The sequence below is a fragment of the Canis aureus genome, chromosome 2 (genome assembly GCF_053574225.1).
Source record: "Canis aureus isolate CA01 chromosome 2, VMU_Caureus_v.1.0, whole genome shotgun sequence".
Lineage (NCBI taxonomy): Eukaryota > Metazoa > Chordata > Mammalia > Carnivora > Canidae > Canis > Canis aureus.
Window position 1 is genome coordinate 78,616,741 of NC_135612.1, and position 144,179 is coordinate 78,760,919.

A 144,179-nucleotide genomic window follows, 5' to 3' on the forward strand; every position below is an offset into this window, starting at 1 on the left:
CTACTCCCCCACTCCCTCTTTTCTTTTTATCTCCTTTTTTGCTATGAGAAAGAACTGTTTGATATTTTTTTCCTCCAAAGACCCTTTCTTTGTACTTCTTCCAAAATCTCGGTCTTAAAATTCCATCCACGTTACTTACGTTCTTTTAGACTACCTCCAAGAAACCAAATGCCTCACAATTAGCTCTGATATACTATGTCACTTCTCTCCTTCCCTTGTCTATATGAATATCCTAAAAATAGGCTTTTTCCCTGTGTTCTCCTTCCCCTTTGTATTTGCTAGTCAACTAACTTCAATCTCCTTACTTACACTATCAGGTGCACCAGTGAACCCTTGGCTACTTTCTTACACCATCAGATATACTAGTGAACATCTGTACTATAAGGCTTCCAAAGATATCTAGCTACCAGACCTTTGGAATATCAAATCCTTTTCAAATATTACATCATTTAACATTGTTGTTTACAACCTATTTTTGGAATTTCCTTTCCTATGTAAGGTTTTATGTATGACCAAATTGTGTATTTCTATTTTCCTCTTACCCTTCCATTCTAAATGTTTTACTTTGTTGCTTACTCTTCTCTTTTACAGACAGAATCTCTAAAGAAATGAACTTTGGTAATGGCAATGGGTCTGCAAAAACAGCTTATTTTTTTTTCATTTGTTTAGTCAAACCCTGACAGTGACATAGGCTGGCTGGGTCCAAGGACCCAGAGGGTGTCCTGCAGGACCAGGAAGAGTGTGGTTGGCTTCATGGGGCATAGAATCAAAGGTGAGCAGAGAGAAGGTGAAGCAGAGTTTACTGGAGATAGATAGTGCAGATATAGACAGAACATCTGGGAGACTCGGAAAGGAAAGAAGAGTGAATCTCATCTTTGCTTGGTGCCTGGGGTTTTTAGCTGAGGATATTCTGGTGTACATATCTGATCAGGTATTCAGAAACTAGTCAAAACAAGAAAGAGTGCTCAGGTCTCCTCCTTAAGTTACTTATGCCCTGTAGCCGGGGGTCTTGGAATCAAGGTGGCTAGAGCCAGTGATCTGGAAAACATTCATGAAGACCTTGTCTTGTCACTCCTTAGATGTTATCCACTGTTTTGGAAGACTCTAAAGAAATCATTAACTCTCTAACCTTTGCAAGGAGGACATACATTGTCTGTACTATAAGGTACATGTAATGTGGGGGTAAAGATTCTAACAAGAATAGAATCAAGAAAAGGAGCCAAAAAAGCAGTTCTTCATGGAGTCCTTTCAGTCTCAAAGGAGGCAGAATTATGAGTGTTAATGACATGTATTATGCAGTCAGCTTATTACCCATCTTTCTACCATTTACCAGCTGTGTGACCTTGAGTCAATTGAACTTTCTCTACTTCATCTGTAAAATGACCATAAAAATAATCACATCTGTCACATAGGCTGTTGCAAGAATTACAAAATAAACCATGTAATGTATTCAGAACAATGCAACATAGCGAGGACTCAATGCATTCTAGCCATTATTACTGGTAATATGATGGGGAAAGTGGAATGGATGTTAAATGAGTGTGTGTATAAAATAAGACAATAGGGATCCCTGGGTGGCGCAGCGGTTTAGCGCCTGCCTTTGGCCCAGGGCGTGATCCTGGAGACTCGGATCGAATCCCACATCGGGCTCCCGGTGCATGGAGCCTGCTTCTCCCTCTGCCTATGTCTCTGCCTCTCTCTCTCTTTCTCTCTCTCTCTGTGACTATCATCAATAAATAAAAATAAAAATAAATGTTTTAAACTAAGACAATAAGTTCAAATATTTACAGCAGAATATTACATCAATTCTCTCTATATTGGAAAATTTGCTTAACTTATTTTATACCCTAATTTAAGCAGGTACTTTAGAGAATTATCTAGATGAAGTGAAGCCTCTCATGCTTTTTTAAGAAAGATAAAATCAAGATAAAAATTGTGAAATGTCATGTTTACATCCTGTAAGTAGTTCTGGGATATTTCTATGTGTAATATTCCATAAGATGGAAAATGTATACCAATCTGCTCAGATTTCAATCATGTTTTAAAAGAAGTGAATAAACAGACTTAGAGTATTATTATTTTAGATCAATGCATACTTCCATCTTTTGGCTTCAGAGAACTCAACTAACCTCTATTTAAATTCCACCACTTAGGGATTGACAGAGGGAAACTGAAGACACTGTAACTTGCCCAAAACTATGGGGAAAAAAATTGAGGACTACTAAAAGAACTCATGCTACAGTCTTTATGTCTAGTTGTCATCAATGTTCACTTTCATTACACATCCACGGAAGTTAGAGAAATTAAGAAAAAAAATCAAATGATTCACCAGACAGCAACTTTGTAAGTAGCATTTATTTCTAGAAAATTTTGAAGATCCATATATTAGCATATGCTAGCAACCATGAGACCAAGGCCAAGTTCACTTCCTGTTGTAGTGATCTTTGCAGACACCATTGCCAGCATACCCAGTGCCAGCTAATCATGATGAAAACCTTGAAAAAACTGATCACAAGACTGGAGCAAAGAAAGTGAGTTTTGCAGTGTTTCATTTTTGTTTGTACTTTCTAATGACAAGGTTTGCCTTAGGCTTTTTTTCTGAGAGGGCGCTATCCTTAGGGCCAAGACCAGCTGCCTACTTTTAACCACAGCTGACAATTAGCATTTTCTCTGTAAGGGTGAGATATCATTGAACCTAGCACCTCATTTTCCTCTTATTTTCCATGCATAAGCCTTAAGGATAGTGCAGCACCATTAGTAAAATTATCTTAAAGGAACTTAGTAAAATGCAGAAAAGAGAAAAGAAAATGAATTTATCTTCAGAGACTTGACTTTCATGACATAATCCAAATGCATTCCCAACCAAATTGTGTTATGCTGTATTATTAGTTTGAATTTGCTCTGTTTTGTTTTCCATCCAGGGGGTTGGACAGTTATTGCGGTACTCTGCTTTACCAGTAAGGGTTAATACTAACCATCAGAAGACAGAAGGCAAAATACAGTTGTTTGGGATTATGAATTATAGAAAGATTCATAAATGTTGTTAAGAATATTATGTGAAAATTACATTTTACCATTTGAAAATAAATAAGAAATTATAGCCAAACCCTGTTGGAAGATAAAATTACATATTGCAACTGAGCTTATATTGTGAGAGGGAGTCCACTAGCAGCAATCTGGAAACAACTACTGGCAGTATTCATCTATCCAAGTTTGGCCAAAAAATTATAAAATATTCTTAGCTAGTTAGGAAAAATACCACCGCAAGACAAATTAACTTATGAAGCCTGGTTTAGCATTAAAAACAAAACAAAACAAAACAAAACAAAAAAACCAAAAACTGGCCTCATGTTAAATTAAAGAATAATAAAATAAAAGTCTTAAAAATTTATATGCTATTATTATAATATAAATCTATAACTAATTGAGTAAACTTTTACTGACTAACGTGAAAGTTATGACACTAGCTGCCAAATACTAAAATCCATTCAGAATTAGCATTGACACATATATTTAACTCATAGGAATAAGAATGAGAGAATCATTGTTTATACAGACAATGTCAGTTTTGATAACCAATCTCTTGGATATTTGATGTACCTAACAGTTTTTGTCACAACAGTGCTTGGAATTTGAAATAATAAATTGTGCTTTATTTTTGTTGAAAGTACACTGATAGTCTTTGAGCATTCAAATATTTTATCTTTGTGTCTGAATAATTTGCTTCTTTGACCTACATTCACAATACAGAGAATAAAAGCATGATATGAATGATTATTTATTAATAATAGAAGTTACATTAAGCAGTGACTTTTTCCCTAAAGATGTCTTTCTTAATCTTTGACGCCTTTGCCTTCCATCATAATTGCAAAACAGATTTTCCCATTATATTCATCTGCCTCTCTTCAACCCATAATTTTCTAGTCTTGAACAAATGCATTCATTATCAACACTAAAATTGAGTATTAAGGAAGAGATTAAAAATGTGGCATTGATATCACAAAATTAATTTGATTTTCATGAAATCATGATAGCTTCAATGGAGGTATTAAAAGTATTTATATCCTAGTAGATCTGTTTCTGCAATAAGACTACAGAGCTAATTTTCTATCTCATCTCTTAGTCTTAACTTTTCCTTAGTTCTTCAAGGTCCTCATAATGTAATGTTTTTCCAATCTGTTAGTGAATATCAACATAACTAAAGTAGTGATATCTTTGTATAGGTACAGTACTATCAACTTTAAATATATTTTAAAACAATAGGTTATAAGTGCTAAGTTACACTATTAAATCATCAAGCAGAGCCTATAACTGACACCATGGTGTTCTACAGCAGGTTGATCAGGACATTCAAGATATCGCCATGTGTGAGTCTGATTATACTTGGACTCACAGTGAAAAACAAAGAGAGAGAGAAGGAAACAAAGAGTGAGGGAGGGAAGGATAGGAAGGCAGGGAAGGGGAGGAGGAAAGGGAAGGGAGGAGGAACACACTTTAGCTAGCCAGGCTGAAGTCCAGACACATGAAAGAAGACTTGTAATTTTAAGGAGACTTTGAAATATCTGTTTCCATGAATTTTAAAAGAGGACAAAACAACTTACTGAAACAACACATATTCAGTAAGAACATCCAAAGGGAAGTATGAAAACCCTTTGTAATTTATTTGAATGAAGCACATCATTTTACATCCATATAGACCTTTGCGTAGACATCAGATGTGAGAACCATTTGAAAATTTCACTGGTAATAAAGAGCTCTGACTTACCACAAGAGAAGTTAACAGGGGTCAGGAGCCAACTTGACCATGAAGAGAAAAGGAGGGAAGATAGCAAGGGAGGGTAGCAACAAACGCCTGTAGCTGAGACTGAGGCAAGCCTCCAGCACAGTCACAGAATTACAGCATTACCAGGATTACTGAAGCCGAGACACAGGTAGGTGTACATAAACTTTACAAACCTGTCGGGTACTAGGGATAAGAAGCACAGTTGCCACAAGGTGAATACATTTTTCTTGGAACATTCTAGATACTTAAATTATAATAAACAACTAAATCTTGTTTGTTGGCACAGTGCTAATGTAATTTCTCCTCTAACCAACTCACACTATTTCTTCTGTGGGTTTTTATTCACTAGGGGGCTGAACCAAATGGAATCTCTCTGACTACAATGAAACATAAAGGTCTGATTGGGCATAATACCCTCCAAAATGCTGGAAACCTTCCATTCTTTTTAAGTCCTCCAATGTTTTAACTAATGTAGGTTTGTAGTCCAACCATATTCTTCCTTTGTCACAGAAGATGACTTCTTTCAAAAACAAATATTACATTTTTTTTCTAACCTCACATTTTGGGGTATCCTTTGGTTTTACAGTAATCATGTTCAGATAAGTGATGAGAAGTTTCTCATTTAAAAAATAAACCACAGGGCAGCCCGGGTGGCTCAGTGGTTTAGCACTGCCTTCAGCCCAGGGTGTGATCCTGGAGACCCAGGATCGAGTCCCACATCAGGCTCCCTGCATGGAGTCTGTTTCTCCCTCTGCCTGTGTCTCTGCCTCTCTCTCTTTCTGTATCTCTCATGAATAAATAAATAAAATCTTAAAAAAAGAATCAAATTTTAAAAAAATAATAAAAAAATAAAAAAAATAAGCCACAGATCCTGGCAAACCACATACACTGCTAAATAAGCATAGCATTCTTCTTTCTTTCTTCCAAAAATTCTTTAGTTTATACTATATGCAATGCTCTGGGCTTAGTCTGGTGTCAGGTAGTACATCATTGTGATAGTCTAGGGTGTACTCTGTCATCAAACAACCAAACAATCTAAGTGGTTTAAAATAACATTAGTTTGTAGGTTAGTCCCACTACACATCCATCAAAAATGGTCAGAGGGGGACAACTCATCATGGTATTGCTGGAAATCAGGCTGACAGAGCAGCCTTCATTTCAAATGGTTTCCACTGTGGAGCCAGAGGAAAACATGCTCTATGGAGTCCCACATTGGTAATTAAGTGCTTGATCACAGAAGTGATCACTTCTGCTCATAGGGCATTAGTTATAATTAATCACATGGCTACAATGACCATAAAGAGACCAGGAAATGCAGCATTGCTGTGGTCCTGGAAAGGAGAGAACTCAGAACATTCGGTAACAGTGCTCATGATTATCACAATGGAAGTGAGCAACATGAGTTTAGTTTATCTTCCTGAAATTCACAATCTATGCAGGAATTCATAAAATAAATAGGAAATCAAATAAGTATACAATTCTAAATTATTATTATGCTAAAGAAGAGGGTTTTTTTGTTAGGAAATAGTGGAGAAGGGGCCACTTTTGCTAATGCCTTTTGAGGAAGTGGCATTTAATTTGAAATCTAAAACATACAAAAGAGTAGCAAGAGTGTACTGAATGTAAGTAAGATAGAAGAGGCATGTGTCATAGGCAGTAATATCAGATGTTAAATGCAGTGGTAAATAGTTGTGATTTAAGATAAAATGGCATGAGAGAATCTTAAGCAGATGTATTAGGTATGCAGATTGCTGATAAAAATGCTCAAGAAAATTTAGCATAAAAAAGATTTGTGGGTTGAAAAATTCAGAAGCTCAATGATGTCAAGGTTCTGGATAGGGCAATTTTACTTCTGTATTCTCCCTTTATAGTCGAGGCTCACTGTACCTTCCAGGATCTTCTATAGGACTGAATGACATTCTTCCAGCAGGTCAGCTATCTGCCCTCTCTGGGAATGGGAATTACCATCAGCTGAAAAGAACCATCTTGCTTGGGCAGCCCCGGTGGCGCAGCGGTTTTGCGCCGCCTGCAGCCCAGGGCGTGATCCTGGAGACCCAGGATCAAGTCCCACGTCAGGCTCTCTGTGTGGAGCCTGCTTCTCCCTCTGCCTGTGTCTCTGCCTCTCTTTCTCTCCCTGCATCTCTATGAATAAATAAATAAAATCTTAAAAAAAAAAAAATTAAGAACCATCTTGCTTAAGGTCCGTCCCTCCACCCTTGGACAACCTGTATCCTGTGAATAGTTGATACCTGAGTATGAAGTCCTCCCACCTACTCTCCAAATGGGAAAATAATGCATGACTATCTTAGCTGCAAAGATTATAGTGAGGTTGGCCGAAGTCTTATTGATGTGGTTTTGGGTGGTGAAGTTCGGAGCCCAGGGCCAAGAAAGAATTCTTGGGATATCTTTGGTGCAAAAGATAGTTTTATTAAAGCACAGGGACAGGACCCATGGTCAAGAAGACCTGCACTGAGGTTGTGAGAAGTGACTGATTATATAAGATTTTATCTCTTATGAAGGGGAGAGGGTGATATCTCTTATGAGGGAGAGGGCTCCAGAAAATTGTGTCCATAGGTTTTTGGAAAATTATTTTTTCTTGTAAATCATTAAGATAGTTGCAAACTAGTAGAGACTCATGTCCTGAATGACTGTGATCTCTATCCTTAACCAGTTAACCATTTGTTTTTCCATATTCTTCATTCTTGGGCAGCCAGAAGTACCTGAGAAATGTCCCAGCTGGGAGGGGGTGGAGTGGCAGGGTGTTAGCTTGAACTTCACCCTCCACTTGCCTTCTGCTCTCTCATCATTATTGTGACTGCAGCATATTCAGTTTCTCCCTCTGACCAATCCTACTTACCCCCCTTCTGATACAAGTGCTGGTCCTGAGAGGATTTTCCTGAATTTTATTTCCCCGTAAAATTATTTCATGTTTATCTCTACTGCATAGTCTATTCTCCTAGGTAACCGAACTTTAACCATTGGTTCCGGTGTTAAGAACTTGGGAAGGTTCTGCTATTTTTACCCCACTTGCAAACCAACTATTTAGCTTACAAAAGTTTCACAGATGTTGACAGAAGACACAAAAGTACTAGGACAGGCACAAAGGGCAGTTTATTGCTCAGAGCCGCAACCAGCAACCATAGCTAGATTAGCATTTGTGCTCATTCCTCAAGCTCAGCTCCCAAAAGGCTACACAATGAACACCAGATGACCCATTGCCCTCACAGTGTAGTACATTACAGGAAAGGAAACTCAAGTACCCAAAACTTACAATGGACAGTTAGCCTGCCTAAGACTTGCCAGAGGAAAACATTATCTTTATTATCTGGACAGTAAATGAACCGTCCCTCTGCTCCAGAGAGACGATAAATCTTCAGAGGCCATTTTCTGTATGGCATTCTAGAAAATACAGTCTGAAATAAAGGCAAATCATTGGAGAATTCTATCTACACAACCAAGAAGAATCCCCAAAAGATGGCACAATGGATAATTTTCAGAATTGGATACTCCTCCAGGTGGCTAGCAATAATGCCCAGGGCATGAGATAACAGAGCAACTATTAAAATATTCATTAGTCATGAATTGGGATGTTATCCTGGTGAAAGGAATTATATTAGCAAGGACAATATATGGGATGTTATGGAAATATCGATGATATAAGTCATTATAAGGTCATTGGAATTGGATGGTTTTTGCTTGGATCACTTGATGCTCTGGGTAAATATAATGAAAGGCTGACTACATTAAATCATCAATTAAAAATTAAGTGTGTAAAACCAATAAGAAAGCAATTTGATTTAAAACTGAGCCAGGGGATCCCTGGGTGGCTCAGCGGTTTAGCGCCTGCCTTTGGCCCAGGGTGCGATCCTGGAGTCCTGGGATTGAGTCCCATGTTGGGCTCCCTGCATGGAGTCTGCTTCTCCCTCCTCCTGTGTCTCTGCCTATCTCTCTCTCTGTATCTATCATAAATAAATAAAGAAATCTTAAAAAAAAAAAAAAACTGAGCCAAAGGCATTAACAGACATATACATATACACATATACACATGGTAAATAAGCCTATGAAAAGATACTCCACATCATATCTCATTAGGGAATGCAAATTAAAATGAGATACCACTATACACCTGAATGGCCAAAATCTGGAACACAGACAACACCAAATGCTAACAAGGATGTATGTAGAGCAATAAGAATTCATACAGCTAGTGGGAGCATAAAAGGGTAAAGTCGCTTTGGAAGACAGCTTGGCAGTTTCTTACAAAACTAAATACACACTTACCATATGATCTACCAATTATACTTAGTTTTGACCCAAAGGAGTTGAAACTTATGCTAAAATCTGTACATGGATGTTTACAGAACAAAACCCATAAACAGATGCTTACTCCTGTATGCTGTATTCATAGTTGCCAGATCTTGGAAGCAGCCAAGTTTTCCTTCAGTAGGTAAATGGATAAATACACTGTGGTATATCCAGACAATGGAATACTATTCAGTAAACAATAAATGAGCTGGCAATAAATGAAAAGGCATAGAGAAATATTAAATGCATATTAGTAAGTGAAAGAATTCAATCTGAAAAGGCTACATACTGTGTGATTCTAACTGTGATCTAACTGATATTCTGAAGAAGGCAAAGCTATGGTGATAATAAAGAGATAAATGGTTGCCAAGGATGGAAGGGGGAGGTGAGTACGCAGAGTATGGAGGATTTTTAGGGCAGTGAAAATATTCTGCATGATATTATAATGATGTGCAAATGTCATTATGCATTTGTCAAAACCCATAAAATGTAAAACACTAAGAGTGGACTCTGAGGTAAATTATGGATTTTGTGTGATAATGATGTATCAGTATAGGTTCATCTCTAGCAGCAAATGTACTGTTCTGATGAATAATGTCAAAATGAGGGACTCCATGCCTGTGTGGGGGAAAGGGATGACCTCAATTTCTACCTGTCAATTTTCTTGTGAATCTGCAAGCCCTTAAAAAAAATAAAGCCTTGAAAAATTAATTGCGGCTATCAGAGGACACACTTAGCAGATCTAAAGAGACTCATCTCCTGCAAACAGCAGGCAGAGAAAACTGAGCCCTAATACTTAATTACTAGTGGTGGAGCTCCAAGGCAGATCTGCCGTGCCAAGATTAGGCTCTTGATTAGGAAAGATGCAGGGTGCCTAGGTGGTTCAGTGTTGAGTGTCTGCCTTCGGCTCAGGGTGTGATCCTGGGGTCCTGGGATCAAGTCCTGCATTGGGCTCCCCAAAGGGAGCCTGCTTCTCCCTCTGCCTATGTCTCTGCCTATCTGTGTCTCTCATTAATAAATAAATGAAATCTTTAAAAAAATAAAGGAAAGAATAAGATGCTATGATATGTCATTGGGACATCTGAGTTGATGCACCTGAAAATCTTGAAACCTCAAAAATAGCCCATCCACATCTACTAAGATATAGTCTTCCTCAGTAGAAGATAATGCAATATAACGCATGCATCCACACCCACAAACTGTCCCTACTTCCCTTTCTGGTGTTTAAGTCCACAAGTAAGGTTAAGTCACAGCCAGGGAAGTGCTGAGACATTAAGGGAAGACAGAAGGAAAGGCACCGTACCCTGAAAAAAGAGAAATGTATAGTGTGCATATACTAACAGAAGCCAGGAGAACACAGCATACGGGCTATATTTTGAGTCTGCTGGAACAAGTCAGCAGTGGCGAGGGCCGAAGATAAGGTTGGGTAAGGGAGAGTTTATCGATAGGAGAGCACTTGTCTGGAATGCATGATTTATCACTTTGGTAGGAACCCCAGTAAGTGAGACAGACATGGTACTCAGATGTCTCCAAGAAGATTAGAAAACGCTGAGAGAAATGAGCATGCCAGATTGCACATGCTATGTAAGTTTGGAAAAATCTGCCAGAAAAATACTTTCTTTAGAGGACTTGTAGGACAATCCTATTACCAAAGCAATAAGGAAGGGACTGTTGACAGGAGCATCAGCATGACTGAGAATCGTAATTGTGGCTCACTTCTCTAGTCCACACCTGAAGGTATAAAATGCTCTTACTCAACTGGGCATCCTGATTACAATGCACACGAGAGGATCCCCCAAAAAACAAAAGTCAAGAGGTGGTACTTAACAGTCAGAAGTGAGGTGAGCACAATTATCATAATAAGATGCAAGACTGTTGTGCCAGCTTGCTCTCAAAGGGGAAAATCTTCCATCAAGGGACACAGCGAGAGTCATGTTGAACTTTAAACGATAGCAACCATCTGGGCACTTTAGATTCCTCACACCAAAGGTCTGGAAAGCAGGGAAAACGTCTTCATCCTGGCAAGGATAATTAACCCTGATTAGCAGGAGGAAGTAGGCTGCTGTTAAACAATGTGGAAAGGGAAAAATATATTTGGCAAATAGATGATCCACTTGAGTGTATCCTGGGAATCCGTGTTTGATCTAATTTTATAAGTTTAGTTGCTATGGCTTGGGTAATGAGACAGTAACCAGGAATTCAAACACTTTGGGGATGAGATTCCTTGTCATCCCACTAGGTAAGCCACCCAGATGAGTCGTCAAGATGAAGGAGGACCCAGAATGGCTAGTAGATGAAGGGAAAATTGCTTGTCAGTTGCAGCCCCAAGAACAGAGGGTGCTGTGTACTGGGGTGGGTCACCTGTCCCAAGGCCATGCCCCTTTCCAGAGAGAAGCCTGCATCCAATGACTGGTTGAGGTGGGAATGTGAAGGGCCAGGCCTCCTGCCCCACTATGGATGGCTCTGAAGTGCCATTTCTGCTTCAGAATGAAGGCCTTTTTTAACAGCAGTGTAACATAGCTTCTCCATCTGAGCAATAGAGAATTGGTCTTTCCTTCCTTCGGTATGTGCTTCTGAGACAACTTCCCAATAATTTTTCTCTGTATATCACCCTTGGTCTCAGAGTCTGCTTTCCAGTGATTTCAACCTGAAACAGCCCTCATGGACCAAAGATGGCTGTTGAAAGCTCCAAAGATCATGTCCTCCTACAATCACTTTCAAAGGCAGGAATAATGGAGGAGTGATAGAGACAGCGGGCAGATCGGTCAGAAGGCTATTGCAGTAGTGCACAGGAGAAAAAAAAAAGTGTGGCTTGGAACAAAGACTGTGTAGATGGAAACTGTGAAGATGGAGATTGAAGGCCTAATCTGGGAGGCAGTTCAATAGGTATCACTGACAGATCAGAAATTATGTATGAAAGAGCGATAACGTGGTAAGGATGATGTGCATATATTCAATCATAGTCAAATGTTTTCTTGAAACAGTTCAGTTCATATTTTGGCCTTTTCTCTTGGTTAAAAATATTTTCTTGTCACCAAGAACAACAGGACAAGTAATAATGCATAGATGCACACATGAGGATGTATCTGTATTTAGGAATTTACATGTTATTAGAATTAGTTTTATGGACTATTGCCTTGTTGGCATATCACTCTTTTTCACTGCTTCTGATATTACATGGCAGGTGTGCCTATCAATTATTTTATAATGAATCTTCTCACTTATGTTTCTGTTGAGAAATTCAGTTAACCGGAAATAAAAAAAATAAGTAGAGAGCTGTGACATTCACATAAAGACTAAATTATCCGTGTTGACCAAACTGCAAACTCTTTATGCCCTTCACCTCACTCCTTATAGTTGAAAAGATCAGAGACCTAGGTTAGAACCATAGCTGGTAGTTCTTTATATCCATTCCATCATGTGAAAGTTCGTGCCAGTAGTAACAAGAAACTGGCTATTCAGGTTGGTGTCCATTTGTAACTATTAAAATTTATCTGTAGATGTCACCTTTTTTGGATGGTGAATGACCTACAAAATTATATTGTGAAACACCCTAAATGGTGCATACCATGATGGTGATACTTCGTCATAACAATTAAGGTTCATGACTAGCTGAATCCTAATTCTCCTAGACCATAAATTGAAACCTTGAAATCCAAGTTACTTGATGACCAGAGCTGGCAAATAAAACAGTAAATTAAAGAGTAAATATGTCTTGTATTGATTTTAACAAAGTTGTATTTACTCAAATAAGTAATCAATTATCACAAGAAAACTGCATTTTTTTGGTTTTGATAATGAATATAAAGTGAATGTGCTATCACACGATGATGCTTTAGGAAATGTATCATACAGTTTTATTGGCTGTGGTACACTGGCACAATGACATCTGGGCCCAGATACTGTGATTTTTGTCAATTGAGAAAAAGAGAGAAAAGCAGCTGCCAGAGTTGTTAGCAGAACTATGAAAAATAAACCATAATCTTGAACTAGCATTTAAAAATGTTTGAATATTTATTTTTTAAAGATGTAGAGAAGTTACTGGAGAAAACATATCATGCTCTGACTCATAAGATAAGTTTATGGAAAAATTACAAAATCAGAATCAGAATTCCAAAGAACAAACTTTAATTTCCCAAAATATTGTTATGTTGGCATCCTAAATTAAAGAAGAAAATAAAGAAATTTCTAGAAAATGCCCTCACTTTTTGATTTGGAACTTTCATCAACATATAGCTATGTATTTATATCCCTATATATGTACGTGTGCATGTTTATGTGCCATGTCATCATAGATTTGGGGGAAGGCAAATATCCTTTTACCTCATGTGCAAGGAAATGGATATTATGAATATTTCAACAGTCTCAGTGTTTCTCTGTCCCCTCCCTCATTCTAACTCTGGGATGGAGGAATGAATTGGCATCTGAAAATCTCCAGAACAAATTCTGTACTTTTCCTTTGCAGAAGAGTTTGTCATTCAGCCAACTGTGCCTGAAACTTCTATACTTCTGTGGTTTTGTATTAAGATTCCCATGTTTGCCAAAATACCTAAAGGTCTCCAACAGTTTTTTCAATAGCAAAATTGACACAGTAATTGAGCTGCTTATCTCCTGAGTCCTTTACTCAAAGTTCACATTTAGGAAGAAGATGTGCAACAGATAAAGTCCTACAATGGTGACTAGGAATACGAGTGCTAACCTCCGACAGCCAGGCCCAGGTCCTAGCTCCAGCTCTTACTAGACCTGTGAGTTCGGTCAACTCTTAGTTACTCTTAGTTCCTGAATATGCAAAATGAGATATGAACAGTATCTTGCATTCCCAGGCCCATAACAAGCAGTCAATAAGTGTCATTCATACGTATAACAATAAAGTGTTTTGTGATTGCAGGTATGCTGCATCTTTATATGCACAAATTGAATTAGATTTTGTTATGCTTAGTATAGAAGGAAAAAGGACTAAGCTCTTCAAAATATGATAAATATATATTAGGATAAAAAATAACTTAGATGTTTTCCAGTTTATTGGAAAGTGTGAGTTGAAACTGATTCTCAGTAATCTTCAATTAAGTTTGTATGACATTTAAAAGGTAGGTAAATATACCTCTCTGGGATTAGGTAAAGACACATAAGTGAATATGTATGCTTTCTAATTAAAAGTATTGTAATATGAGTAAGAAAGCACAAATTTATTTTTTCTTGAAAACAACAAAAAAGCTTTAATAAATGCAATGTGTGAAAAGTTTAGGGATTTAAATAGAATATTTTCACAATAAAATCCAACATCATCACCCCTTTCACACAACAGAAGGTAGTTAAAATCTATGCTAATCATGCTTAAAATGGCAAACTTAGGAATTAATATCAGTGTCTTCCCAAATATTTTTTTCAAATTTTGGAAGTCATGGAAGGCTGATTGTATTTGCTACATTTTAAAATATGAGTTCAGGCAAAAGAATAGGTGTGAAACAATTTACCAATGAATCTATTCCAAAAGAGCTTGCCTATTTTTCTAAGTGTAGTTTTTAATTTATACTTCATGCTTTGTAGAAATTTTCCATATTTCATTATAATTGAATTGAATTATTTTTCCTTCACCAGAAGAGGGAATATTTCTTTTTTAATTAAATGTTTATCTATTGGAAATATATGTGGCATTTTCTACTCTTTTACACTTGTACTCAGTTTATTTGGAGGAATATATGAGGCACGGTTTTCCCCCTCTAGCCCCACTTTAAGCAAGTATTCAACCACTTCTTCTCAGTTTCAAAGTAACAGCAAATGCTTATGCAACTAGACTGTAAAAGTTAATAAATTAATATAACTGTCTATCTTAAAATTAATAAGTCAAGTTCAGTATAGTTGTCTGAGGGCAAAAGAGTCTTTAATGATTCTACCCTAACTTCTTTCTAATTAGATGATGTAATTGTATCATTTATAATATTTTATCATTAGTGTATAAATATATAAAGGAAATTATCTATATTTATATCTATATCTATATCTACACACAAACACACAGACCGTGTGTTCCTAATATATAAGTCAATATTTCCAATATGAATTTTGTCACATGGTTGCTCTGGAGATGTTTCCTAATTCAATAAATACAAAGTTCTGCTGCTGAGTGAGATGTGAAAGCTATTAGCAAGTCAGTACTTCTGTTTAAAAAGCCATACAAATCAGTTAAGTGATATTTTTAAGAGCAGGAGTGGGCTAAAACCTTCAGAGAAGTGTAAACTATGGAGAGGTAATCTGAATTCAGCAACTGATAGTGTCTTTGGAGGTATTTCAGATACTAGGCAAGGCAAGAGTCAAAAAAAAAAAAAAAAAGCATTACTAAACTATAATTCCATACCAACGAAAATGCCCTCAAAAATAGTGACACAGTAAATACGCTTTCATGCAAACTGAGAGAATTCATTGTCAAAAAAAGGTGAAGAATGACAGACCTCCAGTAACTACATTGGTGAATAAAATGTCTATTTCCTGAACAAAGCTGTAACAGTAATGTGTTAAAGATATAAATCTCTTGATGAGAAAAATCTTTATTTTTTTATTTTTAAAAGATTTTATTTACTTATCTGAGAGAGAACATTAGGGAGCAAAAGTGAAGGGAGGAGCAGATTCCCCACTGATGGTGGAACCTGACACAGGGCTTGATCCCCAGGCCCTGGGATCATGACCTAAGCCGAAGACAGACAATTAACTGACTGAGCCACCTGGGCACCCCTCTTGATGAGAAAATTCTGGGAAAATGGCAAAATAGGAAATACCAGAAATCTGTCTCCCCACCCAGACAACAACTAAACTGACACAATCTGTCTGATGCAACTATCTTGCAATTCTGGAATATATTGAAGACTGATAACTTTCAGCAAGGCTTAGATTGTAAATTGTGGTTAATTTCCATTTAACAGATTTCAACACAGTAGCACCACACCTTACCCCTCAGACCATAGCAGGTCCCTGTACACATGTTCCTGGAGCAGTTTGCACATAGCTTATGGAAGCCAGAGTGGGCCAAAAAGACCCAAACATTGAGGGTATGTTCTCTAACCACTGACTGCTGTTTCTGATCACAGAGGTACAGATACACAAGTGGCCAATTCTTTTTGCAGCTCCATTGATATTTCAAATCCCTCCTTCTGTGGCTGAAATGACTTTCAGGAGATTTAAAGGACTGGAACATTTTGTTCTTCTCTTCATTATTCTAATTTCCCCCTTTTGGGAGCCATATATTGAAAAAGTAATTGCAAAATTGATGGAAATTAGATACAAAATGCGCATGCCAAGGAAGGCACAGGCTCAGAAAAGATTTGAGAAGACCTTTAAGATCACACTTTAGACTGAATCTCAGTAATGACACAACGTATAATAATCAAAAGGTCAAAACACCACCAACAACCCAGGAAACCCTGGGGAAGGGAAAGGGAAAGATTTTGATTTCTTTCACATTATGATTCGAATGTCCAATTTTCAACCAAGACATCAGAAGGTATGCAAAGAAACAGAAAAGCACAGCCCATTCAAGAGAAAACAATAAATCAATAGAAACTGTCTCTGAAAAAGACCTGATGATAGATTTACTAGACAAGGACTTTAAAATAACTATCTTAAAGATGCTCAAATACTAAAGGAAGACATGGAGAGTCCAGAAGACAATGCATAAATAACATGGAAACATCAATAAAGAGAGAGAAAACCTAAAAGAAACCAGAAGAAATTCTGGAACTTAAAAGTATAATAATAGAAATGAAGAATTCACCTGAGATGTTCAAAGGTAGATTTCAATAGACAGAAGAATCAGTTAACTTTTCTGAAAGAACAATGGAAATTATCGTGTCCAAGAAACAAAAATTAAAAAAAAAAAAAAAGATGAAAGAAATGGGAACAGAGCCTAAGGGACCTGTAGGACACAATCAAGGGGACCAACATGCACATGATCAAATTTCCTAAGGTAGAAAAGAGAGAGATAGGTGCAGAGAGAATATTTGAAGAAATAATCACTGAAAATTTCTCAAATTTGATGAAAGACATGGATGTCAACATCTGAATGTTTCTGTGCAAGTGTTTTTGGATGAATTACATTTAAATTGGTAGATTGTATAGAACAGAATGGCCTCCACGATATGCATGAGTCTCATCCAATCATTTAAAGGCCAGATTAGAATGAAAGGTTGACCTCCTCCAAGGAACAACACATTATCTTGCCTGACAACTTTCAAACTGGGTCATTGACTCTTCATGGTTCTACAGCAACCTAGATGATTTTTGGACAGGAACTAGGGCATTCTCTCTATAGATTTTGATCTTACCAGCCTCCATAGTGGTGTGAGTTAATTTCTTATTATATATTGTATTGCACTGAAAAACCCTGATCCTAATACATTGGCAGTGGAAGTGTCATTATGAAAGCTGTGGAAAATGTGAGAACCAGACTTCAATCAGGTATTCATAATCCAAATAAGAAGTGCATGATGATTAATTTTCTTCACTTTCAGAATAAGCAGATAATGGTTAACCCACATTTTCATTATTACACATCATTGTCTGCTTCTACAGTCAGTTAAACCATACATGATTTGCTTTAAACTCTCAAATATTCCCCTCACTCTTTCTGTGTGCCATGTCATATTAGGGGCTCATAGTATCTTGCTTTAAAATTGCACTTAAGGGCAGCCTGGGTGGCTCAGTGGTTTAGCGCTGCCTTCAGTCCAGGGCCTGATCCCTGAGACTCGGAATGGAGGCCCACGTGGGACTCCGTGGAGCCTGCTTCTCCGTCTGCCTGTGTCTCTTCCTCTGTGTGTGTGTGTGTGTGTGTGTGTGTGTCTCTATGAATAAATAAATAAAATGTTTAAAAGTGCACTTAAATGTGTAAGCCTAGCATAGAAAAAAATATTTCTAGAACAAAATAATGATTATGTTATTTATTATTATGTTATTTGAAATGTGAAAATACTTTATGAATACAACAGAATCAAAAGAGTCATAGAAATATATATCCTTTAATCTCAATTTTGGTTTATGCAAACATAGAGTATGTTTCAGCTACATTTTCAACATAATATTCTTTGTCTAGAAACTGCTATGCTGAGAGAAGTAGTGATTATTTTTGCCTGAAACTAGAATGAAAAATATTACTTTTTATAGTGTTTTTAGATGAAAATGACACTTAAAATTTCATTCAAAAATGGTACAACTATTCAAAATCTGTTAGTGTGAAAAGTATTTCACTGAACAATTATTGTATCAGATACATAAATATCTAGGCAAGAGATGAATAAAAATTAAAAGCAAAAGGAGAGAGAGGGTAAAAGGAATTTAAGTGTTCCAATATTCTAGCATTAAAAATAATTTAAATGTTGCAATATTCTAGCATTATCAGAAGAGTGGTAAAAGTAGTTTTTATACTACAATTTGTAAAGGGAACATATGGTAACATCTATGAAAATCACTAATATTAAAATAATTCATAATTAACAATAGAAAATGGAGCAGTAAAAATGTTTTATTAACCCAAAAGAGGCTGAGAAAGGAAGGAAAATCCATGTAAAATAATAGAAAGCAAATAGTATGGTAGAAATAAAATAAAACATACTAATTACTTAACATGAATAGACAAAAATCTTCCAATTAAAAAAATAATAATTTTATGTTATCTCAACTTCTTGTTCAATATCCTCATTGGTGTTTTTTGGGGACTCAGTAGTCAGGTATCTATGGACTCGAGAACAACTCTGTAGGTATCAAAGACAACTCTAAGTATAAGAAAGGCTCCTCTACTTGTAGAATTCCATTTTAGTCATCCTTTTCTAACATCTTTCTCACGAGCCCAAATTCTAAAGTTCCTTGAAGCCGAGAAGAACATGAATACAAGGAAAAGCCTTAAATAAATAGCAACTTATTCATAATGATATGAAAGAAAAAAAAAACATGGAATTACTAGAATTAATACACTTTAATTTTAAAACTGAATTCATCAAGAACAACTAAAGATGACTTTGTATAACTCCATGCAATATGCTGTGTATGATAGTCAGAATTCTGTTTAAATGTTAGCTCTGAGATCCATTTTTCATATGTTAGAACAGGAGAAAAAAGGGAAGATACCTGTTGATTTAGAGACAATCCCACATAGAGATGAGTTTGAAGATCTAGGAATCAAAAAGAAATCACTTATAACTTGATTCTACCTATAGACATTTATCCCCAATTGTGTTATTGTGTATTACATTCTGGGAAGTAATACCACTTATTCAACATTTGGATTTACCTCACAAAACATTTTAAGAATTGCCTTTTCCTGAAAAAATTCTGAATATCCAGCAATGCCATGCCAGCATTCTTTATTACAACTGCCTAAGATATGATCATCTGTTATTTAAAATTTCTACAAAGCAACCACAAGTTGGACAAGAAGTGAATCACAAGAAAGTTCAGGTCCTCATAGTCTTGGTTAAAGGTTTTTATATAGCAGACACATGCCTCAGTAAATGCTAGAGGTGGTTACTGACTATTCCAGAAGAATATAAATGCTTAGTATTTATTCAGAAAAGGAAGAAATATAAGATGTCTTACATCCTAAATATTATTAGAAAAATATATTTGTCTTAAAAAAGAAAAAAAAAATATAGCTTTGTCTTAAATTCTGGAATTGTTTTCAACCAAACATGTACTCTCCAAATAATATTTATCAAACTTTTAAAAGTAGATCTTCATGTCATATCATATAAATAAGATTTCATCTGATTATAAAAAACTCTGAACTGTGAGCATATTTATTTGTAATAGTCAGTCATTTTTGTTGAATTAAAAATTGATACAGAGAAACATGCACTTGGCCCAATTATATAGGTAATTATGATTCTATAATACTACAGCCTTAAATAATAATTCTCTTTTAGTTCTATATAGTCCAGAAGATTGGGGTCTTAGATATTCACTTTTTAAATGATCTAGTCAAAAGAAGCAATCTTGGGAAGGGAATATATTATTTAATCAATACATATCCATATAAGAGCATCTCTATATTAAAGCTATAGCTTAAACTAAAATGGTTAATGGAATGGACAAAACTATTTCACTTGAAGCAATTAAAGTATTTGTCACATGAAAAATTTATTACCATATTAATTTGCTTAAAATATGATGTGAAAGAGACCCAAATTCAGGCTGTCATTTAATTAAGGTCTTTATATACAGAAATAGTAAAGCTGACAACCTGAAAAGTAAAGCAAAAACATATTTTAAAGGCCTATTTTTAATTGTAAAACAGAATTCCAATTTCTCATGAGTTAGGATGAATAAAGCTTTCTCTCAATGGAATTAGCATTTTCAAATTTGGCATATAAGAGAAAGTATTTCTAGTATTTCCCTGTGGCTATCATGACTCCATATTCTTTCTTTACTTTTTTTCCACACTGGATAATAATAATGGCCCCAGGTCAATAGAAAAGTCAATCTAGATGTACTGTATCCGCTATCAGAATTATGACTAATTAATTAAAACAGTTGTGTAGTCATTCTTAAACTTCACATGTGTGCATTTGTATAGGTAAATCATCAAGGGATCTTAATATATATTTAGCCTTTCACTGTACACAGGGATTAAGAATTTATAGAAATATGGGTTTTTCCCCCCTTAATCTACCTGTATACTTCTCATGATTCCATTAAGTAGTGATTGTTTTGCTTAGTCTTGGTCAAGGAAATAAACTTCACATTTATTCTCTTTGAAATTCATATTTCTTTTAATAAGGGGGTACCTCACCAAAATATTACCTAATTTATAATACCAATTATTTTGTGTTAAAAATTTTATCCTTTAAGAAGTCTTTACCATCACCATATCCAGCCTCCTAAACTCTCCCTTTTGGGATCCATGTGTGGGCATACAGATCTTAAAACCAATGTATCTTCTTTTCACCATGGCTTAAATGAGATATTTGTGTGAGTAAAGAAAAGCTGCATTCTGCAAAAGTGTTCTTTGTGAGCTTAAGATATGGTTTTAGAGGAAGTTGCAGGATTTCCTTCCCTGGACATTTAAAAAATGAGATAAATTCTCTCGTTTCTGAGTGACTAGAATTTTTCTGCCCGAGGGCAAGAAAATGAACTCTATGGTTTTTAAACTTCCTACAATCTGAGCAATTCTAACTTTTGAAAAAATACAATCAACTGCATTCATTAAATCAATACTTATGCAATAGCCTGCAGCACTCCATGCTAATTAGTCATTTTAAAGGGCTTGCTCTCTGAAAAAAAGAGCAGATGTATTTTCACATTAGTTCAACTAATTGCTTTCATGATTTTGTTCCTTCTACTCCTTCCTTCCCTCCATCAATTTCTCCCTTCCTCCCTCCAGGCATTTATCCTACTTACATTCCTTTTCAGTTATTTCTTTCTTAACTAATGGTTCTACCTCATTTTATATTAATGAGATTTAAAGTTTTATTAATTTGTAACATAATGTGAATTATTTCAGAGTGTTTTGAAAATATATAAATGGAGTTTGAAAAATCTACTTATATTTGTAATTCTTCATTCACATTTAAATCTAGTTAAGGGGAAAGATTTTATTTATTTATTTATTTATTTGTTTGTTTGTTTGTTTGTTTATTTATTTATTTTAAGGGGAAGGATTTTAAAATTTCATCTTGTATAAATCTTGGATTGATAAGATATTAAAAATGAGTTTAAAAATTACATACATGAAATAAAGGTATTCATATTCAAGATGGTAGTAGGAAAAGTATACATGTATATGTACCTTTCTTGTTTATGGATTACCATCCAACATAAACTGAGGCCATTGTCACATAAACACATTAACCACATTAAATATTCTGATCAATGATTATAGATTGTATTTCCACTTATTTAGATCTTAATTTTTCTCAAAAATGTTTTCAGTTTTCAGAGTATAAGTTTTGCATTCTTTTTGCTTGATTCATAAGCAATTAATCCTTTATGATGCTATTATACAATGAAATGTTTCCTTAATTTCATTTTCAGGTTGTTCATTGAAACTATATAGAAATGCAATTGATTTTTATATATTGATCTTGTATCTTGCAACCTTGCTGAACTGATTTTTAAAAATCTAATAATAGTCTTTTAGTGAATTCCTTAAAATTGTCTCTCTATGAGATCTTGTCATTTATACATAGATATATTTACTATTTCCTTATAATTCAGATATATATTTTATTTCATTTTCTTGCCTAGTAGTCCTGACTAGAGCTACTAATACAATGTTAAATATGAGTGGCAAGAGTAGCTATACTTGTTCCTAATCATAAGGTGTCTTATTTTGGATTTCTGTAACAAAAATTCCATAAACTGGGTGGCTTTAAAAAACCACAAATTTATTTCTTACATCATGGCTGCAAAGTTCAAGATCAAGTTCTTATCAGATTCAGTGTCTGATAAGAGCCTGCATTCTTATGCAAGGATTGTTGTCTTTTCACTGGATCCTCAAATGGCAGGAGTAAGGGATCTCTCTGATGTCTCTCATATAAAGGAACAAATCCCATTCACGAGGGCTTCTCTTTTATGATTTAATTATTCTACAAAGGCCCCACCTCCAAATACCATCACTGTTAAAAACTAGGTTTCATCATATGAATTTGGGGGAAACATAAATATTCATTCTATTGCGTTCCATCCCACTCCACCAAAAGTCATGTTCATTAGTCTATTAGAGCTGCTGTAACAAAATACCATAGGATGAGTAGTGTATAAACAACAGAAACTTATTTCTTACAGTTCTGGAGTTGGAAGTCCAAGATCAGTGTGGCAACATGGTCAGGTAAGGGCTCTCTTCTGGGTCACAGATTTACCACTATCTTCACATGGTGGAAAGGGCTAGGGAGCTCTGGGGGATTTTTTACCAGAGCACTAAATTCCATTCAGGAGGGCTCACTGTCAAGTCCTTATCACTCCACCTACTAATAGCATTACCTTAGAGGTAAGAATTTCAACATAAATTTTAGGTGGGGTGAAACAAATAGACCACAGCAATGTCCTTCTCATGTGCAAAATATATACATTCCATCTGAATAAATCCAAAAATTAACTCATTCAGCATCAGTGCAAAAGTCTAAAGTTCAGAGTAGATATACTAAAAATATAAAAATCATCTAAGTCCAATATGGATAAGACTCAATACATGACTTATTCTGAAGCAAAATTCCTCTCCAGCTGTAAAACTATTAAACCAAATAAAGGTCCTTCCAAAATACAATGGTGGGTTAGGAATAGGATAGATGTTCCTTCTTCTACTCCAAAGGGAGAAAGAGGAAAGAGGAAAGGTGTGACAGGTTGTGGGTGAGTCCAAAACCTAATAGGGTACACAATATTAAACCCTAAAACCTCATGGACTGGCTCCCTCACTCTGAGGACCCACTGCATTCTACCTCCAAACCTCTCGAGGCTTAGAGTTACATACCTGTCACTCTCCAGTGGTTCTGCTGCCTTGAGACTACACAGCTCCACTGGGCATTGCCCTAACAGATTTTTTTTGTGTTCACTGTATATAATATTTTTATATATTGATGGATTCTACTTGTTAGTATTTTCTTGAGGACTTTTTTTCCAAACTATATCTATAAGAGATATTGGTCAGTAGTTTTCTTGTAAAGATTTTGTCTGGTTTTGTGTCAGAGTAACACTGACGTCATAGAATGTGTTGGAAAGTGCACTTTCTTCAGTTTTGTGAGAGTTTGTAATGGGTTTTATTAATTCATCTCTAAGTGTTTGGTAGGACTCAACAATTAGCCATTCAGGTCTGGAGTTTTGGGGGGAGGGTAGTTTTTTTGATACTAATTAGTTTTGCTTTATACATTTACTCAGATTTTTATTTTTCTTCGACGTCGTTTTGGAAGTGGTATCCTTTAAGAATTGGCTATTTCATCTAAATAATCTATTAGGATACAGTTGTCTATAGTATCCCTTCATAATCTTTTTTATTTCTGTAAATTCTTCAAATTATTGCTAGTCATTGTGTCCATTCTCAAAAGAGAGGTATTGAAGTCTCTCCAATAAATATTGTTGAATCATCTGTGTCTTCTTTTCTGGAATTTTTGTTTCACAAATTTTATTGTCCAATGATCAGGTATGATATGTTTATAACTGCTATATCTTCATGATGGGTTGACTGTTTTGTTATAAAATATTCCTGTTTACTTCTAACTTTTTTTCATTTTAAAATTTATTTTGTCTGATATTAGTATACCAGTCAAGTTTTCCTATGATTTCTGTTTTATTCATATATTTTTCCATCATTTTTCTTTCAATCTAGCTTTGTCTTTGGATAAAGTATGTCTTCTGTGGACAGCATGTGTAAGGATATTTCTTTCTCATCCAGTGTGATAACCCCTACCTACCCTACCTTTTAGTATATGCACTTTAAGCTATCAGAATCTATTAGAAATGTTTAGCAATTCTAGTGAGATATATAAATATTATTTTTGTAATGCTCTAATCTCTTTTTCCTTTTCTGTGTTATTATCATTATACATATTATATATATGTTACAAACCCACATTCATTGTTGACTATTGCTTGATATAATTTTATGTTTCTTAAAGAAGATGAGAAATGAGAGAACGTGTATATATTTACAGTTTTTATTATACTCATCTTCTTTTTCATATTCTTGGTCTCTTTATTTGTTGCTATATGTTTGAGTTACATGATACTGTCTTTCTTCAGCCCATAGAACTTTGTTCCCACTCACTTCCTTCATAATATTAATGGCAAATATACTACATTTCTAAATATTATAATGGCTTATACATGTTATATATTTGACATTATTACATGCCCATTGCTTTTGAGAAATTCTGATGCCTTGCTCATTCCCAGAAAGATAATGTATTTCTCAACTCGGACCTATCAGAAATCCTCTGTTGTTGACTGCTCTCACCTTCAAGTGGAGTATTTGTTAAGACACGCTGAAAGAGAGGTTAAGAGTGAGTCATGGTTCAAATGCAAAACACTCTCTCACTTACTGAATTTTAGTAGATTTTCTTGAATAAATGTTTCTTCATTATCTATATGCTATTATGACCATTTTAGGAGACTTAGATGATTGATGGTTTTATAATTTTCAAATGTTTCATGGGGGAGCAGATACATGGAGTACTTCACATTATCAATCCAGAAGTGGAACTTGTATGTTTATTTCTTATGCAGACCAATTCAGGCTTTTTGTTTGTTTGCTTGCTTGCTGCTTCCAAATCATGCCTTCAGAGACTCACCCTCAAAGGAAAATTGGCTACTCAAGGGGTTTCCTTACCCAAGAGAACTCTATAGTTTTTCAAATAAATTTATCTCTTTTCTATATTGCTAAGTTTGAAACATTGTTCTCATTATTGAAAAATAACACAAAAATCATTATGAAAACCTTATAATTCATTTTATGAAAATTATCTTATACTTCAGAAAAATTCATAATAGAGTACATAAAGTTTTAAAAGCAAGTGTATTACATAATCAATCTCCATAGATAGTTAAAATATATAACTTTTTTATTTTCCCCAACTTTTATCATTTGACTTATGTATAAACAAATGGCTGGTAAATGTTTTGTCACCTTATTTGACCAGTCATTCATTTTTTAGATTATTAATTCTATTACTTATATATGTATTGAAGAGACTTTGTGTTAATATATAGGGTATAGAATCACAAATTATAATTTTTAACAAAGTGTAAAATTATTTTGGAACCTGTATTTTTCTTTTTAAACAAGATTCTGTGCTACTCATTAGTCTCTCCTAAAACCTTAGCATAAGTAAAACACTCTTTCACTTGTTATTAAATATGAAATGACCCAGAACACACCAAAAATTAATTGGCTATAAAACCAACTTTAAAAACAAAACAAGTTTATGAGAAATATAAGCATTCTTATTCATATGTAAAACTCCATATTGGCAACTTGACTTTCTTTTTTTCAGATTTATATTCAGACTTAAAACTCTAATTTCTACTGTGTAAGCAAAAAATACAACTCTATGACTAAAAGTATCAGGTAATTAAACTGCTCCTGACATCCCACTCTCATGATAGTAGTAGGAGACATTCCTTTGAGAAAATAACTTGAAAATGTTCTGGTAAATATTATTTTTTCATATGGATGTAGGGTTTAATTTTCAAAACAACTTCTCACATATCAAAAGTAAGTATTTTAATGATCCCATAAGATTGTGGCCTAGGATGCTATATTGTGCCAATATTTATACATATTGAATATACTTAAACTTCACTTAACTCACATAGCCACTATGTTTATATTTAACCATAGATCCTACACTAATTCTGATGGATTTTGGTAGTAAGTATGGCTGAAAAGAAAACAATAATATCAGAATAAGTTCGAGCAGAGGATAAAAGGAAAGAATGGCTATCAGGCCCCATTGAAAGCAATACCATATAGTATTTCAGGTGTTGGTTTATCAAACTCTCATGAACTAGGAACCAGCAAATTGAATTGACAAGACAGGGAACAGAGGCAAAAAAAGTGAGGAATAAGTAGGGTTTTGTTATGTTTTTTGTTGTCGTTGTTTCCAGAAAGGAATATTGTACTCTGGGGAAGTGTACCAGGAGTATAAATATGTCCTAGGGATGAGGACAGAAAGAGGTAGGTGGAATATCTGGACCTGGATATGGAATGGGTATTTAGTATATTGAGTAACCTGGAGGTAACTGCTATTGGAAAAGAGGTAAGACTTATGTGAATGGAAGTCCTTAACAGTGCCAAGGCCCAATAGACAAACATCCACTAGATAGCAAGTAAGACCAAAAGACTTTTAGATTTGCAGATATATATATAAAAAAAAAAAAAAAAAGATTTGCAGATATATGACTAAAAGAAGTATATCATGTGTATTTAATTGACTCTTTTTTCTTCTGGGTGATTGGCATGTGAAGCTATAAGCTGTATTTTTTTTTTTCAAAAATGACCAGAATCTCTTTAAATGTAATAATATTCTAATAGAATTTCCTGCTATACTTTGAACACAGTTTGAGAGTATAGGCTCATTTTTTAGAATTTTTTTAATCATGAAACAATATGGTTATACATTTAAATAGTATGACCAGTTGAATTGTGGATGATAAAATGGTTTTATATTTTTCAATTTCTTAATTTGCCATGAGAGTACAAATCATGAAACCAATATCCTATGTCTATTATATAACTGTAAAAGGATTTTGCCCAAACATTTTGAACAAAGGAGCATGAAGAGCATCAGAAGGGTAAAAAAAAAAAAAAAAAAAAAATGTATGATAATCTCTAAGATTTCTACTCTGGAGAGTAATAAGGGTCATGATTGTAAAGATTATAAAACAAAATTTTCAAGTCATTTGCTTGCTCACCACCTTTCCTATGATCTTTCCCTGTCCCTAAGTGAAATTCCCAAATCCTTAAAATTATATTTAATGTTCTTTATCATAGAGTCCCTGCCTCCCTCCCTAGTGACAAGGCCTTTTTGGTCTATATGACCTAGATACACTAGTTCCCTTTAGATTTCTCGAGAAATCTGTATTCCATCTCCTCAGGGCTTTTAGTTATGCTGTTTCTTTTCCTTAGAATACTTTTATAATATTTATTAACTATCATCTATTCATCTTTCAAATTATCTTAATTATTAATTTTTCAAGGAGGCCTTCTGTGATCTCAGACAAGGGTAAATTTTGTTGTTATATATTCCCATAGCCATGTGGACTTCTCTTTACTTTATACTCATTATGCTAAAAGTTTTAGTTTCCATCAACCTGCTAGACTGCAAATTCTATGAGGACTGGAAAAGCAGCTCTTCTATTCACTGTTGTATCTCAAAGTATATATCCTTCCTATCATACAGCCATATTATATGTTAAACTGAACTGAAATTTTTATTATGTCTATTACTGCATTACAAATACCTCCTGCTCAATGATATTTCCCTTAATTCCCATAAACAGAAATAATTTCTTTCTAATTTATATAGTTTGACCTTCTCTCAAGGCAACATGCTACTCCTTTAATAAAGCAGAGTGAAATGTTTTTAATAAAGGAAAGTAAAATATAACTTCAGGGTTTTTTTTAATGCATGTTTGTGTCAACTATATTGTTTCATTTAAACTACCATAAAAGACAACAATATGAAAATATCACCCATAATTTATATATTGCTTGCCAAAGAGCACAGCTATTAAATGGCACTCGGGTTTGCTTAGTGCTACATTTTCTCTTCTTTTCCCTTCATGACAAGGGAATTCTGCCAAATTGTGGAGGGAAAAAAAAAATTCACCTGCTATTATTTCTGTCATCTTAATGCTGCAAAATAATCTTCACATTTAGTGACATGAAACAACCACCGTGTTCTTATCCTCACCAAGTCTGCAGATCAGAGATTTGGACATGACACTGACTTTACCAGTTTGCAAATTCTGGGGCCTCTGAAAAGCCTTGGGTGACTAGCAATGAGTTCAGTGTTGGGTAATAGAATTACCCGGAGGCGTCTTCATTTATTATTTGGTGTGTCAACTGGGATAATTCAAAGTATGAGTTCAAAATTGTTGACAAACAAGATCTGAATACAGTTTCTCCATGTAGCTTAGACTTCTTCACAGCATGGAAGCATAAAAGTAGTTGAGCTAGTAGGTGGGTGAAGGATCCAAGAATGAGTGTTCTAAGAAGTATGCATATGGCCTTTTATGACCTAGCTTCAGAATTCATACAGAACTACTTCAGCCAAAGGCTATGGGTTGAAGCAATCACAAGCTGGTCTGACTTTAGGGGAAAAAACACAGTATTTACAGCCATTAACCATGTATCTTCTTCTTCCAGGGAAGACCAGTTGTCAGCAGTAGACTCAGGATTTGAACACAGTTTGTTAATGTTACATATGCATTTTTTCTCATCTTCCTTGTCATTATACTCTTTTTGTGAGAAAGGATCAAAGTGTAAGCGTTGTAAGTCACTCCTCAATTATCTTACTGTATATAACAATAAATAGGATATGGTACAAAAGGAACTCAAAAAGTAGTTCAAAGAAAATATAAGTTTTCATGTTCAGGGTATAAAAAAAACATGCAAATATGAATAAGATTTGGAGCAATAGTTTAAAAAACTAAGTCTTCTTATTTTATAAAAGGAGCCAAGATAATCGTCTACCAATCACTCTTTAAACCTCCTCCTTAGGTCTGCTCTCAAAGTTGATGTAGCCATCTATGAGATTACTTTGGACTTCAGAAGAAAAAATGGAAGAAGAAAAAGTTCAGGGAAATGGACAATAGAGCAATCTTAAAGGTAACTACTATAAAAATAGATGGTTCGTTACTTGAAAAACGAGGATATGGTTCAAATTTTCAGTTTCACTAGTCCATTGATGCCAAGAATAAGATTTAAGTAATTATAAATGTGCTGTATTTAAAATGATCTTGTAGGGATGTTGCATGAAGAAATGCTATGTTACTGGTTTCTTGGTTCAGAAAAATATTTAACTGGAGCAGCTTAAGTTGGGTAATTGTAGTATTTCTAATCTTTTTAATAACCCGTGAAAACAGTTTCTGTTGAAAATCAGGGTTTTGACATTGAGTTAGATTTTATTTATATTTTGAAAATTTAAGGACTCTTGAATCTCCTTAAGTAAATTGTAATTTAATGCAATTTCAGTAACACTCAGCAGTGTAGTTATGTCTTGATTGAAGTCATTATAAAGGAAATGTAATCACATCCTGATGATCTTCCTCACATTTCATTTGAATTAAGGATTAATTGATTTTATTGTGATTACCTTTCAGAAGAAAGAGTATCATCTACATGCCACCTATATTATTGTCTAAGCAACAGCTAGGTGTTCAATTTGCATGTTTATTATCTTTGAGCATATACAAATGTAATATGAAATAATAATATGTTTGCAAAATTATGTACTTAAAATATATGCAAATTATGTATTTAAAATATATTAAATAATAACATTTAAAATAGTGATTTGTTTTTTGTTATATGGTAATGTCATTCCTTGAAACTGATCTCACCGAACTATATGAAAGATACTACCAGTTAGTTATTGGAAAGTGTAAGCTAGAATTATTGTTTTTCTCAAATTTTGTGAACAGCAATGATCTCTAACAGACATGCTGGGAGTCTTGATACTACAACCTTAAACTGGAATTGGTATAAGAAAATTATCTGGAGAATGTTAATTGTGTATTCACCAAGAGTTTCATATTACAATTGCTATTAACCCTACCTGATGTTTTCATGCAAATAAATACTTAAAAAGTCAGTTTATGGTAAGAGAGACTTTCCCGGAACTAGTTATCTTCTTATTCCATTTCTCCCCGATCTTCTCTTGTTTAGGTCATATCTCCTGGGTTTCTACCACAGCTCTTTATATTTTCTTCTCCTTCTCCTGTCTTTGGACATGCATCCTGTCTTACTGATCTCTGTTCCCACCAAGCACTTCTTATCCTTGAATAAGCCATCCTTGGTTATAGGACCACCCAGATAATTCTAAGCAAGATACTAGCATACACGTGTTTCCCCTATTTTGCACTCACAACCTTCAAATAACACAACTGCTTCCTCTGTCTCTGTCTTGGAGTAAGAATATAGACTCACAACTTTTAAAAACTAAGAGCAACAAACACTTCACTGTAAGGATGAAAAAACTATAGTGGGCAATGATTATGAGAAAAATAATAGTCAGAATGGACCACCTCCATAGTATGTGTCATGTGAGCACCCAATAGTTACCCTCCTAATAGTTCCTCTACTTGATGAAGAAAAGTGATAGAAGAAAATCGAACAGCTTCATTCTCTTGATTTCTTGTATTCCATCATAAATATACAGTCCTTCATTTCTGTTAAATAGGAAACCAATGATGATACTGCTTACTGAAAACCATCTGTCCATGTTCATCTATATCAACAAACTCTGGCCAATTTGCATTAGTACAAGCTGTTATTTCTGTCTTTGCCAATGTTTAACAATGTCAGGTGCTTTTACCTCTTCTCAAGGCAGCATATTATACGAAATTCTCAATGACATATCTGATTTTCTGGAAACATAATATTTTTATTCTTCATAGGGTTCAAAATGAATTACAAATTCTGTGAGCAGTAAAATCTGTGGACTGAAATTGTTTCAATTTAATATATAAATAATCTTATAATGGTTATCACATAACTAAAATATTTATATTTCAATTAACTTTATACTAACACTTTGCATTCCTTTATTTTAATCAATCAAAAAGGAGGTATTACCTGTCCAAAGAAAGCTTAGCCATGCATTATGCATTCAGTCTCCAGCAAAGAATTCACAAAGCAGTAAGTTTTGGATGTTAAAATGGGATATTAAAAAAATAAAAACAACTGTTTATTCATAATTGAAACTTTTTAAATCCTTAGTTTCAAGTGTTTCAGGATTGATACTGCCAAATGCGAAGATATTTGAATGAAAATTGTCTACTAGGATACCAGGCTAGAACTTCAATTTAAAGAATAAAATACTATGGTGAGTGAAAATTAAGATTTGTTTTCCCTAAAAAGAACTAATCTTTCAAATCAGTGATTAAAATTTGGAATTGCATAACTATTTTTTAATTAAAAAGTCTGTGGAAACATATTATTTCAGCTTATGAAAGTTCAATTCTAAAAGGACTGAACTGCAAAGCAAGGAAACAAAACATCAGATTTTTTTTTCCTTTGGTTTATTTAAGCAGAATTTACCTCTGTGACTCATATAGTTAGTGTTATAATTATGTACAGATATATATTCATTCCTCGAACCATCTAAAAAATTCCCTAAATGGAAGTCATTTTAGATTAAACATAATCTTAATGATCAAGTTAGCTTTTCATATTTAATGCACATTAGACTTATATTTTACCAAATATCCTTTTGAAAGCCTGTTTTCTGTATTTTTATTCTATGAATCAGGCAGAAATAAATGCTGAACAATAAAAAGACATGCACTTTCTCTCCCTCCTTTTCTTTATAACCAATTTCTTCTGTGATTAATTATTTGCTATAAGGGTTGGAAACATAGATAATTAAAACAAGAATTACTGATATCTCTTTCCCTAACCCCCAGGTTGCCACTATATTCACTGCTCCAATCTCTTCTGATTCCTCCACATTTGTTTATATTCTTACTGAGCTGTGAGTCAATGTGAAATTTCACATACCACCTACCTACCATGTTCTGGTTCACAATGTTGTGAACATGTTGCTGGTTCTCCATATATTTAAAAATTTTGATTTTCAAAAATATTTAAAGTAGAGTATTTACAATACAACCTGAGACATAACTGTTCTTTTTTTTTTTTTTTTTTACAAATACATGCAGCATAGTAAAAGTAATATTGTATTTAATTGCAAGTATTTATTGTGGTGGGATTACTCACTGCCTACCATGCTTCCAGACCACCTTCCTCACCAGTCTGTTCCAGAATCAAGACATACACAGGTGGCTGATTGTGAATGTTGTTCCAACTCTGGGGTGCTCCATTTGATGCAATCAGATTACCTCAGGCATGCACTTCTATTGATCACTGGCACATTCCCTTTTAAAATGAGACATGAAATCCTACAGACATCTATCTAAATTCTGTACAATATATTTTTTTTCCTTGGAGTGCAAATCCTTAACGCAGCATTTTACAGGCACAGAGGAGATTGCAATGCAGTAGACAAATTAAAAATCAAAACAAAAGACTTTTATTTCTTAGCTGTACCTTTTGTCACATAATAAATACCATGAATCCACTTATTCCTTTGCATTTTATTTTTGTACTCTAAAAAAATATATTATTACCACCGTTACCCTGTCTTTTTTTCTTAATGATGTCCTTCTTCTCTAGTACAAGTGCTGAAAAGCATTATTGATTCCTTAATACCTTTCCAGGAAAACTCTGCTGGAATATTAAATGACAGCTATTAAAGATGAATAATTAATAATGATTATTGTTAATCTGAAAGAGATGAAGCACACATTTGGTGTAGGGAGTTGCATGTTGATGGTACATCATTACCTAAATAGTTGAGGGTTTCTTTTTTTTTTTTAAATTTTGGTTTGGTTTTTATAAAGTAATTGGCAACAAGAATGGAAGCTGTTGCATTCATTTGAAGTATACTATTTTAAATAAAATATATTTATATTGTTTTCAGGGAAGCAGACATTTGTGATGACACTGGCTCTGGCTGGAGACATTCTGTTCACAGTATTCTCATCCCGAGAATTATATATAGGAAAATCTATCAATATACTCTATCTTCTCCTCCCTCCCTTTAAACACAATTTTATGATGCTGGATTTTTAACATTTGTGGTAAATTAGTCTCGCAAAATTATTTTTCATTTATTTCTTGAGAAAACATACCCCAAAATATCAATATCGATTTTTTTCTTTAATGCACTAGGTTTTTACATTTTCTTTTTTTTTTCTTTTAGGTTTATGTAGACCATGCATTTGTATTTTCAATCAATTTTTAATTTTTTTTTAGGAAATAAAAAAGAAATCGTTGTGTTAAATTCATTATTCTTTTCAATTGTTAGTGGATTCTGTTTGACTTTGGCATTAATAGGTTGATTGTTTCATTTTCAGTGCCATTTATATATGAGTTTTAGCTGAGATCTCTGAGGAGCTCTTCCCTTTGAGGAGATGAAATTAATGACACAGGACATTGTAGGAATGTATCATTGCTATTTTCCTCGACAAAGCTCCTCAGTATTGAAAAATAAAGTGTTGTTTTTTTTTTACTCTGAATTGAATACCATCACACAGATATATTTATATATTTAAAAAAAGGGAGCACCAAAAACTTAAGTATACAAAGAGTTACATGCACACTTCTGTTAATAATGTTAATGTAGTTTGTGTCTTATAACAATCTACACAGCCCCCAGCTTCAGAGCTCCTTTAATATACTATATTAATAGTAAAGCTTTCTTCTGAAAGAGGGAGTCTTGGTGCTTCTATTTATGCATTCTTATAGCAAAAAGAAATTGTAAATATGTAAAGAGGAAAGGAACAAATATTTTTTAGCATCTACTGCAAGCCAGACATTGTCCCAAGTACTTCGGAGAGACCATTGTCTATATTTTTGGAGAATTCATCCATATGGAAGCTAATATTTTTAAATTGTGAAAGACACTTCGATTTGCCTTTTCAAATCCATCTCCCACATTTCACCATCCCGTCTGATTTATACAGATGTTGACCTTTATGGATAAGAAGGCTCCTGGGTCCTCTGACTTCTAATTGGTCCTCATCCAGGGAGCTCTAGCAGGAGATCTTAAGGATAAAGCATGAGGTCAGGATATTAATTCCCCTTCCTTCTTCCCTGGAAGTAGCTGAGTCCTTCACTCACTGATAGGACAAAACACAGAGTCTACAGGATGTTTTAATTCTGATTTTGAGACCTAGTGGTAGTAAGGAAGTGACTGCTAGGAAGTGACTGGTTATTTCACTATCTTTTGTGATATCTCTCCCTCTCTTCAGCATACCCACACTTTTGTAAATAAACTCTCCTTGAATTATCCTAATCTTAGCATACTGTTGGTTTCTGTTGGGACCTGAATTATGTATCCACTATCCAGTCAAAAAAGCTTAACTGATATGTTATTTTCCACATTTGTGGAATTGAAAAATTTCTCCCAAATTTCTGTAAGTGTTAAGGGTCTTGATTTTCTTTTATCTCTGTCTCTGGATTGTTGCTTTTGCTAAATTAATTAATTTTATTAATTACATTTTATTAGCTTTTCCTGGATGTTGTGTCTCACTGCATTAACTGAGTATAGTCTCTCACTTGACTTACATGTAATAATTTACACACATACCCAGATATACATACATAAACATGTAAAGACATTTGTGCTTGTAAAACTTACTGAAGATCAGAGAGATGAATGCATAAAAAAGATGTCATAGTTACGGAAACAACTGTGATTTGAATATTAAAGATTCTTCTTCATGTAAACTTCTTTATCCCATTACTGGAAATTTTGACTCTTGTTATTGGTATTCCAAACTCATGCTACCAATCTCCTGCCAGTCTTCTTTAATCCTTCATATTTTCTGTGTTCTTCTAATATAATCTCAAATATCTTCCTCCTTCTATTTCAGAACTTCAAGGTATCCTCTCTGTCTTACACAGAGAAATTAATGTTCCCATTCTGCATATCTGTATTTGCCATTTTTTAAACAAATTGAATATATCTTCTGTGCAACAGAATCTACTTTCCTAAAAAAAGACTGCCTTGCAAATTGTATACATGTAGTATTCTGTGATATATATGATATGCGTATGCATGATACATAGTTGTATTCATGAGTGTGTACATATATGTATGTGTGTGTTATTATCTTCCATCAACTGATTACTTAATTCTATAATAAAAGAGGGCATCTTACTTTGAGACAATAAATAAAATCTGTTTTGAAAATGTGTTTGCCTTACCCTTCTTTAGTTGAATTCTATCTGAATTTCCAACAGGAGATATTAAAACACCAGAAAGTAGAAGAAGGACTAAATAGTCTTTCAAGAAATAGAAGCAATTCCCAGAAAGGGTGTAGGCTCCATCTGGCAACAGGATTCTCAAAGAATAAGGAGAGAATATTGGGCCATGGGCATTCAGCCTCCTACCAAGTCCTCTGGATTGGTTCTGTTCTCAGGTAGTCTTTCTTCAAAATGTTGGAAAGTATGGTGTCTTAGTCTGTTTGGACTGCCATAAAGAATTACCACAGAATGAATGGATTCAACAGCAGAAGTTTATTTGCTTACAGTTCTGAAGCCTAGAAGTCCAAGATCAGGGTATTAGCAGATTTGGTTTCTTCTGATACATGTCCCCTTGTCTTGCAGGTGGTCACCTTCTTGCCATATCCTTACATGGTTTTCTGTAGCTCCATAAGCTAATTTTCTCTTCTTATAAGAACACCATTCATATTGGGTTAGGGTTCACCCATATTATCTCATTTTACTTTGATAACTGTTTTAAAGGCCTGATCTCCAAATGTGGTGTATTTGGACTACAAAATATGAATTCTTGGTGGACACAATTTAGACCATAATAAATTATGGCAATTCATTCCTACAGATATTGATGTTTTCTGGTCATTTTGAATCAAGTCTTGATGATAAATTCCAATAGCTTAGCTTGGTTGCTCATCTTTGAACCAATTACTATATTTGGGAGGTCATGTGCTAACCTGGATAATCAGGGAATGGATATTTTCCTATTGAGCAATATAGACTAAAAGGAGGGGAGAAGATTTAAAAGGAAAATAATCAGATTATCATAAAATGCATAGATTACAGTAGGCTAGGCAAATATAAACAGCAAATGTCTACTAGAAACCATCCCAATCATTGCTCAGAATCCATATATATTCTAATTCCCATAGCACACTTTAAAAAATTATCTTGTATAATTAATATAAGTATTTCACATACATTTTTATAATATATTCTACTTTCATCCCCAGAGCAGAACTTCCACAATTTCATCCATTCTTCTAGATACAGCTACTCATGTTCAAAAACCTAAAACTAGATGATAAATTTAACCAATCTCAGCATGTTCAACATTCAAAGGCAGACTTAAAAATAAACTATCTGAAGGTCACTTGGGTGGCCCAGTTGGCTGGCAGTCTGCCTTCAGCTCAGGTCATGATCCCAAAGTCTTAGGATCCAGCCCTAAGTTGGGCTTCCTGCTCAGTGCTCAGTGAAAAGTTTGCTTCTCCCTACCTCTCTGCCCTTACCCCTAGTCTCTCAAATAAATAAATAAATAAATAAATAAATAAATAAATAAATTTTTTAACAAAATTTAAAAAATTAAAAATAAGCTATGTGAAGTGAAGTCTTCCATTTGTCAAATAGAAGGGAAAGTCACACTGAAAGATCACTTTTTCCTAGTGCAGACTATATCCTCCTTGAATTCCTTGCCTGTTGGAGAAATTTATTTCTTGGTCAGCTAGTGTAACAGCCCTTGAGTCTGCTCTGAGATTTGCCCCCTGTCTTTGGTTTTCATTGTTATATTTTCAAAAGGTAAAGGTAAGTTTTCCTTCCTGACAACTGCCATACTGTAGTAACCAAAAAGTTTCTGATTCTAGTCCTGTAATTGGTCTTAGAGGTTGAGTAATAATAGCCTTTTGTTGACCAGACTTGTGGTTTCTCTTAAAATTCAACACCTTAGAAATGAGAAGATCTGACTGTTTGATTTCTTTTTTCCCCATTGTTTACATGAACTTTATTTTCGTCTGTCCTAGGGAGATGTGAAATATAAGGCCAGAAGCCGGGTACACCTAATCTTTTCTTACCTCTTACTGCTTCCCAGAAGCTGGCTCTATAAAGTTTGGATAATTGTCATCTTGTCAGGCATGGGTGTAAGGTTACCAGAATGAACTAGTAAGGAGGAAGAGGACCACATTTCCCCGGATCCCAATTTTGTTTTTAGTTGTATCTGTGTCCTCTCTGACTTTCCTTATATGCAATCTTTAGTTTACAATGGAGAATTCAGCTTTCCCACCCCTTAAGCTACATGGTTATCAGATTTCCATATGCTCTCTTGGCAGGCATATATTTTTTTCCTTTTACAAACAGTCTGATATTTTCTAATAGACATATTAGAACATCTTTATAAGGAAGAACAAGATCTGATATCTAAACATTAGTAGGTAACTGTTTAATAAGCTTTTTTATTTCATAGGTAATGTCAACTTCTTAATTGAAAATAAGAGACGATGTTCTGTCTTAGATCCCACTTCAATTAATTAATCTAATTCCACATGCTAGAATCTATCACTTGCAATACCTATTACCAGGTACAACTAACTGACTCTTTCAGAAACATGTTAGAAATCCTACTAAAATAACTTAATGATTAGTGTATAACTCTGTGTGCTGGGAAATATTTAACAACTAGCTCTCAAAAAAAGAAAACAGTGGCAATATGTGCTATATAAATTTATTATGGTTTACTAATGTAAAGATACATAGCATACAACTGACAAATGACAAAATATGTTGTTATTGTAAATTCTATATAGTCAATTTATTTCCAGAGAGAATTTTTGTTAATTTTTGCTAAACCCATAAATCCATAGCTAGTTGGTTGCAGTTAATCAATTAGTATAGTCCCAATATAAATCTTTGGTTGCTATTTTAATTTATGTGAATGTGGGGATGCCTGGGTGGCTCAGCGGTTGCGTGTCTGCTGTCAGCTCAGGGTGTGATCCTAGGGTCCTGGGACGGAGTCCCGCATCGGGCTCCCTGCATAGAGCCTGCTCCTCTCTCTGCCTGTGTCTCTGTCTCTCTCTGTGTGTCTCTCATGAATAAATAAATAAAATCTTTAAAAAAATTATGTGAATGTGTAAGGTGAAAGTAAAATTTTAAAAGAACTATTTTGGACTTTTAATCATTCATCAATGACAAGAACAGCCCTCCACTGAATCTTATGATGATAATTTTTGAATATTGAATGTTATAGAAAAACATTTCTATAATATGTTGGGGCTTTTCACAATGTAATGGTTAAAAACACAATTTTGAGTATAATTTGCATTAGTAACATATCCATCATTATTTTATTAACTCTAGATGTTATAAAATAATAAATCAAACCCTGATTTACAGTATTTTCCTATCTCTATGATGTGAATACCTTCTTCATGACAGAATTACAAGCTACAACCTGAGGTTCTAAACATGAAGTTGGAAAGAAATACACATTTGTTTACATTATGCACATTATAAAGTATCACTATACCAATGCAAATGACATAAATAATTTTAGTAGCATAGATAACAGGAAAAGGTAGTATAATAATTAGGAAGTGTTGCTCTGAGAAATTAACTTTATAAAATATAATTTACTTAATTATAAATAACATACTCTTAATAGTTGATTTTTCAATAATCACATTACAAAACTCCTAAAAGTTTAATAGTTGAATATTATAAGCTGATATGAAGCAGCTCCAGAATACACAGTGAATCATTACTAGTTTTAGGAACATAAAGTAAACTAATCTTGTGAGCAATTTATTTCTCTCATCTAGGACACAGAACTAAAATCATGTTTGGGTTGGGCTACATGTCTGTATTTGGGCCAGTTAGTCACAACCAGATGTGTGGAATACATTGGTCAGATATAGGTTGTGAACCAACTTCTGAAATTTGAGGATTGACCAAGTCATCCAAACCTTATTGGCTGAGACTTACAAATATGTTATCCCCCACAAGAAAGTTAGGAAAAGAGATATTGAACATTTACTGCATGATACTTTCCAAAAATATAGTATACCGATAAAGTAAAATATTACTTAGTGTTGAGAATAATATTCATTGAATATTTATTATATATTAAACACTGTGCTAAATACTTTTTATACATTATCTTAGTGGACAAAATAACTACTTTGTCATTCATATTATTATTTCTCTACAATTTAAGATATGATTAAGTCTCCAGGAATATCTTTATATTTAAGATCACATAGCACATATTTGTTAGAATCTGGATTCCTATCTCGAATTTACATTTCATGTATAGAATTTTATACATTTAGTGAACCCCATTTTCTCAATATCAAAAGTTTATCTATTTTTCCCCTGGCTCTTTTGCTTATGATCTAATAAGACATTTTAGCTTCAGGGGAAGGTTGCCTATTGTCTTGCATGTGGGAATAAGTGGAAAGTACACTCAGCTAAGATAAAAAGAAGTAGATCATGGCACTAATTTAGGAAGCCTTTTCAAAATATTTATTTATTTATTATTTATGATAGACATAGAGAGAGAGAGAGGCAGAGACACAGGAGGAGGGAGAAGCAGGCTCCATGCCAGGAGCCTGATGCAGGACTCGATTCCAGGACTCCAGGATCGTGCCCTGGGCCAAAGGCAGGCGCTAAACCGCTGAGCCACCCAGGGATCCCCAGGAAGCCTTTTTTATAAGGCAATGACCTTGGATAATAAATAGCAAGTTAATAAAAACACGTGAATAAGTATGTTTGGATAGTGTAACTAGGAAGAGATGACTAGAGCTGCACACTGCAAGTAATGGACTAAAGCTAGGGATGCATGCAAAAGATGACTAGAAAAATCGAGGAAAAAGAAATTCTAAAATCACCATTTTGTCTTTATTATAGGTCTATTTGGCTCAATTAAGCTTTTCTTCCCAAGTCCACATACTTTTGGAAAGACAGAGAACTTTATTAAATTTATTTCTAATATTTTAGATCCTTCTTTAGCTAGGAACTACCCTGTTACTCTTAAATATCATATGGATTCCCAGTCATCTGTTGCAATCTATTTAGATTTTTTAAAAAATAAATTACCAATATTTTATATGTAATACAAGTTCAGAGTAGTAAAAAAAAAAAAACAGCTCAATAAATATAAGCAAATTAATGAATTAATGAAGTCAGTTATTCTCAAAATAAGATAATCACTGAGGAATCTTGCCATATAGGACAACTACTCTTAAACATGAGGGCCAAATGCTTCCATGGGGCCAATTAGTTTCTATAAGCAGAAGTTTCTTTCCAACACTCTCCAACTGTGATACTGTTATATGTAGCCCTGAGTGTGACCTACAAGTCAGTTCTTTATTCTGTTACTCTCTCCAATTTTTAATAAAATGCTCAATATTGTCTGAGGGAAGAACTTGGAGACTAGGAATCAAGATACTGATACTACTGCCCTAGCCTACTAGTTACAATTATATAATCTTAGGTAACTAAATGTTTTGAGATATATATTACCACAGATGAAATATAATTAATAACATATTTGAGAACATGAGATATTATGGAAAGAGTATCAGATAAAGATGAAAAGCATCTAAAAGAAAGTATGGAAAAAATCAAAAGTCACCAGAAGAGAGCATGGGGGGAGCAAAGTTTACTGATTCTTTTTAATAATTACTCTTTAAATATCATAAGCCTATTTATTAAAATTAATGATCTGAATAACAAATTTATTCTGATCTATCTACCTCGTGGAGATTCCCATATCTATCTTTTCAATTTTTAATTTAGGAAATGTTCTTTACTTGCCCCTGCTTCAGTGTGGGTTCATTCCAATACAAAATAAATTAATAAGATGACAGAGTGGACCCAAGGCTTTTAAAAATCTCTTCTAGTTCTAACATTGTAGTTCTTCTAGATATCACTTTTAACACCTGATAGTTAATATTTCAACTAATGGCATCAGTAGGACAAATTTATTTTTAAAACTACCCTTCAGGAGAAAGGTGTAGTATTTTATTTTTTAACACGTGAAATCAGTCTGGACATAGAAACAGCCTTGCCACTAGAAAATATTCTAACAAATGATCTAAACATTAATTTTCTGCTCTGATACATACTAATCTTTATTTGGATCTATGGTATAGAAGACACTTTTTTTACACTGAATATGTCACCAAAAAGTAGAATAGTTTATGTTAAATGTAGTTGGGAAATACATAGTGACTCACAATGTATTTGAAACAAAGATTTTATGAAGCTTAGCCTCTGGCTAATAAAAACATTTCTTCCCTTCTGATAATGTCAGACTAGATAGTCAATCTTTGCACACATACTGAGTCTGACTATAAAAATGAATTATCCGAAGTGAAAATCCTCTAAATGCTTACTTACCTATATATGGTGAAAATTCTCAAGCAAGCAAAATTGCAAAGAAAGCCTTAGGGGGAAGGATGGAGCATCAACATTGCAATGAAATCTATAGTTTACCACTTCCAAGTCAGATCATGTAACAGGACTTACATAAGCCTGTTATGTTTAAAATTATTTCTTGAACTTGCTTGTATGTTTTAAACATTGAAATAATCAATACTGTTCTACCTATAAATTTCGGACATAATTAAACTACCCCAATAGCACAATGTTTGGATGGGAGCTTTCCCTTTTCCAATGTACTCTTAGGATGTTTTTCACTTGTATTTGAAAACAGGAATCACTTGACTTAGAATTCCCTGCTTGATATTGTAAAGAATTTACTTTGATTTAAGTTTTTTAAGACTTAAAATGTTCCACACTGTCACCTCTAATTATGGTAACATGTGGGCAATGAAGCATAACAGGGCATCCAACTTAACTAGGTATGACATACTGGTCCCAAAATACCTCAAATTTGATATAATACCTCCTTTTCCTTTTTATCATAAATATCTTATTTCACTTTTTCATAATTTTTATATTCTTTTCTTTCTAGATTTAGTAATACAGAAGAAATACTATGTTCTAACGTTTAGTTGCACAAGTTCTCAGGCCTTGAAATAATTAATAAATAGGATAATATATCCTTAAATATGTAGATGCATTTAAATATATTTATTAACACAGGCATTTAGTAGGACCACATTTACACACTGCCTTCCAAGGGTGGAATGCTGTACTTTGCAGCAGCCTAGTTTTGACCTTAATTAACTATGCTCTGGGAAGCCAGTCGCTACATTTTACTGGAATGGTGAGATTAAAATTATTCCAGCGTGAGGTAGTGTTCATCTGCACATACCTCTTATCCTCAAGTCTTCGGTAAAGAAATGTTTGTTTGTTTGTTTGTTTGTTTGTTTTTTAATCAAAACTCCTTATATAGATCTATTATTATGTATTTCCCAATGTTTATATATTGTACTGACCAATTGCTTATCCAACATTCCTTCACAGAGATGTTTCTGAAGGGAAGCAAAAAATGCCACCCCAAAATATGCCACTTTGGCTTATTGGTTATTTTGAATTAAAACTATTTAAGAAACAGCAGATACAAGGATACTCTGACACTCCTTTGTCCCCTTGAAAGCAGGGATGAGAAGGTGACATAAACAAGCCTTATGAGTTCCTCACTAATTTATGACCCCAAATCTGCACATTTTTGTCTTGTCAATTCCTCATAAAATTATTCAGTCTCTAAAATGTAAACAAGCTGCCTATATTGGTTCCTTCTTTGAGCCTGATGTTTTTTGGGCCCCTGTACATACAATTTTTTTTCCTCTTTGTTAATCTATCTTAGGGCACCTGGGTGGTTCAGTGGTTGAGCGTCTGCCGTTGGCTCAGGTTATGTTCCCAGTATCCCAGAATCGAGTCCCACATCAGGTTCCCATGGGGAGCCTGTTTCTTCCTCTACCAATGTCTCTGTCTTTCTCTCTGTGTCTCTCATGAATAAAGACATAAAATCTTTAAAAAAATTAAAGAACCTAGAAGGTAAGAAAGAAAAAGTTTGGGGCACCTGAGTAGCTCAGTCGGTTAGACATCAGACTCTTGATTTCAGCTCAGGTCATGATCTCAGTGTCGTGAGATAGAGCCCTGCATCATGCTCTGTGTTGAGCAAGGAGTCTGCTTGAGATTTTCTCTCTCCTTCTCCCTTTACCCCTTCTCCCCACTGGCCTTCACTCTCTGTTTCTAATAAATAAATAAATAAATAAATAAATAAATAAATAAATAAATAGAATCTTGAAGAAGGAGAAGAGGAGGAAGGAAAGAAGAAGAAGAAGAAAATAAAAGTCTCTACTCCACTGCTCTAAACTTCCTGTCTTCATGATGTATTCTTTCATTCAGGTGTTTCTGTTTTTCCCTTTTGATTTTGAGATTCAGATCTGTCATTCACAACCCTGAGAGACAACCATGAAGTTATTTTCTTTTTGATAAAGTAGTTAAGATCTATTCCAAATAGACACTTGGGGAAAAAGCAGACATTATATTTTTACTAGGGCTAATTTAAGAATTTGTTAATTTTGTTAAATTGTTAAAAAAAAAAAAAGTTAAGAAGATGCTAAGACATTATAGAAGGAACTTTAATTGTCCTGGAATATTACTTTATATACACACCCACAAGAAATGATAACCCATATAAATTTCGCAATGTCAAGCTTATGTGAACTTGTAGATTTCTCTCAGTAGAAAAGAAAACCCCAAAGATTAGTTTATTATTATGTAAGATATTAATAGGTTTTGTATTTTACCCCTTTAATCTTTTATATTTTTCCCCTAAAATATCTTTCAATGCAGTTCTACAAAATGTTTTTCAAACCAGTTTTACCTTCTGATTCTTTCATTAATTAATGAGTTGAAAGCAATCTTTAAATGCTTATATCATGTTCCTAGGAAAGTCATATTTTTAACTTTCTGGAAAAAATACTTTGACAATTCCATTAATTATGGTAACTACAATCAATTGAATCTTTTGTTCTATTTCTCACTTTACATATAAATGTGAGATCAGATCTACTACTCTGAAAGAAAATGAAAATACAAAGTCATGTTGAGTGCATAAAATCGTGAATACATGGAACACATGGACTTGGACTAGCACTTTAGTATTTTTTATTTAATTTTTATTTTTCAGGAAACTGAGACACAGAAGAAGTTAAATGATCAAGTATAACACCACATGAATAATAACTGACTAGAGCCTAAGAACAAACCAAGTGATAAGGAAGATAACTGACCTAAGATATAGGTGGAAAACAAAAATAACTGGAGTGCCCTCAAGATGACGCAGTCTCCCAGAAATGAGACAAACCTGAATGCACATTTGGAATAGATTCATACCCATTATTTTGACATAAGTAAAAGTTTAGGAAAAGGTGTTCTTTTTTAAAAAATATTTTATTCATTTATTCATGAAAGACACAGAGAGAGAGGGAGGCAGAGACATAGGGAGAGGGAGAAGCAGGCTCCATGCAGGGATCCCAATGTGGGACTCAATTCCGGGGCTCCAGGATCATGCCCTGAGCCAAAGGCAGATGCTTAACCGCTGAGCCACCCAGGCATCCCTAAGAAAGGTTTCTTAAATTTGTCTTGTATTCACTGTCTACTACCTGTACAAATGTAAGAAAAGAGAAAGAAAATAAAATATAGGCTACAGGATTAAAACATTTCATAATGCATCCAATTCCATAGTTATTTTTCTGAGATAAATACATAGTACTTTCTTTAAGAATTTTCTGTTAGATTCAAATTATCGACTAATGTCCTGCTGAAATAGTGGAAAATTTCTAACTCTTAGTTCTGTATCAGGTAACAGATAAAGAAACGTGATTGTACATGAAGCATTTTAAAACTTGAATTGGGGCACCTGGGTGGTGCAGTCCGTTAAGTGTCTGACTTCTGGCTTCTGTTCAGGTAGTGATCTCAGGGTCACAATTGTGGGGTCCTGTGCTCTGTGCTCAGTGGGGAGTCTGCTTGAGATTCTCTCTCCCTGTCCCTCTGCCCCTCCTGCTCGTGTTCTCTCTTTCTCTAAAATATATAACTAAATCTTTTAAAAAAAATTTTTATTAAACACTATAACATATCTACTTAGTTCAATCAATGTTTGTGAAGTGACTGCTTAGGCAGGTAAACTGATTAGGAGGAAGTCGAAAAAAGTGCCAAAAATCTGGTGACTTCATTCAAGTCGCCACATAAAAATCAAAGTAAAATATAAGGGATAAAATATGGTGAGTTATAAAGAAACATTTATAAATAAAATATTTTATGTAAATGGAATGCTATGGAATCTGAGTAAATAAAAAATGGCTTTATCTTCAAAATAACTGTAAGAGAATATATGATTTCTACTAAACATTAAGTGTTTATTAAATTTATACTACAAATGATGCTGTATAACATTGCTCAGTAAACATAATTCCTTTAGTTCTACCTTTCTATTTCTAAAACTACCAACCCTTTCATTTGATCGGTGTTCTTGTCCAATGGCTCTCATTTAAGACAATATGCCTCCAATGAACAACTATTGGGATATGCTACTATATGGGGGATACAGGTGCAGCCACCACCTTTAGAGATCTCAAGACTAACTGAATAGAAGCCACAGACAAAAAGCTTTCTGAGTAAATAATCAGTTCTCAACACTACATCACTCTCAGTAAAAACCAGGTATAACTTCATTAAGTATAACCTCCTTTATTTTGGTGGAAATACGGAAATCAGGTGACTAGTACATTTCTTCTGAATCTTTTACTCATAAAAATAATTTTATTAGAAATGCTCACAACATAAACTGTTTAATTTTTCTACTGGGAATAATTTCTGACCCAAAATGTTTCTTTTTTTTTTGAAAAAGGGAATTTATTTATTAAACCCAAAATGTTTCTTAAGTGAGGTTTTATATTTATCTCCCAATATACCTCAAGCACTTTCAAGCATAAATACCCCACAAATACAATAGTAATTGTATGGATAGCAGGTTTATAATTTTTATTTTCAACAGAAAATACTTTACTTAATTCACCTGATAGAGAATAACAATACTAAAGAAAAAAAAAAAAACATTTCACTTTATATTCAAGTAGTTAAAACTAATTAACTTACTCTCAAAATGATGAAATAAAACAATAATCTTGCAGTGTATAAGACCCAATGATATACATGTATTAAAGATAAGTCTTAAAATTTTGTCTAAATACTCTTAGTTTTAATATTTATTTATTTCAGACAGAGAAAGGGAGAGTGAGAGGCAGGGCAGAGAGAGAGAGAAACTCAAGCAGACTCCACACTGAGGACCCCTACGTGGAACTCACTGCAGGGCTTGATCTCACAACCCAGAGATCATGATCTGAGCTGAGACCAAGTCAGAGACTCAACCAACTGTGCCACCCAGGCATCCCTTGTCAAAATATTCTTATTAGCCAGTTTAAAGTTAAAATCTGTCAAAGCCCAAATTATGCCACTGTAGAGGATCCAATACAATGTGTCTGATCAGGTAGTCATGAAGGTTTAGGACAAATAGTATAAAATGAAGCAGATCAAGTGTGAAGTATAAGGAAATGATCTAATGCCCTTAAGTGTTGACAAATTTCAAAGACTTAGAGATTACAAAATTAGAAAGGGGCTAATGAGTGGTGTGAGAGGCAGTAAGACCCTCAAGAGTCACTACACAAAAAATAGAATTACTTCACAAAAGCAAAATGGATATTTCCTAGAAGTTATGATGCCATCTGCAACTGCTCTAACTAGTGCATGAATGACTTCCTAAGGAAAAAGAGATCAATCTTTTCTCTACCTTTCCCTGAACATGACAGTCAATGGTGTTCACGTGTCCAAGTGATGTAGTAGGGTAGATAAATTAAACTTTTAATGATAGGATATTCCTGAAACACCTACCCTACTGCAAGAAAAAAACATAGCAAATATGAGCCAGGTTGCTGGTGTCGAGATTGAACATGCCTGTGCAAAGACCTACCGTGGCCACACACACCTCTTGCTCATTCATTTCCATAGGTATGAAGCTACTACTATGTTCATGAAGGATAGTAGGCGTTGGAGATAAAATGGTAGAAAAGATAGATGTTGTCCCTATGGTCACACACACTTTACTTAAATAAAATATATAGAAGTAAACAAGCAACACAACAAATAGCAGCAGTGCTTCAGTGAAAAAAACACTGTAGTAGCACATTTAGGAAAAAATAATTTTCTATGGAGGATTTTGGGAGGCATATTTATTACACAAATAATTACTCATCACATGAAACACATTTAATTATGCACTTATAACAAGCTATACATTCATATTCTGTAATTTACATATTATATAAACTTATTTCCATTATTCTCATAATATGAGTTTATCTCACTGTAAAGTCCTATTGCTCTCATTATAAAGAAGAAAAGAAAAATCCATACATACATATGCATATGCATATTTGTGTTTGTATAATAACTTAGTTTTTACCAATTGTTTAAAAACAATGTTACAGTCAATTCCAGTTTTCTCTCAAAGCTAGCCAAGATTAATTGCTCCTGCTCAAAAATCATAAGTAGATTTAAAATCTTAAGCAAGCCTAGGATGTACCTTCATGAATTTTTGTTTAAGAAAATCAATATTGAATGCCAAAAATAGAATGCTTCTTGGAAAATAATTGAAAGAAGGTAATTCATTTTGTAACAGAGAAAATCAGCACCTGATGGAGATAAAGTGATTGTTATATGCATGAGTTAAAAGACTTAATTGTATTCTGGATCGTATATCAGAAAAATTTTCCTTTTTTTTTTTTTTTTTTGGTTATCATCCTGGTGTGCCCCTTGGATGACAAAAGCATAATTTACACATGCTTCATGGTGACCAAATACATTTATAACTTGTAAATATGATCACATTTCACAACATTACAAAGGGTTTGTATGTAAGGTCCTCATTAATTTCACCAGGACTCTTAATGTCAACTTAGGTAAAATTCATTAGGAAAAAACATATTTTAGGAAAATTGAGTAGATGAACAAAGACTACCACATATTTAAGGAAAATAAGAACAGATGAAAGCTGTTCCTGAGAAATGGAGTAAGGAGAGTTTGAGTCAGTGACAGATGGAGAAGGAGGGAAAAAAAATATGACATCTGTTAAAGCAGATTTGGAAGAGTCATTTACACACCATGGACAAACCGCAACTTATTCCTGGAAAGTGCTTGCTGCCGAGGTTGTGATAATTTTTGGTTACGAATAGATTTAGTTATTGATCAATGAGATTGCTTATTTTCTTTGGATTTCTAAAAAAAATATTTATACAAGCAAAGTCCATTTGCTTCATGGTATTAAATCAGCCTAAGGACGTTTGGAGGCCAGTATTCTTTCAGACAAGGGTATTCTGGAAGGCAGATGTTTTTAGGATCATCACCTCATCGAATGAGACAAATTGTGTATATTTATGCCTTACTCTTGGGGAATTGATTTATATATATATTTTTCTGATCTGAAAGGCTCCTAGAAATATACCAAATTAATTAGCATCATTTTAATTTTTATATTCATCTAAATTGAAATTCTGTTTTACCTCAAATAAGGTATCTTATTCTCTTATCTATTGCCTGTATTTCTTCATCCTGTCAAGAGTTCTTGCCATTCTGTGTGTAAAAAAGAGATTCTGCAACTCCCTTGACTCTGTCCCCAAGTGTTAAAAGAATCTTTCCTTATCTGCTGAATAACCCTTAGTTTCTCTGGTCACTGCATTTTCATTTTCTCATTCTTCTCATTAAATTTCTATCCTCTTTTTTTACAAAGGTGGGCATCTTTAAAATATCTTCTCCATGGAATGAAAAGTAGTCACAAACTAGAAACAGAATGTAAAATAATGATCACAAAATATTTTATGATTTTTCAGTTTTTTTCTGGACTTCTATAGAAAAAAATTCAAATGCATTTAGGAAAGAGAAAAAGCAATGGGCTTTGGTATATCTTTCAATCTGAGCGGATTTCAAGACTGAGGGAGAACAGGCAGTAAAGAAGAGAAAATAAACTTTTAGAGAAGGACAATAAATGTAAAAAATAAATTATCAAAAATAAAAAAAAAGAACTTAAGGTTTTGCTTAAAAGGATTCCCATTAAAGGAACTTACATCAGAATGGACATGAATAAAGCTGAAATAAAATTAAAATCAACAATAAGATATTAGAGCTGGAAAACCTTTAGAGAATCTTTAATGAAAATCCCATTATAGAGATGAAAAACAAGCCCAAACTCAAAAAGTTTAACTGATTTGACTAAGGTCATGTCACTGTGAAAATTTAGATACAGGTTCATTTCTAAGACAGTGCTTCTCCCACTGAGATTAATAAAAGTAAGAGAGCAAAAGAAAAGTAGAAGATAAAAAAATATATCTTAGATCTTTGCTTTACCTAGAGGCCCTGATTCATTTGGTCTAGGATGGAATCCTATCTTATACCCTTGACTGACAATAAAGAACCTTAGAAAGGAAGAAAATAAGATGTGAGCTGAAGTGTAGAAAAGAAAATGGGTAGAAAAGGAGAGGTGAACTTGTTTTTGATAGTTTCCCCTAATGTGTATATTTCTCTCTCTGCAACCAATGGTGGCTGAGTCTACATCAGAGTTCAGGTATTTCTCCATTCTTTGGGGAGGTTTATTTCAAAATATGTTCAAGAGATTATCACATGAAAATCATCTGGCAGGGATCATATTTCCAAGATTGTCTCAATATAACTTGACCAAAATCTCTATGGATAGGGCACCTTTTACCAGCTCTGCTGTGACCCTTCACTAACCGTATCATTTGTAGAACTGTCTCCTTGAGTGCAAGGAGGGCATGCTGCTTTACTTCGTATGTGAGATACTTAATGCCGACCCTGAACTTACTAGATACTCCATAAATGTGATAGGTAAATGGTTAAATTGAATGAACAATTATGAATAATAAAACTTACTAAATTTCAATGTTTAATAAATTAATTTGTATACATGTCAATTACTGGATATGAATGTTTTTGCTTTTGTTCGTTTTTAAATAAATTGTTGGCTTTTGCATTTTTCTAAGAAATACCAGTTACTGTTCTGGACTCTAGAATCAGAAGGAAGTCATTTTGGGCACATAAAAATGACATAATACTTTTAAGATGTCAAGAATGCATGTTTTGTTTTGTTTTTTTTAATCACTGTAATGTGTTAAATCAGAAATCTCCAACAAAAGTATCTAAGAGATTTTAATAATCAAAATAAAATACTAATGATTATGTGACTGAAGCTTTAATGTATCTAAAGACTGAAATAAACTTGAAACAGTTCAGTTTCTGTATACCTTTTGCTTTTTCCAAGAAGTTTTTTTTTTTTGCAGAATAGTCACTAGGCTGCAGAGATAACCCACATAGACGACGTTATTAATATGCAATCTTCCTTCCCAAAACAGTTTACATATGCAATATACAGCATCTGGACCTTGTAATTGAATTTTTGAAGTTCGCTGTGGTTTGGGAGCTGCATATGGGTCAGTAATCATTATCCAGACACCATCGTTCATGGTACACATATAATTAATCAACTCATTAATTATGGAAAAAGAGTCTCAGGGAAGTCTAGCACACCTATTTCTTAAACAAATATTTTACCCTTGAGCGGCAAAAGTAGCATCTCCATTACCCATTGCCTTAGATTACTTCTAGTGATTTATTTAGGGAGCTTTTAGAACAAGGTCCATAACAAGAGTCAATATAAAAATCTTTCAGACACAGGACCCATCATCTATATCCACAGAATTTAATCACTTTCTGGTTAAATCTCTGCTTTGGATCTTTATCTTCTGAAGTTAATGTCAATAACACTTTATTTTTAATGTAACTATATTCAGCCAACTGTAGGAGAAACAAATCATGCTCTTTTTTATTTGTAGTTTTAGTAGATGGTTGCCAGGGTAAAATTGATAATTAGGGAAAGTAAAATGTTTCTCAGCATTTTTTTCCTATTACACATTAGCAAGCCCAGGTTGTTTAATGAAGATACTTTATGGATGCATAAGGGGGAAAAAAGTCTGTAAATATATTTTCTCACTTTCTTGGCTCATTAGCTAACCTGACCTAACCATTTTCTTTCGCTATTTGTCAATCCTACTTTTTGCTATTTTTTCCCCTACTCGTAGCAATTCATCTTCATGATGCTCTGGCTTACGTTATGACCTACAAAACTCCTTGTGGAGAGACATACAGCATTAATATGAAAAAGAGGCTAATTGCATAAGATAAATGCCAATCCTAAAATAATAATAAAATATAATCGGATATAGCTCAAGGTAGAGACAGGAAGGATTGTTTAATCGAGTTGTTGTGAAATGTATGGGGAGCTTAAAGAAGACGAACAGCTGTTTGCTATCTTCACTGAAGCTAGAAATAACTTCAGCTTAAAATGAGAGACATGAAGAAGAGATTTCGGTCTGTAGATTTCTAATGAGATTTCTAGGCAGAGAAACACACAGTCCATAGAATTTTATTTCTGGTTAGATGCAGAGAAACAGGAGATAATTTAGGGACTATTCAATTTAGAGATAGGAGGAAAGATCAATTGATGTTTTGAGGTTCCTTTTTTTTTTTTTAATACCGCATTGTACTGACTTCTCTGCGCCTCACTTTTCAATCTCTGAGCCCCTTTGCTTTGAAATCATAAAATTCCACACTGACCAAGGCTTAAACTCCTAGCCATCTGGGCCAAGGCCAGGCAGCATATATGCAATAGCCAACACAAAGCTGACCTCCAGAGGTTTTAGAACTGTCACATCTATCTCACAATTTAATCCAGTTTTAAATGATTTTGGTGGAGAATTGGCCATTGGAGATTTGCTTCTTACTTATTACCCAGACCCTAAAAACCTCTCTGCTACCAATGAGGCATATTCCCAACTATCAAATTGGTTCCTGCATCTCTGCTCTATGGTCCCTTGGGACTTTTTCTCCATCCTGTTACGTAAATGAACATGGGACAGTGTGATAAGTGGTGTGACCTAAAGCCGGGAGGTTATAGGTGGAAGAAAGTATCCAGGCAAAGGAAACATTTCATTTTTTTAAAAAATATTTTATTTATTTATTCATGAAAGAGAGAGAGAGGGGCAGAGACATAGGAAGAGGGAGAAGCGGGCTCCATGCAGGGAGCCAGATGTGGGACTCAATCCTGGGACTCCATGAGCCAAAGGCAGATGCTCAACTGCTGAGCCACCCAGGCATCCCCAAAGGAAACATTTCAAATGAAATCAATGGAAAATCGACGGAATGTCTCAAGGTTGTTTTGCATGGATACAAGGAGGAAAGAAGAGGAAACAGACCACAAAAATTCAGAATGTTAAAGAGTTTTATGCATGGTTTTCAAACACATTTCAGCTATGGATATCTTTTTTTCAAAAGAAAACTATTGGGGAAGTTTTATATGGAAATCAGATCAACACAGAGGTGCAATTCCTCTGGAGAATCCATAGGGAATCTGGAGCTTCTACTAAACCTCAGCAATGCTTTTGAAATAGTTTCATGAAGCCTTTTTCTGTTCACATGCCAAGATTTCAAACCATAGCCCTCGATGCTAGAGGCAAGTTTTGAAATAACAAAAGTGTATAATCAGATATACATTCTCACCTTTATATATAGCAATATATGGCTGTTTAGACCTTACAAATATAGACCATCAGTACCCCCCTCATGTCCCCTGCCTTAAACCAATGACCATCAAATGCCACAGGGTGCCAGTAAGGTCAGGACGAAAAGAAAGCAAGTGGTCCTAATGTCCTAATTACAATAGCGTGGGAGAGAAGTACCACTCACTCCATGCCCAAGTATTTGGAAAATTGAATTAGCCAGTATAAGATTTTTTTTAATATATTATTTATTTATTCATGAGAGACACAGAGAGAGAGGGAGGCAGAGACACAGGCAGAGGGAGAAGCAGGCTCCATGCAGGGAGCCCGACATGGGACTCGATCCTGGGTCTCCAGGATCAGGGCCTGGGCTAAAGGCGGCGCTAAACCGCTGAGCCACCCGGGCTGCTCCCCCAGTATAAGATATTTTAAGACAGAGGAGTAGTTAACAGCATCCCATTACTTCTACTTAAATCAATGAAAGAAAGACTTATGATTTATTTTAGTTTTCATTATTCCTTTCTTCTTGGAATACCCATCTTTACCACCTCTGAAGATCTATCTCTTGTTTCTGCTTTTATTATTCAATCTTCTTAATTTAAAATTTTCCTCTTCTTTAATATCAAACCTTTCATGAAAGCAAGGACCATAATTGACTGATATTTACATACCTGTGTTTACTAATAGGTAACAACACAGTAAATATCAAAATATGAACACAGCACGTAAGATGCCAAACATCTAATCCAAATAAAGATGTATCCACAATTCACATTTTCACAGCCAATGCTCCATATTAATAAATACAGATTCGAAATGTGTTTTTAATAATTTTGCTTTTGAATCATTAAAAGTATCATTTTCTCTTTTCATTTTTTAGAGCCCTTTTTTTGTTTTGTTTTATTTTTTCCTCATTTTTACACATTAAAAAGTTCATAGATACTAGTGGCTTAGAATGTCATTAAACTAGTTCAGATAATAAAGACCAATCAGAACTAAAACACTAAATGAATGAAAACTAGAGCCAAATTTAGAAACTGCCTCCTCTTCACCAGTAACCAGATTAAAAAAAAAAAAAAAAAAGATTGTATTATTCTTCACAGCAATTGCTGTTCTGCTCTAATGTGGTTCATATATTTCTGCCTAACACCATGTAATAGTCACTGACTCTCCGGAGGAGAGTATACTTCCCCACCCCACTGCTGTCAGGTTTGAGCATGTAACCTACTTACTTAGTGTGTTAATCAGCTCGGGCTGCCACAACAAAATACCCAGACTGGGAGGCTGAAACAACAGAAATGTATTTTCTCAGTTCAGAAGGCTAGAAATCCAAGATCAAGGTTGGATTTCCTTTTTTTTTTTTTTTTTAAGGTTGGATTTCTGATGAGACTTTTCTTTCTGACTTGCAGACAGCTGTCTGTATGGCCTTTCCTCAGCATCTTTGTTCTCCCTCTCTTCCTTTAATGACACCCACCAGTCATAGTGGAATGGACCCCACATTTGTGACTATTAATCTCAATCACCTCCCTAAAGCCCCTATTTCTAAACGCAACCATGCTGGGAGTTAGGGATTCAATATTTTGGGGGAAGAGGGGCACAATTTAGTCCTTAACAGTTGGGATAATGAAATCTGAATGAAGGTAATACTTGCAAATTCTGAGTAAAAGATTGAAGAGCCCTTACAATACTACTTCTGGCACTGAATGCAGTGGTTGGCTTTTGCCCACAAATAATGATAGGATTATATTGCTAAGGTGCTCCATGTAGAATTATTCCTTAAGGCCATTATGGAAATGTTAGGATATCCAGGCATTGGTTTATAATCTACTATATAGTAGATACAAATGTATTGACAGATGTGGCCAGCTGAGTCAAATTTGATGGTATCATGTGGTTAGCTATTCAGCAGCAGCTGATAATTTTTTGGAATCTACTGTTTTCATTTCGTTTCGTTCCCATATGAAACTGCCCAAACTTCCTAATGTGTCTGGTTTGTGTAGAGTTATCTTTCATAAAAGTAATTGATTCTAAAATGGAAAAAAAAAAAAAAAAAGATTTAAGAGCCAATTCATGGTTCTACTACAGCTCCCTTCTCTGCCATTAGGCCAGCATGTACTTAGGAGCTGCTGCCTTTTCACTCTGAACTCTGGATTAAGAAGGAGGTAGAACAAAGAGGTAGACTGTTCATAACTAACATGTAACAAGAAAAAGAAGTAGACATTTTCTCCTACTAAGATTCTGAAACTGTCAGATCTGTTGATGCCACAGCTTAGCTTAGCAAAAACTTTGATAAAGGAATTAGTTATCAGAAATAGAAAACTGTTTTTTAAACAATTTGGCTTTTGCTTTGGGGTCAGGCCTTAGGCTGCAGAAATTTATTATTAGAGGCTGAAGGAAATCCAGAGACAAACGATTTGGTAAAAATGATACCTGAAGGTACTTAAAAGGCAATTGATTAAGCAAATGGGCTCATGGACTATCTTTCTCAACCATTATTACCTGCATTTGAAAATAGTGCTATGAGAGAAAGATAAGAAAGATAAGACAAGAAAGAAAGATAAGGTATAAAGGGATTGGTCATTGAGCAAGGAATGTTAAAAAAGAAGAGAGAAAAATCCAGAAATTCTGGGACATACAGGATTAAAAGATGTTACATATTTCTCCTATCCAACTGATAAGAGATAATTTGAGACACGTTTTGAGTGACAAAGGCCAATTAGAATTTAGCCTTTGATTTAAAAAAAATTAAGAGTGTAGCCTTCATAATCTTGTTGAAATCAATTAAGTGAGCAACAGCCAGTAATTCTTTCCATTTGGACAAAAGGGCTCAGAAAAAAAGAAACTAATGATGTACCTCTTATGTGAAAGCTTGGAAATTTAAGTAACCTATAATTTAATTTAGAGATAGAGTTGCATATGGAAAAGGATCATGGATGCAACTATAGGAAATTAAGTTTGCTGTAATAAAATTAATATTTACACAAGTTCATTACAGTTTTAACGAATTATACTACCAAAAGAGCCACCATTCTGGATTAAAAGAGACTAGGACCATTTGATTTTACATTTTGGCCTGCCAATATTCTATAAACAGAGAAGAGGCTGGTAAAGTGTCCTACCCCCATGGAGAATATATTCCGCATGCCCTATATGCCTGCTCCAGATTTCTTCCAGGAAAATAAAGAAAAAGAAATAATCTCCCAGAGGTTGTCATCAAACACTGTGGGAAACACTGGATAGGGGAGATACTGCTAGGAACTTTGAAGGAACAGTAACACCACCAGCAAGATGTCACAATGATCAGATCTACTCTGAGTATTCTAGTCTACTATTTCATGAATGGAAGCCTATGAGTCGTATGTGTGTATGAGAGACAGAAAGAGGGACAGAGAGGAAGAAAGAGAGAGAGAGAGAGATGTTGGGAGGGAGAGAGAGAGCAATTATTCAAAAAATAGACTTTTTTATTCTTTCATAACTTCACAATATGGTTTATAGCATGTTCTACTTTTCTGACACTTCTATTTTACATGTGTTGTGGTAGATTTCTTTAAAGTCATTCAACCTTTTACCTCTTCCTCTTCTCTTACCCTCTTCCAACTCAGCCTATTTCCCTCAAACTCATGCTTACACACACATGTCTTTTAGTAACAGAGAAGAAAGCACTGGGTTTCCAGTTTCTACAGTACAGCTAGCAGCTAATAGGGCAAGTAGACAATGACCTCCATGTAGAAATACAAAGAAGATACCGTGTAGAACTCTCTGTCCAAACACAAAGAAACTCTTGTTAATCCTCCCATAGTACATCTTTTTCTTTTTTTAATATTTAATACCTGTTTGTTTTCCAGTTGTATCAAAATAATATTCGGATGGCATGGGAATACTTTTTTCCCATTTGTATTATACATTTAAATTTTTGTTAAGGGCTTCTTGGTGGTTAATCAGTGAAGCATCTGCCTTTGGCTCAGGTCATGATCCCAGAGTCCTGGGATTGGTCCCCTCATTGGGATCCCTGCTCAGTGGGGAGCCTACAACTCTCACTCTTCCTGGCTCATGCTCTCTCTCACTCACTCTCAAATAAATAAACAAAATCTTAAAAAATAAATTTTTGTAAATATATTATTTAAATATTCAAATTGAAATAAAAAAATATCCCAGTGTTTCTCAAGAGAGCAGGACATCTGGCTTGCGGGTAGGCCTTTTTGTTTCCAATGAGGTGAAAGAGTGATTTAAAAATGGATGATATCGACAAGAGCAAGAGGATTTTTGTCCAGAAGTGGAAAAAGTGCCATAACATGGAAAAAGGAGGCAAGCACAAGACTGGGCCAAATCTCCATCGTTTATTTAGTCAGGCCGCTGGATTTTCTTAACCTGGATGCCAACAAGAACAAAAGCATTACCTGGGTAGAGGAGACACTGATGGAGTATTTGGAGAATCCCAGAAAGTACATCCCTGGAAAAAAAAAAAATGGTCTTTGCTGACATTGAGGAGACAGGGGAAAACACAGACTTAGTAGCTTACCTTGAAAAAGCTATTAAAGGAAGTAATAGTTGACCACTGCTTTATGTATTACAAAACAAAAATGTCTCATGACTTTTTTCATGTGTACCATATTTTTAAAAAAATTATCTCTATTTCTTTGAGAGAGAGTGTGTGTGCAAGAGAGAAAGTATGGGCAGGGGGAGAGGCAGAGGGAGAGGGAGAAGCAGACTTCTCACTGAGCAGGGAGCCTAACATCAGGCTGGATCCCAGGACCCCAGGATCATGACCTGAGCCAAAGCTTCTGCAAACACTTCACTGACTGAGCCACCCAGGTGCCCCTCATGTGTACCATATTTAAATTGACCACATACATCAGAATTCAGATCATGAATCTCTGATAGAATATTTCTTTTGGACAGTCCTTATTTAAATAAGTTTGGCCTGTGGTTAAAAGAATATGACTGGCTTTTTGAACTTTGATAGTCGTTCTGGTTCAGCAAGTACTGTCACTCTTTTCCCCTTCTAAAAATATGATTGTAAGTGATTAATAATGTTCAACTTTTCACAGAATTGATAAAAGCTATGTCTAAACATGTAAGAAATCGGTCTTATATTTAGATGTATATAACTGGTTATATTAACTATGTCAATATAATTAAAATTCCCTGCCTCTAAATGTTGCCTTTTCCTTAATATAAGGCATTGTAATGTGGTTTATGTATAATATTAAATAAAAAAAAATATTTAGCACTTCTCATATTTTATAGATGATCTGTAAGTTCAGATTCTTTTAAAATTCAGTGTAACAAGATATACCAGCATTAGAAGGCTTAAAGTAGAGGAAATACATCATTAGTACAAATTTGTAAATTATGCAGTAAGACTTAAGAAAATTAAAAACAAAATCACAAAAATAATGCTCTTCTATAGAGTGTTTGTTGTTTATTGGTTCCTTTAATTTGACATAGTGGTGTTTCATTTACTGTACTATTGAAGTGGTTTCTTAGTACAATGATGAAATATATTTAATATTACAGAACATTTATCTGTTAGATATCACACTGCTGAAGTTACACTTATGGGTAATATTAAGGAGTCTATTTCTCTACAATGTGAAAACTAATGGGAGTTCAAAGAGTAAAAGCCATATTACATCCCAGTTCTCTGTTACACTAAGCTCGTCTGAGAATTATTTTTCAACTACGTATTGAGTAAGTTGTTTATTGTTAGGGGCCTCTGTTGAAGAGGTGAGGAGTGGTTGTAATTGAAGGTGTTTATCTTGGAAGGTTCTGGGAGATTGGGAAAGAAGAGGTCCCAGCACTGAGCCAGTGGGAATGGAATTCAGTGATTGGAAGGTAGCATGATGGGAAATAAGATACAATGAAGGAGACAAAGCCAACAGAAGCACAGACATAGAACAAGCTTTGAACAATTGATAGGAAAAAAAAATCTAGCCTATTGTACTGATGTGCCTAAGCAATATAGTTGCAAAATTGCAAAAGGTAGGCAGCTCATTTAGAGATCACAAAGGGATTTTAAGTGATAAGTAGCAGAGTCAAATTCAATAAAGAAAAAAAAAAAAAAACACCCTGCATTTTACCTTACAATTAGTTTCAAGTTTGAATCAGATACTCATCTGATTCAAAATATATTTTGCTTGATATAAAGCAAAATAATCACATACTTTAATTCAAGTTAAGAAATATTTACTGATAACTTTTTATATGCATGTGGAAAATAATAGTAACTGAAAGAATAAGACAGACTCTGACTTTCAGAAACTTGCAAACCAATTTCCAGGGATATAATAAAGGTTGAGAAAGGTAAAAACATATTTTAAGCAAATACCACAATAGAGATACACAGTGAAGGGATCCCTGGGTGGCGCAGTGGTTTGGCGCCTGCCTTTGGCCCAGGGCGCGATCCTGGAGACCCGGGATCGAATCCCACGTCAGGCTCCCGGTGCATAGAGCCTGCTTCTCCCTCTGCCTGTGTCTCTGCCTCTCTCTCTCTCTCTATGACTATCATAAATAAATAAATAAATAATTAAAAAAAAAAAAAAAAGAGATACACAGTGAGCAGTATAGGGATTTATTGGATCTATCGGAGGAAGCCAATATACTTAGTTGGAACCCAAAAGCTTTTCTTAAAAGATATGGCATTTGATACGGTCAATAAAAGAGGAAAAAATATTAAAAATAGGAAATAGTGTATACATATTCCATGCAGGGAAAAATGTTTAGACCATATCTCAGAAATAGAAAAGCACAGGATTTATTTGTTCTGATTTGTCAAAATAATAATTATATTAATAATAATTCATATGCATATATAATTATCATTATATGTATTATATAAATATATATACTACATATGCATCATATGTACACACACACAAACTGAAAAAAGACTGACAAAATAGATTGAGATTCCTGATGTTTTTTTCCCCTCATTACCTTTTCCTAAACTAATAATAATAATAAACTCTACTCTCTTGAACACATAAAACAGATTTGGTCAATAAAAATTCACTCCACTTATTACAGTGATTGTACATTTATTCTTTTTTCCATTCAACCTACCAAAAGACATCGAGTGCTTGCCATAAAATAGGAAATACATAGTGTTGGCATGAATAAATAAAATCTCTAGCTTCACCAAACTTATACTCTAATGAGGGAAATAGAATAACTTGTGATGGAGAGAATAGAGGTACTGGAAAAATTATACAAAAGTCTTTCTAAGGAAATAACATTTAAATGGCAAACTGAAAAATACAAGGAGTCACTTATGGCAAGAGCCAAGAAAGAACTGCCCAGTTGTGAGTGTGAGGACATTCTGTGGCAAATCACAGGCAACAATAACCTTGGTAAACTGATTACAAAAATGGTTGCAGTGCTCCCCTCTCTCTGTCTCTATGTGTTGTTATATTATATTCCAACTCTTTCTATCATGTGGTAGAACCTATTTCCCCTTCATGTGAATAGGAACTAGCTTTACAACATCCATTGGCCAAGAGAATATGGCACAAGTGACTTTGTGTCAGTTCCTGTGTCAGGCTTTGACACCTTACTCATGTTCTTGGGAATCTTGGTACTTGCATGAGAACAAGCCCAAAGTAGCTTGTTGGAGGATAAAAATTCTGAGGAACTTAGTTGATTCAGTTTGTTGGCCACAGATATGGGCCAAGATCAGCTAAGCTGAGCTGCAACCGACCTGTTAGATGACCATGAATATGATGGAGTAGGCATGTTAGCTAGATAATGAACTGAAGACAAGATGGTGGTAACAGTGGTTTGTGATTTCCCGGGATTATCAGAGCAAGAACAGCAGATGCAGAAAGCATGAACTCCCTTTCCAGCTTGTCGTTCTGTAGTAACCTATAGCTTCATTATAACATGTTTACCTTGTGGTTTCAGTGCACACACACACACACACACACACACCTCATAGGTGAAAATGGGCATGATGGTTCCAGCAAGAATCTTGTAGGGCCCAAAGCTCACCCTCCTGACCAGTAGAAAGAGTCTCTAAGATGACTGGAAACAACCTCGCTGGGAGATTGCCCTACCTATGACCTGTGCAAAAAATGAAAGAGAAGGCACTTCAAAGCCTGGTGCACTTGACCCCTCGAGGTCATCCTCAGCTCCCATCTAGAGAGTGTATTGACCCTAACAAATGGCTTTGTGCTCACTACTTTCATTCTGGCTGTCTTTATTGAACATTAATCCTCATGTAAATCTTCATAAGGAATCCAAGAAGCCAGGCCTCCATTCACACAATGCAGGATCTCCCACTGGTAACAGATGCTTGCGTGAGCCCAGGCAGTATCAGTCAAGCCTGGTCCAGATCAAGAGAACCAGAGAACCAACCTGTGCAATCTTGAGCGACAATAAATTGCTGTTTAAGCTACTAAAAAAAAATTTAGAGATTTATTTATGTATTTATTCATGAGAGATACACAGAGAGAGGCAGAAATAAAGGTAGAGGGAGAAGCAGGCTCCTCACAAGGAGCCCAATGTAGGACTTGATCGCGGGACTGACTGGGACCATGCCTGAACCAAAGGCAGATGCTCAACCCCTGAGCCACCCAGGCATCCCAAAGCCATTAAATTTTAAGATGATTTATTATTCAGCAACTGATATTTTCCATGGTCTCTTCTGCAAGAAAATATATTTAATTTTACATTTCAAAATTTTTCAAGTTGGTTCAGATGCTTAGCATTAATGACTTAAACATTTTCTGCTGTATATTGTTTTGTTGTTGTTGTTGTTTGTTTTTATCCTTAGACTGATACTCTGATAAGATAATTGCTACTTTTCAAAACATCATGTCTTTATACAACAGTTTCCAAGATAGGAAGAAATAACATTTCTTCTCCTCATTTCTATTTTGTTCAGAAAGAAAAAAAATATATATATCCTACTCAGAAGTCCCTCAGTATATTTCTTAAAACTTTGTTGGCCAAGACTGGGTTACTCAGTTCTAATGCATTACATATATAAAAGAAATTGGAAAGAAATTGACAGGCTTGCCTTATTATGATTTGTTCCATGGACAGGTTACCACCTCAAACAACAGTAAACATCCAAAAATTAAAGAAGGTGAAGAAAGCTAACAGCTAAACTACAAAGAACAAAGGGGGAAAAAGTAACTTTAAAAAAAGTTTCTGTTAATTATCTCATAGGCAGCATATCTGAAAAAGTACAGAGAATAGAGAAAATCAGTTACAATGGTCTTGGAGAAGGGGGACAGGGTCCATTCATACTAGCGGCCATGGTAGAGATTTTGGAATTTTTAAGTGGGAGGGAATGTTACAGCAGCATTTAAAGTGAGTGAGGAATGGATCTTAGGTGAATAATATACGAGAGTAGGAACAAAGAAGAATTGGGAGGATATTTTCCTAAGTCCAAGTGAAAGAACAGGACTAGTGTGACTCAGACTAGAGTAAAAGTATAAACAGAAAACATAAATGGAGTCAGGATGAGTTTGAACAGAAGTGGATGGATTCTTGCTTATTTTAAGGGCAGACTTACTGATAAAGTACATTCTGTGAAGGAACTAGAGCACTGAAGATTGGTTCCAATGTTTCTGCGTCACTGCAGTTCATGGCCTGGTCATTTCCGAAAACATATAACTGGTGCGAGGTTTGGAAGACAGAATGAATGTTCCAAATATTTTAAGTTTAAAATATCTATTAGACATTTAAGTGGAAATAGTCAGAAAGTGATTAAACACATTTATATCTGCTGAGGATTTATGAATGGAAATAGACATATGATCGAGCAATTCCATTATATATATATATATGTATATGGATGCCACTGAACTGTACACTTAAAATAAGTAAAATGGTAAATTTTATGTGTGCTTATTTCATTTTTTAAAGATCTATTTATTTATTTGCAAGAAAGAGACAGAGAGCACAAGTGGGGGGGACAGAGGGAGAAGGAGAAAGAATCCTATCAAGCTCTGTGCTGAATGTGGAGCCTGCCTTGGGGCTAAATCTCACAACCCAGAGATCATGACCTGAATGGAACCCAAGAATTTCACCACTCAGGTGTCCTGTGTGCGTATTTTAGCACGAAAGCAAGTAACTGCATAAACTGACATGAGACATCTTGTATTTGATATTGTTTTCACCTTACTCTTTCTAAGTTGAAGTAAGCAGTACTACCACTAAATGCCTATTGCAAAATAGACTCAACTTTTTTTTCTTTCTGAGAGGAGTCCCATTTTAAAATGTAATATTATTAGTTTTATTAGAACTAACACATGTGGATATATCATGAGTCAAACAATACAAAAATAAGGTAAAACTGTCAAAGTTCTTGAAATCTAAGAGTTCTCCAGAAAAAAAATAAATAAATAAAATTTGGGCTTATTCCTCTTGCTATATTCCTTTAGTGTTGATTCATCGAGTTACTGAATCTTATTGATTTTATTTCCACAATATTCATTTTGTTCTGTATTCCTTTTCTTTTTTTTCATGTTTTAAAACTTTTTATTTGCATATGTAAAAACTGTGCATTGCAATAATTAAAATTCTTTGAATAAAAAAATGGCACTGATTAAACTGACTTTTTTTTAGATCAAAACATTTATTTTTTTGTTACAAAAACAAAAAAAAATCCAAACTGTGCATTGCAATAATTAAAATTCTTTGAATAAAAAAATGGCACTGATTAAACTGACTTTTTTTTAGATCACAACATTTATTTTTTTGTTACAAAAACAAAAAAAAATCCAAAAACAAAAAAATAAACATTTTTTTTAGTGTCTCATCCTGGCTTCTCTGTTCTAGAATTTAATAAACAATTCATGTTTAGGTTGCTTCAACTCTTCTTCTGGATGCTATGGGATCTCCATCTTACAACCATGTTTCTCTAGTTCAGCTCATAACTGATTGGAGAAGTCATCCTCTACGTTGTCATCATCCCAATTATCCTTCCAGACAAGCCTGAAGGATGCCATGGACCAGTTTTGTTTTTACACTAGATTTCACCATGGTTCCACCCAGCTTCTTCCTCCACCAGTGACTGCGCAAACTGGAGTTCGCTTGCGCATTGGCCTCTACATTTCTTCTCTAATTTCATTTGAATCACAGCTCTCCACGAAAGCACTGAAGTTATCTCATGGAATTATTGAGAATCATTAGTTTAAAGTCCTAAAGTGTCTGGGATCACAAATGTGTAATGCATCACCATATCTGTAATGCCTAACATAATTCCAATCACATCACAGTTGTGTAATAAATACGTGTTTAAATAAATGAACTACTCTGTGGTTCTACTTCCTTGTTCTTTCTTGTTCTATCTTCCTTCATCCTTTCAAATTGAGTTTTGTATGTGATGGATAAGGGAAAAAAGGAAGGAAATGAAAAAACATATTATGGAAAAGTCTTAAGAACCCAGGTGAGAATTAGCAATAAATGGGGCCTTGCTGAAAAATACATGAAGCACTTGGGTGGAATCACACACTCTAAAAACAGAGCAAAATCTCAGACTACATTAAGAGAAACAGATTTTCCTAAATATGAAAAGTAATAGTTTCCCTTCACTCTACTCTGTGCTAATAAAATTACCCAGAGTCTTTTATTCAATTCTGGACAACACGTTTGGAGAGAAGCATTGACAAAATTCCTGAATTGAATGGAGTTGGATGTATTTGCTCAGTTCCAATTGAATTTGACAAGCGGGAAAGTGATGTTTGCAGAGCAGATAAAGAATATTTGAAGTCCAGAAGAGCTGATTACACAGATGACCCCAAGAACCAAGGTGAATGAGGCTGTACATATGAGATGCACCTTTCTTTCGCACTTTCAAAACTGGAATATTGCTTTGATTGTTCTGACAAACACAATCATCCCCAACGGTCTTTAAAAATTCCTATTAGGATTCATAAGGTCTTGGAGTCTGGTGAGTGATTATTGGTATCTTGTGATCATTTTCCTGGCAATTCTATAACCCTTACTCACCTCCTCCAGCCATGTGTCCCCATTCAAAGTCTCATGCTTCTTTCTTGAAAAATCAGTTAATAACTTGCCTTCCTACAACCAGCTATTTGTAAACTTCTTTATCTAATATCATTTATAATTCATTCACACAGAAAAGATAAAGTACCTGGACATTTTCTAAAGTAAAACTAAGAATTTTAGTAATCTTATCAAGGTAAGTTTTAATCTTTTTTTTTTTTTTTTTTTTTTAAGATTTTGTTTATTTCAAAAAAAAAAAAAAAGATTTTGTTTATTTCACAGAAAGAGAGAGCACAAGCAGGGTGAGTGGCAGGCAGAGGGACACGGAGAGGAGAAGTCTTCCAATGCAGGACTCAGCCCCAGTACCCTAGTGATATGGGAGAGCTTGGTTCGGTCTTATGGAATCAAAGAATGAATCTCAGGGACAATAGCAAGTGAGCAAATGATAGAAGTTTATTAAGCAGATATACAGAGAAAGCTTTCAAAAGTGAGAGGGGTCCTAACATGGTTGCCACTGAGGGCTTTTATGGTCAGTCTTTTATAGGAAACTGACCAGGGAACTTGGTAAATTTCTTGTTAATATCAGAGTAGATTGGTAAATATCATGTCTATATTTAGAACAAACATGGTGGACTTGTAACTATCATAATAACAAATAAGACATTCTTGTAAATTTCATGAGCCCAAACAAGGTGTTCCCTCCTCTTTGGTTAATATCTCCTCCCTAACACTTCTCCACATCTGGGATTTCTGTGAGGCTAGCTAGTCAGGCCTTGAGATTCTTGTGCCATCTTGGTTTGACCAAAGATTATTGATAACACCTTAATGACATATTTCTTTGTAGTCTGGTGAGTTTCTGTAATTACTTAGTAGCCATTAAAGGGGGATACTCCCTAACATTTTGGAGCTAAGGAGGCAGGTATTTTTGTTGGTGGTGTTATTTTTACTGTCTTAGCTCTGTTTTCTTGAGATGGATAGAAGCCTGACTCTGGGGCCTTTCCCTGCCTAGCCTTGTCTACCCCTAGTTCATTCCTACATCACTAGGATCATGACCTGAGCCAAAGGCAGATGCTCAACCAACTGAGCCATCCAGATGTCTGGCTAATGATAGTCTTAACAAACTTTCTGATAAATAATATCTGCTATATTATATGTTTGACTCTTGAGATACAAATTTTATTTTATTTTTTTATTTTTTTTGAGATACAAATTTTAAGAGACACATGAACAAATTAGAATGTGTCTGGAGGGGAAGAAAGTGATGCTGAAGTGTCTGGAAGATGAAGTATAAAAGAGATGACTGATAGGTTGGGAATATTTACCTTGAAAAAAGTCATATCTAAATAGCATTAATAGCAGTATTCAAATATTTGAATGGCTATCACATAGAAGAGTCAGTAAATCCACTATTACTTCCAAGTAACATACTAAAAATAATGATTGAAAGTTATAAAAGAAGATGAATTTGGCTCAGAATGGGGACTGCATTTTTAATAATTATGATTCTGCTGAAGTAGAACATTTAACCTTACGAAGGAGTTCACCAGAAGTTCAAAATTTTAACTTTTGACCAGATTACTATATACGCAAAATTATGAGGAACAGATTTTAAAGGGATTATAAAAAGGATTTCGGGGCATGCTTTATTATGTATTTTATTCTTACAATCACTCCCTGAAGTAAATATTATTTCTATTTTATGTAGAGAAAGGGGGACATAGAGTTTAAGTAACTAGATAAGCCTATACTGGTCACAAGCAGTAGAATTTGGTTTCCAGTAGGATTTGATTCTCTTTGACCATAAAGCCCTACCTTTAAATGCCATGTTTACAGCACTGGAAAACAGAAAAAAAAACAGAAAGAATTTATCAAAAGCTGTTTCCTCTGAGTGGTAAAATTTGAAACAAAACAAAATAAAACTTTCTTCATCTGTATTTTTTAAAGCTTTCCATAACAAAAATTTATTATCTTAAAATTATGACTATTGTGTCTTTTAAAGCAAAAATGGGAAAATATTTTCAATTAATTTATAATTGCACGCATTTTTTATTTCAGGAATCTGTCCTCCAAATATGTAATTTTTACCTTTTATTTTGAAATCATTTAAACCAAGACAAAAATAGTAAGACTCAATCAAAAAGCTTTATACCAAGAACTCCCATTATTATATTTATCTTTTCTCTCTTCTGTATGTGTGTATGTTTGTGTATTCATAATGTTACTTCTCAAATTCTACTCCAACACCACAGGATTCATTATAGCCTTCCATGTTTCTATATTTATAACTTCCTAATGCAATACTAAAAAAATGTTCCCATTTTTAACAACTATTTATTTGCTCAATAATTCTGTACGTGACTGATATCCCCATCACAAATGCTGCCTCCTCAGTTCTATCCCATGGCCAGCACTGTACCAGTTTCCACCTCAGTCAGGGCCCTTTCCCATCTATCCTACTACAGAGAAGAGCAGTGCCCACCAAAATCTCAAACTAGCCAGAGGCAAGGAAGTAGGAAAGACGAAAGGGAGACTATTCCCAGGATCCCCAATTTTTTTTAACATTTCATATATTCTGTTCTTTTAAAAATCCTCTTTCAAAGTGTGTATTATTCACATGCTGGATCTTTGGTCTTCAGGCTTTGAAAATAAAATGATCACTTCTCTTACAATTCTTACCTCTTCTGTACTTTTCCTTTGCATTCTTATAGGATTTTTTTTCTTCTAGGATTTTTTAAATGTATACTTGACACCCATAATTTGATTCTCTGAAGTTTCAATTATGTTCTCTATTGGCTTCAATATTGAATTTTAATGTTGCTATTGCATTGTAGTTACCTTGCAGGACTTCCTTACATTAGCCTTGGTTTCAATAGAATGAAGCTTTTGTCCTTGTACCTTATTCTATTCTCCAATTTTGATTTTATCTCACTTGAACTCATGGGTCCTTATCACTATTCAGAAGTCCAAGTAGCTATTCTCCTTTTTTATTTGCAATTATAATCAGAAGCATGATCTCTTTTTGGTATTTTTTTTCTTTTTTATGTTTAGTAAATTTTATATATCCCATGCCCTATTTATTTGCTTCCTTACCATTTATTGAAGACTTTTATCTAAATGTGATTTCTTTTCTTAAGAGACAAGATGAGGATTACTTATCTCTGTTCATGATGCACTTGGCAATTCTAACATTTTCTCTTTCACATATACTGCCAGAGAGTAGAGCAATTTGTAGAGCTTCAGTCCCAATTTCCAGTGACTGGCAGGCATTCTTCTCATGAAGATCTGCTATTTTGATAGTAGAAAAAGAAACTTCATCTTCTTCGGTTGCCTAGAAATGACATTTAGCTCAAGTGTAGTAAGTGAAAAGTCACATTTTCTTGCATGCACTGTTTTTTGCTTTTTCTTTGCTTCTGCTCCTGACTAGTTGTCTAGAGACAGCACTGGGGAGATGGTGATGGATCGCATAGGCTTTCAAGAGCCCACTGAGCACACTTCTTCCCAACTTCATGTTCATGGATGACATATTGGCTACTTGAAAGGGATAACTGTAGGGATGTTTACAATATGAAAATATGTAAACACTAGAAAGGAGGGTTTATCTTTCTGGAAAGCCAGTTGTAAAACATTCTCCAAGATGCCACTGGACCAATGCCTATTTTTACCTCCTATTAAGCCAAACAAAAGTTTGTGTATAAGAGAGTTTATCTTCTGAAATAATGCAAGGTGAAGTTCTCATTTCATCATCAAATGACAGAACTGAAAATTTCTCACCAATTCAATCGCTGTGAATCTTAGTTTATGTGTCATTATAATCATGAAGACATTTTTTTTTTTCCCAAGAAAAAGCTGAGAGGGTAGAGAGTGGTAGTGAATTTAAAGAATATTTTTTTTCTGGGATTTCTAGCCTAGCATCATGTTTAACCTGAAAGTTCCATAAAAACAAATATTTAAATGTTTTTCTTTCTGTAATTTATTTCCAAAGAGGAAATGATTTGTTATAATTGTTCTTGATCTAAATATAAATGTAGGAGTGTTACTATGTAAATTAAGCTTCATTTGTAGGTGAAAAGAAGCTGGTTGTTGTGAACATTATATATGCTATTTATTCTCTTTTACTTTTTTACTTTTTAATATTGGAAGCTTTTAGATATTGAAGACAACTTAAAAGCCTATTTATTTTTTAGCTTTCAAGACATGATTAACACCCATAATCCTATTCCTTCTAAATAATACAAGAATCCATTCATTATCAAATATTTATTGAATGTCTAATGTTATCCAGACTCTTATCTTAGTAATAGGGTAGGGATATAACAAACTGGCCTTCATATGGTTATTCTGTTCAGGAGTTTTCAGTTTAGATCATTATTTACCTTGTTTCATTTTGTACAAATGGCTTTACTTTACTTTTTTATCTATCTTTCTTCAAAACCTGATTCTGCTGATAGCATTTTGTTATTGACAATACTTTTCAGCGTTTACATCCTATCTTGCTTTAGGCAAAGGCAATAAAGAAAGCATCGGCTGAATCAACTTAAAAATATGAAGGAGAACCTTTCCCCAAGTATTTTTGTCATGCAATTTGCCTCTCCATAAACATACTTCTTTTAAAAATAAATGTAACAGGTAGCATGTACACATAGATCTGTTATTTACTTTTATTTACATCAAAAAGGACAAAAATATGTGCAAAGTTTAAGTATCAGTTTCTTTTCCAATTTGTTGTTTTGCAAGGATCTTTGGTTATTGTCATTGAGCTCTGAGTCATTTTTTGAAGTCAATATTGTTACTGGCTACCATGCAGGATTCTTCATATGAGTATTCTGTATTTCTGGAGTAGAGTGTGTGTGTGTTTAATGACTGAAACATAAAAACAGAAACAAAAATTTTTATTTTCCTATAGCTAATACTGTTTTTTAAAGATTAGCTGTTTGTAAAATAAAACCATTCTCTGAAGCCACTGTGATTTCAGCACACTCTAAAACCTTTTCCTTCTAAACATTAGAAAATCCACTGCATGTGATCCTCCAAAAATAAACCCAAAATATAAAAGAAAAATCCCTAGGTGTCATGAAAGAAGAGAAAACCCAACAGCAGATCTGTGAGTTTGTGGGCTGACAACACAGGGCCACTAGACAGCATGGGAGAGGGTAGAGAATGGGATGAGATGGAAATCTAAATTCTAAGGGAATAGATTAGGCTTTATGACTGTGATGTAGAGTAGAAATCAAGATCTTGGCGTAGAAGTAGGACTTTTGATATATCGGACCTTCAAAAAAAAGGAGAATTAGCAAAACTTTGTTTCAGGGAGGTGGCACCAAGTTCATCTTTTCCAAATTCTAGGTATACAAATAAAAATATATTGTAAGAAACAAAGAAATAAACTTTTTTTTTTCTTTTTTGTTAAGTATGAGATTTAAGGCTAACTTCTAAAGTTAAGTTAGTTAAGGAAAGTACCAGAGAGAAATTTAACATAAAATTCAACCAGACAGTGGTGTCTCTAAGGCATTTGGCTGAAAAAAACAAAACAACACAACAACTACAAAAATTTGTGAAAGAACATATTCACAACTGAGTCACATTTTGTTCCCCCATGGAAAAGAAATACCTGTCAAAATGAGTTCACATTAAAAACTTACAAACCAGCATGAGCTTGAATCAGTAAGGCAATAAATAAGAAAATTACCACTGCGATTTTGAAAATCCTAAGATAATGGTACAATATTAAAATGGGGAACCCTGGGTGGCGCAGCGGTTTAGTGCCTGCCTTTGGCCCAGGGCGTGATCCTGGAGACCCAGGATGGAATCCCACGTCCGGGTCCTGGTGCATGGAGCCTGCTTCTCCCTCTGCCTATGTCTCTGCCTCTCTCTCTCTCTCTGTGTGACTATCATAAATAAATAAAAAATTAAAAAAAATATTAAAATGATTATAAAATATATTTTGCATCTCACCACTTCTTATAACCATCTACAGTCCATGAGAGGCAATTACCACCTCCTACCTCAATTTTACAAAGTCTAAATCTGGTTGTCACTTAACAGAAGTGCCCAATGAAGTTTTCTCACCACAGCAGGTAAAGAGAACTTGCAAAAACGTAAGTCAGTTAGCCCCTTTGCTCAGACCTCCCACTCATTAGTCTTCTAGTTCACAAAGCCCAATTTTTTGCAAGAGCTCAAAATGTCCAACAGAATATGCTCCACACAGCTTGTGTCCCTGATCTCATCTCCTGTTTGTCATCCCTTTGACCCCATCCCTCAGGCCATCCTGGATTCCTCTCTGTCCTTTGCATACATGAAGCATCGTCTTGCTTCAGAATCTTTGAATTCACTTTCTACTGGAACATTCTCACATAATCTCTCCTAATTCCTCCAAATATCTATTCAAATGTCCTCTTCTCAGTGAGTCATCTGTTGCTATCCAATCAAAGCAGCACTGCCCAAAATTCTGTATCTTATACTTAATTATTTTTCCCATCGTCTGCCTCCTAAAAATCTAAATTTAATGAAGACAGAGATTGATTGATTGATTTTTGTTTTAAATATGTTTCTTCATGGCTATTTGGTAGAACCAAGAACAAAGCTTAAAATAGCTGTGCTCAATATTCTTAATAAATACACATTGAGACTGTAATTATGCAAAATGTATAAATGTACAAAGTAAAAATGTCCACCAACAGCAAACAATTAAAAACTGTCATAAAATAGAATAGCAAAAAAAAACAAAAAACAAAACAGAATAGCAAAATAAAACTATTCTAGCAAACTTAAGGACAATCGATTAGGAAAGGGAAAGCATCATTATAGGGAAAATTTCACAATTTTATTAAAGGAGATAAAATATCTAAATAAATGTAAATAGATCTTAAAAATTCATAGATAATTTCCATAAGTCCAAAGCATCCATACAAGAAAAATTTTCCCCCAAATAATCTCTGAATTCAGTATAATTCTAATCAATATGCAGACAGGATTTTTACAGAGTTATCTAAATCAATCTTAAAATCAATATGGATGATAACAATACCAAGAATCCTAAGAAATATTTCAGTTAGACAAAAAACGATGGGGAGGGGGGTGGTAAGTAGGCCTGCTCTATGAAATACCATGTTGTAAATAAATAGTGTTCGAGAATGTGGTATTTGGGCAGAGATAAAAAAAATAAAGTCATAGAAGACAAGAATGAACATAAAAGCATATTAACATATTTTTTGGAAATAAGTATATGTGGTAGGCAGAAAAGCAGGTCCCCAGATATGCTATGTCCTAATCTCTGTAATCTGTGAATATGTTTCTCTATGGGCAGAGGGGACGTTGCAGATGGGTTTAAGGATATTGAGATATGGAGATTGTTCTGTATTATCTGGGTGAGTCCAATGTAATCATAAAGATCCTTATAAGTAAAAGAGGGATGCAGAAGAGTCAGCGTAGATGTGGTGGTAGAAGCAGGATGAGAATGACAAACTCTCTGTTTGGAAGGAGCAAGGCAGGCAGGCTGCCTTTGGAACCTGGAATAGGCAAGAAAAAATCTACCCCAGTGACTCAAGAAGGAATGTAGCTCCGTGACATATTGATTTTAGCCCTAGCCCTCTGAGACCCAGTTAGGATTCCTGAACTTCAGAATTGTAAGATAATAAATTGGTGTTGTATTAATCACTAACTTTATGGTAGTTTATCATAGGAATAATAGGAAACTAATACAGTATACAATAAAAAAAGCCAATAAGGTCAGTAGAAAAGAGTCAAAGCATTCAATAAATTACAGACTTTTTGTGAAAAGCAAGACTTAAAAGATTTTTTTTTTTTTACTTATTTATTGTAGAAAGAGTTTAAATGGAACAGTTAAGGGGAGGAGCAGAGTGAGAGAGAATCCTGAAGCAGACTCCCCACTGAGCATGGAGCCCCACTCTGGGATCAATCCCAGGACCCTGAGATCAAAACCTGAACCAAAATCAAGAATCGGATGTTTAACAGACTGAGCCACCTAGGCGCCCCACTAAAGTATCTTCATGACATCTGGGTATTTATAAGCAAGGCACAAAAAGTATAATCCAAAACATTAGCTATTCAGAATCACAGTTATATAATAAAAGATAACTTCTGTGTGTCCAATCCACCATTTAGAAACATAAAAGTGATAAACAGACTGGGATAAAATGTATAAGTAAAATTAACAAAATATTATTTTTTAGACTAAAAACGCTGTAAAATGGAGCCAAAAGAACAAATCATATGAACATGAAATTCTCATTTAAAATAAAAATGGACAATGAACATGAAAAGTTGTTCCAACTCAAAATTAATTGGGGACATCAATTTTAAAGTTATGATAAAATAACTTTATCATAACATGATCACATACTGATAGTATTACAAATTATTGAAGCTAACTTTTTTCATAGGATAAACCCACCTGATCATGATGTATTGTCTTTAAAAAAAAATATCCTTCCAAGTGTCTTTTGATATTCATTTGTATTGTACACTGTAGTCAAAGAACATCATAAGTCAAAGAACAACGAAGGTTTTGTTTTGTTTTTTTATATTTTTGGTTGAGACTATTGTTCACATTTCCTGATTCTGTGCCTATGTAGTAACAGTTACACAACAGAAGGTTACAGATTCTTGATACAGGAATAATTGCTGATCTTGAAATTACATCCAAACTGTCTCCTCTGCACATCTTGTAAAGGCTTGCCTTTGGACTTTGTCAATAGTATGCATGTAGTAGTTTTTCTCTAGGATGTGGTCCTTATATCTAAAACATGGATTTTTGGTGTCCCAGTTGAATTTGAGGGGTGTTAACAAGGTGGTTTTTTTCCTGGCTAAGCTGGAATTCCAGTATCTTCAAGCAACGCTTAACATTTAGGAATTTTTTTTAAATCACTCCCATTCCTTGCTAAGACCTGCAAACTCTAGACCCAGCCTTTTTTTTAGACAGGACATGGCAGGAGAAAACCTCTAACCCCCATAATTCTTTCTACCACCACCCTTCTTTCTAGTGTCACGTGTCTCAGATTCCAGGTACATCAGCAGCCCTGAATGCTGATCACTGCCTCCTTTGGTCAGTGGGTCCACTTTGCTCTGTGGAGCTCCAGCCACCTGCACTGAAGTTGGGGGAAAAAAATCACCAGGTAGAGAGGCAGGCAAATGTAGAGTTTATTTCATAGGGCTCCTTTTTTTTTTTTTTTTTTTTGAGGAATCCTATACAGCATTCATCCAGTGACTAAAAACAGATGACTTATATATTTGTTCAAGTGTTACAGTAATTTAGGGGGGACTAACTCCTTGCCAGAATTTGCCAGAAGTCAATTTATGCACTCCTGAAATTTTTTATAGGAACTGTAAGCAAATATTTATTTATATTTAACATGTATGAAGCTAAGTACTAAGCATGTGGAGATATGATGAACAGCACACACACACTCTCTGTCCCAATGAAATTTGCCAACTAATAATTTAGTACAATGATGGAAATATATATATATATATATATATATATATATATATATATATTCACATACATTTAGTCATTATTGAATTATTTTGTCATTCACTGAGGAACTGTGCCAGTGGTTCCTATGGTTTCTTTCTATTCTTAAAAGAGAATGAATGATGCCAGATATTTACCTGTCAAGCTCCCTGCCTAGCAAAAGTACTCACAAGAAGTAGGTCCAGAAAAAAAGAGTTATTTGACAATTAGTCAATTTATATACACATATGTTGTTGTTCTAAATAACTCTCAATAATATATCATCAAATGAAGGATGCAGAACATTTTTAATAAAATTATTTCAGTGTTCAAATGATCCACTATTCTACATCAGTAATAACCAACAGCACCATTTCACCAATGCTGACGACCACAGACACAGCCTTTTAAAAATGTTGAGTGTATTTAATTAAACCCACAGCCTTTGCTCAGGAATGAAAGTTGCATTTCATAAGCCAGACATACTGCTTGTTTATTTCACTGACTGGAAGTAGATTATGGGCATTTCAATGAAAGAAAAGTATTCAATGTAATGCAGAAGAAATTAATCATAAACATGATTCCTATACAAAGTAATCCCACAGAAAATATGGTAAGATTTGCAACTTTTAAAAAATAATATACATATTTCATCTAGGGAACAAAATCAAAATTAATTGAATGGGAATTTCCAAGTTTAGGACTGCAACAGGATCATGACTTAATTAAAATAAAAATCTCATGGTGTCCTTCAAGTGACACCATAAAGAAATATCAGTAGAGAGGAGTAAGAAATTAATTAAACATCATAGTGAATAATAACTCATATATGCCTTTAGTAAAATAAGCTGCAGCTTAAGTTAAACAGGAGAAATCTCAGGCATTTTTCTTACCTCTGGGTAAAACAAGACATTTGACATTTAGCATATATTGTCGGAATATTTTTATTGAAACTTACATAGCTTTTTCTTTTTAATTCATGCCTAATTATTTTACTAATAGATCTAGATATTTTATATTCCAGCTTTTGCCTTAATTATTCCCATAGTTTACCCTGAGGAATATTTGAGGCAGAAGGGATTAGAAACAACACAAAATCATACTGCAATCTTATTTCTGAGTCTTGGTCCAGCACAAGGTTATGTGACTAAATGTGTATGTCCTTCAAAGTCTCCAACAATAGAATCTAATTGAGCATTTTAATCAATGTTTAACCTTGGAAAAATTGGCCATTCCACTTACCAGCTACATGAACTTCAGTAAATTAGTTAATCTTTCTGTGTTTTGTTTTTCTCATCAATACAAAATAAATAATGTATTTACATTATAGGATTAATGAAACTATAAAATAAAAAAATAACTAAAATATCTCATGTGCTTCTCTAATTGATAAATATCCACTCCACTACTCTGGGAAGGGTCTTTTTGTGAAAAGGAAGAGATTTGGACTAAAATCTCAATCTCTCTTTCTTTCACTGATGCACGACCTTCTTACACACACACCAACAACACCATCACATACAATATATTTAGACATATTTAGATAATTTCATATCTAATTTTGAGTTTTTATTGCAAGCCTAAAGATCTGTAATGCCACCTCTGTCTATATTGAGCCAATGCTGTAAACTTAGACATGTTTTTGGCCAGTCTTCCTGGCATTCAAATGTCATCTTTGAAACTCCAAAAGAGTTTTATGCTATTGGCTTGGCATCTTCTCAGAGGAAACCCTCTGCTTAATCTACTCTTTTCTCTTTAGTCCTCAGACCTGTCATTCTCAATTCCCAGTGCACATCCCTTGTTTTCCGTGCCTGGAATGTTCACCCCCTCCACTCAAAGGAATCCAATTCTACCTTGCCTCGGGGTCCAGCTCAAATTCCATTTTGACTGACTGCTAGTACCTACTGATAGAGACGCTCATTTAGACATTTTCTGATCATATATGTCCTATTTCTCTAGGACTAAAGTCCTAGAAATGAAGTTCCTTGAAATTAGTCTATGAGTTAGGGTTCTTTGGTCTCTAGTAACAGAAACTGAACCTATCCAACTTTAGAAAAAAAAAAAATGAAACATATCGAGAAGCATGTAGGATTTAGGGGATAGGTCTCTAACCTGGAAACAGGCTAGAAAACAGAACAAGCGTTGCCTGACTCCCTTCTTGGTGTGAATGCAAGTTCTATCTCCTTGTTTATTTATGTATTTTGTTTTGTTTTCACTGTCCTTCAACTTCTGCTGAAAAGTAAGTCCTGGAGGCAGACAGTGAGGTGTGGGAATAGTATTTTCTCTCTATCGCTGTACTAGGGTGATGAGCAGAAATTTCTGGCCATGTAGCCTCAAGCTCCTTTTAGACTTCTAAAGTAAATGCCACTGCATTTACTTCTCCACCAAGACTACATGAAATATTAGGAAGAAAATACCCCCTCTCCAATGTCTCTAGCTGTTAGGGAAAGAAAACCCATGCCAGCCACATAAAACAAATCAAAACCAACACCTGTTTAATGTAAGAAGCAGATTCTTCTTGTTTCTCATACTGAGCTTTTCATCTGTTAGAATCTGAATTAGGTGCCCTCTCTGCACCTAATTGATGAGTCCCTTATTGAGTATTAAGTGCACAGAAAATGGTATGCTAAGAGATTCAGAAGTGGCAAGCAATACTTTTTGGTATTATATCACATTACCTAAAGGAATCATTACCTAATATTTATTACCTATTACTCAACCGATTTATTGTTAATAAGTCACTGAACCTATTTGGAAAGTGTTGATTAGAAGACATGAACAGACATTCCTCCAAAGAAGACATACAAATGGCCAACAGACACATGAAAAAATGTTCAACATCCCTCGGCATCAGGGAAATACAAATCAAAACCATAATGAGATACCACTTCACATCAGTCAGAATGTCTAAAATTAAGAAGTCAGGAAATGATGTTGGCAAGGATGTGGAGAAAGGTGAACCTTTTTACACTGCTGGTAGGAATGCAAGCTGGTGCAGCCACTCTGGAAAACAGTATGGAGGTTCTTCACAAAGCTGAAAATAGATTTACCCTATGACCCAGCAATTGCACTACTAGGTATTTACTCCAAAGATACAAATGTAGTGATCCAAAGGGGCACCCGCACCCCAAAGTTAATAGCAGCAGTGTCCACAATAACCAAAGTATGGAAAGAGCCCAGATGTCCATTGACAGATGAATGGATAAAGATGTGGTATATATATATATATATATATATTCTTTTCTCAGGCCCCAAAATTTTAAATATCCTTTTTTTTTTTTTTAGATTTTATTTAGATCTATATATATATAATGGAATATTACTCAGTCATCAAAAAATGAAATCTTGCCATTTGCAATAACATGGATAGAACTAGAGGCTATCATGCTAATTGAAATAAGTCAAACGGAAAGATAATTATCTTACGATGTCACTCATATGTCAAATTTAAGAAACAAAACAGAAGATCATAGGGGAAGAGAAGAAAGAAAAAAACAAAACAAGATGAAATCAGAGAAGGAGACAACCATAAGAGACTTTTAATCACAGGAAACAAACTGAGGTTAGCTGGAGGGGCAGGGTGTGTGTGGGGGATGGGGGAACTGGATGATGGACATTAAGGAGGGCACGTGATGTAATGAGCACTGGGTATTCTATAAGACTGATGAATCACTGACCTCTGCCTCTGAAACTAATAATACATTACATGTTACTTCATTGAGTTTAAATTTTAAAAATTTCAAAAAAGAAAAAAAAAGGAAAAAAAGAGCTTACATTCAGTTCAGTTCACAGGAACCCATTTTAGAGTCAAATTAGTAATCAGTAAGCCCTCACTAATCTAAGATGGGATTTCTTGCATCAATTTAACTGCAACGACCAATACTCACATAAGCTGCCTTATCACTTATTATTATAGAGAATTATTTTAATTTATATTTAATGCCAAACATATCACTTGGCTACTAACTACATGCCACAACCTCTAGCCAACTCCAGAAATTAATCCAGCAACTCTCTCCTTTTTTTCCTTGAAATAATTTTCCTCTCTACTGAACAATTTTTATCAGAATAATGGCCTCCCAAGATGCCCCTGTCTTAATCCTCAGAAACTGCTTATATTACTTTGTATGACAAAAGGGACTTTGCAAATGTAATTAAGTTAAGGATTTAGAAAGAGGAAATATTCTGGATTATCCATGTTGGCTCAGTGTAATTATAGAGGTCTTCTTAATAAGGAGGCAAGAAATCAGAGAAAGAGAAGGAGATGTAATAGTGAAAGCAGAGAGACATTTGAAGATCCTCTGCTACTGATTTCAAAGGTAGGGGAAGAGGCCAGGAGCCAAGGAATGCCATTAATACACACTGTTGGAAAGGCAGACTTCAGAAAGAACCAGTCCTGTCAACACTCTGGTTTTAGCCTGGTAAGACTCATTTCCCACTGCTGACCTCCAGGACTGAAAGCATTTGTTTCTTTTGGGGCCGCTAAGTTTGTTATAGAAGAAATAGAAAATTAACACAGTGCACAAACATCCTATTATTTCTACATATTTAAAAATCAGCACATAAATCTTTTATAAAGATTAAATATCCCCCACTAGCTACCACCCAATTTCACTATATTCCTTTTAAAAAAAAATATTTGTTTATGATAGTCACACAATGAGAGAGAGAGAGAGGCAGAGACACAGGCAGAGGGAGAAGCAGACTCCATGCACCGGGAGCCCGACGTAGGATTCGATCCTGGGTCTCCAGGATCGCGCCCTGGGCCAAAGGCAGGTGCCAAACCACTGAGCCACCCAGGGATCCCAATTTCACTATATTCCTAAAGGTAATAACAACAGACTCTCCTCAAAAGAATAGTCATTTTTTGCCATCTTTAATTCTTCTCCTATTGCTTCTTAAACACTCACCAATCAAGTTTTCACTCCGATTACTCTTGCTTAGGTCAGCATTGACCTCTGTATTGCCCCATCCAATGGCCCACACTTTAGATGGGAACTTATATGATTGGCCTGCAGAATTTGCATTATATATTTTCTTTAATTACATTTGAGTAAAAAATAGTCTCGTTTTATTTATTAGCTCACTTGTCAATTCTTTTTGATATCATTTACTGGTTCTTTCTATTCCTCCTAACATCTTAATATTAGAGTGTTCTAAAGCCAGTATTCAAAAAAAAATTTTGTACTCAAAACAAAAAATAAATAAATAAGACATGTGTTCTGATCTTTGGTATGCTTCCCTAGGTAGTCTCCCTCTTTTGGTGATTATACGCAGTCACTGGCCTCAAAGGCCACCTCTATGCCTATGATTTAGGATTTTATGGCTCTCAACAGACCTCTCTTTTAAACTCCAGCTTCATTTACAAAATTTCCTACAAAATTCAATATGTACAAATGTTAATTGATCATCCACTTCTCCACACCCCAAGAGGATCTTCTGGTAGCCTTTATGGCCTCTTGATAACAAACCCTTAACCAATTCTTTTCTCAGGCCCCAAAATTTTAAATATCCTTTTTTTTTTTTTTTTTTTTTTAGATTTTATTTATTTTTTCATGAGAGAGAGAGAGAGAGGCAGAGACACAGGCAGAGGAAGAAGCAGGCTCCATGCAGGGAGCCCCATGTGGGACTTGATCCTGGGTCTCCAAGATCACGCCCTGGGCTGAAGGTGGTGCTAAACCCCTGAGCCACCCAGGCTGCCCCTTAAAATATCCTTATATCTTCTCTTTCTCTTGAATTCCACATCCAATGTGATAGAACACTTCTCAATCCTTTATTACCTTTGTTCCCTTCAACATTTCTTTCCTACTATTGTTTGTAATAATTGGTATTCCTACCTCCAATCTTCAGGCCCTACAGATTATTCTCAACAGCAAAGAACGCTAAATCTCCAATTTTGTAATATCTCCCTCTTCTATTGGAACAAAATCCTAAGTAGCCCAAAAATATGTCAAAAGTGTCCTTTGGCCTCCATATCTTAATTTCCTTGACTTTATCGCCTACTCACCTCCTTCTATTATATAATTCAGCTCTACTGGCCTTATTTCTGTGAGCCCACAGCATGTCTCTGCCTTGGAGGCTTTGTTCTGTTTTGTTTTCCTGGAATAATACCCTCACCCACAGATATCTACATTGCTAAATTTCTTACCTCTTTCAAGTCTTTTGCCAGGTCTGGTTGATGAGATGTGTCCTGGTCATGGTATTATGTACTGCTATCTGCCTTTTCAGTTTCCATCCAGGCAACTCTTCATTAAAATATTTGTTGTATTAAATAATGCATACATCCAGAAACAAATTTTACCATGGAAATTGTTACTTTAGAGAAAAACTATAACTTGATCAAATGGGACATATATCAAGTATGTTAATACTGTAATGATTCGGAGGGACTAATCTGGAAAGTTCTGTGTAGCAATGCAAGCAGATTCATAGGAGTGTGTTGGCCCATTCATAATCTTCTCTAGAAGGCAACGAGATGCACATGCAGGAAGGTGCAAGGTAATGAGAGCATTTGTATGGTGGAAATTTTTCAGTGTAAGTAAGCAGTGGAGAGAAGTTAAAAAGCTAAAACCAGCTAGTAGGCAGGAGAATCCATTCTTTCCATGTCTGTATTACTTCAAAAGGACATCTAGTTATAATTGAAGAATTATAGCATCACTAAGACTCAAAATATTTTATGATAATATTGACTTGGATTATGCATATTATATACACATATATAAACAGGATCATTTACTCTTTTCTCAGGTCTTGAACACTAAAAAGACATAAATAGTTCTGCCATATATCTACTTTAAAAACTATCAAGTAAATAATAACCATCTTAAATTGCCTGCAATTAGGCATTTACACAATAATCCATAATGACTCTAATGGAGTCTTTATGTAGGATTAAGTAGTAACACGCAGTGTGTCAGTGATTAGGTATTTACATAATAGTATATAACAGCTCTGAAGGAACCATCACAGACTAACAACTAAATAAAGCAGGTTTTTAGAATCTGTAATTTACTATTTACTAAATTTTGTCAACTCTAGTAAATACACGTAATAAGCATCCTTATCTTTTTTCTTTTGATACCACGCACTGTGAAACTGCCAAAAAGTCCACCCTACAACTCAGTAAAGGAATTCTCCCCTTTACAAAAACACTCCTTGAGACATTTGTCTGAATTTACTTTCTTCATGTCTTCATTTCCACTTCTTGTGTTTAACACACAGCAGATACATAGTTAGACCTATTGGTTCATTGAAACCAGTCTTTGCAAGATCTCTTGCTTAACCCAATGCTTTATTCCCAGCTCTCATCTATCTTACTTGAGCCATCAGCAGTTAACACATTTGATTTCCTCTTGATTCATTTTTGTAACTGGTCCTTTAAAATTATATACTTTTTAATTATCCTGTTATCTCCTTCCAAATACCATTTGCAGACTTGTCCTCTCAACTGTGTTGCAAAGCACTGAGGTCAATTGTAAACTCTTCTCTTTATTCAGTAACCCAAAATACTTCATTGAATTCTTTACATTTAAAAACTGTTTATATTTTTATAACCTAGATTTATATGCCTGAGCCCCAGATGCATGTAATAACTGCTTACATGAAATCTCCATGCAAATGTTTACTCGATAGAATGACTTAGGGATAATATCTTCTGTAAAGAAATCTAATAGTAAAATTGGATATACTCTGGGAACTATATGAAGGCCCTACTTGTGAAATATGGTGAGAATAGAGGGGAGTTGGATTTTTGTTTCTTGCACATTATGTTCAGGTTAAGCCCAACTGCCCATCACCTCTTGAAACCCTAGGCCTTCTCATTTCTGATACCTCATGCATGCCCTTCTCTCTGCCTGAAATGTTCTCTCCATGCTCATCTTACCAGCAGGCTTCTAACAGGTGAAAGAGTAATGTGCAAAGATATTTTCATAGCCTAGGAAGCAAAGCTCCTGCAGATGTGCAGGGATGCCAAGGTGGTGTGTGTAGAACAGAGGGTGAGAATACTAATGATTTTCCTCAACGTTATGTACTCTTCTGCCTTTTTTCATCTTTCTTTCTTCTCTCTCTTTTTTTATTTTTTTAGAATTATTTAAAGTCGACTTAGTAATCAAATTAAATTCAATTAGATATATTGTCTAAGCAATTTACTGACATACTTGAGACAAGGGAAATTGATATTTAGTATTCTGAAAGCCTGATTCTGATTCAAAGTGAAGCTCATCTAGATTAAATACAGAACTAAAATGCTAAAAACATTACACCTGGGAATCACATTTTCATATTCATAAATTAATCCAAGCTTTGATGTATTTGATGTTCTTTGGACTTTTTCTATTTTTCAAGTCTTTGTTAACACTGAATGGATATTCATATGCAACCATATGGTTTTTGATACTTATAATGATTTGCCCATAATTCAACTTCTGAATATATCTATACTTAGGAGATATGCCTTGAATAATTTTCTACATATTGTCAGTCATAAAGTGTTTGTTTTCAAAATAGTTTATTAGGTTAAAATTGATGTTCTGCTAGCTTCAGTATGTACACACCCTTGATGATTTAATGACAATTACTTATTTTTTAAATTTTTTTGACAATTACTTATTAACTACCTAGAAAAACTGTAGATGCTTTTTAAAGACAGTGACATGCATATTGAATTTACTTAAAATTTATTAAAAAGATTGTACATAATTATAAGATCTTCTTTTATCATACCTGTTTATTAAAGAGGTTACTGTGAAATGGTTGTAAAATATAAATGTTTTCATTGTACCAAATACTACAGTTAAAGTGTATTATCATATCTCCTCAAGTTTTTGATCATCTTAAATATTGAGGCTATTTTACCTTTAACATATACTGATATCTCTGTTAAAATATTTGTACTATTACTACATTCAGTAGCAGAGCAACTTAAGAAAACTTAGATCATAAAATATTTACTTAATGCTTTCATGATACTGACCAGAAAAAGAGGTGGGTTAAAAAACACACAAGCCATAAATATTTGATTAGCTGTTTGAGAGTTACTGAATGAGACCACACTACTTTTGTCTTTTTCTTATTCTGAGTCATCATGCATTAGTGCCATGATATGTATTTACTGGATTATTCCCAGCATTAAGACATAAATAAATACAATAGAAGAGGGTAAAGTAGATTGGCAAATATCCTAGTGTATTGGTAGGATACTTCTGGTCCATGTACACATGTGTGTCTATCTTTGTAATTTGATCATATATTTTTCCTTGCTTCAAATCAACATGGTTTGAGAAATAGGTCCATAGTTTGTGCATATATGCTTTAATTCTTTCCCTCTGAGGAACTACCAGGTATTTTAATTCATATGACAGAGTAAAAACACTGATATTTGGTAACAATGCATAGATATTTGAAACTGGCCATTTTGATAGATGTTTAAAGAGTAAAAAGAACTTTGCAAGAAGGTATGCAGCAGTAATCTCCCATTGGCCAGGATTTTGACACATGCTTCTCCCCTGCCCCTGCAAAGATTTTGTTTGTTTGTTTGTTTATTTATTATTTATTTATTTATTTATTTATTTATTATTTGTGAGAGAGAGAGATAGTGAGAGAGAGAGAGAGAGAGCATGAGCAGGGGAGGGGCAGAGGAAGACAGAGAATCTCATACAGAATCTGTGTGGAGGGATCCCTGGGTGGCACAGCGGTTTGGCGCCTGCCTTTGGCCCAGGGCGCAATCCTGGAGACTGGGGATCAAATCCCACGTCCGGCTCCCGGTGCATGGAGCCTGCTTCTCCCTCTGCCTGTGTCTCTGCCTCTCTCTCTCTCTCTCTCTCTGTGACTATCATAAATAATAAATTAAAAAATTAAAAAAAAAAAGAATCTGCGTGGAGAAGGGAGACAGACACTGGACTCTATCTCAGGACCCACAGATCATGACCTGAGCCCAAATCAAGTGTCAGATGTTTACCATCTGAGCCACCCGGGCAACCAACACATATTCATTCTTAAAATAATTTTTGGAAGGGAAACAGGCATTGATATGAGTGGATCATTAACTGCTTGAGATTAGAGTAGGTCTAACTCTAAGCCAGCACATAGCTGCCACTTAGGGAGTGAATAAAATTGGTGTTCTGTTAGAAAGAAAAAAGATCATCAAAATTTGTTAAATAAACAAAAAAATGGGGCACCTGGTCAGTTAGTTAAGTGTCTGCCTTTGGCTCAGGTTGTGATCTCAGGGTCCTGGGATCAAGCCCCACATCTGCATCCCTGCTCATGGGGAAGCCTGCTTCTCCCTCCACCTCTGCCTCACTCCCTGCCTGTGCTTTCTCCTGCTCTTTCTCTGTCAAATAAATAAATAAAATCCTAAATAAAAAGAGACAAAAGGCAATGTTTGACAAAACCATTTCAGCTTGATATATTTTTAAGCTTTATTAAAGTATAATTTATACAAATAAAATTTAGAAATTGGAAATATATAGTTTGATATGCTTTAAAATATACATACACATAGATACGTAATCATACAAGACATTTTCATTAATTTAAAAAGTTCCCTTCTGCAATTTTTTACATTCAGTACCTTTTCTCATTCTTGTCCACAGACAACCACTAATACAATTTGTAGATTTTCACATAAATGAAATAATATAATATGCACTCTTTCATGCCTGCCTTTTTCAGTTTAGCATTGTTTTGACATTTATTGATGCTATTTCATTTTGCTCTGTTTTACTGGTCAGTAGTATTCATTGTCTGGATATACCACAATTAATTTATTCATTCACTAGTTAGTTGATAGCCACTTGGGTTATTTTCATTTTTTTTCTAGTAAGTAAATCTGTGAACATATGAGGATAAATATTTTTGTGAGTATGTCTTTGTTTATCTTTGGAAAAAACCTAAAAACATATTTGCTGGGTAATAGAGTAAATGAATATTTAACTTTATAAGAAATTGCTAAACCATTTTCCGAAAGAGTGGAATCATTACTCATTCCAACAAATATACTGTATGAGTACTCAAATTATTCCATACTTTCAGAATATTCGATGTTGCCAATATCACACACACAAAAAAAACATAAATATAGTATACACATTACACATATATACAAACGTATATATGCACATATATACAAACACATATGCATATATATAAACATATATATAAACGTATATACAAACACTTACATATGTGTGTGTGTATGTGTATATATATATATATATATATATATTCTTTAAACTTTAACTGGAAGAAAAAAAAGCTTCTAGCATGTGAAAGATTTTGTCCTATATAGACTCTGAATTGAATGATTTCAAAGAGAATTCTATCATTTATTCACATTTTTGTTCTTTGTACATTGTGTTTTTTTTTTAATTTAGCTGTACTTCCAGTTTTTTTTCTTTATATCGCATTCTTTGCAATAAGATTATAATGTATCTGGATATAGTTTTTAAGTGACTCTTCTGCACTGAAATTTATAGAGTAAAATTTCAGAATGCACACTACTTGATTTCAAGACTTACTTTAAAGCTATGGAAACCAAGACAATGCGATACTAGGAAAAAGATAGATACATAGCTCATTGGAACAGAAAAGAAAACTAGAAGTAGACCCATGCATTTATGGTGAATTTAATATCAATAATGTTGGAGGAAGAAACGCTTTCTCAATAAATATTGCTGAAAAAGTTGGACATCCCTATGCAGAATAAAAATAAATAAATAAATAAATAAATAAATAAATCAATATCTTAATTAATTCAAATGGATCATTGATTCAAGTAAAAGGTCAAAACTCCAAAACTTTATTGAAGGAAAAATATGAAAATACACTTTCAGCCTTAGAATACTCAAATATTTCTATATTTTAATACCAAAAATATAAGCCATAAAAGATAACAGTTGACAAATTGGACTTCATCAAGTTTAAAAATAACTGCTGCTCTTCAAACAAATTTGTTACAATGGTGAAGACAAAAGGCATAGAGAAAAAAATTACACACAAAAATGTGATAAAGGACTCACTCATAAAATATATGTATGTAGGGCATCCCTGGGTGGCTCAGCAGTTTAGTATCTACATTTGGCCCAAGGCATGATTCTGGAGTCCCGGGATCGAGTCCCACATCAGGCTTCCTGCATGGAGCCTGCTTCTCCCTCTGCCTGTGTCTCTGCCTCTCTCTCTCTCTGTGTCTCTCATGAATAAATAAATAAAATCTTTAAATATATATATATATGTATATATTTATGGATTTAATAAGCAAGGAAAAGTGAAGGAATCAGTCAACAAAACTAAAAGGCAACCTATGGAATAGGAGAAGGTATTTGAAGCTGAAACTCATATGTTGTTGGAGGGAATGCAAAATGGTCAATCACACTGCAGAAGAGTTTGGCTCTTTCTTATGAAGCTGTACATACCCTTTCTGTACAGCCAATGCAACCTGGTCTTGGAAAGTTAGCCAAGGTAAATGAAAAATTATACAGATACCAAAACCTCAACACAAATGTTTATAGCTACATTACATATATTATAATAATACCTCATATCTATGAACCCTAACAACCTTCATTTATTAAATGATTAACTATGGTATATTTATTAAATGCAATACTTCTCGGCCATAAAAAGAAAGCATTGATACATGCAACAGCATAGGTACAAGTAAATGTATTGTACTAATTGAAATAAATCCAATTCGAAAGGATAAATTCTATATAATATTCATTTGATATTCTGGAAAAGGCAAAATTACACTGGGAGTAAACAGATCAGAGGTTGCTAGGTATAGCAGGATTGATTGAAACAAGAAGTAATATCTTCAGAATATCAATTCTGTTATATATCTTGATTATGATGGAGGCTACATGGTTATGTGCATTTGTCCAAATTATGAAAGTATCCTAAAAATGGAGATTTTCACTGTATGTAAATTATACCTCAGTAAACCTGATGAAAAAATCTAATAAACATTTGGCCTACTAGATGATTTACTAAATGATGATATGAAATATGGGTGATTAAAAAAACAATATGGGTGATTTCAATTAAAAAAAATAAATGTTTATCAACTTCTATTTATTTGCAGGAATAAGTGCAAGGAACAAGGTAGTGAGCCACAGTGTGGGTAGAGATGGGAAGTAACAGGATCTATGGTGACTGGAGGATCAACAGGAAGACATCAAATATCAGGCTGAAAAAAATATATCAAAAAAGGAGTGGCACCACCACTGCTTAGGGATTGCACCACAAGCTAATATTGCTAACATGGCTGCTCTGAACATTATTTTCCATACTTCTATCCCTAGTTGGTCTTCTACACTTTTCTTTTGCTAGATGAAGATTATGACCCTTCCAAAGCCTATATCTAGTTAGTCTGCTTCCACAGTAGTGGGGTTTGTCTTTTGTTCTATTTCTTAGTATCAGGAACAGGAGGTACTGAATCTGTCTATTATAGTGTGGAGTGTCTGAGAATGATAGACTGATGGATGAACAGTATCGCAGAAATCACACTGATCACCACCTCTCCCCACTCTCTCATTCTTCTCTTTTGTTTTTAATTCATAGACCAAGGAGTTGTTCCCACCAAGATGAAGGGGCCACAACTGTAGACCTAAAACAACTTACATGATTCATGTGGGAGAGTAAGAAAAAGAGTTATAATTCTAGAAGTTTGTCTGTAATCCTTTCTCACTCTGACATTTGCCTACTTGAAAGGCTTTGGGGAGGGCAGCTAGCTTATGCCATGGTATTGGAGAATATTGTTGATGTCTCTGTTATATATGCCGGCTGAGTTGAATCCTCTTTGCTTCCTTTAGAAAGATAAACACTATTTGACATCACCTTGTACTTCTCTGCCTGGTTATTCTGAAAGTCTATATTTGCTATTGGCATTTGCCAAAAGAGTGGATGTACAATTTTCTTCCAGAAATTATAATACCTCCTAAACCAGTTTCTCTCCATAATCGTTGGAAATTTTACAGTGAATTAGATTGGTCAAACAAAGATCAGAAATTTTGCCTTCCAGGGTTTTTGGAGGATCAGCAATAAAATAAATTCGTGCTCATATATAAAATATGAAATAAAATACAAAAAACACCTATTACACTGACTTTTGCTAAATATTTTTTTAAATTTTTGTATATTTTCATAAACATTAGGAAATATCACCAAAAGCACAAAATTGTGAGCCAGATGGCTCTAGACCTGTCAGTTCCTCTGGTCACTAGTTGCATTACAGCTTTTGAGTTTTTGTATTCTCACTTCTAAACTAAATAATTATGCTTCCCTTAAATAACTAAATTCAATTTAAATACTGAGATAATATCTGCAAAATTCATAATAGAGTTCCTAGCACATACTATGTACCTGACAAATACCATTTTCCTTGCCAATAATAAGCAATCTTGTTTTTTGCAATCACTCTTTGCAGAGGAAAAACTTACCAAAAAGTTAAATTTAAATTCATCAGAATTTTTAAAATGACTTTTCCACATACTGCAGTAGATTAAAAATCTTATATTTCACTTCTTTCTTTGTAATTTTAGAGCTCATATTTTTATTAAAATAATCGTTGCTAACTTAATTCTTTAGCTTGTATTTAATTTTGCAATAGTAGATGGGTGGAAATTTCCCTTCCTGATCTGAATTAAAAAACAAGAACAAAAACAAATATTCTGACATTATTGGAAGAGGAAATGTCTTTAGAATGCAAAAGCAACACTGAGCTTCCAGTGAACATATACTGTGTATATGTTCATAAGATTTTTATTGCCCCAGACTTATAAGGTTGGTCTGATTTTTGTCAGAAGAACTCTACTCAATTGAGAAATGTTAGATTTATAGCACACACTCAAAACCATAATTAATTATCTCCCCATCTCCTGCCATACTGGAATCCATCTGACTTTCATTAAAGTTTGGATAGCAAGTCATCAGCTACAGAAACATTATTTCCTACAAAAAAAAAATCCTTTTATTTATTTAAATATCTGAGCACAAGAATAAATTCATTTCATTTCTGTTGTCCTAAATATGAAATGGAGTTTATGAAAATGTAACTCATATTTCCTGATATTAGCTCAGAGAATCTAGTTAACTGAATAGCTATTGCACCCATATTCCCATTTTGATACAATGATTTGAATTTGTTATTTTAGTATTTCATTTTCTATTCTTAATGACTTTAAAGGTAATTTGGAAGACTCCCCATAAATGTGGTAAATGTTATTGCCTGTAGAACCTGTAAGTGTTTACACATTTTGTGTCAACAGGGTTGAACTTTTCTTACATGATAAAAAAGTGACTAATGAAATGCAAGTGGCACTAATGAGTTTAATGACGTTATCTTGCATGCTCTAGCAAAGCCTGAAGCTTGAAAAATATATGACTTTCGAGGTATCCCTTAATTGCTAAAGTTTTAAATCTTGTCATCCTAATTAAATAAAATTAGTTTGGATTTGTGACCAAACGATTTTTTTAAAAAATATTTTATTTATTTATTCATGACAGAGAGAGAAACAGGAAGAGGGAGAAGCAGGCTCCATGCAGGGAGCCCGACGTGGGACTCGATCCTGGATCTCCAAGATCACACCCCCCGGCCAAAGGTGGTGCTACCGCTGGGCCACCCGGGCTGCCTGACAAAACAATTTTGTACAGAAAGTATTTTGTGCTGATATTTTAACTTTCAAAAATAGAATTTGTCAAGATATATCCATTTTTATAATACCACCATTCTATATAAATTCTATACATTACTTCAGCACAGGTCTTCTCCTTAAAGATATTGTCAAAGCAACCTTAAAGGGCTTGCAAATTCAACTTTAAAAAAAACATCCAAACTTTAGGATTAAGTGAAATTAATATATCTGTGAGAATATTAAGCTATTAGCTCACACATAGGCTTATGTAAGATGCTATTTAAGACAGATTTATTGTCTTAAAATTATTATATATCTCATGGTGTGTAGGGTCAAAATTTTTAAATACTCTATATTCTAGTGTTCTACATCAATAAAAGATGTGTAGATAATAATTTAATCTGAAATTCTTTAGAAGTTTTAAGATACAATACTGCAGATAGTGCTAAAGCTAAAACTATCTCCCAAAGCTTACACTCTAAATTATTAAAAGTGAGACATATTTTACTCACGTTTATAAAAAATGTTACTGATCAATTCATATAGTATGTGAACTGAATAAAAAGAGACGCAAGTTTAAAGAATAAGCCTTCATGGGTAGAGTTTTCCATGATGGCAGTGGATGTTTCCACTGCCAATTTATTCTGGAAACCAGTCTGGAAAAGGGAATGCAGCCATAGGAGTCAATCATTAAGGTAGAGGGAAGGAATAAAGTTGAGGTATCTTGGAGAATATAAGGTTGTCGAGCTCAGAGCACTGCTGCCAGCAAGCAGTGGTAACAAGAGCTCGAGTCCTCGCAGTGTGTTGAACGGAAATGTGCTCAATGGTCAGCTCCATGGCTGTTGTGGCTACACTGAAACTATATCTAGACTTGTGAAAACACATTAGTACTTGTAGACTATTTTATTGTCTTCCATTAATCTCTGAACGTAGAGTTTATTATTTTTATTTCATTACAAGCCTTTTTAAAGTTGTACTAAGGGAAATTGAAGTACAAATCCTGCATGATGTCTTTGTAGGGGGTGTCGTCAGAGGAGATGCAGGATTCGTTACATGAGTCTAGAATAGAAGTAACAGCATCAGAAGACTTGTAGAGATGGCTGTGTTCAGTGGAGTAATGCTCTCACGTAGGTATGGGGAAGAGAATATCTGCCCCAATGGCTTGAGCAGGAATGGATGGAAGGCTCTGTGGCTTGAAAAACACCCTGCATAGTGAAATGGGATATTTCAAAGGGAGTGTTGTTTACTTGTGTTAAGATAATAATCCTTATCATATGTACATATTGATTACATTCTACTGATTGTATTGCATATGAATTGAAATCTGATCTCTATTTGAAGTCTGTATTGTAGTCATAGGATCCTGGAACTCTATACACATATTATGTAAAATTAGAAGTGTTCTGTTTGTTTACAGTACAAAAACTTCACTCTTTCAAAGTCTATTAGTGAAATTTGTAGATTTTTTTTTTTTTCAAAGGTGTTTGTTTTCACCTTAATAATGTCAGGTTTCAGTTTTTCTCATTCTGGTTCATTTGCATATGGAGAATCCAGCTCCTTCCACATATGTTTTTCTCTATTTTTTTTTCATTTTCACATCAAATGAACTAAGCCCAAAATATTCTAAATTTTTGATAGGGCTTAATTATCTATCAGATTTAGCATATACTACATTCTTTGGGTACAATAATAAAAGAGTACTATATAGAAAAATATTGTTTTCAGCATGCTTGAGTGGCTGAGTCTGCTAAGCATCTGCCTTTGGGTCAGGTCATGGTCCCAGGGTCTTGGGATTGAGCTCACTTTGGGGACTCCCTGCGTGTGAGGAGCTGGCTTCTCTCTCTTTAACCCTCTTGCTCTCTCTTGCTATCCCCCTCTGTCTCTCTTTCAAATAAATGAATAAAATGTATAAATAAATAAATAAATAAATAAATAAATAAATAATAGTAGTTTTCTTCCAGTTCTGTGTTAAATAACAGTGGTGAGAGTGTACATCCATATCCTGTTCCTGAGCTTAGGAGAAAGCTCTCAATTTTTCCCCAATGAGAATTATATTAGCTGTGGCTCTTTCGTATATGGCCTTTACGATGTTGAGATATGTTTTCTATCCCTACTTTCTTGAGGGTTTTTATCAAGAAAAGATGCTATATTTTGCCAAACACATTTTTTTTTTTTTTTTTTGCCAAACACATTTTTTTTGCATCTATTGAGAGGATCATATGGCTCTCATCCTTTTTTTTTTTTTTTTTTAATGTGGTATATCATGTTGATTGATTTGTGGATATTGAACCACCCCTGAAGCCCAGGAATAAATCCCACTTGGTTGTGGTGAATTATCCTTTTAATGTGCTGTTGGATTAGATTAGCTAGTATCTTATTGAGAATTTTTGCATATATGTTCATCACCAATATTGGTCTGTAATTCTCCTTTTTAGTGAGGTCTTTGTCTGATTTTGGACCAAGGTAATGTTGGCCTCATTAAATAGGTTTTGAAGTTCTCCTTCCATTTCTATTTTTTGGAACAGTTTCAGAAGAATAGTTATTAATTCTTCTTTAAATGTTTGGTAGTGTACCCCTGGGAAACCATCTGGCCCTGTCCTCTTCTTGAGAGATTTTTGATTACTGATTCAATATTTTGCTGGTTATGGGTCTGTTCAAATTTTCTGTTTCTTCCTCTTTCAGTTTTGGTAGTCTACATATTTATAGGAATTTATCCATTTCTTCCAGATTGCCCAATTTGTTGACGCATAATTACTCGTGATATTCTCATAATTGTTTATGTTTCTGTGGTGTTGGTTGTGATTCGCTTCACTCATGAATTTATTTATTTGGGTCCTTCCCTTTTTCTTTTTAATAAGCCTGGTTAAGTGTTATCAATTTTGTTAGTTCTTTCAAAGAACCATCTCCTAGTTTTGTTGATCTGTTCTACTGGTTTTGTCTATTTCTATATCATTTATTTCTGCTCTAATCTTAATTATTTCCCTTCTAGTCCTAGCCTTAGCAATTGGACAATGAAAAGAAATAAAAGGCATTCAAATTGGCAAAGAAAAAGGTCAAACTTTCACTATTCACAGGTGACACAATACTTTATTATTGAGAAAACCTGAAAGACTCCACAAAAAAATTGCTAGAACTGATAGATGAATTCAGAAAGTTCACAGGATATAAAATCAATACAGAAATCCATTGCATTCTATACACCAATAATGAAGCAGCAGAAAGAGAAATCAAAGGATTGATCCCATTTGCAATTGCACCAAGAAACATAAGATACCTAGGAATAAACCTAACCAAAGAGTTAAATTTCTGTATTCTGAAAACTATAGAACACTTATGAGAGAAATTGAAGAGGACACAAAGAAATGGAACAGCATTCTATGCTCATGGATTGGAAGAATAAATTTATTAAAATCTTTATACTATCCAAGCAATCTATATGTTCAAATGTCATCCCTATAAAAATAACACCATCATTTTTCACAAAGCAAGAACAGACAATCCTAAAATTTGTATGGAACCACAAAAGACACCAAATAGTCAAAGAAATCTTGAAAAAGAAAAGCAAAGCTGGAGGCATCACAATTCCAGACTTCTAAGTTCTATTATAAATCTGTAGTGATCAAAGCAGTATGGTACTGGCATAGAAATAGACACATAGATCAATGAAATGGAATAGACAACCCAGAAATGGACCCACAACTAATTTTTGACAAAGAAGGGGAGAATATCCGATAGAAAAAAAGGACAGTCTCTTCAACAAATGGTGTTGGGAGAACCAGACAGCAACATGCAGAAGAATGAAACTGGACTACTTTCTTACACCATACAAGTAAACAAATTCAAATGGATGAAAGGCCTAAATTTTAGACATGAAATCATCAAAATCCTAGAGGATAACACAGGCAGTAACCACTTTGACTTCAGCAGCAGGAACTTCTCACCAGACACACCTCTTGAGGCAAGGGAAACATAAGCAAAATGAACTATTGGGACTTCATAAAATAAAAAGCTTCTTCACGAAGAAAAAAAAAAAAAAAGATCAACAAAACTAAGAGACAACCAACAGAATGGGAGAAGATCTTGCAAAAGACATACTGATAAAAGGTTAGTATCCAAAATCTATAAAGAATTTATAAAACTCAACACCCAAAAACAAATAATCCAGTTAAGAAATAGCCAGAAGACATGAATAGACATTTTTCCAAAGAAAACATCCAGTGGCCTAACAGACACGTGAAAAAATGCTCAACATCACTCATCACTAGGGAAATGCAAATCAAAACCATGATGAGCTATCACCTGACACCTGTCAGAATGGCTAAAATTAACAACTCAGGAAACAACATATGTTGGCAAGGATGCAGAGAACAGGGAAACTTCTTACATTTTTGGTGGGAATTCAAACTACTGTAGGCACTCTGGAAAACAGTGTGGAAGTTTCTCAGAAAGTTAAAAATAGAACTACTCTATGACACAGAAATTGCACTAGTAGGTATTTATGCAAAGGATATAAATATGCTAATTTGAAGGGGTACATGCACCCCAATTTTTATAGCAGCACTATAAACAATAGCCAAAGTATGGAAATAACCCAAATGTCCATTACTAGTGAATGGATAAAGAAGGGGTGGTATATAGTGGAATATTACTCAGCAATCAAAAAGAATGAAATCTTGCCATTTGCAACAATGTGGATGGAACTAGAGTGTATTATGCGAAGCAAAATAAGTGAGTCAGAGAAAGACAAATATCATATGGGTTCACTCAAATGTGGAATTCAAGAAATAAAACAGATGAACCTAGGGGAAGAGAAGGAACAATAAGTAAGATATAAGCAGAGAGAGGCAAACCACAAGAGTCTCTTAACAATAGAGAAAAACTGAATGTTACTGGAGGGGAGGTCGGTGAGGAGATGAGGCAATTGGGTCATGGGTATTAAGGAGAGCACTTGTTGGGATGAGCACTGGGTGTTATATGTAAGTGATGAATCACTAAATTCCACTCCTGAAACCAATACTACACTAAGTGTTAACTAAGTTGATTTTGAATAAAAAAAGAAAAAAAAAAGATGGTTTTCCATTATTTCTTATGTTTACTAGAATGACACTTAAACATTACCCTCCATTATAAGTTTTAGAGTTTGAAAGTAATATAAGTAAATTAACATAGAGGAAATTGACAAGATTTGTAGGACAGTTTAAAATTTTCCTGTATGGGGAATAAGTGAAGGAATCAGACAGTAAACTGATGAGAAGGGAATTCCCAAGGAGTCATAAAGGAATGCACCAGGTAAATAAAAGAATATTTTCCTGAGACACCTGGGTGACTCAGTCAGTTAAGTGTCTACCTTTGGCTCAGGTCAGGATGCCAGGGTCTCCACTCAGGGGAGAGTGCTTCTCCCACTGACCCTCCCCTCCCTCTCTCTCTCTCTCTCTCTCTCTCAAATAAATACATAAAATCTTTTTTAAAAAGCATACTTATGTTTCTGTATTTTCTTCATGGTTCCAATATAACAATATCTATGAGACAAATTATTAAACTTTATTTTGAGAGAGTTTGGCACCTAATTTTCTAATTGCTTCGGGCAGTTTGCACATAAATCTATAGTACTGGAGTTTTGAATTTATTTGTCCTTGTGTATGTATATGACCCATCATAATGAATTATGACCTTATTGAAGTTAGGAACTTCATCGTGCACAGATATCTGAGGGACTCAGTACTAGAGATTGATATGGCATCCTACTCATCTTCCACATCGTCATCATAATCATCAACATCATTATCTTCATCATTATCACAAATGCTAATAAGATGATGGGTTTGATAGTATGGTGAGTATGGTGGTAGTCCTTTACATACAGTGCTTCTGATGCTTATACAACCCTGTAGGGAAATGCCACTATGACTATTTTCCCAATAAAGAAATACAGGTGTTTCTATGCACATTCCCTAAAGCTACAAAACCATAGGTTTGAGTATGGGGCAGTGACAAAGCCCTGGGTAAGTATTCCAACCCAAATTTGGCCTACAAAGCTATAGATATGATGGACAGTAAGGAAGGGTATATATTTTTTAAAATTAATGAGGGAAATACTTAACAAATTACAAATGCCTGTTGTTCCAATTGTGTGCTTTAACCAAATGAGACTCTCACTCAGTGATTAAATTCACTACAATTTCCTTCTTTATGATTTTTCTCAAAGATTTTTGTTAATTTTATTATCCCTTATATGGATCTGTATACCTCATTTCCCTGTATTGTCCTCCTACATGTATTGACGTTGGTGATATGTTCTCCCTTTATATATTACCTCAATATAGATGAACAAATGTAGAATCAATAAATTTATTGATCTAATATTTTCCAACTACTAGAGTTAACTTGTACTTCCTCAAAAGACCCATCTGTATGCAAGAGTAAATATGCAGATTTAGAACACAAGGCATGGCAACAAATAGAGTGCTTTTCCTTGGATCCAAGGATATTTCATGGCACACTTTTCTCTTTGTCTTGTTTTCTCCATTTTAGAATCCAATTTGTGCAGACATTACAAATCTTTGTAATTACAGCTTATATGTGTGTGTGTGTATTACACACATATATATGTAATATATATTACATATGTATACATGTAATGTATTATATATATTATATGTATAATCTGTCTTTCTCCTTTACCTCCTCTCAATGCCTTGACAGATAAGATAATTAAAATACTTTACTTAAAATAACACAGATGGATAACTGAGATTCAGACCCTATTCTCAACGATCCTCAAGGTTCTATGTCCTTTTCTTTACATTGTAGTATGTTGAGAGCTTACAAAAGGACTACAAAAATTGACCATATCATGGTTCTAATTACTGACAGAAAACATTATTTTGTTTAGTTCTAAAATCGTATTAATTTTTACTCAGTTGTTGGTCAAATTCTCAAGAAAATACATAAAATAGTGCTGGGCCTCACCACTGCTTCCTTCAAAACAGCCCCGTGGGGTATGTACTAGCCTCATTTATTCTCCTTTCAAGCCATTATTTTCTCCAACATGTGAAATCTAAGAATTGTTAGCATATTATCAAAATCAACTCGATAAAGAGCTTCTTTCTCTATGTCTCTGTTTTTCAATTCTGTCACTTTTTATAAGACAATTCTTGAAACTATACATTATACAAATAGATTTAAGAGAGTTTTATTTTGTCTTATACATTTAAGATAAACTTCAGAGTTTCATGTGTCTGTAATAAGATTAGAATTTAAAAAAAACAATGACAGACACCTAGTTTATATTCATAGTCATAAAATATTGTTTCTATTTTAATGTGAAGATAATCTCATATGGGATTTGCCTTTTTTAAATACCAGATCCAACTTTTTTCCGCTCTTCAGAAAACACAACATTTATATTTTTTATTTCCTAGGAGAGATATAATGAAAAGTCAAAAAAAATGTGGTCTTATTTGAACAATAAGTACACACTACACCAGCTGGGACCATCTGCAGGGAGACAAAGTGGGTCAGCACATTGCCTCATCAGCACTTCTGTTCTCCAACAAACCCACCTGGCTTGGCGGCCCAGGAAACAGACTACGTGGGTCTTTGGTAACAAATTCCATTACTGGAAAAACAAGGATTCTGAGTCCTGGTTAAGTTTTATTCTCAAATTTAATATTACCACCTTCAGCAAACCTCTTTTAGAGGATTCTTTCACTGAGGAGGTACTTAATCAGGGGACAGTGTTTATAGTGGGAAGAATAATGGTATGTGGACTTAGGCAGGCCTGGTTGTAAATTCTCATTGGTACACTTACCTCCTAGGGTAGCTTCCATATTAATTTATAGCCATTGTCATTTAATAAAATAAAGTATATTTATTGTTGTATAAATACAATACAATATTGTTGTATAAACAATACATTTATATAAACAAAATTTATTGTATAAACAATCAAAATTATAAAATATTTTCTAATCTCTAACCTAATAAAGTAGACAATAAAATATTCACAGAAAAAGAGAAATATCCACATAGAAGTCTGAAATTCAAAGCTTTTTTTTGCTGGAATATACTACTAGACTGACCTTTAAGTATGGCTCTTCATGTTAAGAAGACTAATTCAAGTTCAGTGTCTCATGAAATTAATCAACATATTCATATTCCAGAAAGTTATACTAGGAATGATGTTAGCTGTTCATAATTTTATGAGAATACTTATTACTGCTTCTTAGGAAATCAGTTTTCCATTGAAACAATATCCTGTTTAAATTTTCATGAACAAATTTGTATCTATTGAAATAGTTCCAGTCTTTAAAAAAAGTTATGATTTTTACTTGCAGTTGGATTTGTATTTTGAAAATGCATGCTGATTGATATTATTAAGATTCATCATTCCGGAACTCTTTTCAAAATAAGTATGTTCAACTACAATTCTATATAATTTTTGGCTGGGTAACAAATTTATGTCATTGAATTTTTTTTCCAAATTTATACTATTATGTGCTTGGCTTCATTGCTGACATTTTTGGCAATGGAAATGATTATTCTTCCTTTAGTATTTTATGAAAAAGTGAAAATAATTCTCTTTATTTTTGTGCTCAAAGTGTGATGCAGAGTTATTTCCTAAAAGCACCTGACTTGTTTTTATCTATGGAATAGCTCTAAAAGAAGAATGGAGAATTGAAATAAATATTTTTTGACTAGAATGACAAAGATTACATATACCTGAAATTTCGTATTATTAGAAGCTTTGTTTTTCTGACTCTTTATGAATAATATTAATTACATAATAATGTGTCTTTATAAAATACCTTCTCATTTTTATAGTTTATGTGAAATACAACTCATTTATGTTTAAACCATAAATAAGCCATTACTTATATCCTTGATAGCAGGTCTTTTAATAATTCTTGTTCATCACATTTTACATAGATTTTAAGTTACATAACTTTTTCTAATGTTCTCAATAACTAATAAATGATTCATTTGTTACTTTGTTTAGGATATAATTATGATTCATATATTTACAAGAAATGTACATGATAATGATATAATTTATAAATGCTAGTTATTATTATAATATAATAATATGACCCTGATATTCTAAAGCCTCCACTCCTCTACTAATCGTATGATGGCAAAAAAGCTGACAGATAACAATTGGTCCAGATGGCAATTGGCAAACACAGTCCTTGAAATTCTTCATCATAATTTTGATTGCCATAACTATATGAAAGAATGAGTCATTGTTAGTTCTTTCTTCCCAAATCTGTTTGCCTTGAGCTCTTCTCTTGCTCAAATGTCTTTAATTCAGTGGCTTTTCATATCGATGACATTGGCTTACAAGGTATTCTTTGTTTTTCCTTGAATATTTTATTTATTTATTTGAGAGAGAGAGAGTGAGGTTGAGTGGGGGTGGGGGTGGGGCAGAGGGAGAATCTCAAATAGACTATGCACTGGGCATAAAGCCTGACACAGGGTTCTATCTCATGACCCAAAGATCATGACCTGAACTTGAATCAAGAGTCAGATGCTTAATCAATTGAGCCACCCAGGCGCCAGAGAGATCCTAGCACTTGACCTGGGTATGAGTCTAAAAGGCCAACGCTACCAGATATATATATAAAATTTCCCTCCCTGTGCCACAGAGAATATCTCTGATAAGACAGAGATAATGGAGCTGTAACATCAACTACAAGAAAAAAAAATTAGAGATCCACAATGTAATAAGAGAGGTAAGAAAAAAAGAAATTTGGAAACATTTTGAGCCAACATATACATCTATACAGAATAATGGAGTAGAGATTCAGTAAGATAGACAAGTTGTAGAAATATATTTAAAGCAGAATGGTTAACATGTGTGAACTAAAATCAGATGTGATTTTCCTAAATCTGAAGGCTGCTATAGAGCCTTTGCTGAATTTCAGTTATTCAGCAAATTGTCAATGGTAGACAACTTGGACAGCTCTGTTTGGTGATTGTTGCTTCAGTAAATTAGTATCATTCAACACATGTCCGTATCATCTGGAGGGTCCCAGCTATCATTTCATTTCCAGATACTCTCTTCCTCTACATATTCTTTGGTCCCAGCAATTGAACATTACTATTACACCACATGGAGGCTGCTTTAACTACATTGGCTGCCTAGAATTAGATTATTTTTCCATGTAATCACTTACCTATTGTTATAGATTGTATTATTTTTTCCTCCATTACTGTGCCTTACTGAAATCAGACTCATTTTAACTTGTTTTGGTCATTGAAATAGGAATGGAAATGACAGATATCAGATTTAAAGCTACTGTTGACTTTTATCCCTGGGTTTTCAATCCCCTATGCATTGTACCTGGCAACATTTCAAGTAGAATTTTCTGCTTTAGCCTAGGTCCTGGAACAAAGAATATGTGTGAGCAAAACCTCAGCTTTCCCCTAGTGATGTATGATATGAGCGAATTAAACTGATATGGCCATAATCCACTGATATTCCAGGACTATTTGTTACTGCAATAGAATTTAACCAAAGCTGACTGACACCCATTGCCTCAATTTATTAATCTGGTTCTCACTGGATTTTTATTGCTACAAAGCAACCCACATCACTTAACCCATAATTTTAGCTATACTTAGCTTGTGATTGCTGAGTTTTATGTACTATTCATCTGTCACAACGATGTGATTTGTTTTATATATTTTGAATTATATCTTAAACAGTGTGATATTCCAGAGGTCAAAAAATTACTGCCATATAGAGCTAGGACTTGAACCCAAATCTGGGTAATGCTAACATTACAAGATCTGCTCTATCATACATACAGGAGACATTCAAGTATCTGTTGAATGAAGGAGTTAATGTGAGAATGAGTAATTATATCACTTAGAGGCTGTTGCGCTAGAGATCAGAGAAGAAGAATATATTGCCTACATTCTTAATTATAATTAAGTAGCTCATAAATCTATAAGGGAGAAGACAGAAAACAAATTTGCATTTGCAATACAATTCTAGGAGGATAATGATAGGAATATGAGCAAGGTTCTAAGGGAAAGCTACTCCAATGGCTAGATCACTTCCCACGAAATCTTATTTCCTCAGTCTTCCCAATAATTTCAAGGTATAAGGCATGCAACACTTTTTCTTAGGAATTCAACCTGATAAAAGTTTTGTTTGTAATTTTTTAAAAATGAGTTCAGCTGTAAATATGTTCAAACCTAAATTTAATTTACTAAAAGAAGTCGTGTGAAGTATTTCACTACCTCTCGCCTGCCAGCATCCATCCTTGATGAATAGATTCTGAAGTTTGGCTAATTCAAAATGTTTTATACACTCAATTCATTTCTCCCTGGTAACTTTCAACATCGCCTGAGGAAGACAGGGTGAATTGCTTTGCTCTCTGCTCTGGCAACTGGCATTTTGAGTCAGTTCCTGACGAAGGCTAGCCTCCAAAGTCAGAATCTACTCCAAATAGATGTCAAAATGCTTTGCAAACTGTTGAGTACTATTCTAGGATCACTTTGTATTTTTATTAGTCTTAGTCCGAAAGACCAGAATCATGAACAACTCATAATAGGGCAGAAGGCAGAGTAGAATAAAACAGACTTGTTTCTCCTGCAAGGTCTGACCAGTCCCAGATATTTAGATTCTTAATCTCAGTTTACCTATCATAATTTTAAGGGCAAAATGTGACAAAGACATATTGCTCCTCCATCTTTTTAAGTGCTTTAATGGAATTGTGTAAATGTTAAATAGTATTCTATTGTAGAAGGGTATAAAATTATGCTCTTATTTGCAAAAGAATGAAGTTTTAATAATGCAGTCAATAAAATAATTTATCATGTCCTTAATTTATTTCAGTGAGTGAATGACCACTTTTCCCTTTTAGGACAACTCAAGTAGCAAATAGATGGTGTGCAATGCATTTCATGGATCAAGAGATAGTATGAGTCACATAAGCACTACTGTCAGAAAACCTTCCCTGGAAAGTTAATTTATATTCACTGCACCCATGTTCCTATTGCTTTGAGTTGGAAGTAGACTCTTAACATTTTTTCCTCCAACATATGATACCACCATGAATTCTAAGTTGAAAGTGATTTCTAAGTATGTGCAGACATTTGTTCATGAAAAGGTACACTTGAAAAAAATTAAAATATTGATTCCGTGGTAGAAGTTATTCTATTTCAAGTCAGCGATATATCGGGACCTTATTATATTAGAAGAAAAGGACTCTTTTAAATAGTTCTCTCTTAAAATGATTGATTACATAAATTCAAGTAACTTTTGCAAGTTTGTAAATTACTCCTAGGAAATAAGATATATGCTTTTTTGCAAAGATACTAACTCTTAAAGCCCTTTATTATGCTGCAAAGGATGCTTGCTAACTTGAATACTAATTGCAATGTTTGTACAAGAGCCTGGTCATATTAGTAATCATCTCTCACACTTACACGGCGCTTTATAGTTTAGGAAGATCATATTTATCTCCTATATTACTTCAGTTACCTTTAATTGAAACTTTAGGTACGGATAGATGTTAAAAAATATATTTCAACGTGAAGTCTTCTTGTTTAATGAAGAGAAAACTATTGGTCTGTTCATCTAGTTTCTCTGAGCCTTGACACTCTTAGTTCCTGTTCTATTTTCAGGGGTCTCAGTACATATATTTGGTTTTCCAATACAGAAAAAAATAGAGGAAATAGGAAATAATATTAAAAATATGATACTTTTATTACAGGTTCAATGTTAAGAACTACACAAGAATTAGCAAATTTCATGCACATTAAAAATGCATGAGATACAGCTAGGAGCTGTTATTTATCCACTCAATGAATGAGGACTCTGAAACTAGGAAATCACTAATAATTTGTTCAAAATCTCATAGCTAATGAGAACAGAAATGCAATTGGAATCCCATTCTTCCTATCAGTATATGATTACATTATTACATTCTTCTCTCTAAATTACTAAAAATGAAAAGAAAAGCCTAAAATGAAACAATAATCAAGACAGTCTGAAACCCTGCAGTATGTTTTTTAGAGCCAATTTCTTTTACAATTTCTAAGGAGAACATTAGGCTTTTCCTGACATCAGGATGTTTATCCTGAAGATCATCATTCTTAGTAGTCCATTCTTTTGACTTCTGCATAGTCTAGAATCCATTCCTTATCAAATTTAAATGGCCTTAATGGGTCTATTGTGACAGTGTTACAATCTTAATGGTGTTAGAGTTCAGGCAGAGCTTTCCAGACTAGTTAGACTGGGCTTAATTATTCATCAAGCTTTTCAAGGAAAAACACTAAGTTTAAATGACTTCAAAGAAACAAATATTTTATGGAAGTTAATGTTTCTTATTCTTATAGCATTTTAACAGAACTTCGTATAGAAGGGATCTTCCTATGCAATTAATGGCTTAGTTCACTTATGTAGATTGCTTTTCCTCAGGGTAAAGTAAGACTAAGACAGAGGTACTAAAAGCACAAGACATGACAATATGACATGACATATTAGTGATACAAATAGCAAAATATTAAAAAGTCTGAGAATATTCTTTTCAATAAACAACTTGTTTCTTCTGACAAAAACAACACCTACTGCGAAGAATTTAGAAATGTTAGAAAGGTAAATTATTCCAAATGTCACTCCTGAAATACACGTGGTTATCAACACATGGTTGGTTGACTCTAGTTTTTCTCCTTGCAATCTAAACAAAATGATTAATGTAAAATAAATAATAAACTCTTTTGTGTCTTTTAATTGTGCATTTTTATACCAGCTTTTCCTACTTTATTAAGTGTATTTTTAAAATATATTAATGGCTTTATGCTAGTGTATTCTATGAGTAAATCAACATATATGTAGTGCAGTTTCTTGCTATTGGATGTTTGAGTAGTTTACAAACAACTGTGTACTTAAACTTCTCTTTCTTTTTATTTCCTAATATTAGAGTCCACTTCTGAGGCTAAGAACTATGCATATTAAAGCTTCCCGATACATAGTGGAAAATAGCTTTTCAGAAAGATGGTATTTATTTACAAATACTATTAACATGGTATTTTAAGTAACATTGTATAAATTACATTAAACCTTTTAACTTCTGGCAACCTTCTGAGAGATATAGACTTGTCCCATTCAGCCAATCCAGCTCCCTCTTGCAAAATCGAGGGCTTCCATTAAATTAGTATTTTTTCTACCAAGATCTGCCTTTTATTGTGCTCTACTTTGTACAGCCATGAACATATATACTTCACAACCAGATGGAAGATTATTAGCCTGATTATTGTCATTAAAGAAACTGAGGCTCAGAGTTTAATTTTTCCTAAGACTCACATGGTAGGATATAGAGCTAAAACTGGATCTATTATTTTGTCCCCCTTGGTATTTGGACTGTCTCAAGCTGTATCTTCCAATAACTAGGAATCAGAACATAGGTACATGTGCGCACATACATACTACTGAAAACATATTCCTATACGGGTTTGTGTTATTCTTATTGTTAAGGGTGTAGTTTCCCATTTGTCCCCACTCTGATGGTAATGTCATCTAGTCTCATGCAATGAGATGTAAAAACATCTATATAATCTCTTCTGGCTGACCTTATTTATAAACTCCATACTGCTATATCTTAATTAGCCTACCTGCTCAGATACCTTGTGGTCAGTTTTGGCTTCATGTGTTCAAAACTGAGTTTCTGATCTTCTGTTAAGAAACCTCTCCTACCTCACCTTCTTTATTTTAGTTAATAACTACTTTATTCTATTACTTGTTCAGGATCAAATGTTTATCATCTTCAACTCCTTTTTAATTAATTTTTAAAATTAATTAATTAATTAATTAATTAATTAATTAATTAATTAATTATGAGAGCACACAGAGAGAGGCAGAGACATAGAGAGAGAAGCAGGATCCTCACAGGGAACCAAATGTGGGACTTGATCCCTGGACCTCAGGATCATGCCTGAGCTGAGGGCAGAGGCTCAACTGCTGATCCCCCCGGGGATCCCTCTAGTCTTTTTTCAGTTCACACTGAATATCCAATCACTAAATTACCTTGGTGTTACCTTTAAAATATATCCATAATCCAGCCCCTTCTTACCACCTTCCATTCTATCACCCTTATCCAAACCTCCATTGGTTCTTACCCAGATTACTACCCCTGAGTAGTAGTTTTGTATTGGTCATCTGTTCACATATTCTCAGTAAGTAGCTCAAATGATTCTTATAAAATAGAAGAAAACATTCTGTGGCACAAAACCTTACAATGACTTACACTAAAGCTATGAGTGGCTATAAATTCAGATTCTCCTTACCTGTACTTTTCTCTTTCCATGTAAAGACTATGAGACTTTTAGCTAAAAGGGATCGTAGAGTGTCTAAAACATTGTCTTTCCTATACGCTCCACTTACCCTCATTTGTTTCCTTCAAAGCACATGTAATACTCTGTAATTACCATGTTTATTCATTCGTTTGTTTATAATTTTCTCTCCATCTCAGATAGCCAATATTTAGCTCTTACTCCAAGTACATATTAATCTTTCTTATCAGTATAAGATAAAGGGATGGCAATTCAGTCAACGGACTTCCAAAACACCTAGATTTCTGACTCATTTCTCCAACCAAGATAATTATCGCCTATCCTGAAAATTAGGCATGCATGAATGTCAATGGGGGAAGTTGAGGTAATATGAATCTCTTGATTTGTACTCATTTTCAATGGCAATAAGTGCTGGAAAACCTATATATAAGTGTATTTAGGTTCAGTTTTACTTATTTATACAAAATATGAAACTAGATTTCTGCCTAGCATCTGCACATTTTATTTCATTTTTTAAATTTATTTATCGCATCTGCATATTTTACAATGCTACCTTCCAAAGGACTATAATAGGTCACCTATGATCATTTCATTATCATGCCATTTTTATTACAAAATTGTATACATACACACGCATACATACTTTTCCCATGATGACTTGCTGATGTTTGGTAAGTTTAAACAGACCTACCTTTTTTAAACTGTGCTTATACTTTTTGTTTTGCTTTGGAACAGAGGTTTGTTTTTCTTAGTTTTATTTCTCTGATATCTACTATATAGTAGTATAAGATATACTTGATTTTTAGTTTTTCTGACCTATATCTCTAACTAAAATGTAAGCTGAAATGGCATATATTTGTCTATTTGCTTCACTGCTTTATTGCCAGTACCTAACACATTATCTGGTACGTTATAGGTACTTGTTAATTTCATTTATTCAACAAATATTTAGTAAATATCTACTCTGTGCCAGGAACTGCCTTAGATTTTGGGGACACAACAATGAAACAAAAAGTAGTCTAGCATGATGGACCTTATGTTTTGGTGGGAGAGAGAGAAAACAAGTAAATATCAAGAAGTAAATAAAGATATGACATATTAAATTATGAGAAATGGTAAGGAGAAGAAATACAGTAGGAATGAGCATAAGGAAAGTTGGAGGAGGGATTCAATTTAAAATAAGGTCTAACTTTACCTGAAGTTGTGAAGTTTGGGTATAAAGACTTGAAAAAGTGATTGAACAAGCCCAAACAAATTTGCAGTGAGCTGGGGAAGAGTATTCTAGACATACAGAATACAGCAAATGTGTGAAATCAAGAGCTAAAAAGTGACTGGGTGTGTTCTAAGATTAACAAAGAAGTGTGGAGGCTGGGGCATAGTTAGTAAGGAAGACAGTAGTAGGAGCTGTCATTTACAATATTTGGCTTTTATTCTCCAAAACCTTGGAAGGATTGAGCAGGCAACACATGACTACATATACATTTGTATTGACTGGATAAATAAATCAACTAATTTGAACTGCGTAGTAAAGGACTAGCTAAGGATAATAAACTAACAGCAAACCAATACTAGAAGTCTGGTTCCCCTTATTATCCTTATGCCAATTAGACTTAGTATTTTCCTCTGTCCTCTTTTCATACACACCACATACCCAGATCTCTAGGGGCCAAACTAGTTAATTTATATTTTATTGTTGTATAAATGTCACACACTTTCAAAGCATAAGCATTCACAGACACAGAGATTTTATCTTTTGAAAAATCCCAATGTCTTCTTCAAATGAATAATCTCCCTAAATATTGCTATTTGCCCTTTAAAAATAGATTTACTTTTATGTAAGAAAGATTTCAGAAATATGTACAGTATGATAAGAGGAAAGTGTAACAGAATTCAAAATAAGGAAAATTTTCTTCCTCGAGGCTGCCAGAAAACCCCAGTCCATGCCAGGCTAGAAAACTAGCCTTTGGAGACTAAGAATTATTGACCCCTATTTCTGAGAAGTAGCATTTAATTGGACTCTTCTTACTAACTCCATTTCCTGGAATGAACAGAGGCCCTTGTCCTCAGCCCTAAACCATTGAACATTATCAAAATGAAATGTTATTGCTCAGGCACCTCTTGCAAGCATTTTGTTCGCCTTTATTGGTACTGTAGTTCATATTTAAATCTTTTTATCTGTCATTTTCATTTCTTGGACAGGGCAATCTAATGTGTTTGCTCTTACTCTACAAGCAGCATAAAGCAAGTTTAGTAAGCAGTAAAACTATATTTGCCAAGGAAGATATTGGATGAGGATGTTGAGTCCTATTCGCATGCAATATGCATGCCCAGACATATGGTTGAGAAGATAAAAGTAAATTCTATTATACCTTAATCATTAAATCCCATATTTGTCACTGAGCATGCAGGGCAAAATGCACTAAAATCCCTTGGGTCATTGCAAATGGAAAGATTCCTGAAACTATAATTCTACCTTTTTGAACAATAGAATCATGGATTCTAGCATCTTTTTAGTGGATTTATAAACCCAGGACTTTTTAGTCTGGTCTACTTACCTTCCTGATTACTACATACTGTGGCCTGAAAGTTTGTGTTCCCCACAATTCATATGTTGAAAACCTAATCCCCAGTGTGATGGTATTAGGAGATGAAATGTTTGGGAAATAATGATATCATGAGGGTGGATAAGGTCATGATGGAATTAATATCTATATGAAAAGGACTCAGAATGCTCCCTTGTCCTTTCTGCCACGTGAGGACTTAAGAAGAAGATGGCAGTATATGAACCAAGAAGAGGGCTCTTACCAGACAATGAATACGCCAAGACCATAATCTTGAATTTCTCAGGTTTCAGAATTATGAGAACTAAATGTCTGTTGTTTTATAACACTTTCTTAATTCATTTATTCAATCATTCTTTCATTCAAAAATGTTTGTAGAGCATGATCATATAATCATTAGGATAGTGAGTTGATTATATAGTACCTCTTTATTTTGTTAATATGCAAATTGCTTGGGTGTTCAAACCAAACTTATACATTATCTTTTCATTTTTTGAACCTCTCTATTTGCATGTATACATTCTATTTTATTAATTACTCTCCTAACTCTACAATGCTTTTATTATTTTAACGGAATTCTAGATTTGATTTGTAAATTTTTTTTTTATAAATCTTTTTTTTTTTAAGATTTTATTTATTTATTCATGATAGTCACAGAGAGAGAGAGAGAGGCAGAGACACAGGCAGAGGGAGAAGCAGGCTCCATGCAGGGAGCCCGATGTGGGATTCGATCCCGGGTCTCCAGGATCGCGCCCTGGGCCAAAGGCAGGCGCAAAACCGCTGCGCCACCCAGGGATCCCCTGATTTGTAAATTTTTAAAAAGAGTTTTGCATGTATCTTCCTTAAAGATATTGACAACTAACTACTTTTGTCCTCATTATTTCCCCCCAAAAAGATTATGGTAGCTACCTAAAATGAGATGCAGCATATACACTCTTTTTATTTTCTCTGGAATTATTTATGTAATATTAGAATATTTTTTCTCTTTTTATGTTTGGTATAATTTTGGCCTGGAGTTTTCTTCACGGAATGTACTTTAAAAAAAAAAAGATTTTATTTATTTATTCATGAGAGACACAGGGAGAGAGGTAGAGACATAGGCAGAAGGAGAAGCTGGCTTCCCACAAGGAGTCTGATGTGTGACTTGATCTGAGGACCCCGGGATCATGACCTGAGCCAAAGGCAGACATTCCACCATTGAGCACCCAGGTGCACCCTTCATGGAATATTCTTTTATTTTTTTTTTTTACATTGTTTTTATTTGATTTCAATTTGTCAACTTATAACACCCAGTGCTCATCCCATCAAGTGCCCTCCTCAGCGCCCATCACCCAGTTATCCCATTCTTCTACCCACCTCCTCTTCTGCATCATGGGATATTCTTAAAGATTGAATTGCTTTTTAAATCTACATATGTAGAAATTGTTGCTATTTATGTTGGACTTAGTAAATTGGAATTTGTCCATTGCATCTAAAGATTTCAAATTTATAGTCATAGGTATATTTTAAAAAATATTTTTTTTTTATTTATTTATGATAGTCACAGAGAGAGAGAGGCAGAGACACAGGCAGAGTTAGAAGCAGGCTCCATGCACCGGGAGCCCGATGTGGGACTCGATCCTGGGTCCCCAGGATTGCGCCCTGGGCCAAAGGCAGGCACCAAACCGCTGCGCCACCCAGGGATCCCCTTAAAAAATATTTTATTTTATTTTTAACATCTAAAACATTTTAGATGATATCTTCTGTTTTACTCTTGACATTGTTTTTTATTTTTTATTTTAATTTGTATTTATTTATTTTTAAAGATTTTATTTATTCATTCATGAGAGACACAGAAAGAGAGAGAGGCAGAGACACAGGCAGAGGGACAATGGGTTTTTATTTTTTATTTTTATTTGTATTTATTTATTTTTAAAGATTTTATCTATTCATTCATGAGAGACACAGAGAGAGAGAGAGAGAGAGGCAGAGACACAGGCAGAAGGAGAAGCAGGCTCCACGCAGGGATCCCAAAGTGGAACTCGATCCCAGGTCTTCAGGATCGTGCCATGGGCCAGAGTCTGGCACTAAACCACTGAGACACCCAGGCATCCCAGCTTTTTAAAGGTTTCTTAATTTTCTTTGATCAGCTTTGTGAGAATTTTTTCAGTCTCTTAGTTTTCTCATCTGTAAAATGGGAGGAAATAGTAACCATTTCATAGGAATGGCATAAAGGTTAAATTTTATATCATATATAAACAAAAGAGTAATTGGACCTTAGCAAGTTCTCATAATGGGTTAGCTGGAATAGCTATTCTATTATTATTAAGTCTTGATATTTTTATAACCTTACTAGGACCTGCTATAGCATAAGACAAGGAACGCACATTAAAAGAAGGCAGATTGTTGGTGCTAGCTGCAAATCAGAGGGAAGAGGCAGGCAATCTGCAAAGGAGTGTCAGTGCCTCAGAAAGTTGTAAGATACCTCCTCAGCTACTGGACAACTTTTCCATATTGAGCCCAAAGTCACTAAGATGAGGCTGCAGAGTTTTGATGAGCCGAGGGAGTATAACAACCTCATTGCAAGCAGTTATTGGTGAAGAGTATCTACCACTCCTCTACTTCTTTCCCTCTATAGAGGGATAGAGAGAAGAAAAGAGAGGAAAAGATGTATGAGAAGAGTAACTTCCTCTCACTCTCAATAATTCAACTGATTTAATTGATCTAGTGAAGGAAGTAGAAAGTTTTTTAAGTAAATATAATTTAGTATCAAAAACCAACCAAATAGGGGCAGCCAGGGTGGCTCAGCAGTTTAGTGCAGCCTTTGGCCCGGGGCCTGATCCTGGAGACCCGGAATCGAGTCCCATGTTGGGCTCCCTGCATGGAGCCTGCTTCTCCCTCTGCCTGTGTTTCTGCCTCTCTCTTTCTCTCTGTGTCTCTCATGAATAAATAAATGGAATCCTAAGAAAATAAAAATAAAATAAACACACAGAGAGAACAGGACTCTTGTCCTTAATAAAAAGTAACTAAAGAGCTGTAGAATCTGATTAAGACTTACAGGATGGGAAATGTAGATTTCTAGCATAATACATGTGCTAGCAGGTGCAATTAATTAGGTAAATAGAAAGGTAGATGATAAATAGATATAGATAAACACACATGAAAATAATACATTCTTACACATACATATTTGGGGAGATTAGGGCAATCTTGAGAGTGGGAAGAATACAATATATTAATGTCAGTTGCAATAATTTAAATCTTAAAGTAATAATGAAAGATAATCATCTTTTAACTTCAAAATGGATGTTTTTACCTTCCAAACAGTGACTGAGATTCCAAATATCTTCCATATAATGGCTCCCCCATGTCTTAGGAAATAATTATTTTCTTCTGGTTGCCAAATGCTGATTTTACTCATCATTTGTTAAAAACACATTTTGGGGCACCTGTGTGGTTCAGTGGTTGAGTGTCTGCCTTTGACTCAGGACATGGTGTCAGGGTCCTAGGATTGAGTCTGACATCAGGTGCCTCGAAGGGAGCCTGCTTCTCCTTCTGCCCGTGTCTCTGCTTCTCTCTCTGTGTCTCTCATGAATAAATAAATGAAATCTTAAACAAAACCAAAAACAAAATATTTGTCCCATTGATGTGAACACAAAGTCTACTGTAGTCATGGCCATCTTAAGGTCCTAAGTTACTGTGTGATGTAGAGTCCTTTCCTCTTCCAAATGTGTATATCCTAAAATTTCTGACTTCTATTTTTTTTTCTGTTAGCAAATTGTCCAGTTCTCATCTGTGTATGTGGATTTCTTATAATACATGTCTAAAGTGAAAGTAAAAGCCAATGTTCATTATCTAACTACATCTCTTAGAGTTATATGTTCTGTGTACTGTCTTCTAAGTCATGACAGGTAACAGTTTTAATAAATATTGTATCACTGCATATAATAGTTTTCCATCTCTTCAGCCTCCAATATATTTCCTTGCTGTCCTCTATTATGAAGCCAATGTCACATATGTTAGAAGTTATTTTTATAGCCTCACATCACCTATTTCTGTATTAAAGGAACATCAGAGTAGTAAAACAAAAACCCTATAATCTCTGTGGCTTGAGACAATAGAAGTGTATTTTCTACTTAAAGATCAAAAGAATGTTTCTGGTCAGCAGATTGCTTTCTTCTGAGCAGTGATTCAGGATCTCTAATCCCTTTTCTATCAAGGCTCTTTTCTTTCATAGGTATAGTGATTTTCAGTGGAAGAGCAGATGAGAGGAAACTATACATGGGAGGTGACAATGGCCATGTTAGATGTGGTACATGTTACTTCCACTCAGATTCCATTGCCTAGAACTCAGTGAAGTGGCCATTTAGCTACAGGACCATATTTAAAAACAAAGGAAGGAGCCGAGAAAAGCAGATATGTTGCTTGTATAAGGCAAAGAAAGACACGTTTAATGATCCACTAGCTGGTCCCTTCCACAATAGGCTAATAGGTTCTAGATATTTAATTGAGATGTGTTAAGTTTACCCTGATGTCACCTAGAATGGAATTTCTATAAAGGAAGAAATCATGCTTGACTTTCATATAATTATAATCCTAGCATTTAGCTTATGCTATAAAAGTCATAAAAATCATTTAACTAATGATGATCCAGTAGGCAGTTGGATGTAGGTTTTTTAATGGTTCTTTATGAGGAACTTTAAGATAAGTGGCTACTGTTCGAAGTAATTACCTGAGAGGACAAGGGTGGAAACCAAGGATTTGTGAAAATAGATAGGTTTGTAAGAATATGCTGATAGATGGATCACTGACATGAAGTTAAGAATTTACCTAGATGAGGAGAGATGTGCATAAGAAGAGAGGAGGAGGAGAATGAACAGGAATCAATGTTAAAGGAAATTAAAAAATCAATTTATTTACTTCCACAGAGTTCTGAAAACTATTCATATTTATGATTCTTCAATTTTATCCATTTTCATTGTTTTATATACTTATATACATATGCTTTCTTCTAAAACATTATTAAGATCTTCAGAAGTTATGACAGTCTTTTAAAAATATCAGTGCCTGGGACACCTGAGTGGCTCAGTTGGTCAATATCTGCCTTCAGCTTCAGTCTTGATCTCAGGGTCCTAGGATCGAGCCCTGTGTTGGCCTCTCTGGTCAGCAGGGAATTTTCTTCTCCTAGCCCTCTGACTCTCCCCACCTCCCTGACCCCACTTGTGCTTCTCTCTCTCTATCTCAAATAAATAAAATAAAAAAAAAATAAAAAAAATAAAAAATAAATAAATAAATAAAATAAAAATTTAAAAACAATCTGTCCCCTATAATGGCTATTTCAGATATTTGCGTGTAGTACACATTCCATGAACATCTTAAGCTGACTGAGGATTTTTAAAACATCTCCTTAAATTGGAAAAGAGGGACGCCTGGGTGGCTCAGTGATTGAGTGCCTGACTTCAGCCCAGGAGTGATCCTGGAGTTCTGAGATAGAGTCCCACATTGGGCTTTCTATAGGGAGCCTGCTTCTCCCTCTGCCTATGTCTCTGCCTCTCTGTGTGTGTGTCTCTCAGGAATAAATAAATAAAATTCTTTAAAAAAAATAAATAAAATGGAAAAGAAGTTTAATGTTAATGAATTCACATTTTGTTAGAATCAATACTTAAAGAATGAGAAAGTATTAGTTTAGTAGTCATTAAGTGCTATCATTTTATCATATTTTGGAGAAAGCAATTTTTAAATATTAAAAAATTTTAAAAAAAACCTTCATTATACAACATGACCTTGACATTTTACCATACTCCAAAGTTCAGAAAATAAGTCTCACTGAGAAGCTCAATTACCTGTGTATGCCCAACTGTAAAGCATCACAGTGAACATACAGGATATTGTTGCTCACTGATTGACAATGAGTCCCCTTATGAATGAGAGAGGAAGCAGTAATTTCACAGCTTTGGGAATTTTTATTACATGGAGAGTTTGGTATGACATTTTTGTCCTATATATTTCAGGGCGTCTTGGCAGCAAACACGTTGTTTTATATAGCAAATTCTTTAGAAGATGACTTCGACTTGAGGTGAAATGAAAAATGTACCTGGAGTCCATAATGTCTGCCATGTAATTAGTTCTCTTGCTGCTGGCATGGTAGGTTGTGAAATTATGGCTCCTATACCTGCTGAGTCAGCCTTTCTAGTCCAATCTTAGTATTATTACTACTAATCCTTTTCTCTTTCCTTGTCTGTTCAGAGTCCCATGAGGCTTCTCAATCAAGAGTCTCAATAAAAGACTGAGCAGCTCCATATGGCTGTGCGGTGGTGAATGTAGAATGGGCTCTTGGTAGGAAACATTCAGGGAGAGGAGCACTAATAGATTCTGTGCCTTCAAAGTCTATAATTTCAAGTGATAATTAGAAGAAACTACAAGAGAGGCTGTTTCCAGACTCTCCATTTGTATTACATATTCTATTTGAAATCTCCCCTAAAATAGAAAATAAATATTATTTAGGTTTTAGGGGGAAGCACCATATATCATCTTGACTTTATTTGCATCTTTATATCAAAAGCTTGCCAGTAACTAAAATCAAGTTCTTAATATAGAAGTTTCAAAAAGTCAAAACCGAAAAATATTCTAGTAGTGTTTTGTAAAAATTTTATGGCAACCTGTCCCAGTGAAAAGTTTAGAGCTATGAAATCAAACAGGCATGGATTTGAATTCTGTTACCCACTTGGCATGTGAACTTGAACAAAAGACTTGCTACTTATACCTTTCTTTTCTTACCTGTAAAATAGAAGTGTAATAAATATTTTTCAGCATTTGAAATTATTAAAATAATATGATATTTATAACTTAGCATATTTAACTGCTAAACATATCACAACTATAGGGGTGGTTTGTTTGTTTCTTGGAGGTTTTAAAAGTTGAGGCCCCACCTCCTAATACCATCACTCTAGGAGGTAGATGGGGCTTCAGTGTAGAATTTGGGAAGGATACAATTACACCCATAGCACTCATTTAAGAATTAAAAAGAAAATTAAGGGTACAGAGTGTTTTCATGGAATCTGAAGAAAGTAAATCAAGCAGACATGCTTCATCTAAAGCTGGAAGCTAAGAGAAAGGAAGAGACACTCTTGTCTCACAGGAACTCTTGTCTCTTCACCGCCTCTTCCCTTTTTCTAATTTTTCCTTACCCTCTTACTTGATACCATTTTCTTTTCCTTCCATTGACAGCTTGCATATGACGCCCAAGAATCCACAAAGAAGATTTTTACATTGTTTACCAGAGGAATGAAACTGATTTCTCAAATTAATCTTCTTTATTCAAACTACAAGTTTTCAGAAGCTACGCATCCCACAGACTGAATGCATTAAATCTGTTGGCATCCTTAATCGAGTCACCAATGGTTGTGGTTATGAACTCGGATATTCTACTCAGACAAAAGAATTAAGGTCTATGAACTTAATGATACCTTGCCTCATAGAGATAATGTGCATAATCTTTTTCTTCCAAGTTGTAGGTGTGAGCATAAAGTCCAACAGCAGAAGATGATAGACTCCAAGGTTCTAGCAGAGATCAGGGCCACAGGCACCCACAGCAGGCACAAACTATCAGAATGGAGTCAAAACTCTTCAAAAGAACTCAATCCCTATCCAGTAAATGCTTATATTGCTTAGAAGCAATCTTGTCAAATTAACTCACTTCACAGCTGAAGTAACAGACCAGAGATATAAAGTGATTTAAAGTTTAACAACAAAGTAGTGAATCAAATGAGATTAGAACCAAGATCACATGGATCAGGGATAATAACTCTCATTCTACCACATGTGAAGTTTCATGTTTTCACCAAAGTACATATGCATGTGTGTATTCAGCTGAGTGTTTATGATATACACACATAGACATACATGATTCAGATGGATTAGATTTGGATGTTAAAAAAGAAAAAAAAAACTTTTCAAAATAAAGTAACAATAAGTGCCTGGTACATGTTGAGTCTTCAATAAATGGTATTTAATTGGATATATAACTGGACAAATGGGCCAAGTACATTCAAATGGCTATTGATGCTCACCTCAAAATAAAGTTTAAAGTCAATGGTGGAGTATAAAGCCCTTCCATCTGCCATACTATTGCAGGAAGATTTTCCTTAAGGAGATTAAGAAGAGGAAAAAAGTAAGTTAACTTCAGGTTTGATAATTTATTTCCTGAAGTAGCCAGAAATAAAATAAAATACCACAAGCTAATTTAATACACTCTGTAATCTATTTTCAGGCAGGTAGCATCAGGTCATAAGAGAGTGAGGCAGAAAAAAAAATCATTCAGACCAACTTGTCTTTTCGTCTGAGGGACAGGTTTGAGATAATCAGCAGAGCATGTGTTTTTCTATGTGTAATACTTTGGAGAAATAGGAATGAGAAAAGGCAGAGATTGTTTAATAGGAGTTTTATTGCAACATGGTATTTGTTTGAACTGCAGATTAAGTACTGTTTGGAAGTGACGTATTGCCCTATCGATCCAGAAGTGGGGGAAAAATCATATGCTTCATGAGAAAATAAATTCTGGATTAAAATAATCAGAAATGAGTACTATTCAGGCACTCAGTTTCAAATAATGCTAACTTTTTAAAGGTTGTTTTTATGAGAGAGAAATAGATATTTCTATAATGAATTCAATAGTTTTTATTGACTTCATTTAAATAACAATATGGTTTACTTTGAAAGCTCTCCTGAATAAAATTGAGATACTCTTTCTTATTGAGATGATATTTCTTATACTACTACACAGAGTTGTCGATATCTTCTTCTTAGACTCCATAAAGGTGCTGTTAATAGGCAACATATTGGTATAAAATAGGAAAATACATAGGAGTGTAATGATCAGATAAACTGTTCTTATAGCATGAATAAAGATAGAGCCTTTTATGAACCTATCTCAGACCCTTGGTCAACTTCCTACGGCACCCATGATTATTCTGGAACACTGAATATGATAGTATTCTGTTTTAAATTATTTTCTGTAATCAAAGAACTGTATATGTCTTTGAATCACTCATTAATAAAATAATATTTAACAAATATTTGTTGGGGATCCCTGGGTGGGGCAGTGGTTTGGCGCCTGTCTTTGGCCCAGGGCGCGATCCTGGAGACCCGGGATTGAATCCCATGTTGGGCTCCTGGTGCATGGAGCCTGCTTCTCCCTCTGCCTGTGTCTCTGCCTCTCTCTCTCTCTCTGTGACTATCATAAATAACAAAACAAAACAAAACAAAACAAAAAAACCCACAAATATTTGTTGAATGACAATCCACTGCATATCTTTTCTACTTCATTCATTCATTCAATGTACAATTTTTAAATGTCTACCATTTGCAAGTTTTGGTCTAGGTGTCCATTCTATGTATGTTATACTGTTTCATTATGTCTTTTCTGTCTCTTCACCTTATTCCTGGGCCTCATTCTTTTGTCTCTCCTTTCTTCATTATACCTGTATTTTCCAGTACTCAAATTCATGTTTTAGCTAATATTTAAGTTGCAGATAACTCTAACCACAAAGTCCTTAAATGTTTTTATAGCACTTGGGGTCTAGCATTTCTATTTTGTATTTTTTGATATTTTGAGTTTTTGCAGATCTTCTCAAATCTTATTATTTTCCTCAATAAACCAAAGTTTTTAAAAATTATAGCCTGGCATTGGTATGTTGGGGTAGAGGAGAATAGAAGCTGAATACATGCTATAAAAATTATCTCTCATTTGTTCCAGGCTTCTACAGCCATGCAGAATAAAACATGATTTAATATGTCAATAGATTACTCCACCATGCTCTTTTATTGGTGAACAATGGGACTTGGAAAAAAATAATAACCTCCATTCCAAAGTCTGTATTACTATGTCCTCTCCTAACCATGGAGTAGGCATGAGCCTAGTTACCCAGGTCTTTATTTGAGCCAGATTTTCCCTATGACAATTTCCACATGAGAGCTATTAGGGCTGCAAGAATGACAGTCTCTTAAGAATTTTGAAGGGCAGCATACATAAAATATAATTACACTTCCTTTTTATAAGAGAAGGCTCACTTGGAAAGTTTACTTTATTCAGAAATATTTTCTTAAAACCCAGAGTGCTTAGCCTAGGAAGAAACATTTTTTTTTGACTCTGGAGAAGTGTTCAGTTGGCATGAAACAATTTGAAGAACAACGATCTTTGGCTTAATGTCAACTAAACAAATACACATTCTTGTTCAGTACACTGAGCAAGCTCATCCTCTGACCCCAAATTTCATGTATATTTTTCTCATCCTTGAGGTCGCAGCACTACTCCATGATCTCAGGAACCCAGGTAGCAAGAGGCAACTACCACTTCTGTTGACATTGCCTGCATGAAGTCTTGTTCTTCTCTGCCAGGAGCCTGATAGTTTGTTGCAGAATAGAAGGCAGTAGAGTCTGAGCCCAATTTCTTTTGGGACCAGAATCGGCTTCATTTCTTTTGCTTGCTTTGATTTTCCAAAGCTCAATTTCAGTTAAATGAGGGGTCTCTCTAGGGTTATGCTAATATAAAATCCAGAAATTTTTAAAAGGCAAACCAGTCTTGACTTCACACTATTCACCGGTTATTTTCAATCTGCAAATCTTCATGGCAGGCAGCAGTTCTGTTGTGCACATATCCAGTTTGGGTGTAAGTATTTTTGTATTGAATGGAAGACACTATATCTAGTTCTCAGCATCCAGAGATGGTATCATGGATTTCTTCTATTCTAGACACCTGCAGAAATCTAATCCTTTCTGTAGGCTTTCAAGAGCAATTGGAATTTATCCTCTAAAATTTCTGCCATTAAGCACCTTGCACCCCCTTCACTTTAGAAACAGACATCCGCATATTTATCACTTCTCCTTTCCAGCATAATTCCCCTCAAAGAGCCTAGAATTCACTAGCTTCATGAAACAACAGTGCTCTGAGGCAAAGGAACAAAGGTGTATGAGGACCAAAAAAGCTGCACTTCATTTTGTTTCTCCAGAGTATCCGGGATGGAAATATAATATTTTAATACATTTTACCATTTTCTCATTTTATTGGGTTAGTACAACCAGTTTTTTGCAGTTCAACCTAGCTCTATCTCCAGTTACCACTCTCAACATTACTTGCTATTTAAATGCTTGTCCTCACCATGAATAAAACATTTGCTATGTGCCCCCCTTACTAGACACTTTTTATTATTTTTTAGTCTTCATAATAACTCTATGAAATAAATATGACTATTATTCCCAGTATAAAGACACTAAAGACAAAGGATTTTTTGTAATTTACCTAAAATGACATAACATAATAGTTGATGGGGATGGGAGCCTTTGCCCTCACCCATTGTGCACGATTGCATTACTTCACCCTAATTTATATCAACCAGTAGAGGTTTGAACCAAATCTGAATCAAAGAACAAGACAAACCACATTCATTATGTTGAACTTTCAAATGAATATACATGATCATTTTGTTACTGAACCATGATTGAAACACCCACTGAAACAGTTCAAGCCAAACGCAAACCAAATACTTCCTAAATTGATAGAGGTAGAATAATGAGCATCAGATTAAACCAACCCTATTTGGCCTGTTTCTTTGTACTCAAGTCCTAAGAGAAAGATCATTCTCAGCTGTATTCACAGCAAAATAATGCTTTAGGAGCCTGCCAATTTTAAAGCAGGGAGGCCAAGAGAATCACCAGAGTTCTTTACCCCTCCTCAGCCTGAGAGCATACCTTGTTGCCCCCTTTATAATCAGAAACACAAGTTCATTAAACTCCTTATTATTTTTTCCTTAGATATAAGTATTTATTAAAAGTTTTAAAAACTTTGGACACCATTCAGGAGGCTTTCATGTAAATGTTCTATTATTAAGCTTCCCCAGCTGCATATTAAAACCTTTGGGTCCATAGAGGCATACCTGTGCTCCAGCTGCACTATGCAACATCATTGGCAAATTTTGAGGTTTAATTAAAGAATACTTATCATAGCTGCATGGCACGGGAATGTTGGATGACAAAACTCTGGTGTTGTGAAATTAATTACATCACCATAGTGGACTCTGTGCATGTGGAAAACTTGAACCCAAAGAAACAACTCATTAATCTTCACAAGCTCTCCTAAGGTAGGGGAGTTATTTTTTTGTGTTCACAACAAGCCTTCAAGAGGTAAGCTCTGAGGGATTTTTTTTCTTATAGCAATTGTTTATGTTGCAGAAATGAAACCTAAGAAATACTGAATGTTAACAAATGCAAATAATTTGGGTAAGCACTGTTCTTTAAATCCTTGCAAAGCAATCTTTTAAAGCAGTCTTGGTTATAGCTTTTAGCTACTATTTATTTGACACTTGCTATGGACCTGCATACACTAAAAACCTTACTTATCATTTTTAATAGCAAAATATTTCTAAGTTTTGATGCCAATGCCCCTATATTGTGGATGGAAAAACTAAAACATATATTGGTCAAACAACTAATTAATGTTACTAAATTGGTAATGGTGAGTCATGTTATGAATCCAAGCTCTATTATTTAAAACCCACTGTCTACCTTATTAAGCAAAGCAACGTGCAAAAAACTAGCAAAGTTTTCAAAGTAGAAAAAAGATATAAGACAAACTTGATGAGGTATTAGTGAGTAGACATTTAAAATGCTTGTGTTTTGGACAATTGGTTTAGGTGGAAATTATTTCATATTTATTACCTTGAAATCCCTCAGGAATATTTAAGTAAGACTAGAAACAAAACAAAATCATATTTATTGAAAAGTTATGCACTGAAAATGTATTATTCAAGTTTGATAATTATTATGATTAATAACATTATCTCTGGACAATTAATAACTCATGATAAAGAAGAGGTGTAAGTGGTGAACCAGTATGTTTTTCTTTTAAATTTTATTTATTTGAGAGTGAAAGAGAGAGTGTGCAAGCATGAGCTGGGGGGGCAGGGAGGAGCAGGCAAAGGGAGAGGGAGAAGCAGGCTCCCTGCTGAGCAGGGAGTCTGATGTGGGGCTCATCCCAGGACCCTGGGATCATGACCTGAGCTGAAGGCAGACATTTAACCAACTGAGACATCCAGGTTCCCCAAGGCAGTATGTTTTGACCATGAGTTTTTCTCCTGAGTGATGAATTACAGAAGTTTTATGGAATCTTCCTGTTTACACAACTTTGAAGGCACTATTAGGTGCTGGAGTAATCATGGTCAATTTATACTTAATTTTCACAGTTGATGGATATTTGCCTAATATCTTCTTTGTGCTTTAGCATTTCCTTTAGTTATAGTATGTAGAATAGTTAATGGGTTCACCAGTATTGAGCTTAAGATCTTACTCTTTTTGGTAAAAAGTGATTATAGTAGCTCACAACTCACAATCAGTGTTGACACACATTAGATTTGCCTCAGGATGTCCTTAGGACTTGTCAATAGGTCCCTTCTGATTGGTCAATGCCTTTTACCTGTCAACTACCTCTGCTTTTAATTATAAGACATTAGAAAATACTGTGCATGTAATTAAGACTCTCCATGACAGCATCCTCTCTAGACCTCTATCATAACATTTGGCATACTGTTAGAAATTTTGAGTGTACTTTTACCCTCTTCATATGCTCTTTAAGGACAGATAAAATGGATTATCAATGTTGTATTCGTAGAGACTTATCATTCCGTAGGTGCTTGTTATTCTGTAGGCATTCCTTCAATTAGAAATTAAACTCTGCAAAATTTAAGGATGTTAAAATCTGGTCTATAGAGATAATGGGAATTCTAATTCTATATTTTTCTAAAAGCTAGCATTTTAAGAGATGATTATAATATTTCTTAATGGTAGTCTGCCATTATTTACATTGATTTTTTTTTTTTTTTATGTGAACATGATTACAGCTTAAGGGAAAGTTCACCTTGAGAAATGCCAGCCTGATGATCAGTTTCTGCCAGTGGTGGGCCTTTGGTATGTTCTAATCAATGTTTACCAGGAGGCTGATTTTCATCCCATATTGTAATCACTCTTTTACTATTCATTTCCATTTTCTTTTACCATGAGCCTTTTTTATTTCCAATAAACATATCATTTAGAGCTTTTTAAAATTGCATACTATTGATGTGATTTATATATGAAAATGTCAAATCTTTACAGATAGGACTTTAGTCCTCTTCATTGTTGCATAACTGAGAGTTTAGGGAACCTGTGGTATATTTAAAACACTAAAATTGTAATTTATTGCAGACTCTTTGGTCTTCTACTAGATTTTCGTATTGAGATATGTCTGATATTCCCAGGAAAATAATAACTTATTTCACAAGTTCAAATTTAGTCATTCTGGTCAGGAATGTTGTTCAATACTTCCTATAGCTAACTGTTCACTTTCTTTGTCACCTCTGTTACTTCAGAACTGACATTCCTCAACTTGCTACTACTCTACTTTTTCCCATTCATGGGCATAGACATTTCCTTCAAACCTATTTCCTAGATACAGACAGCCTCAAGTTGCTACAAGCCTTCAAAAATGCCTTTTTAATCCCCAGATTTTAAGTAAAATTTATTGAGTTGTTTTTATATATTTATTAAGATAGGGCATATAACCTTTATAATCTTTTAAAATTGATTCATTAAATATACAGCTTTTGCATCTATGTAACTCATTTATACCACAAAAGTACCAAGCCATAGTGAAACCAAAAATAACCAAATTCCATGTCTATATGTTGTGTGACCATTGAGTATGATGATGCCTCTTGAGCTGGAGGATTAATCTCCCTAGAATTCTTCCTCTTGACCTTTACAGTACTTCAAAATGACCTTAAGAAAAAGAACCAGAATTTGAACTGATGTAGCACTGCTTACCTATGCTTAACATAGATAATTTGAAGCTAGAAGCTTGGTAAGCATGTACAAAACTTAGTACAGTTTAAAGTACAGGCTGAGGCCTAAGCACAAACACAGAAAAAGGGGTGCATATTTATTCCACATTTCTCCTGTCTAAAAGGCTGTCCATGAAGAGACATGGTTTTTGATATGGTAGAGTCATTGTCACAAATAGGAAAAGGTAACCTTGCAAAGCTCAAATTTAAGCTATAAGGTATTAAGGATGATAGCTTTACTGAATCCCTTCAGGAATGTGTGTTTGTCTCTAAAGTGGACTCTACTATTAGGGACAGATTCTTCCTTGCTGAAGTCAGGCTGCAACATCCACCATCCAGAATCCCTGCATTTTATCGAAGCCCATATATTTTTGGTGGTCTATGGGCTTGCTTTAGGTCCATATTACAGGAGACATCAGCCCATAAATACTGGTTTTGTCAGTAGTAGCAAGCTGGAAAGATCAGATTTCATATAATTTTAGTTTTAGAGCAAAATGCCAGAGCCTTAGAAGTTAAAAATAATAGTCATATCATATAACACAGAAACCTGCATAATATACAGATCAAAGGTCTTTAGAGGTCTTTAGAGACTATATTTAGGACCAATAATTCCTAAATTACCTCTCCTGGCCACACCAGAAAGAAGCTTCAACCCTTCCATCTATATATCATTCCTTCAATTACTTATAAAAATCCACAACTAATGTGACAGATGTTGGGGCATAACTTGACGCAATTACCAGCATGCCCTTCTCTCCTCTAAGTTCTTAACCAGTTGGGAAATAAGCAGGAGGCATGTTGACAAAGCTCCAAATGTCACCTTTGTTTATCTACAGAATTTTATATATCTAAAGAAGTTAGATTCTTAATATTCTTTTGCAGGAAACAGGTAAATTTATTCAGTCTCAGACTGTATTACATAATGCTGGGAGATGGGAGAGAAGAAAAAGGAAGACAAACACAATCTAGATTTAGAAGAAACAAAATACAATTATCTAATTTTGCCAGAGTAGAGCACCACAATCAAGGCTGGCTAGAGTGTAGGTAGTGACTGGAGGGATTCTTTGGCACAGCAATGCTCATACTTTTTTTGACTCAGGACAAAAATTCGCCTACTTAAATTTTACATTTTTACACATTTATTTATGTGGACTGCATCCACTGATATTTACTTGTTAAAAATTAAAACTAAGAACATTTAGACTTATGTATGTATTTAAAAATACATATAAAAAACCCATTGTGTTGACATATATTTATTACAGAACAGCCATATTTTACAAAACTAAAAAATAGTGACAAGAATGGTATTGTTTTATATTTTTGCAAATGTTTGTCTGATTTAATAGAAGATAAATGAATTTGCACAGGTGTTTCTGAATCCAACCCGCAGTAAGCTATTTATATTGAAGTAAAGGGGGAAATACTTGCACATACATGTAGTTGAAAATGAAAGACTGCAATTGCCTTTTTAGATAAGAGATATACTTCTTCAATACTACACTAAATATCAACAAGTGGTACTTTCTTAAAACTTAGATAAAATGTAACGCATGGGACCATATCAATGTACTTTCTACACTCTTGTATATTAGAGTATATTGGCCTATCTACCACTTAGAATAGATCTTATGTCCCATCATCATTTTGTAATATCATGTATTTAGACATTTGGCAAATACTTTTTCAGTAAGTTATACAGATCTTTCAAACGTTGATACATTTTATTATGTAATATAAAAATGTCATTTTTATTTATGTTGCCACTGATCTCATCAGATATATGTGTGGGAAAATGTCAAACACATGTTTGGCTGATACAAAGCTTTCATTTTTACCATTGGCAGAAAATTCTCAGTTATTTACTTGAAGTGAAGGCTTATTTCACTAATTTTTGATATAATATCTGTCCAATTTTGAAATCTGAGTAATCATACTTTAATATTTTTTTCAAGAAGCATTTCTATTCCATGAAAGAAACAGCTAGTTTAGCTTGCAACTAAAATCATTGCATGAATTTGAGACAACCAGCATACTTCAGTGTGTGGTAAAAGTGTTATATGCGTACTTCCCAGTTCATCACCCAGATCACACATATGTTAAGATTTAATCAAAGTAATACTTAATAATTAATGAAGAACACTTTTAGGGAAACTTGGCATTTTGTTTTTGTGGGCATGATGGTGAAGAACACAATGACTGCTAGTACATTTTGGTGCCTGCGCCTTTCTTGACTCACACTATGATGCCAGTAGTTTTACACCCATAACTTTTGCACCAGAGGTATAAATTGCAACACAATAGAAAAGAAAAAAAAGCAAAAGTTTCTTAATCCAGGCATTAAAAAATGTCTTAATTTTAAGGCCTCATAAAAGTGTCTCCAGGAACCCTGGAGGTCCATAGATTACACTTTGAAACCTCTGTTACAGAGTATATATTGTTAGCAACTTTATAAAGATAGCAGCTTGCCTCAGGTAAAATAGAATTTTAAGACAGAAGGTATAAAATAACTGTTTTTAATCTCAGTTTATCAAAGATTCAACACATTTGGGGACTAAGTGTGAGAAAAAGTTACTTTTTTTGAAAAGTTGAGTAAATGGAAATTCCAGGATCAAGTTTCACAGGTAATTAGGGCAGGAGACCAGAAGAATCACAGAAGGAAGCTATTGAATTTGAAAGTTGGAAAAAAAGAAACCAAGGCCCAGAAAAATCTAAGCACTTTCCACATTATTGCTTTAAGAAACTTAATGATTGTTTATTTGCATCTTTTTACATAGAATTATTTTACTTTAAAAAAAATTTTTTTAAATTTGAGTGAGAGAGAGAACACATGGGGGGGGGGGCGGGCAAAGGAAGAAAGAGAGAAAGAGAGAATACCAAGCAGACTGTACTGAGCAGAGAACCCGACATGGGGCTCGATCTCAGGAGCCTAAGATGAAGACCTGACCTGAAACCAAGAGTCAGACACTTAACCAACTGTGCCACCCAGGCGCCCCTATTTCACTATTAAATTTGGTTTTCCACAACAACATAGAAAATCATTTCAGTTTAATCATTTAAGTAAGGCTTAGTGTTGTCCACTGGATACTAATGAAACTTAGAAGTATATCACATACTCACATACATTCAGATATTTTAAGGATTTTGGAAGAACATGATTTTAGGGGAGGGGCTGGGTTGATGGGTTTATCTATCCTTCCATCAGCTAAGTCCTATTTCAATATATCATGGATAGTTTTCTATGTCACTGAGTGATCTACATCATTCTTTCTTATGGTTTCATATAATTTTATTTTATGGACATAACATTTATTTTATCTAAATTATCCAGTGTATGCTTTTAGATATATCCAAAAATAAAGATGCAGGGGGAGAAAAAACATAAGCAGGTAATTTATCACGGAAGAAAAACAAATTTTAGTATACGTGTAATAATGTTCAATGTGACTAGAATTTAAGAAAGTATGAATTAAAACAATAAATATTGTTTCTGCTCATTTGAACAACTATTTTTTAAAGCCATAAAATCTGTTGTTAAAAAAGAAGAGGAAAATACGTGTTCTCATAAACTGATGCTAGCAATATAAAATTTTACAACCTTTCTGGAGGGTAGTGTTGTGAATTTTGTGATGTATATCACAAATGTTAAGATATACATACATAGAATTCATCAGTCCACTACATAATTCCTCAACAAATATGTATTACCATGCTATGACTATGTAATAAATGTACAAAACAATATTGGTAGTGCTCTAATGGATCTCAAAGTCCTATATAAAAGGAGCATGTGCATACATAACTGTGTAATAGAAATTATTGTGAAAAATGCTTACAAGTTGCTGTGATGAAGAAAAGGAGGGTGGGGTATTTCCGTACGGAGGGTATGCAAGTCAGGTCTCTGAGACCCTTTAGACGGGAAGAGGTCACCATGAAAAGCCTTAGAAACTATTGTATAAAGAGAAGACACAAATTAAAAACAAAACAGAAAACAAAAACAAACAAAACAGAGTGACTGTCAACAGCTTAGTTAGAAGGAAAATGAAACATGAGTTCAGAAAAACAGGTAAAAGTGAAAGCAAGTAGAGTCCAAGGTGAAGAGTTTGGATTTTATTCTTTAATGTTGTGTGTAACTGAGGTCATTCTTCTACTGGCCTCTTCTTAATGTTGACTTTTTCTTTTTCTTTTTCTTTTTTTTTCTTTTCTTTTTTTTTTTTTTTTTTTTTAAGATTTTGCTTATTTATTTGAGAGAGAGAATGAGAGAAAGAGAGAAAGAGAGAGAAAGCATGAGCCAGGAGAAGCAGGGTCTCTGCAGAGCAGGGAGCCTGACATGGAGCCTGATCCCAGGACTGTGGGATCAGGGCCTGAGCCCAAGGCAGATGCTTAGTCAGCTGAAACACCCATGTGCCCCATTACTGCTGACTTTTGATTGCCTCCCTCTAGGAATGAAAATATCCTCTGACATTGCTAAGGATCGCTGACAGATACAGGGCTTTCCATATTAGATCACATGACAGGAAGATCATGCAGGAATTTTCTGCTTTATTCCTGCTTATATAGAAAATTCTCTGCCGTGTACCAAGAGCCATTTCCATCTATTATCTATTTGCATTGCATCTCGGGAGATTTATTTTCTTTTATGAATTCATGTAGTGCGAAAAGCTGATGTGTATGGAAACGGATAATTCTGAACAGATTGAAACAAGTTTGTAACATATTAGATTTATGATTTTCTGGTCTGGCAGTCATGGAGATGCATCACTCAGAATGCCCTTTGAGATAACCTGCTGCTCCTCCCTTCCTTAGGTCTCCTCTCCAGGCATTGCACCTTTAGATCTGCCATAGCCCACATGTCAAGGTCATGCCCAGTCAGCTTCCAGCTGATGACAGAGAGCCTTAGGGGTGCTAGAGTGTGACCACTCCTGTCAAATGTGGGACTCCTCTAATAAGCAATCTTGGCTCTGTCTGGATGAGGCTTTCTCAGAGCCACACTTCAGACTTACGCAATCCCCCTTACTTCCTATGTTCCTTTCACAAGTGTCATGTCACTCCTAACTTGGAAGGTTCTCTGTCTAAACTTGCTCCCTCTCCCACCTTTACCTTCACTGGCACTATTCCCAAGAAGTAATTTGCCAAGTACTTTCTTCTTTCCATCTGCTTCTCAAAGGACCCAAACCAAAAACCTGTCAAGTCCTGGTGTAGACAACAATATCCAACCTAAATGCTAAAAACAGGAATGAGTCAAAAGCCTTTCCCAGTCCTTTTTTGACTGTCCATGTTTTTCGAATGTCCATTACCACAGTCATTGACATATGCATACAACATAACTATGTTTCCACATTTAATCTCATCATTTTTACTTGATGTAAATATAATTTAAATATTTTTAATCCTAACTCTCATCTTATTCTTTTGTCTTCTTAAGTGTATTATGGGAGCTATGAGTGAAAGTTGGGAGAGTTTATGTTAGCCAAACAGCTATCACTTTTATAATTAAAGAATTCTACTCATTTCTGGTAATGGATACACCTTTATGACCACACATGTACATTCCAAATCTATGCTATCCTTTTTTTTTCTTTACTTTTAAAAAATTCAATTAGCCAACATAAAGTACATACTTAATTTCAGATGTAGTGTGCATAGACTATCCTTTTATATCTTGGCAGTCATCTCCTTTTTATTTGCTGACATTCATGCAGCCAGGTATTTCTTTGATTCTTTGTATATTAAATAAAATAGAATAGCTGAGTCTTTAGTAAAAGCTGACTATATAGTACCATAATATCAGAGTTGTTGATCTCTAATATAATAACCATTTTACATTTCTTCCAAATAATCAGAATGTTAGCAAATTTGAATAGAAGATATTTATTATGTAAAGAACGTATTTATTATATAAACAAAAGATATTTTTTATTATTATTGGGGCTCTGCATGTACCATTCAAGCTCAATTGTCCAAAGAATAAGACCCACAGAGTCCAAAAGTGACTCCACTTGAACAAATAATTATTAATCCACTTTCACGTGCCAGCCATTTTTGTGGGAAATGTGGGAGTGATAAAGTAATCAAAGCAATAGTCAAAGCTACTTACAATATAATAGTGAACATGTAAAGACAAGAATAAGGTATAATAAAAGTAATTATTGAATTTAAAAATAGTCTTTAAAGCCCAGATTAAAGATCATTTGAGGATACCGGGAAAGCCTCAAGGAACACCTTAAAAAATACAGTTTCCGTGGATTGGACTAATTCACACTGCAGGGTAGGAGGAAGAAATGAACAAACAGAAAAAAAAGACTAATAAAGTTCAGACAATTCTCTAGGAAAGGGGTGGAAAAGAGTAAGTATAAAGTGGAGTGCTAACTTATGAGGAGTAGAAGTTGGTAATTGTTTTGAACTTTAGATTTCAGAATTTGTTCAATCCTTCCCTGGCTTCATTTTATGTTATAGTTGTAGCCCACAAAGATCAAGTAACTTTCCCAGGTCATCTAGTCTGTGTAAGGTGACACTGATAATGGGATTTGTTTCTCCCATTTTCTCCTGGGGCTTTTTCTATTATACCACGTGCAAGGGCCTAAAATATAAAATAGCACTATGCTCACAAGTTATTATTTCCATTAAGATAATTTGTATGGCTTTGGAATAATATAGGCTGTGTTCTTGGTCCATCAGATGAGCATCTAGAACCCATCTATAGATATTCCAAAATTAAACAGCAGTTCAGCTTCCTCTCCTTGGGTAATAAACAAGGTTAGCTTTGCCTTTATCATTGTCTTACCTAGTGAATATATCTAGGTTTTCAAGCTTCCCTGTTTGACTTGTCATTTTTAGTTGATCCTCAATATTCTTACAAGAGGCTGAAGAGAGGAATCCATGTGCCATGATTTCTATAAATCCAGAGGCTGAAGTATATAAAATTCCAATGTAAAAAGGGGAAGAGGCACCAGAATTAAAGACAAAACAATTGATAGGAGGTGATTTTTCTTTTTTTCTAAGATTTTTTTTTATTTTTATTTTATTTTTATTTTATTTTTATAAATTTTTATTTATTTATGATAGTCACACACAGAGAGAGAGAGAGAGGGGCAGAGACACAGGCAGAGGGAGAAGCAGGCTCCATGCACCGGGAGCCCGACGTGGGATTCGATCCCGGGTCTCCAGGATCACGCCCTGGGCCAAAGGCAGGCGCCAAACCGCTGCGCCACCCAGGGATCCCAGATTTTTTTTTTTTTTATTATTATTAATTTGAGAGAGACAGAGAGAGCACAAGCAGGGGGAAGGGCAGAGGCAGAGGTAGAAGCAGGCTTCCAACTGAGCTGGGAGCCCAACGTGGGGCTGGATCCCAGGGCCATGAGATCACAACCTGAGCCAAAGGCAATTGCTCAATCATCTGAGCCACCCAGGTGTCCCGGAGGTGATTTTTTATATTCTTCCAAGTGCTGTTCCCTTCATCCTCAGCTTACTCAGCTTACTCAGTGCAGTTACAATGAAAAGGGGAGGGGTGCCTGGGTGGCTCAGCTAGTTAAACTTCTGCCTTCAGCTCAGGTCATGATCCCAGGGTCCTAGGATCAAGCCCTGTCTTGGGCTGCCTGCTCAGCGGGCAGTCTGTTTCTCCCACTCCCTCGACCCCTCCCCCCTGCTTGCTCTCTCTCCTGTTCTCTCTCTCTCAAACAAATAAAAATCTTTAAAAAAGAAAGAGAAGAAAATTGGATATCATTTGGAAAGTAAATTTTGTTTCCAAAATATCTGTGAGAGTTTCTAATCTTATGTGGGATTTTGCATGATTCAAACCATATTGGGAAGGTCATGTAGCCATGGGATTTCCCAACTCTCTGCCTTAGGTAGTTATTGTCATTATTTATGCTACCCCTGGAGCTGCAGAATCTTCTCCGTCTGTTTCCCAGAACACTGGATTGAAAAAAATTGAGTTGGTTTTCTTTCTCTCCATCTATGAACTGATAGGAAAAAAAGCAGAGGAGCAAGCTGGGAATAGGAATAAGAATATAAAATAAGTTTTGCTAATTTTTAGACAAGTACTTTAGCACTAGTCAAAATGAGTCATTTGAGTCTTTGAAACAATTTGGTAACCTAGCCAATAGGTCATTTGTTGAAGATACAATTTATTTTATTTCAAGGTAAAGGACTAAAGTTTTGCTCGTTTCCTTCAAGCTCTTGAAGATTTGAACACACATTTTTGAGAGACTGGGTTATATAAATAAATATTTAAATGTGCATGATTAGAAAGAATTGGATAGTTTTGCCAGAGAAATTCATTGTGATTTTTTTTTTATAACTTAAAATGTATTTCATCCTTTTGCCTGTGTGCTTTTAAACTACAGATGCAGTCCACATACAAGGAGAGCTGTCATCATTTGTCTGATTAAGGAGTGAGCACTGCAAGAAAATAGCTGTTACTGGTAAATGGCGCAGTATTCAATGATGAGACTACATTATCTTTTTTAAATTTTTTAATTTAAATCACAGTTAGCATACAGTGAAATATTATCTTCAGGAGTTCAATATAGTGGTTCATCATTTCCATACAACACCGGTGCTCATCACAAGTGCCTTCCTTGATCTCTATCACTTATTTCACCCATCTGTCCTCCCACCTCCCCTCTGGGTAACCATTAGCTTATTCTCTAGGGTTAAGAGTCTGTTTCTTGATTTCTCTCTCTCTCTCTTTTTTCCTCCCTTTGCTCATTTGTTTTTTCAAATTCCATATGTGAGTGAAATTATATGGTATTTGTCTTTTTCTGACTGACTTATTTCACTTACCATTGTACTCTCTAGCTCCACTCCTGTTGTTCCAAGTGGCAAGATTTCATTTCTTTTTTATGGCTGACTAACATTCTATTAGATACAAATCAAAACTACAATGAGGTATCACCTCACACCTGTCAGAATGGTTAAAATCAACATTAGAAACAACAGGTTTTGGCGAAGATATGGAGAAAGAGAAACTCTCCTACACTGTTGGTGGGAATGCAAACTGGTGCAGCTGCTCTGGAATACAGTATGAAAATTCCTCAAAAAGTTAAAAATAGAGCAGCCTGGGTGGCTCAGCGGTTTAGCGCTGCCTTCAGCCCAGGGCATGATCCTGGAGACCTGGGATTGAGTCCCGTGTCAGTCTCCTTGCATGGTGCCTGCTTCTCCCTCTGCCAGTGTCTCTGCCTCTCTCTCTGTGTGTGTCTCTCATGAATAAATAAATAAAATCTTTTTAAAATAAGTTAAAGCTAGAATTATCCTATGAGCTAGCAATTATGCTACTAGGTATTTCCCCAGAGAATACGAAAATAGTAATTCAAAGGGATACATGCACCCCGATGTTTATATTAGCATGATCCACAACAGCCAAATTATGGAAACAACCAAAGTGTCCAGTGATTACATATCTTAGTTTTTCTTTTTTCATCCTGATATATAATAAATATCTATATCTACATCACTTATGAATAGAGATCAATAGACTTAAAATCAAAAGATATTTCTCAAAAGGCTAATATACTGAGTAATTCGTTACAGTGTAATTCTTTTATTTCTCCATAAACCAATCCAGTCATAGTCAGTTGTGACACAAGTGGAGTTTACTTTTGGCAGTCATACTCCCCCTGCCTTTTTTTTATAGATTTTATTTATTTTAGTTATATATTTGAGAGAGCATGAATAGTGGGGAGGGGAAGAAGGAGAGGGAGAAGCAGGATCCCCACTCAGCAGGAGCCTGAGGCTATCCTGGGGCTCAATCCAAGGATCCTGGGATCATGACCTGAGCCAAGGTTTAGAGATGAGGGAACAGAGTTAGCTATTGGTAGAACCAGGATGCAAACCTGTGTATCCTGAATCTATGACAAGTATTATTTTCACTATAGCATGATGCAGGAAATAGAAATAAGTTGTGATAACAAATAGAAGAAACCTATATCACCAAACCGAATTTTAATCATGAAAATATCATGACCACAGAATGAAAAGGAAGTGGCAATTATAAGGAAATTATAATTTATTATAGAAAATCTGAGGTCCAGAAGAGTAAACCTACTTCAACTCATAAAGATCATAAAATAATCACTAGAAGTTCAAATTAACTATAATAAATTTTAATGACTTCACCTCAGGATTCATATCTCATTGCCAGTACAGAAGAACACACAAATATAGGCATTTATTAACGCAGTATTAAAAGAAAGGGAAGGGGCACTTGAGTGGCTAACTCAGTTAAACATCTTCCTTTGGATCAGGCCATGATCTTGAGTCCAGGGATGGAGTTCCTGTGGGCTCCCTGCTCAGTGGGGACTCTGTGTCTCCCTCTCCTCCTCTTCTACTCTTTCTTTGCCTCTCTCTCTCAAATAAAATAAAATCTTAAAAAAATAAAGTAACGATTATTGAATATCTATCATGTTCTATGAACTAGAAATTTTACGTTCAAATGTTCACATCATGTACAGAACTTCTAAAAAAGCATTATTTAAAAAACTACCTTATGTGGTCATCCATTATCAGTCCCAGTTCTGTGTTGAATATCATGAGGATTATTTTCATAAAGATATTATGTATGCTTGAAGTGAATATATATTCTTCAGTTCCTGGGTGCAATGTTCTCTCAACAAGTACCCAGTATTTAGAGTTGTTACTTGTGTTATTTATCTTGTTTTTACCTTATTGTTTTATTTTCCATCAATTACTGAAATAATTGTTGTGAATTCATCTATTTCCCATTGTAGTTTTCTCAATCTTTGCTTAATATAATCTAAATTTCTCAGAATATTTATGTCTTTCTCATGAAACGAATGCTATAATTTTGTAGTATATATCACTTTATAATGCTTTCTGCCTTAAAATCTGACACGTCCTAGACTTTTCTATTACTATCTGACATATTTTTCCGTTCTTTTACTTTCATGTATATTTTTTCCTTACCTCTTTTAGATGTGTGTTGTGTATAAACATGGTTTACTACTTAATAAAATGTAACAAACCTGGTTCTAACTTATGAATCTAGTTCAGTTACATTTAACACAATTACTACTATAGTTATATTTGCATCTCCCTATAACTTTTCCTTTGGAGTTTCCATTTGTCCCATTTGTTCTATGTTTTTTTTTTCTTTTTTTTTTCTAAAGATTTTATTTGAGACAGAGTAGGGAGCCTGATGTGGGGCACAATCACAGGACCCTAATATCATGACCTCAGCTGAAGGCAGATGTTTAACCAAATGCACCTTCTTTTTCTTTACTTTCTTAACTTATTTTTGATGAATTTAGAAATTTTAAAAGTTTTGTTGAAGTAATAGATACATACAAAGAACTTCACATAGTAATTGTAGAGCTTGATATATCAATACAAAACAAATCTGGTAATAAAAATCCAGGCCAAAATTAAAGCATCACTAACAGTTCAAGGAACTCAGTAGTGTCTTTTTTTTTTTTTTTTAAGTAGTGTCTTTTTTATCATTTCTAACCTCTCTTTTTTCCTTCTACAAAAATAACCACTTTCCTGACTTCTAGACTTTTATAAATTAACTTTGCCTATGTTTAAAATGTACATAAATGGAATCATACAGCAGGTATTCTTTTTGTCTGGTGACCTTTGCTAAATTGCTAAATATTATGTTTTTACAACATATTTGTATACTTATGTATAATTGTAATTAGCTTAGTGTCAGTGTTTTTCGGAATCTAGTTTTAATGTACTTAAATTTTTAACCCTTTTAATGTTTATGGATTTTTTTAGTTTACATTTATTTAGTTAATATAAACATCAAATATGTTCACAACATTCTCTTACACAGTTTCTGTTGCATAAACAGATGCATTTTCTAGGGCATTGGTTCTTAATCAAGGATGAATTTCACCTCCCCAGAGGATATTTGGCAGTGTCTGGTGACATTTATATATGTGACAACTAGAGAGAGTGGTTACTACTAGCATATAGTGGGTAGAAGATAGGGATTTGGAAAACATCTTCTAGTCACAAGATAGCCTCTGAAAACAAAAATTATTCTACTCAAACTGTCAATCATGACATGGTTGAGAAATCCACTTTAGGGGGTATACTTAGAACGTACAGTGATCTAGCAGAGTTAAGTCTTCATACTTTACTGCTTTAGTTTACCCTGGTACTATTATACTTTACATTTTTAGAAAAAAAATTATGTCAATATCAATTTTCATTTAAAAATCACTGGAAATTCTGTTAGAATTTCATTGCACCCATAAATCAGTCTGTAAAAAAAGGGGGGGCATCTAAAATTGAGTTGTCTGATCTATGACTCAGGTTTTTTACAGGTTTTTGTTTTTTGGTTTTTGGTTTTTTTTTTTAGTATTTTTTATTTATTTATTTGAGAGAGAGAGAGAGAAGAGAGGGAGAGGGGGAATCAGACTGCCTGCTGAGCAGACTGCCCAAAGCAGGGTTCAATTCTGAGACCCTGAGAGCATGACCTGAGCTGAAGGCAGACACTTAACCAACTGAGCCACCTAGGAGCCCCTTGTCAAATATTTTTCAAGATTTTCTCCATATTGTTTTAAATGTTTCCATTTAGTGTTTTTGTGAGTGTGTGTGTATTTGAGGTTAAATTTATGCTCTTTTTTCTTTCTTTCTTTCTTTCTTTCTTTCTTTCTTTCTTTCTTTCTTTCTTTTTTGTTTTTGGTTTTGTTTTTGTTTTTTGTTTTTTGTTTTTTGTTTTTACTGGCCTTGCATCTAATGTCTTATAATGTATGTATAAATTCTAATAACTACTTATAAGTTCTTTTGTATTTTTTGGATATTCTTATGTCGTATGTGAAATAGTTTTATAAGTTTTTCTCAATCTATTTTTTACCTTATTTTATTGGCTGTATGGTCCATATCAAATAAAATAGTTTTAAGAATCATACTTCTATTATTCTTGAGTATGATCACTTTATTACTATATACGCAGGATTTCATTTTTTTCTTTATTATTCAGTTTGAGTATTTTTTTCTGACCTTCTGACCTGACCTTTTCTGACAAGTCAATTAACTAATTCTCTCCTCAGTGGTATGTAGTCTGAAATGACCCCATCCTTTGAGATCTTATTTCAAATTTTTATATATTATTTTTCACTGTAGAATTTTCATTTGCTTCCTTTCTATTTGTTAATTCTAGCTCTGTGTCAACGTTTTCTTTTATTTTTTAAAGAAGATTTTATTTATTTATTCACGAGAGACACAGAAAGAGAGGCAGAGACACAGGCAGAGGGAGAAGAGGGCTCCCTGTGGGAGGTCCATGGATCCCAGGACCTGGACCAAAGGCAGACACTCAACCACTGAGCCACCCAGATGCCCCTGTGTCAAAGTTTTCATTCTTGTCTTTTAATAGCTTTGAAGTCCCTGAGCCTCGTTGATTTAAAGTTCATGATTCATCATTATCTGGATCCCTTTGGGACTCTCTGTTAGACATTATTTTCCTTTTTGGTCATGCTATTTGTCTCCTCCTCTGCTTGGCTAGGTTTTTCTACTGGGTGATGATCACTGTGAATGTAAAATTGTAGAGATAATTTGAGGTTCTGTATGACGTTATCTTCCTCAGAAGTTTAATTAAATTTGCTTTTTGCCAGCCTGTTAGCCTAAGGGCAATAATCACGTTAATCAAGTAAAGGATTAAGTATTTGAATTGGAGGGTTAGTCCCTATGAGAACTGATCTGTTTCCAGTTCTTTCTTAACTCCCAGTGTCTAGGCGTTCTGAGACCAATTTACATTTTGAGTTGTTACCAGGGACTTTTTGCCATAACTGGATTAGTACTTCAATTTCTGTTCTCCCAACCCTGTAAAGAAAATCTTCTGTGAGTTTCCGTATACTGTAAACACTTATTAAGTGGTAGCTCTTATAAGAGCTTGTGTTAATATTAGTATCAGGCACTTCACAAGTACTTGTGGCTTACTCTTACCTAATTAGATAAATACGATGACTTCGGCCATGAGACTATCTCCAGGCACTACTGAAGTTAAGACTGTGTTTGCTGATAAATTATATTCTCTGGAAAGGGCGATCTCAGTAATTGATAGAACTTAATCTACATTTGACAGGCATCACAGATTTCCACTTTGAAAGGCTTGGGGGAGCAGGATCTGACAAATGGGATGGGGTGGAAGTGGGCTCTTTAACATTTTAAATGTACATAGTTATGTAAATGAACATAGTTATGTGTTAAAAAGCAACATTTTCTCTATTGAGTTCTCAGTGTTCAGAATAGAAACCAGAGCAAATTAAAATTATGTAATGAAGCAAAGATGTTTTTCTCAGCCAGGAAATCATTTGCCTTGTTTTCTTCCCCCATGATGATTCACATCAGAAGAAAAGATGTAAAACTGCTAATATGAAATTAGCCAATTAGAAACAGAATGTTGGAATCCATCAGTTTATGTGTGTTGCTTCCAGTTGCCTTCCTATTTGTTTTAAGAAATATTTTGGCATAGAAAAAGCTATCATTTTCCTCCCCTTGATTCAATATTATATTACTTCTAAAAAAAATGGATAAAGCTAAATGTCCCATCTGACCTACACCCCCTCCCCCCCCAAAAAAAAGCTAGTGGTAAAAGCTTGTCTTTATTCAAGTGATGATATATTTCCTTTACCTCTTTCCTATCTGCCATTTTAAGCAAATTGATTTTTCCTTATGATTTTTATAATGGTGAGTAGTCCAAATACTCCTAGTTATCTCTCCATAGTTATTTACTCAAATGGAATAAATTTTAGATCTTAAAGTTCCAAATTTAAATGTTTACGGAACTTCAAGGTCTATATGCTTATATCGATATTATTTTGGTAACATATGCCCATCTGGTATCTTTTGCTCATGTTCATGTAGATTTGCTTCATTTTCTGTATATAAAGGTGTTATTTGCCCATTAGTATTCATGAGCTTCTATTCCTACCAGTAGTTACTCTCACATCTCAGGGTTGGGTCAGTTCTTCTTATAAGATATTGAATCTAATTCAAATTTCTTGTAGGATATTGAATCTAATTACAGTTCTTCAAACTAATGAAATAGTGGTATGGGACTTTTATAAAGGAGATATATATAGCATCTTGACACAAATATTCCACGGCTGTCATAGCCTACCATCTGGGCTATGAGTATGATAGTCATCTCGTTCTATAAAATATCCTTCAAGAGTTTACCACAGTACACTTCAACTAACACTACTCTTTGGAATATTCTCAAATCTATGTAACTATTGTCTCACATACACCCTAAATTCAGTTTCACATTATTAACTACTTTCTACATTGTCTATTTGGATGAGTGATTGCTACCTAAAGATCACATGACTTAAATCAAAGTCATCATATTTCCTCCCTGCCACTAACCAATCCAAATTTTAACTCTTCTGTTTTTTAACTCTTCTGTTTTTAACAATTTTACCAATTTAATTGAATGATTAAAGTCAATAAGCTTTATTGGTTATAGATATGTGTGAGGCACAAACCACTCTCTAAAAAGAATGTATTATCTATGTCTCATGATGCAGTGTACAATTTTAAGTTATAGGGTCAGCTTTTCTCTAATAAAAACATGTAATTCTTAATCTCCAGAGGATCTCGGTAAGTAGATGCTCAGATTTATCTTATCACTGGATACATGATCCTTGAAAAATACATTATTTTCAAAGAGTGTTTATGGTACACATAAAAATGCCCAGGGTCCTTAAGAAACAATCGTAATTAATAAGGTACATTGGCTATTTTCGTATGTGAATGAGATCACCAGCTATTAGACAAAGATTGACCATGCTCTTTACTCACCAGTGATCATAATGGCATAGAAGAGGCACAATGTGCTCTTAGATACATAATGAAATTTCCTTTTCTTGTTCAGGTAGAATGGAGAATTCGGTACAATGAGGGCTTCATTCACAGACCAATCAAGATTTTTCAGTGTCATATATTTGATCTTTTTTCTTCTTCATATGGCCTCACTCTCTGAGACTACATGGAAACCACTTAAGAGTTTATGCTCCTACAATGAACCTTATGTATTTCACATAATAGTGAAATCTTAAAAAAAATTAGTGAAATCTTACTACATGCTTACTACATGCTTCCAACTACAGTTTCTCTCAATTACCATAGTAAATGTAAAACATAATGAAAATAAAAAAATTATTCAAGGATGATTTTGAAGTCATTAATTATTTTACTTCTAGCAGATTGTGGAAAAATGCTGAAAACTGGATTTCAAATCTAGGTCTCCTTTGAGATGCAAATCCAATCATAAAAATATGAAATAAGAACTACTTTTTCTCCTCCAGAGTTTATACAGTGCATTGTCCTGTCAAAAGAACACACTTGAAAGAAGAAATGGCTCGATTTATATACCAAAGGGAGTTTTACAGTTTATTTTTCTAAGTTTCAAATACTGCAACCCCTTCCCACCCTCCCCTCGATTTTTTAACTATAGGTGATCACCATCATTGAAAAGTGCCAATAAAAATAGAGGCGCTTGCACTGCTGCAAATTTTTCAGTGGAAACTCTTGCCAACAAACACCAGCTGTACTGTGATCTTTTACTGCTGTCTCATTTCACTACTGAACAGCTTCTTTCATCCCTTTCTTTCCTAGCTTGGAAATATGTGGTGAAAATTTCAGATCTCCACACATGCTTCAGAGTGTTTTAAAAATCATACAGTTGCCATGATAAAGAATAATTCTAGATAAGCAACAACAGAGAAGAAAAACAAGTGCTTGTGGCATCGGTTTAATTACTTCTACATTCAAAGCACAAGCAGGGATCCTATTTGCATCTAATCTGTTAGAACAATGATCACTTCTGCCAGACATTATTAAATGGTTGTGCAAGCCAACCAACTCCATAAGATGTCGCTGCAGAATTAGGACCTCAGAACACTGATAAATAGACCAAATAAATCTTAAAAGAATTTTGATAAGTTAAAAAAAATCAAGCTTTCAGAGAATTTTAAGAAGCTATTGACTTTGAGACCCTTATTATAAAAACAACATAACTAATTTCCTTCTACTGATGCCTTATTTGGTTTTTCACTTAATATTTAGACATGTATTTTACAATGGACAGGGCAAAACTTATGTTTGCTTATTATGCATGCAAAAGTATTTGTTAGTTCATTATTTGGAATTATGTTCTATTAAATGAATCATATATTTTATAGTAAGGCTTGAATTCTATTATCACTTCAATCATTCAGGATATCATTTTATTTCAAAACTTCCAAAGGGAAGAGATGGCAAATAAATCATTAACAATTGAAATCCAATGTATCTGACCTACTGGACTTCACTCAAGCAATATGATAGTACATATTGACTAAAAAAAAAAAAAAAGGTAAAAACCACAGCATAGGCAGAGCACTTACAATTTTTACAGTTTTCACTTCCAGGTCAAAAGGCTTAAATCCTGCCATTCTCGAAGACATAGTCTAGATCTTCTGAATGTAAATCTCCACAGACTATGAGTTCCCATTATACTTTAAGATTTTTGGTTTGTTTCACTTCACATTTTCTAGCTTGTACCTTAGTTGTCTATGAGCATAGCTTTAGTTACTCAAGTTTCTTGAGATTGGACATCCTGCCTTCTTCCCTCTTTTATAGTAAAATGAACATTGCTGAAAAAGCAAAATAAAAAAGAAATTTCATGCATGCAGGAAGCTCTACAGTTTTTTTTCTTTTTATCTGTACTAATCCATGCAAAATTGAAAGTCACTTTTAGAATCCTCTCCACTTTATCATTTTGAATTTGTTCCCAAAGTTACACCAAGATATGCCTTAAATTTGATATTAAATTATAGACCTCATTCTTGCACGCTCACATTGCACATGGAAGACACCAAATAAATCTTTGTTTTTTTTTCTGAATTCATAGACATCACAAGCAGCCCTTTCCTAAGTGGGTGTAGGTTTTGTCATTTGATGCTTTGCTTACTCTCTACTGAACTACACCATCCCTCTTGGCTCTATCCCACTTGGGGGCTGCAACAAACCTGCTTTGGGAAATTTCTTTTTTTTTTTTTTTTTTTTAAAGATTTTATTTATTTATTCATGATAGTCACACAGAGAGAGACAGAGAGGCAGAGACACAGGCAGAGGGAGAAGCAGGCTCCATGCAGGGAGCCCGACGTGGGATTCGATCCCGGGTCTCCAGGATCGTGCCCCAGGCCAAAGGCAGGCGCCAAACCGCTGCGCCATCCAGGGATCCCGCTTTGGGAAATTTCATGAGTAAGTTTTTATCTCTTCTCTTCTATTGCTTTATTTAGGGTTGTTTCACATCACGTCTATTCATCAGGATTCCTGATCCAAAACCAAAGAAATGTTCTCCATCCTAAGCAAAAATGGATATTATTGAAAGAATATCAGGAAGGTTATAGGAAGGTGAAGCTGGCCTAGGTAAGAACAGTCACATAAGAACCGGGTAGAACGGGATCCCTGGGTGGCGCAGTGGTTTGGCGCCTGCCTTTGGCCCAGGGCGCGATCCTGGAGACCCAGGATCGAGTCCCACATCGGGCTCCCGGTGCATGGAGCCTGCTTCTCACTCTGCCTGTGTCTCTGCCTCTCTCTCTCTCTCTCTGTGACTATCATAAATAAATTTAAAAAAAAAAAAAAAAAAAAAAAGAACCGGGTAGAACAATGGTCTTTTCAGGACACTGGAGTTTCTATACCACCTTTCACTGCAATCCCTGGACTCTGCCATTCCTCAGGACTTCTAGGCACAGCACTCACCACAAATAATCTCTCAAGGACCCCTGCCCAATTGGTGGTGTCTAAAAATGCAATGCCTTGAGTAGAAGCATATGCTTGGCTATCCTTAGGTAACTTGAGAGGCTGAATGGAAAAGCCAACTCAATTTTCCATAAACAATCAGGAGATAGGCTTGAACTTCTGACTCTATGACACGAATCTCCCAGAGTCCCCTACTGATAAGATATAAGGAAAAGGCAAAATAAGGAATTACCTGATAAAAGATGGCAAACAAATTAAATAGAATTTTTGACAACTGTGTAGCACTCAGGCTAAATCTCCTACAGAGACACCTACGGGGCAAGAGGCCTTTGAGCAACTAAATATTCTGAGTCAACATTAAGTCAGACTCAAGGGCATCTGTTACACAATTCAGGCTTCCATAGCAAGTGTCCATTAAGGTGTAGAAATAAAGGTCAATACTGCAATTATAAAGGTTGGAAGGGACCTGTGTCTCACCTCTTCGACTTTGGGAACCACTTCAATTTCTCACACTGTGAATCTCTGGCCCAAGCTACTACTAGCATAACTGCTTAAATTCTAGCTTCTAGGAGGCAACGTGGAAAGGATATTATTCCCTTTAGAAAATGTCTGAGTAATCCTCAAATCACTATGTATTTTTTGATTAATGAGGCACAGAGCCATAACTTAAAGTGAACTTGAAATAGAAATTCAAAAATTAATTTTATCTCTAAACTGTTCTTGTATTTGATAAATTTTGATCATTTAACTTAAAGATTTTATGGACTTTTATAGAGTATTTAACCTTGATTTGTATATAATTGTTTACAAATATTTTCAAGTTGAGACTTCTGTTATGAAAATGTATCACATTTTAATCAAGTTCATATGTCCTATGAATTGGACATAGGTTGTCTCAAAGAAAAAAAAATATTTGAACTGATTTATTCATATTCAATTTTTTTCTCTGGAAGAATATATGGAGAAAAATACTTTGAAGTTGCTTCATTTCTAAGATGTTGCTCTTTATATTACTATGGAGAGAGAGAAAAATAATCATCTCACCAGTAAGTAACAGTAACACACAAATTCACTAGGTATTATATTTGTGTCTTTTATTTAAAGGTCTTAAAATTAATAGTTGATCATTGACTATATAGCTCTTCCTCCCATAAAATAAGGGGGAGTGTATGTCCTTTTCTTTGAGAAAAAATAAAGGGCACCTGGGTGGGTCAGTCAGCTTAGCAACTGCCTTTGGCTCAGGTCATGACCTCAGGGTCCTGGGACCAAGCCCCAGGTCCAGCTCCCTCCTCAGTGAGGAGCCTGCTTCTCTCTTCTCATTTCCCTCTGCCTTTCTCCCTTTGCCCCTTCCCTTGTTCATGTGTGCTTCCCCTCTCTCAAATAAATAAATAAAATCTTTAAAAATAAATATTTTTAAAAATGGAGAGAATAATAATGTTACATTGTGTTCTTTATTTTTTTTTCTTTTTTTTTCATTGTGTTCTTTAAATATAAGACTTAGGGCACCTGGGTGGCTCCATTGGTTAAGTGGCCCACTCTGGATTTTGGCTATGGTCATGATCTCAGGGTCCTGGGATTGAGCTTTGTGTTGGGCTCCACACTCAGTGGGATGTCTGCTTGAGATTCTCTCTCTTTCTCAGTCTTCCTCTGTCCCTCTCCTCACTAGTGTGTTCTCTGACTCTAAAACAAATCAATACATCTTAAAAAAATAAAAAAAAAATAAAAATAAGACTCACTTCTATAAGCCTAAGTTTGAGTCATCTTAAAAACATTTTTTAAGATAGAAAAAATATGATTGCTTAATGCTTCCTTATTCAGGATATTCACATTTATCCATTCCTATTTCTACTATATACATCATCCTTGCCCCAAAATATAAACCCAACAAGCTTGCCTTTTTTGATATTATATTTCATTTCAAATGAAATAAAAATGCCATAGACAGTTGCTGTAAAATATTAAGAAAAAACTGGTTTTCTAATTGCATGGAGAAGAGAAAAACCAGCAAACTCATATACGAGTTGAAATTATTAGTGCATGAAGCACAGAGGTGATGCTGATCGGTTGACAGACCTCCAATTTCACACCGCTACAGTACATTCTTTGGTAAATTTAATGGAAGAAAAACCAACCAACCAGAAGCAATCTAACACAGTCAAACAAACTTCTGTTTAATAGATGCTGGTTCTTTAGAAAAATGCTAATAACAATGCCACGTGTTAAGTTTTTGCAGAGTCAGGAGTTAACATGATTATGTTCCTGTTGGTCACCACATGTTGTCCTTGCCATCATCATTGTCTCCTGCAGAAACAAAATGCCTAAGGGTTACCACAGGCTGACAGACATAGCATGCCAAATTATACACTGCATCATCACACCATATGCCAAACCACAGATTAGGATACTACGGTACTACAGAAGGAAGTCTTCTGATTTTCAGGACTTTAGAGAAGACAGGTATTTTCTGATCTATTATCTGGAATTATTTTTATGAAACTGATAATAAAATACACATGACAGCGTGTGAGTGCCAATGAAATCCTAATTAGAAGAAAAATCCATGAGCCCAGCCCCGAAGAGCTCACTAAGTTTAACGAAAGAGTCTGGATTCAGCTAGCGGCATTTGTTCTACTCTCATTTTTAATTAGCATCAAGGAGTTTAATTAGAAGTATAGCATATGAGAATCGCAGGGAATGCAACAGCTAGAAGGGACCAAAGACTTATCTGGAGCAGCTGCTTTATTTTTTCCAGTGAGTCAGGGAATATGTGGG

General features: G+C 34.6%; 1 long non-coding RNA gene and 1 pseudogene across 6 annotated transcripts; both read left to right on the forward strand.

The window, feature by feature from the left end:
* Nucleotides 1–28,821: 28,821 nt before the first annotated feature.
* Nucleotides 28,822–90,312, forward strand: LOC144302627 (uncharacterized). Of its 6 annotated transcripts, none has more exons than XR_013369580.1 (4): nucleotides 28,822–29,050; nucleotides 29,280–29,387; nucleotides 31,500–31,605; nucleotides 89,853–90,312. It is a non-coding gene; the product is annotated as an uncharacterized LOC144302627 (long non-coding RNA). The 6 variants fall into 6 exon arrangements; XR_013369570.1 differs by lacking the exon at nucleotides 89,853–90,312 and adding an exon at nucleotides 63,741–64,203; XR_013369578.1 differs by lacking the exon at nucleotides 89,853–90,312 and adding an exon at nucleotides 44,440–45,565.
* On the forward strand, nucleotides 56,329–57,482 carry LOC144291532 (cytochrome c pseudogene; annotated as a pseudogene).
* Nucleotides 90,313–144,179: the final 53,867 nt, after the last annotated feature.